The following is a 108,165-nucleotide window of genomic DNA, read 5'->3' on the forward strand; positions in this document are numbered from 1 at the left end:
AGTTTTGGGGCCCGATAGCGAAAAGTGTTGAGCCCCTAAATCTGTCAAAAACTGACCCGACCTTAACCGACAATGATCTGAATCCAACCTTTACTCGAACAAGGTGGATTATAGCCTTCAACTTTGCCACTTTTTGCCACCGGGCCCCAAAACCTCAAAATTTCTTTAAAAAGCGTGGATTATAGCCTTTAATTTTGTAATTTTTTAACCTTTTTTCGCCTGCAAATAAAAATTGCCGAGATGTTTACCATGGTCCCTAATGCCCTCCAAGAGTCCAATTGGGTCGGTGGAGCCATCCAATATGCCCTTAAACGGTCATTTTATCCGTTCACAACTTGAAGTGATTTCGTAAACTCGAGCCTACCACGGACGTTTATGAAAACATATAATGATCATATGTGGTTTCAAACGGAATTACATGACCCCAAGATGTATCCCTTAGGGTCTCAAGGCTTTTCGCCACCAGGCCCCGAAACCTCAAAATTTCCTCAAAAAGCGTGGATTATAGCCTTCAATTTTGTAATTTTTTGACCTTCTTTCGCCCGGAACTAAAAATTGTCAAAATTTTTACCATGGTCCCTAATATCCTCCGGGAGTACAATTGGGTAAGTGGAACAATCCAATATACCCTTAAACGGTCATTTTACCCATTCACAACTTAAAGTGATGTATTAAACTCAAGCCTACCACGGACGATTATGACAACATATAATGATCATATGTGGTTTCAAACGGAATTATATGACCCCAAGATGTATCTCTTAGAGTCTCAAGGCCTTTCGCCACCGGGCCCCGAACCTCAAAATTTCCTCAAAAAGCGTGGATTATAGCCTTCAATTTTGTAATTTTTTGACCTTCTTTCGCCCGTAACTAAAAATTGTCAAGATCTTTACCATGGTCCCTAATATCCTCCGGGAGTACAATTGGGTTAGTGGAACCATCCAATATACCCTTGAACGGTCATTTTACCCATTCACAACTTGAAGTAATGTCGTAAACTCAAGCCTACCACAGACGTTTATGACAACATATAATGATCATATACGGTTTCAAACGGCATTATATGACCCCGAAAAGTATCTCTTAGGGTTTCAATACATTTCGCCACCGTGCCCCCAAACCTCAAAATTTCCTCAAAAATCGTGGAATTTATAGCCTTCAATTTTGTAATTTTTTGACCTTTTTTCGCCCGAAAATAATAATTGTCGAGATGTTTACAATGGTCCTTAATACTCTCTAAGAGTCCAATTGTGTCGGTGGAACCATCCAATATGCCTTTAAATGGTCATTTTACCCGTACACAACTTGCGATGCGTAAACTCAAGCCTACCACGGACGTTTATGACAACATGTAATATGATCATATGTGGTTTCAAAAAGAATTATATGAACCCGAGATGTATCCCTTTGGGTCTCAAGCCTTTTCGCCACGGGGCCCCAAAACCTCAAAATTCCTCAAAAAGTGTGGATTATAGCCTTCAATTTTGTAATTTTTTAACCTTTTTTCGCCAGTAAATAAAAGTTGCCGAGAAGTTTACCATGGTCCTTAATATCCTCCGAGAGTCAATTTGGGTCGGTGGAACCATCTCATATGTCCTTAAACGGTCATTTTTCCCGTTCACAACATGAAGTGATTTCGTAAACTCAAGACTACCACAGACGCTTATGACAACATATAATGATTGTATATGGTTTCAAACGGCATTATATAACCCCTAGATGTATCCCTTAGGGTTTCAAGTCTTTTCGTCACCGGGCCCCAAAACCTCAAAATTCCTCAAAAGCGTGGATTATAGCCTTCAATTTTGTAATTTTTTTGACCTTTTTTCACCTGGAAATAAAAATTGCCGAGATGTTTACCATGTTCCCTAATATCATCCGGGAGTACAATTGGGTCGGTGGAACCATCTAATATGCCCTTAAACGGTCATTTTATCCGTTTACAACTTGAAGTGATTTCGTAAACTCAAGACTACCACAAACGCTTATGACAACATATAATGATTGTATATGGTTTAAAACGGCACTATATAACCCCTAGATGTATCCCTTAGGGTTTCAAGCATTTTCGCCACCGGGCCCTTAAAACTTAAAATTTCCTAAAAAAGTGTGGATTATCTTCAATATTTAATTCCGTGACCTTTTTTCGTCCGGAAATAAAATTGCTGAGATGTTTACCATGGTCCCTAATACCGTCCAAGAGTCAAATTGGGTCGATGGAACCAACCAATATGCCCTTAAACGGTCATTTTACCCATTCGCAACTTGCAATGATTTTGTAAACTCAAGCCTACCACGGACATTTATGACAACATGTAATGATCATATGTGGTTTAAACGGCTTATATGACCCCCAAGATGTATCTCTTAAGGTTTCAAAGCTATTCGCCACCGGACCCCGAAACCTCAAAATTTCCTACAAAAACGTGGATTATAACCTTCAATTTTGTAATTTTATAACTTTTTTTCGCCTGGAAATAAAAATTGCCGAGATGTTGAACATGGTCCCTAATGCCCTCCAAGAATCCAATTGGGTCGGTGGAGCCATCCAACATGCCCTTAAATGGTCATTTTATCCGTTTACAACTTGAAGTGATTTCGTAAACTCAAGTCTACCACGGACGTTTATGACAACATATAACGATCATATGTGGTTTTAAACGAATTATATGACCCCAAGATGCATCCCTTTGGGTCTCAAGACTTTTCGCCACTAGGCCCCGAAACCTCAAGATTTCCTCAAAAACCGTGGATTATAGCCTTTAATTTTGTAATTTTTTGACCTTTTTTCGCCCAGAAATAAAAATTGCCGAGATGTTTACCATGGTCCATAATACCCTCTGGGAGTCCAATTGGGTCGATGGAACCATCCAATATGTCCTGAAACGGTCATTTTACCCGTTCGCAACTTGCACCGATTTTATAAACTCAAGCCTATCACGGACGTTTATGACAACATATAATGATCATATATGGTTTCAAACGACATTATATGACCTTGAGATATATCCCGTAGGGTCTCATGGCTTTTCGCTACCGGGCCCCAAAACCTCAAAATTTCCTCAAAAAACTTGGATTGTAGCCTTCAATTTTGAATTTTTTGACCTTTTTTCGCCTAGATATAAAAATTGCTGAGATGTTTACCATGGTCCCTAATACCCTCCAAGTGTCCAATTGGGTCGATGGAACCATCCAGTATGCCCTTAAACGGTCATTTTACCCGTTCACAACTTGCATTGATTTCGTAAACTCCAGCCTACCACGTACGTTTATGACAACATATAATGATCATACATGGTTTCAAACGGCATTATATGACCCCGAGATATATTTCCAAGGTTCTCAACACTTTTTTCAACCGGGACCCGAAACCTCAAAATTTCCTCAAAAAGTGTGGATTATAGCTAGAGTTGTCAAAAACTGACCCGACCCGAGAACCCGACTTTAATGGACAAAGGTCTGAAGCCAGCCTGTACTCGAACAATGGGGTGAAACTAGTGACCTGTAACCTGACTTGAACATGACCTGATCTTGACCGAAAACCCATTTGATCGAATACTTTATGACCTGAACTCGAACCTGCCCCCGACCTGATAGTAACCGTCAACCGATTTAATCCGACCCGAAAACAATCCGAACCTGAATTAGTACCCGACACAATTAAAACATGAACCCGAGTCATGGAAGGTTTAATAAAATTTTATTTACCTTTTATTCAGCTTATAATCTTATATACTAGTATAATTCTGTAAACCCTTAATCCGATTTAATAAAATCTTTTGTTCAGCTTATGCAACTTTTGTTCTCTATTACTCGTATATAGGTTTAATAAAATCTTGATGGTGTTTGATCAAATTATGGAAAGGCGTAATTATATAGTTCAACTTAGCCACATCGATATTTATTAGAATTGAACTTGAACTAGAAATCGACTCAACACTAACCCAAACCCGAATGTAGCATCTTATTAACCCATCCAAACTCGACTCAACACAACCTGAACCTGAAATTGAACCCGATATTATTTTAACTCGAATTAAACCCGGCTTATATCCGAAAAAGTGAACGACCCGTTATAACTTGAACTAAAATTGACCCGACCTGAACCTGAATCTGATCTGAAGCTATATTGACCCGACTGATCCTGATTTAACCCGAGACCTAATTTGGCGCGACCCAAACACGACTTGAATACCCGAATTGACAGCTCTACCTGTCACCACCTATAACGTATATGTCTCCCTTCCATTAATTCAAGGCCACAACCTTCTTTATGTGACTACAAATGGTTATATTTGGTTCCAAATAACATTATAATACTCCAAAAAGTATCCTCTGTTATCAATTGTGTTTTCAACATTGAGTCACGAAATCATGAAAATGATCCGATTTTGTGTATATAAGCCTTTAAGTTTAGCATTTGAAAATCATTTTTAAACTCGGAAAAATTAGGCATTAAGGTGCTTTCTAATAACGTGGTACCTACTACCTAGAACCATCTACTGTAATTATGGTTAAGATGCATAGGCCTTGCCTTGCTTGGCCCTAAGGCCATGGCGTGCCTTGGTTGGGCAGCAGCAACATCAGACGTAAAAGAGTTTTTGTTCAGTTGCTCCCGTGTACATAGCAGCTATTTCAGTGGAACTGGAGATACTCAAATAACAATGAATCTTTGTTAGTACGGACTAGCAACAATTTCTCTTACTATTTTATAGGTCACGAGTTCAAGACAGAACTTGAGAATAAGCGGAAATCATTTGGCGTCATAAAGAAAAGGTTTAATCCCATGCAATTTTTCAGGATAGTTAAAGAACAATATGAGAAATTGATATTTAGCATTTTCAGACCTAAGACTCCGAAGGCATGTAGGTATAACAGTATAACACCAATTACCAAACTGTCCCAAAGATAGACCTGTTTCTAATGTACCCCTCTTGGTTTGAAGGCTTATTGAAAAAAATAAATAAATAAAAATAAAAATCCCTACCTTATAAAAAGTAGAAAACTACTCTTAATGAATAGTGTAACGCTAATTATACTCTTCAAAATGTATATTTACATACATACCCTCATTAATATGTACATAGTATTTTTAATGAATAGTGTTTTGACAACTATACCCTCTAAAATATTTATGTACTTTTATGCTTTTATTAATATTAGTTGTCTTGAACATTTATACCACCTTGTTTACATATTTTCTCTTATTGTTAATTTAACTAAATTTGTGATATAAAAACCAAACCAAAAAAACCTTTTAGATATGGCTAGCTATGACGCGCGCATCGCGCGCGTTAGCTGCCCTAGTAAAAATAAAAATAAAAAAACCATAGCCAAGCCTTCATTTGTAAAGATGACCATTACGGTTATTTCTTCCTAGTACATATGCAAACTTGAGTTATTGCTCTAATACTGGACATATGGGCTGACAAATGGTACTAAAAAAAATTAAGTGCATAGTTTTCCGGCTAACTACTTCAAAATGCAATGAGACTTCTCAAATGGTTTTTGATTCTCTAATTACATACTACCAAGTACCAACAAGATCTACATAATTATTAAAATGTTGAAGATTTGAAAACAACCTCGCTCACGAGCAGCTCTTCATGTTTGAACTTGCAAGCCCCTTGCTCTCATATCCCTTATATTGGTAGTCCCTTTGGAACAATTTTGTCTTTGATCCACATGTAAATAGGAACCAGTAAATAGTATGTTGATGCCAGAACTCCAAGGATGAATCGGTAGAGAAATACGTGTAGAGGCACTGGTTTTTGGACATCCTCAGCTTTTGGACCAAGCTGCGTCACATATATATTGAACGAGAATCAAAATAAAGAGAATGAAACTCTAAACTTGTACCAGTACCAAAGTATTGCATAATACAGTACATAATTTAAAATCTTGTTTCAGATCTTCAATCTGGTGGCAAAAAGTGGGTGGTGGTGGTGTAAATGTGGGAGGTGATGACACTTTTATACCACAAAAAGAGAGGGTGTGCTTTTATATAAAAGAGAACTGTGTGCCTAAAATTCGTACTCCTATGGTGCATACGATCAGATTTTCTCAATCGGGAGCAAAATAGATCATACATTCATACACAAAAGCTATGGTCTACAAGTGAAGCATATTTCCTCAAAAATTAAGGGTATGCAAATTAGTCCAAAAATGATTTGGGATCAGCAAGCATGAATCGTAGAATGCAACCATGAAATAAAAGTAAAGATTAACACACATCAAAATAGACCAACAGATTCATCGGTTCATCCTCTAGCCAAATCGAAACAGAACAAGTTCTGAGATGAATGCATCAGTTTCCCAGTGGCATGGACATTCTATAACTGGGACTTAAATGTACTCTGTTTATACTCACAAGTGTAACAGAGAAGGAATAGGCAACTCTTAATTGCATCCAAAGTAACAATCAAAGTAATATACAAGTAAAAACAAAAAATCTGCAAGAGACGAGCATCCTTCTACCCTAGCTCAATCAACAGAGATATATCCAAGTATAGAAAGACTAAATACCTGCAAGGGAGAATCTCCAGAGGCAGGTTTTACACCTGTTACGGAGCAGCCCATAATGAGGCCATGGCGCCGAACCCCACGGTACCACTTTGGGCCAATCCTTTTCAGTTGAACATCCTTGAAACCTGCTTTCTCAAACCATTCAATATACTCTTCCTCCTTTGGGAAGAGCATCCAGACATCAGCAAAGAAGCGAGATAGCCAAAATGTTGGATAAACAGGACCGATCAAACATGCTTTCCCTCCCAATTTCAGCACCCTGTATGCTTCCCTTATGCCCCGTTGTGGATCAGGCCAGTACTCAATACTGAGATCAATAGATCAAAAGGCAGCACAAAGAGTTAACTCATGCTTTATAGTACCCACCACATATGTATATTCCTTGGACAATACAAGCAAATTACTAAATAAACAACACAGGCATACAAAATATAACCTTTTATGCACTTTCAAAATTCAATGATTTCAACATGTCTCGCCAATGCATGTTCAACACTTTTTCACCCCTCTTATGAAGAATAGTTCAAATCCACATCATACATCAATTCGGTAGATTAACCGTTGAAACAAACGAAAAATAATACCCAAAAGACACAAACAGACACACAACCTCTTAAGGCTTCCGCACCTCCACGACTTATTCATGTCTTGCCAAAGCATATTTCTTATACTTGAAAAAATATGTAATGATTCCACATTATATACATATAGATGACGTAGCACTGGCTCAGCACCCCTATAAAAGCATTGTCCACAAAATCGGTCTAGAACTTTCCCAATTTTCTCAATTCACATAACGAGAAAATACCTGTTTATCACCTTGATAGACAAATCTCACATAACATTATCACTTTATACAAGACTTTTTCATGATCCAAAAGTTATATACTACATAGCATCTTAAATGATAATAAGACCTCACTTAGCAAGCTTCCTAGGTCACATGCACATTAATTTTATAGAAATCATACCACACATTGTTAAAATCACACTATAATCAACAATCACATAACTCAAGAAAAATGCACATAAATTCCATAAGCAAATTACACAAACAACCAAAAATTAGAACCAAAGCATGCATACATTACAAGAAACCGAAAAAATTGAACCAACATATAAATAACTAATGTATAGCTATATAATATACCTTCCAGCAGAAACATATCTATCAGCATAATCAGTAGGAAAAGGGAGATCCTCAGCATCACCCTCAATGATCTTACACTCCTTCAAAGGCTCTTTCTCTTTCGCTTTCGCCAATTGATGGGGTGATTGATCCAAAATGGTAACATTCTTAGCATCAACATGCTTAACAATGCCTAAAGTAGTGAACCCAGTTCCACCCCCAACATCAACAACCAACATATTCCTGTTATTCAAATCTGCTGGTTCTAAAGCTTCATCCCTCATATCCTCTGTCCAATGTGGAGGATTAACAATGTTATCATACACAATTGACAGGAATCTGTAAAACCAAAATGCCTCTTTTTTGTTCTGAATAAATCTGGGTTGTGAAGCAGGCCTTGAAGAGGCAGAAAGACTGCATTTTGGGGTAATAGTTAGGGTTTTGGACCTTACATTCCTGGAATTTGGGGGTAAACTCAATCTGGGTAATTGGTATTTTCCATTAAAATCAGACCCAGAAAATCCCAATCTATTTGGGGTTGTCCCACTGATTAGGGCAAGTTTATCAACCCCATTTAGCATTGAACAAGCCATGATTAATTGAAATGAAACAAAATTCACTGCAAAAACAAAAACCCAGAAACAAAATTCAAATTAAACTATCAAAGAATGACATGAATGAATACATGAAGAAATTGGAGAGAGAAAGGAGTGAACTTACAAACCAAAGAAGAAGACAAACCAAGGAAGAGAGAGAAAGAGAGAGAGCACTAAATTAGCACCATAGATACTGTTACATGGACTGAAATGATGCAGAATGGCCCTCTTGTTCTATCACTATATGGGTGTACTTGTGATAGCCAGTATTTTGCTCGACTAATCCGCCAATTATTTTACTCCACTAATTAACCGACTTATTGCATTATGTGATTAATGTCGAATTAGTGATTGATTTTATCTTAATAATGCAATTAGTAATGTGATTCACCTTGTGCATTTATTCATTTAATTTGAAGTATCTGGCCTCTAGGTTGATGGTTGTTACACCCTTTGTCCCTTTATTAGGACACCCTTCTTTGTGGTAGGTGGGAACTTTTTCGGATTTTAGTTCTCTCTCAGTTTTTATTTAAGTGTTACGAGTAACATTTTAGCTATAGACTTTTGAATAAGTATAAATTATAATAAATGATTATAAGCTATTAATTGAGACAATTCTAACAAGTATTTATAAAGACTATTTATCATTTATAAAGATTATACTTCATTTGCTCCACAAATATTGCAACTATTACTATTTTATGAAGTTTCACAAATATTGCAACATTTTCCTATTTACACATATTTTCTATCTTTCTCTCTCCTTATCACATGGGTCTTTATCATTATTCCTCTCAATATCTCTCCTCTTCTTATATTTTGTGTTCCCAACCTATGTTGCAATATTAGGGGAACAGAGGAATTATAAAACAAATACCAATATGGCTATGTTTAATCTCATGTATATAGCACCAACTAAGGTCAAAGTAGTGTATATGAATAGTGGAACAATTAAATTGATTCACTTAGTTTGATACGGAGGGAATATGATGCAACTAGACCCGTCAATTCCTAAACCCAACTCGAATCCAAACTCAAGTTACTGAGAGAGAACCTGGCTAGACCTGACCTGAACAACCCAAAATCGACCCGATTTGATCAATCTATCATATTTTGTAGTAATACAACAAGTCGAAACCTAACTCCGTAATTGATAAGTTTAGATGCAACCTATGTTTCAGCTCAAATGAGGATCGTGGAGTGGAGGGACGGTTAGTCCCTCTAATCATCCATCCCCGGCCCCAAGAGTGACATGGTTCAATCCTCACCCCATCCCTCCTATAATAGGATACCGTGTAGAAAAAGTGTTTCAGCTAAATTAGAAAAGCCCATCACCCGTTGTGGGCTAAATTTCTAATGTGGTCGATTACGTGGCCAGATTAATTATTGTGCCTACAATAACAAACAATTATGGGCCGCATTAACAGTACTTTTCCTCTGAATCCTACTGGGCCAATGATTTCAGCTTGGACCCAAAATTCCTTAGAAGCTTTGACTCCATTTCATTTCAGCTACTGGTCCATCCCTATTCAGCCTATATCTAATTATCTACTTGTATATGCATTTGTATATTGGTGATGAAAATGAACATTATGTTGTGACTTCTCTTGATAAATCACACATTTGGTGAAAATGTACATAAAGAGCTTCTATCTCAGACTAATGGTTGAAGTACATACCATATGAAGGATAATCTTTATTTATTTACTCTGTTCGTCCCTAAATTACATTCATACTTCTCTCTATTATGTGAGGAATAAATGCTAGAAGTAGGAATGTAATTTAGGGACGGAGAGAGTATTTAATTCTTGAATGTCGGGCATTACAAATGTTGCATCATTAAATATTTCTTGCATGATTGAAACATTATTGCATACAAAAATCATTATCGACAGGTACATTTTAGTGAATTAGAACTTATGTTAATGTTTTACATAGTCTTATACTTATCCATTATCGTTGTTGATTATATATAACGGCTATCTTATGTTGATTCGATAATAAAATCCCTAATCCCATTTTACTTGATGAAAGAAGAAAAGATTAAAACAATATAAGCTTATATTGTTTTGATGATGAGGTGAAGATTTTATCCAAAAACATTCACTAATTCATCATTGTTTTTACAATGACATTATTTTCATTTATTGTTGTTTCTCATTTACTTGCTTCCACCATGAAGAATCTATCAACAAAAATTAAATCCCTGTCTAATTTTAGCTGAAACTGGCTTGCCCTTATTACTGAGTACATCATGCACTTTTATTACTACCTCCGATTTTTTTAGTTGTAACTTTAGGGTATTATTTAACAGATATAAATATTCCAATGTTGCAACTAAAAAAAATCGGAGGTAGTAGATGGAATGAATAATTAAAAAAAATAAAAGAAAAAAAATTGTATCATAAACTCCGTAGTAGTATAGTACACTGAATAAAATATAGACATGGATTGTCTTAAAAAATAAATAAATAAATAAATAAAGACATGGACTGACAAATCACTGCACGAAAGAGTATAAATAAATCTGCAAAAATGTGATTAGTCTAAAGTATACCTCAGAATTACATCATCAAACAATAATTATTTATATATAATCCCCCAGATAGCAAGGGGTAATGCAAACTGATGAACATACTGTACTCTTATATACTTATATATATATATTCAATTTCACTAAAAAAAACAATTAAGCGAAAATTTAAGCTAAGATTGCCTTAAACTTTGTACTAATACATCAACTTGGGAGCCGAGTTCAAGTTAATTGCCTCCTTGATTGAAGTGAATGCATCATCATACATCACTAATAAGGCACTAATTAAACTATATAGTAGTACAAGTATATATATATTTTCATATTTTATACCTAACTATTTTTATATTCTATGCATAGTATATTCTATATAGTATAGTTTAAAGTAGTCAAATAGTATATGTGAGACAGTGAGAGTGAGGGAGATTAGGAGTAGAGGCATGTGATTAAGGGAAGTTCCCAAGCTAATTGCCAGCCTAGAAGACCATTAAAAGACCCTTTCTAACATCTTACTCTCTTTTTCATGTTTGACTAGCTACCAAAAACAAAACCTTAAAGATGTGTAACAAAATTAAGATTAAGTTATTTGGATTATTATTTTAATTTATGATAACTTTGATGATCAAAATTATATGTTCGTTATACAACAAACAAAGTTTTGAGTTAATGTAATGGACACCGGCCAATTTACAATTTTACCTTTTAAGCTCTCTTGCGTGTGTTATTGTGTTACATGCATAAAAACGGATACAAACACAGGTTTGATCTATTTTTGTTTCTATAATAATGCACTTAGTTTGTCTAAGTAGTAGATACTTAATTGTTGAGCACACAATATATCTTACCTACCAAATATGGTATATAGTTATAGGATACGAAGTATATATTATTTGCTACTTGATGACTTGCCATTAATTATATTCGAGAATGACGTCAAGTATATGCAAGCTACTATCCTAGGTATACCCTATGCACGATTCTAATCTCACATTAAGTACATTATTGCACTCTAATCTAGCTAATTAAGAGATTATTTAAGATTTTTATATAATTATAAGGTAGTTGTTATTTCTGTATTTCTCCAACTTGACGCGATTAACACGCACAAGTTACATATAAATATAAGTTCATACTTGTAAGGAGGGAAAAAGGTCAAAAAGTACGGTACTAACAAACTTAGCTACAATTTTACTACGTATCTACTTGCATAGTTAGTTGCATGCATCAAGTGGTTTGCTAATTAAAGAATGTTTTAGTTATATTACCAGCAACTTTGACTTTCTCTAATTAGGTTTAGGTGGACTTTAATCTTAGCTGTTAGTTCATCAAGCTAAGAATCAATCAACAACTTGTGTGAAATGTAATACACGACATTTCTAATTGTGTTTCAATTGTAATTGAAAGATAAGAGAGTCGTAAAGAATATTAATATTGACGGAAAAAAAAGTTGAAATGCAAGCGGAATGGGCTAATGACATTGCAATTGTGAGATTGAAGTTGGGGTGGTGTGGTTGTATGGGTCCAATGACATGAACAAGACCAAGTAAGTTTTGAATAAATCCTTTCCTAAAAACCCTAAGTCCAACATTCATTTACACTTGTAAGGCTATCTAAAATTGCTATACTCTTAAGAACAAATACTAACTACTCTTATCAAACGAACACAAGTTATCATTCTTATCAACTCATTCCGAAAATTCATATATTTCCATCCCGGACCTTTCTTCTACCCTCTTTTATCTCAGACTCTCTTTTAGTTTCTTTTATTGATACGACTTTCATAAGATGTGTGTTGACCCATATAAATGTGCACTACTCATGAAATTAGCTAATTATGTTTCATTAATTAACTAATGGAAAAATTCTAACACATACAAATTACATGAATTAATATGATCAATTTAATTTATCAAGTATATACAAGTATTCACGTGGATGTAATATTCCCTCCTCTGACTTTGGATCAAGAAAATCTTATTTATGCTTATCATGTGCATAAGTTCTGCAAGATTAGCTAATTATAATTACTTATCTTTTGATTAACTGACACAATTGGTTCCTAATAACTAATTTATCTCATCCTCTTAAATTTATCAATAATCATCCTATTACTATTATTAAATATAGTTGATACTTGATACCTTCACCATTACTAGACAAACATGCCAACTGCTGCTACTGAATCACTGTTCATCTCATTTACTTCCCTTCCTATAATTTCCCTAGCTATTTTCTCTTATCATACCATTCCGTTTGCTACATTAATTACATAAGTCGAACTTTTAAAAACAGAGTGAGGTATTCTGTAATCTATATGCATGATTAATTACTCCGTACTACTAAAAAGGCAAATTTCATAGAGGAACAGTACAATTTCCCAAGCATTATATTGAGTATGGAAGTGCTTGGGTCACAGATGATATTGGTTTGACCTAAAACATGAAAATTTTCATAATTCACTGAAAGTAGACATAGTTTTATTTTTGTAAATTAAAATTATTTACCATAAGATAAAAAAAAAATGGAATAATAGAGATAGAGCAGTCTTCAAGGTGGTCCAAGTACTAAAATCTAGAAATGGGGAGGAATCAGAATCCCATATCTGTTGATGATTGAAGCAGCATTCCCAAACCCACTTTTATCCAATCGATTAATTTGTTGCTAACAAACAAAAATTATACTACTTGATCTTATAACAGTAACATTAATGCTGTTTCAAAAAAAAAAAAATAACAGTAACATTAATGCAATAGGCACCTACTATACTTAATTAACCTACCTCCTCTTCAAAGGACTTTAGGGTATAATTTCCTTTCTTGCATGCGTATAGTAAAACCTTGTTACTGGCACATTTTTCGTTTTTAATTTATTGGTGTTGTATTTTGACTTTTACGATATTTATATTTGACTTATTGATCGTGATTATATTTATCCTAATATATGTTAAATTCTCTATAATTGAGATGATATTTTGTTGATTAATCGGAGAAAGATTCATTTAGTTAGAGAGAAATTAAATAGGTTTAGGCGGATTATATTATTATTTCTCTTGTGAGCTCTAAAGTCGTGGCTGGAGGAATTTTATTCACTACTTTGTACAGTAGTTACCAATTTAACAAAAAACATTTATTTGAATTATTCCTTACACCATTGTTGTAGTTTTGTCTCCCAATTCGAACCTCACAATTTATTCTCTTACAATAAGGCAATAAAAAGCCATAAATATGTGATTTTCTGTGTTGACAAATAATAGTTACGTTATTGTTACTTAATGCATGTGGCAATTCTTAAACTTGAAATGCATGCAATAATTAATCTAGCTAGTTTAGCTCTCTAGCTAAGAATTACAATTACATATGTGGTTTTGCATGTGAATGTTATAGTAAATTAGTAATAGTATAGGGTATATTGTTTGCTTAATGAGCTATCTTATTTTTTTAGCCTAGTCTCATAACATGATTAGACTTTTAGAGGCAAAGTAAGTTTAATTAAAGTGGTAACCCTACAATTTAGTGGACTAGTGATTTAGGGGCCAACATATGAAAAACTTTGCTACATACATATATAAATGTATAATATATGATATGTGGAAAAATGAGAGCATTATTATACTAATTAACAAATAAGATAGCTTTTGTCTTATGTATACACACACTTTTGTGGCTAGGCTGTAGGAATAATGATGGAATTAAGCTTTTTATTAAGCCTATGATTTTTAGGTTAGACAAACTTTTTATGGTACAATTCGAAATTCTTGTGTTAAAGAGTCTCAATCATTATTATCGTTATTCTCATCATGTAATTATCATTTATAGATCTCTAGGTTACATTCTATGCTAACAACTAATTAACCCAATTATTAATGGAATTGCATGTTAAATAGCTAGCTAATTTGTAGTCTTGTGATTATGCATTTAGCCAATAAAATATGTGCTACAAATTAAACTATATGTGAATATTTTATTTTGTACTAGTACAGTTTTTATAACTCCTTAAAAAATAATGCACTATGGTAAAGGAATGTGTGCAGAAGAAAAGGGTCGGTGAAAAAGAACATGGGAATTGAAGTTGGAAACTGTGTCTTGGTTTATCTTTTAACACATTCATGCAACCAGGACATAGGAACTTGAGAGCTTATTGTGGACCATGGTAAATTCCTTTTGGGACCCCACCATTTTCTTTCTCTTTAGAGTTGTACATTTTTTTTTTACCTTATTAATGAGGTTAAATTATTGTTAACAATCAACTTTTAGCATATTGCATGTTTGTTCATGTTCATGTTCATGTTCATGTTCATGTTCATGCTTATGTTCATGACAGATGATTATCACATGGCTTACCTTAATAGATATGGAGTACAAGCATGAGTTTATGGCTAATTGACTAATAATGAAATACTCTCTACTTCTTGTAAGGGATAAAGTTATGAAATATGTATTTAATACTTAGAGCTATGTATTTGTTTGAAATAGATCAGTGTGATTAATACATACGGAGTACCTTTTATCCAGGAAAAGCACAAAATACATTCAAGTCTTTAATGTAATGTAGATATATCGGTTAATTTGGGTCATCACCTATAAACAGTATTAATTGTAGAATTAGTGAAAAACTAACTAACCTGATACTTAAATTAAAATGATCTAACATGGGAGATAATACACGTATCATATATAATATTACTTATATAAGGGAATTTTGTTATATTTATGATATACCTTTCTTAATTGGGGGAGGGGGAATTCGAGTAGTAGGTAATAGAGTATAAAACATATTCCTGGGCCTCAACCATCAGCTTAAGCTTTTGGTTGAGTTGGTCCTCTAACATGGTATCAAGAATCAACGTGACACAAAGGTCAAGGATTCGAATCTCATCCACCCCCCACTTTCAAGTGGAATATTAAGCTATGACTACTAATTTTGAGTATGGTTAGCTAGACGGGTAGGGAAGCTATTACTACTAAATTCCATCATATAAAACATGTTTTTAATGTTTGTTATTATATGTGATTAATTATATGATAATGTAAAACTTAAATTAACAAAGTTGCTGCATGAGGGTAGAGTAAGGGGGTTCACATAGAGAAGGCCATGTGTTAAGATAAGATAGTATATTTTAGGGAATATATTTTATATATCTTTTGTGATTATATTGTGTTATCTTTAGGTAGGATAATATTTCCTAAGATAGTTTAACTAGATTCCTACGTTGATTAGGTTTTTGATATATGTGTATAAATATTTGATTGATGATGAATGAGAAGGAGAACACTTGGTGATTATCTTGACATGGTATCATGAGCCAGGGCTAGAATAAATTTTTTTTTTTGCCGTGACATTAACCTGACAATACACAAAACAAACACAAATCAAGAAAAACGAAGATCATAAATTGGTTAGACATGGGTGACAAAACCCATGTAGACTTGACGTATTATCTCGGTTCCAGTGATGCTCCGGGAAGTATAATCACGCCTATACAATTGCATGGTGAGAATTATGATGAATGGGCTCAAGCTATTCGACGTTCATTAATGGCCAAACGAAAATTTGGCTTCGTAGATGGATCAATCAAGATGCCGACGGATGAAAAGAAGTTAGAAGATTGGATTGCTGTACAATCCATGTTAGTTTCATGGATTACTAATACGCTTGATCCGAAGGTTCGTGCTACAATTGGTGACTATGACAATGCAAGTGTGTTATGGTTAAACCTTAAGAATCGGTTCTGTGTGGTCAGTGGCACACGAGTCTGCCAACTTAAGACGGCTCTTGGTGCGTGCCAGCAAGCCACTACGGAATCAGTGGCTGACTACTTTGGTCGGCTTTCGAAAATCTGGAAGGAGCTCCTGCAATATGTACGGGTTCCTAAGTGTAGCTGTGGAAAGTGCGAGTGTAACATTGTTACACAGGTAGATAGCATTCGAGAGGAGGATTATTTGCACTATTTTCTGATTGGCTTGGACGCTCACTATGCTGCAATTCGGGCTCAACTTCTTGCGCAAACTCCTCTACCGTGTGTGGATGTTGCCTATCAAAACATAGCAATGGCGGAACGATTACGTGAGGGCAGTGTGAAGGTGGACAATGCTATGGCTTTCAAAGTTGATTTGAAAAACAAGCAACGATATGAAGATAACAGTGATAAGTTTTGTAATCATTGTAATAGAGTGGGCCATGATGAGAGCGGATGTTTTCAAATTATTGGCTACCCCGAGTGGTGGGGGGAGCGTGGTCGTGGTGGTAGAGGAAGGGGACGAGGCAATGGTGGCCGTGGGGCTGGTCGTGGGTCACATAGCAATAGCAGCAATGCCGGGGCAGCAAACGCAACCCAGCAACAAACAGTGAGGGCGAATAAAGTGGCTGGCTCCTCACAGTCACAATCGAAGGCTTCCTCTTCTACTGATGATGCAGCAGCCAATCTAGTAGGCGTGAGTGCAGCCCAAGTGCAGCAGATTATTGATATTCTTAATCCCAAAAATCGACAGTTGCATGGTAAGACAAATTTAATACCTTGGATTGTTGATACGGGAGCATCGAATCATGTTACATGTGATTTTAAATTGCTGAAAAATGTGAAGAAAATTCAAAATTGTCCCGTAGGCTTGCCAGATGGCAAGTCGGCTAATGCGGATCAATTAGGAACAGTGATATTGCCGGGAGGATTACAACTTGATAATGTGCTTTATGTGCCTCAGTTGACTTGCAATTTAATTTCTGTGACTCAATTAAGCGATGAATCAAATTGTATTTTGCAATTTACTAATAAAATATGTGTTATACAGGACCCACAGACGAGGAAGGTGATTGGTGTGGGTGAACGTGAAGATGGACTGTATTTTTTCCGAGGTGTTCCTGAAGTGAAGGTTCTAGCGGTGGATGGAGATTCTTCGTTCGACTTATGGCATCAACGGATGGGACATCCTTCAGATTCAGTATTAAAATTAATTCCGAATATTAGTAGTCATTATAGTAGAAAGAATAAAGTTTGTGATGTATGTCCTCGAGCTAAACAAACTAGGTCTAGTTTTCCAATTAGTGAGAATAAAGCAAGTCGTATATTTGAACTTGTGCATATAGATTTGTGGGGTCCATATAAAATACCATCTTCATGTGGTGCTCGTTATTTTTTGACAATAGTTGATGATTTTTCAAGAGGTGTTTGGATTTATTTGTTACAAAATAAAACCGATGTTGAATTGATGTTTTTGAATTTTGTGGCTATGGTGAAACGACAATTTGATCATGTTATTAAAATTGTTAGGAGTGATAATGGAACGGAATTTAATTCCTTGAAAGAGTATTTTAATAATAATGGCATAATTTTCGAAACATCTTGTGTGGGTACACCACAACAAAACGGACGGGTAGAGAGAAAGCATCAACATATATTAAATGTAGCACGAGCATTGAGATTTCAAGGGAATTTACCTATAAAATTTTGGGGGGAGTGTGTTTTAGCGGCATGTCACCTCATTAATAGAACTCCGACCCCATTGCTTGGTAATAAAACTCCTTTTGAAGTGTTATTTAATAAACCACCGTCGTATGAGTCTATTCGGGTTTTTGGGTGTTTATGTTACGCTCATAATCAAAGGTGTAAAGGGGACAAATTTGCTAGTAAAAGTAGACGGTGTGTGTTCTTAGGGTACCCATTTGGTAAGAAAGGATGGAGAGTTCTAGACTTAGACACCGAAGAAATTTTTATTTCTCGTGACGTGAGATTTTTTGAGACTACTTTTCCATTTGATGAGGCAGCTTTGACTGAGGACTTGAGTATCCGGGGATTGAGTGATATTATTAGGGGTGAAGATGAGGAGTGGGATGCTTTGCAGCCCCACATCGAGGCTGTCCCAGCCACTGCCCACGCTGATAATCAGGTGGGTGCTGGGTGCAGCGATGACCAGCAGCAGCCAACTGACCACGGTGCTGTGCGCCGAGAAGAACAGCAGCAGCAGGGCACTTCCCAGCCTGACGCTGCGGTGTTAGAGGGTGCAGGGGGGAGTGCCGACACTCAGCAGCCAAGGTGTGAGAATGAGGGAGAAGCAGATGGGCTCGGGAAAGGGAAAAGACCAAAATTCCCAAACCCCAAATATAGAGATTTTGTGACACATACTATCCGGAAATACAGTTCACCATCACGCACATCATCTACATTATCATCGTCCTCAGGTACTCCTTATCCTCTCACATATTTTGTTGATTGCTCACGTTTTTCTGAGAAACATAAAAAGTATATTGCAGCTATAACAGCAGGGAATGAGCCTAGATCTTTCAAAGAGGCAATGAAACATGCAGGTTGACGAGATGCAATGGCTGCAGAGATAAGAGCCTTAGAGGAACAAGGCACTTGGGTGCTTCAGAAACTTCCGCCAGGGAAGAAAGCCTTGGGAAGTAAGTGGGTGTATACAGAGAAACGTGATGAGCACGGGAACTTGTTGAGATTGAAAGCACGATTGGTGATATTAGGCAATCATCAGGTGGAAGGTCTTGATTACAATGAAACATTTGCGCCAGTTGCAAAGATGACTACAGTTCGGACATTCCTAGCAGTAGCAGCAGTGAAGAATTGGGAAGTACATCAGATGGATGTGCACAATGCATTTTTATATGGAGACTTGGAGGAGGAAATTTACATGAAAATTCCTCCAGGTTTCAATAAAGATAACTCTGATAATGTGTGCAGGATGCAAAAGTCATTGTATGGTTTGAAACAAGCTCCCAGATGTTGGTTTGCCAAACTAACTGCAGCGTTGAAGAAATATGGATTTAAACAATCCTACTCGGATTATTCTTTGTTCACGTTGACCAAAGGAACATTGCAATTGAATGTGTTGATATATGTTGATGATTTGATTGTTGCAGGGAACAATAAAGTAGCCTTATCGAAATTTAAGGCATACTTGGGAGACTGTTTTAAGATGAAGGACTTGGGAGTATTAAAATACTTCCTAGGGCTCGAGGTTGCAAGGAGTAAGCAGAGAATTTATATTTGTCAACGAAAATATTCGTTGGATATTATTTCTGAAACTGGGTTATTGGGAGCTAAGCCTGCAGATTTCCCGATGGAACAAAATCATAAATTAGCTCTTGCGGAAGGCAGAGTATTGGAGGACGTGGAGAAATATAGACGACTTGTTGGTCGTTTAATATATTTATGTGTAACTAGGCCGGATTTAGCATATTCAGTCCATATTTTATCACAATTTATGCAGAATCCGAAGAAAGCACATTGGGAGGCCGCACTTAGAGTGGTGCGTTATTTGAAGAAACATCCCGGGCAAGGAATACTTCTACGCTCGGATAGTGAATTGCAACTTGAGGGTTGGTGTGACTCTGATTGGGCTAGTTGCCCTTTGTCTAGGAGGTCTTTGACGGGTTGGTTCGTGTTACTTGGTTTTTCCCCAGTATCTTGGAGGACCAAGAAACAACCCACAGTTGCTACATCATCTGCAGATGCGGAATACAGGTCAATGGCGGCTGCGACATGTGAATTAAAGTGGTTAAAACAACTACTAGGAGCTTTGGGTGTACAACATCCGCAGGGTATGAAATTATTTTGTGATAGCCAATCGGCTTTGTACATTGCTAAAAATCCGGTGTTTCATGAAAGGACGAAACATATTGAAATTGATTTGCATTTTGTAAGAGATGCGATTCAGGAGGGATTGATTTCGCCTTCGTATGTTCCTACGAAGGAGCAGCTTGCAGACATTTTTACCAAAGCCTTGGGGAAGGCTCAGTTCGAGACACTACTTTCCAAGTTGGGCATTCGAGACCTCCATGCTCCAACTTGAGGGGGGATGTTAAGATAAGATAGTATATTTTAGGGAATATATTTTATATATCTTTTGTGATTATATTGTGTTATCTTTACGTAGGATAATATTTCCTAAGATAGTTTAACTAGATTCCTACGTTGATTAGGTTTCTGATATATGTGTATAAATATTTGATTGATGATGAATGAGAAGGAGAACACTTGGTGATTATCTTGACACCATGAAAAAGAAAAGAAGATAATGGTTTGGTTTAGCATATGAAAGTACAATGGATGATATTGTAGACAAGACATATGAAAGAGATGTTAGAACAACCTATCAATGAAATTATAATATAAGTGGAGTAATACTTAGGAGGGTATATATGTAAGCGTAACGCCAGATTCATAGCCCCCCACATGCAGGAATCAGTAAGGCTATGAATGGGTGTCCTTAATTTGTCCTTCAACAAAGGCCAAATTTTGCATGTAGAGTTTTGCAGCTTAAAATTGCCCTACCAATATGGAATGAGTAGACCCATTTTACCTAATTTTATGGCCACTAATGCCAAATTAATAGATACATTATTGAATCATATTAAATGAGCTTATATGTATAATTGAAATAAATGAAATTATAGGCAAGAAGAAATGATTTTGGTAGCCATACATACTGTTTTAATTAAAATGTGGGAAATTTGACCATTTAATATGGCCAATATCGAATGTGATCTATGTGGCTGAATAGGTCAAGTAATCGATCATTAATCTATTATGAGGCAGATACATGTTTTGCTCACCTCAAAGAATTCATCAAATTTCCCTTTTTATAAATCCAATGACAAACTACTCTGTAATTTTGGCATAAATTGTTCTAATCCAAACAATCATACCTCTCAATCCTTCACCGCAAGTATATATGTAAAATTAGTATTATTGTAAGAAAACAATAGCTCGATTTGTTTAGAAGGTAATAATGTAAGGATCCTAACTCCCAAGTGAAGGTCAACCTTCAGAATATCTTAATTCAGATTTTATGAAAATGGTACAATGCCCTTATTCCAAGCACCCATGAAATTTAACATTGTGTTCATTAATAAATCCTCAACTAAGGGCCTGTTTTCTTCAGATTTTTCAGTTCAGTTCAGTTCTTAATTTCCTTCTCTCATAAAATATTCAGTTCAGTTTCAATAAGTTCAGTTCAGCTCAGTCTAGCTCGGTTCAGTCAATCAGAACAGGCCAGGCCAGTCACTAAGTATTGATCTTGCTCAATACTATTGAGTATTTATTATGGTGGAACATAGGGTACTAAGGTAGTGGAGTGATGCTGATGCAAAAGAATTGTGTACTGCGTAGTAATTGTAACCATTATTACTCAGTAAAAACCTGAGCATTTATGCACATCCAAGCACTATATGCTGCAAAAATCTGTAATCAATGACATATTGACAAGGTTTTGGTTTTTGGTGCAGTTAATTTGTGAATTTAAGCAAAATATGATTCCACAATATTTACAATTGACCATAAATTTGTACAATATGCGAAATTTTTCATGTGAATTGGTGAGTAAAAAAAAAAGGTGGCAAATACAATAATGTGTGGACATACTATCAGCTGTCTTGTCAATGGTAGGACTATATGATTGGTGAAGTTGGGTGTAATAAGAAAAAATAGCCTTTAGCATGCAGTTACCACCAATTATATGTCATCGTGACTCCCATCTAACCTTGCTTCCTTTCTTTCCAACAAGTTCATCACTAGCTAGCCATTTTGGTGGGGGATTATATATATATATATATATATATATATATATATATATATATATATATATATATATATATATATATACTCGCTCCGTTTCAAAAAGAACGACCCATTTGGCCAAAACTTTGTCTCAAAAAGAATGACCCATTTGCATTAAAACACCCACCAATTTGCTATAATATTTGTGCAAAATTAGCTTCCCCATATAAAAATTTGATTTTTCAAGTTATTTTATTACTTTCTCTCTCTATTTTTTTTACAAACCCCATGTAAATTGATCTTTCCAATATACTTTTACTTCTTTTTACTTAACTTCCTTAATACCCGCGTAATCAACCCAAATGGGTCGTTCTTTTTGGGACGGAGGGAGTATATATATATATATATATATATATATATATATATATATATATATATATATATATATACATATATATATATATACATATATATATATATACATATATATATATATACATATATATATACATATATATATATATATACATATACATATACATATATACATATACATATACATATACATATACATATATATATACATATACATATATATATACATATATATATATATTATATACATATATATATATATATATATATATATATATATATACATATATATATATATATATATATATATATATATATATATATATATATATATTTCTTTTTTAGGAAGGGGAGTAAATCTTAGATTATCGATTTTGTGACAATATAGTGGCGAGCGAGTTCATTCGATCACATTCGATCTTGGCTTACATCTAAGATAATTTCTGATTTATTACAAAGCGTTACATACTTTCTAATAGAGTATTTTTAACTAGTAAGATATGCTTCTTTTTTTTTTTTTTTTTTCTAGGTCAGCTCACTTTGTCCTCACAAAACATGTTATTGTATATATATATAAAGGAATTGAAATGCATGGTGGAGAAGTTATCTTATCGCATTAATTCTACAATTTTCACCTTTCTACCCCAAGACACCAATATCGCTTTCAACATGTTTGGTGACTTGTTTTGAAAGAGTTTACAAATCTTGCATTATTACCTTTTTTTCCAAAGACCTAATGAATAGACAATAGTAATAGTAAAAGCAAAAAAGTGATTAAAAATAGCCATAAAAACAAAATAAAATGAAGAAGTCTTGTAGATGAAGAACCAATATAAATTTTAATTATTGGAGTATAAAACTAAAGCAATACCAGTAGATAATTAATAAATAAGAGATTCTAATTTTGAGAAATTTTCACCACAAAAATATATATTTCAAAAATTAAATAAAAAATGACGGTATTAAAATCCAATTTGCAAAGACAAGAACGAGGGAGAGGGAAGTGATGAATAGTTATTTTAATGAATAGTTTAGTTAAAATTGGATATTCAATGTTGGTTTGTCTTACACTTTGAAAATAACTTCTCATACTTTAGAAAAGGACACTAGTGGAAAGTCTCAAAACATAGAAACTCTCATCGACTTGAAAATGACTTCCCATTATCCCCTTATTTGAACATACACTTGAGAATTGATAACTATCATCAAGGACAACATGGGATTGTTTAACTTCATGCGGAGTAGTACGTAGTAGTCATCCACCCATAGTTACTCAAACTTATACGCAGCTTCGAGGGATATATATTTTTTTAAGGTGAACTCGAGGAAATGTATACGGGAATTCTTCAAATAAGCTCTAAGGGATTTGAGGTGTGGAGCGATATCACTATATTTTTAAGGTGAACTCGAGGAAATATATAAGCGAATTCTTCAAATAAGCTCTAAGGGATTTGAGGTGTGGAGCGATATCACTACACTAAGACCTAATAAACCTTAAAAATTTGCATCTGGTGATTGGGATACTTTGAGGATTGTGCATGTATTTAAAATTTAATTATAAGAAGGTATACATAGTAATTATCATGTTGACATAAATAAATACCTGTTGTCTTGTAATTATAAACATCAAACGACACATAACTTCATCGTTAATTCATTACTAATATTATTTTTCAAAATAGGTTGATTTACCAATGCATTAGATTAGAGTATACAAGAATTCGTCTTGATTTTTAGTAATTACATGTGGATAAAAGTATACCCAAAAAAGAATTCGACTACTTAAAAGCTAATTTACCGTTGGATATTAGTTTAAGGATCCAAGTTGATTAGGCTCACTTAAGATGCTAGCTTTAGCTTTGATGCTTGCTAGATCTTTGCATTGTTGCTTAATCACTCTAGATTTTAATTGCATTCTTTGCTAAAGACGAGGCATTATTATAACTTATAAGGTTTGAAGAGTTATAACTTAGATTATGGTACGAGTAATAATAATTATAATTGTTGCTCTAAGAGTTTACAAATTTGTGAACATCAAGATATAGAAATCATTGACTTTACATAAAAATGTGCATGCATCTTTATATAATAAGGTAAGCATATGTTGAAACCGCAAGCAAGTTAATATAGGTCTAAATAAAAATGATTATTCTACTAAGTACAGTAAATCTTGATAAAAGGGATAAACTAAATACGCATCATATCACAAAACAGGAAATTGTTAGTATGAGCAACCCAAGAAGATCTTGTTTAGGTTACTCTTTAATTAGGGCATTGATTTGGCAAGTTGGCCATGTTGCTTGGATGAATTAATGGCGTTGTATTTCAGCTATTGAGTTTATGCCCAATAGTTATTTAGTTTGAAGCATCTAATTGTGTTTTTAATTGCATAATGTTTACATCCATTGCATGAAAATCTTGCTAAATACATACTCTCGTCATTAATATGATAATTAGCTTGATTACTTGAATTCGGACTTGTAGAGAATGTGTGGTTATAACCTTATCACGGAGTATATAAAACTAAAAAAAAAAAAAAAATAGAAGATCGTTTCTCCTTCTCTACTAAAGAGAGTTAAGTTATGTCTTCTTATCGTACTTCCACCACTCATTCTCTAAATGTGTGATTTAAATTAAAACTTATCGATATCTATGTTATATCATGCATGAATGATTATTTTCAAATAAGGCAAACATGTGACAATTATAGTGGCTAGTTTCTACTTGATAGTAATGTAACATAAACACATGAAGTTGAACCTCATAATTGATCGAAAACTAGACATTAAAGAGGAAACACTTCTTGTCCTAACTTAATTAGTTGTAATGAATTTTTTTTTTTTTTTTTTTTGACAAGCTAAGTAATATTAATTTTTTTTTATTTTATTTTGACAAGTACTATTAATTTTCTTGCATCGCATATAAGACACACATGTGACTACTAATATCTTTCATTTCTTATGTATATACAAGTTATAAAATTTTGATGTACTGTGTAAAGTTAAACAGAAGCAAATCTAGCAAAATATCAATTGAGACTTTGTCGAAACAATGCAAACTATGAAGTATTTCAAGACAAAGCAACATTTTTTTGTTCACAATAACAATAATGAAATTACGAATCCTAATACGTGACTTATTGTACACATACCCACGGCCACGAGCTCTAGCTACTAGAATAATAATTGGTATACGTGTCCATGGCCACGAGCTTCTAGCTACTACAAGTACAGTAGAACTATTGGCATCAAAGAGAGAGTATGGTAAAAGTGACAAACCTATGGAATGTGATGCGATATGCAAAGATATATAGCTTGGTCCATATAATCAACATGATAGAAATAGTTGAATTTCTTTGGTTCGTTCAAATTGTAGCCATCAAAAAGTAAATCATGCCACGTGCCAAAGTGGGCTAGTACAATTATCGGCGTTACCGATATCCGGGAACTTTATACGGGTAACGCTTCACGGGTTGCCTAATCTTATTTCTTCCATTCCTTCATTTCATTACCTTCCACGTGATTGAAATTATGACTTCTCCCTTTCTCTATTATCTTTCCTTGCATCAACATATTCAACAAACAAACGTATTGTGCTATTCATGAGTTCATGTTATCATGTTTATTGTCCTAATCGTACCATTCATTGTGAATTAATGAAAGTGTAGAATTGTCCAATGCACATTGGAATATGTGTCGATTGAGGAGTCGGACTAATGCTTAGCCGTATGTATTACTCTTTCTGACCCTTTCATTTGAGAAATTAAACAGGAGAGAGTGAGAGACATTGACTAAATAGTCTTTTATTGTATGACTAATTAAGATAGTCCTAATCAATTTTGAGCTAAGAATTTTGCCAAGAAGTGTATTAGTCTATTCTTTGTCAAAAAAAAAAAGGGAAGAAGTGTAGTCTATTCTAAAATATTATTACAAGCCATGTATTGTCAATTACATAGTAAGTGGATTCACACAAGTTTTGATCAATACAAGAAAGCAATGCAAGTGAAGTATATATAGTTTACAAATGAAAGTTTATTAAAACAGTTCAATAGAATAATTTTTGTAACTCATACGATATACAAACATCAAATTAAAAAAATAAAATAAAAAAAAGGATAAAATTTTGTCAAAATGGCTACTTACGGAGTATAAAAGAATAATAGAGTACAAATTTGCTAAAAAGAAAATGAAGAATAATCCATGAATGACCAGGAGTTTTATATATTGGATTTAAAATAAAAAAAGAGAGAGTTTTATATGTATTAAAATTGTTTATTGAACTTTATTTTAGTATAAAGTCCTTAGACCGCAGAATATAAGATCTAATTGCTCATAGACTTGTTTCTAAGAACATAACACCTCTAGTTAAATAGTTATAATAAAATTTCAAAAGATCGAGATACCCTCAACCCTACTGATGACAATGATATTTTTTAAACATGGTAACAAAAAACAAATTAGACCATTCAACTTTTGATCCATTGAACCAAGAAGGCAAATGACTACATTAGAACTCAAATTAACATGGCAATTATAAGTAAAACAAGCAAATTTGAACAATCATCCTCGAAAGACAACCTTCTAAAATTCCCAAAAATACACAAAACTTCACTTAAAACTAGGGAATGTGCAAAAGGTTTTCGTGCACAATCCAATCTCACCAAATATAGACATGATGAGTTCATAGATGCACCAAAATTTGTTGAGATTATCAAGTTATCTCTTCATCAATCTACTACCCATGTTTCCTTCCTCTGACTCACAAGTCATAAATCACCTTATTCTCAACAAATCGTAAAATTTTGCGGTAAGATAAAGTTTATCTGTCCACATTTATTTATGCTTCATGCAATCATGCATAACCGTTAACCCTGAACAAGACACAAATACATACACTATATACGACATTTGGGGTTTTCATCCTCTTCAGTAGGACAAAACCTTCATTTTCCCATCACTTTTTGCTCCCCTCCACCGTAAATTATATTTTACTGCCCACTCTTCAAGGACTACTTCAATTTTATTAAGTTTAACCCATTTCTGTATTTATTTGTTTTTTTTTTTTTTTTCACTTTTGTTTTATTTTATTTGTATATAACCATCTTTCACCCTAGCTAATTTATGAGTCTTTATCATAAGCTGAATTGATCCGATTGGAGCTGAATTGAATAGAGTTGAAATGAATATTTTATGAGAGAAGACAATTAGGAGCTGAACTGAAATGAACTGATTGGAGCTGAACTGAATTGAACTGAAATTAAGCTGAAGTGAACATGTCCTTAGTTTTCATCTATTTTTCTGTTACTTGTAACATAATAATCTAATAGGGAGTACTCCGTACAAAATATACATTTAAAACATTAAATAGATCTCGTTCTTTTGAGCTGCTATGTTTTGTTGAAATATATATGCTTTGTTCAATTGAACCCTAACCTACTCTGCTTAGTATGAATCATTACGAAGTAATAATTTAAATCGAAAAAAATTAAAGATATAGAAATTGAAGGTAGTTAAAAATATTAATCGTTGTATATAATTTAAAATGGATATAGACATACAGTAGTAAAAAAAACTTATGAAAACATAGAGATTAGGGAGTAAAAATGGAAGAGGGTAAAAAAGGGTCAAACTTTTCGCAACTCAAGTCTCAAGGAAGTTGGACTCTGACACGTTCACTATTCAATTGAGCATCACCCACGGAAAAAGCCCAATTCCTAAATCCCATCTTCCTAAACTACCCCTCCGTTTTATTCTCTCCACTCCACATTACAAGGGTATTTTAGGGATTCTCTTTCAGAGGTTCACCTCGTAAGACCCTTTAAAAGACCCGAAAAGCGGGAGTTAACGATAAAGCCGTGAAATTCTCATAACCCAAAATCACACACACTAAAAACTCAGTGAACTAGAGAGAGAAAGAGTGAGAGAGACTGTATTCATTTTTCTAGAGAGAGAATGTGAAGAAAAAGAAACTCAGAAATTTCAATGGTGGTTTTCTGATTTCTTCAAGGAGGTTTTAGAGAGAGAAAGAGAGAGTGTAGGTGGTTTTAGAGAGAGAAAATGACGACGACAGGGATAACAATCCATGACCAGAACTTAGAGAAGCAAATCGAGAAGCATATGGGAGGTTGTATGGCTGGTTTCTTCAACCTCTTTGATCGTAATCATCTTCTTTCTGGAAAACGCCTTTATCCTAAACGTCTTCCTCCTTCTATCTCTTCTACGGTAATAATTTCATTTGATTTGATGAGATGAATTTCTTCATTAGTTTTGATTTATTGATTGATTAATTGAGAATTGATTGAGTAATTTTTGGTGTAATTTGATGAACTAGGCTGGTGATTCTGCATCAGAATCAATCTCAATCGTTGGATCTCCTCCGCCATTATCGACGGACTCTGAGAAGCCGAAGCAGAAACCTCAATCACCGGCGCCGGAAAGTGTACCGGCGACGCCAAACTCAACGACGGAGTCGGTAAAATCATCGCCATGGAAGTTCAACCGAGAAGCTCCGAGGCTCTCGCTTGACAGTCGAGCAATTACCGACGCCAAAGGCGAACTTCGACCGCGAGAGATTCGAATCAACACTGTCTCCACTTCCGCCTCCGCTGCCGATGACGCGAGAGATAATCAGCGGCAGTCTCCGAGCGTTATTGCTCGGCTTATGGGACTCGAACAGCTTCCGAGCTCTTCCGGTGAGACTCCGGAGAAGAAGGTTGAGCTTCGTAGATCGGCTTCTGAGTCTAGATCGAGAGATTATCGGTTTTTTGATACTCCGAGCTTTCTCTCTCCTGTAACAACCATAAATGAAGTTATAGGAGAGAGAAAATCGGATCAAAAACCTGGTATCACTCGAAACCAGAACAACAATGGCGGAAAAATTAATAATATTCAGAAAATAAAAAATAATAATGTTAATAATTTCAGTAATAATAATAATCAGAGGAGATTAATGGTGGAAAGGAAGAGTTATTATGATACGGCGGATTTTTTTCCGCCGGAACTTCCGGTGAAGCAACAGCAGCAACATCAAGCGGCGGTTTCGATTTACGGCGAAATCGGACGGCGGATGAGAATGAGAGGAATCGATGAGCCATTGAAGGATCTAGAAACTCTTAAGCACATTCTAGAAGCTCTCCAGCTTAAAGGCCTTCTACATTCATCAACTGCTACAACAACTAATTCTCGCAACAACCGGAGATTCTCATCGGAGGAAGAATCTCCAGTTGTTTTGATGAGGCCGGCGAGGTCTCCGGTGAATAATCGTCGGAGGAATGTGAATAATGCTTCCTCCGGCGAGAGTCCGAGGAGAGAGAGACCGGCGAGAAGTCCGATGAGGTCGCCGGGGAGGAATGAGAACCGAAGTTCCAGTCCTTCGGTTCGACGAAAAGGCGGTCCATTAAGCGTCGAAACGCAGAGGAGAAGCAATGAAACGACAACGACGACGACATCAAGTAGTAGCAGAGTTTCGCAACATTCGCCTGTTCATTCACCGAAGATGACTCCTACAAGGCGGTGTGATCAGACGGTGAATCGGTCGCCTCGTAATCGGCGATCAACGGTGGAGAATTGTCAGGGAGAGAGGATCTTTAGTGGTCCTTCATTTGCTGAGGATGAAGCATCTACGACTATTTCCGAAAGTAGTTTTAGTACTTCCTCACATACCGACAACGAGGTAACATTACAATTTTAATTTAATCATGTTTAAATCTTAATTACATTATTAAGATTTCTTTCTAATCATAATTAATTGATTAATCTTTGCAGCGATGGAGGGGAGATGAGTATAGAGATGGACGGAATCTACTAGAGAGGTGTGATAAGCTGTTGCACAGCATAGCTGAGATAACTGCAAACTCGAACTCAAACTCAAACTCAAACTCGGCGGAGTTACAGCAACCGAGTCCAGTATCGGTGCTGGACTCATCATTTTACAAAGAGGATGAGTCGTCACCGTCCCCTGTTAAAAAACGTACCATTGATTTCAAAGGTATACACATTACACACTTTAAAACCGTTGTTACTAACTTCGCATTATGTTTTTGACTTTTGATGATGACGTTTCATAGCTGTTTTTACATGTTTTATTCACACGATTTGTCCTCTTAACAAAACACAACTCATGATTTTTGTTACGTAAGATTGGGGGGTTTTTAATGAGTTCTTTAAGGAAATCTTTGTTATATCATTTCAAGTAGTACTACTCACTTGTCACTGTAACGATCACGCTTACGTACTGAATCTGCAATGAACATGTTATGAAAATCCATTATAAATCGTACTTTTACGGCCCTACAACTGTAATCTGCCTCCTATCATAATTATCAAGAAATTACCGTCTTGATACTTTGTACTAGTATTGATTTAATTTTAACAGTATAATCTAAACTAGTAATTTGACCGATTTTTATGAACGAATGTAGTGATTGTAGCGTAATTCTTAAGAATTAAAAGATTCCAATCAATCAAGAGAAAGGAATGAACATGTTAGAGGTTGGATTATTAATGCACATGCAAGTTTTAGATAAATTCTCTTAATTGATTGAGTATTAATTGTGATCTAATAGTTAATTCTTGTAAGTTATTGGGATAAGAGATGATTATGTTCGGTTAATCAATTGATATTGTGACACGTATCAAATAAACGAACAATTAGAAACGACCGCTATGTTATGTTATACGGTTTACTTAATACTCCGTATTGGGTATAAAGTACAAGTATAAATTCCTTGGTCACATACCTTAAACTCATTAAAAGCTTGGTCAATTGGGTTAGCATTGATATCGATGTAATCCTCGTATTAGTCGGTAGTCAATGATTATTAATTAAGGTAAAATGAATGAGAGTTAGTACTAGAGAATGGAGTTTAATTAAGTTGCTGATCTTAAGAAAGAGGGTGGTATATTCATTGGTGAAGATGCTAAAAAAACAGACTGGCAATTAAGTGATCCAATTCAATCTGATAAATAGAGCCAATCAGGGTAAAGAAGGGGTTTTATGTTTGCTGAGATTAGTGGCCAGTGGGGTTGTTTCTGGGTTAAATTAAAGTAGCAGGGCAGCCTTAAACCCACACATGATCACCTGATCCCATCACGTGGGCTGCTCTCTTTCTCTCTTTTTTTTTTTTTTCATCTGTATCTATAAAAACAAAAGATAAATACTCTACAGTATTAGATTTAATTTAGATATAAATCATACTTTACTTTATAATTACTCATTTATAAACTTTTACTGTTGGCCTTCTTTGGTGGTACTGTGGTGGTGTGGTACTGTTATGAATGTACTTCCAATCCTTTCTTTTAGCTTTATTTGTTATCTCTATAGCCTTATTTTTTAAAGGGGGTGATTCGGAGGGAGGCCATGATAATAAATTAAGAACGAATACAAACCTCATGGTTGGGAGGTCGGTACTTGAAAACACAAGGAATGGCGAACTATTTAGGGTGATAAATGGAAAATTAACCCAAAGTGAACAAATTCATACCTCATGGTTGGGGAGGTGGGTACTTAAAAAGCATACAGTATTAATAGTTGTGTTTTCATGTGATTTTCATTTAATTGTACTCGTATGTAACATCAATAAGGAATTTAGCTACAGTAGTAGGATTACCAAAGCCCAAGGCCTTTTCATTTTCTTTGTTAGCTAGATTAGGTAAACATGTGTAGGATACAGATTAGACCTCCATTGAAATGGTAATAAACGAGATTAATGTACAAAGATGAATGTTCTGTGTAGAGTGGTTGAGGATCTTTAATATTTTGATGAAGATTTTCTGCTCAAATTTCTTCCAACTGACATGATAACTGTCGCATTCAATTTCTTGAGCCTTATGTTTATGAAAAATCCTATTTATGGTCCTTTTTTTAGATATTTATTGTGTATTAATCTTACTTTTATGAATTTTTGGGAGTACTTTGGACTGAATCCCTGACTTAATAATAATTATCTCTTCATTTCTGATTACCAGATCAAGTAGTTATGGAATTGGAAGATGAACTATTGTGGAGCCCATCTTCAATAATCCAATTATCAAAACTTGATCATGACATTGATTCATCAGACGACTCAGAATTCAGCTATGTTTCAGAGGTACTCAGAGCATCAAATTACCTACCAGAAGACAACACTAACTTATTTCTGTTACTAGAGAAGCAAAGTTCAATTAGAGGCAATAAAGACAAGTCCAAGGCTTCTATTCTTCAAAGGAAGCTCATTTTCGATACCATCACGGAAATCCTTGATCGAAACAGACAACTCCCTCCTTGGAAATTGATATCAATCTCAAATTCAGCCTCCGGGAGATCAGCATTGGAGCAAATTTGGTCGGAATTCCAAAAAATCCGTGAGCAAGGTCCATCAGAGGACCTCTTCGAGGTCATATGTGGGGTGCTAAAAAAGGACTTAGCTGAGGATTCAATAAATGGATGGGCTGATACTCCGGTGGAGATGTCCGAGGCGGTTCTTGACATCGAACGGATGATATTCAAGGATCTAATCGGCGAAACCATCCGAGATCTCGCTACCTTTGCTGGTAAAAGTATGGAACTTCAAGCACCTTGTAGGAAGTTAGTTTTCTAAAAGCGCGGGAAAAGCGACAAAATTAGAAAATTTGCAAAGAGTGGAGATAAAGAGCAGCTTTTGGCGCGCTTTTTCTGTTTAGTGTTTTTATTTTTTTTTTACTTTATTTTTAATCAAAAGGGCCCCCTCCACTTATTGGGTAGTTTATTATTATTAGGAGTAAATTTTAATTTAATTTTTTTAACTTAATTTTTAAGCTTTCCTCCCCCATGGTTTTTTGTGGTGGTAATTTTATGGAATTGTGGACTTAGATTTGAGAATGTAGGCTCAGCTGAAACCCAGGCAAATCTAACGGTCACTTTTTTCTTTTACTTTTTTTCTTTTTTTCTTTTTTTGGAAAAATGTAAAGTAATTAGGAGATTTTTTTTAAGTAAAAATAATTATAAAGGAAGTGTCATGTGAAGAGCATGTGGGTGAGCTGAAAAGGGCAGAAGATGGTGTCATAAGGTTGTATGGAAAAATAAAAAGAGAAAAAACAAGGTGGGGTCCAATTAGGATTAATGTTTGGTGATTAATAATTAAAAATGTTGGAAATCCATGTGTTTTTAACTTTTTTTGTCTCTAAGTAAGAAAGATTTGTAATGATGAGTAGTAGTTGTATTATTAACAATTTGTAATTTGTATTAGTGTTGGTTGTGATAAAGATTATGGAAATGACAGAGTGAGGTTGAAGCTTATATCCCCTGCTCATTTTGTTGCACGATACTTGTTGTGGATTTATTAGAAAGGCATGGCCCCTTTTCTTTTTAGCCCTGTCATGGCTCGTGCGCTCAACTCTGAATTCCCCCATTTGAGTTTGTTCTACCTTCTCAACCTCCTTCAATGATGATTACTTTACCACGTTCTCTCTAAACCTAATTACCTAATTTAGTCTCAAGCTTACGTTTGTCAGTATATATACTACCTCGCTTTAAATGAGTTGATACATTTTGATTTTTGATTGATAATAACTATAAATTATGTTCAATAGTAGTGTATGATTTATATATAAGGGGAAAAAAAAAAAAAACTATATTCATGTCCATTTCTTTCAATATTAGAATTAATATGTGCAAATAAATTTAGGTATTTGTAAACTGATAAAATATTTTGTCAACTAATTTGAAACAAAGAATGTATGAATCAATCATTATCATCATTGAAGGAGGTTGAGAATGGATTGAGTGAAAGTTCATTATCATCCTTCATTCACTCCCACTTGCAAATTCTAAGATGCATTTAATTAGGTAAAAATAGTTTTAAAAAATGAATAAAATTATTTGAGCATAAAACTACATATGGTTTATAATTACTATCTTATTTGTAAGATTAAAATAGTCATTGTAACCTAATATACTACTATGTCTAGTTTACAATGGCAAAGATAATTGAGCATCCCATTAATTATACAAACACATAGTAACTTACCAAAATAAAGTCAATGATTATAAAATAAAAATTCATAGCCTCAATGATAGTTAGACAAATAAATCATGAATTAAGGACAAGAATTATTATATCCTTCAAAAGATCATCATGAAACATAGAAGAAATAACTAATGTACACAAATGATTTAATTTGTTACACCTCAAACAACATATATAGCTTTCATCCATTATAATGAAATGCAATCATATTCAAATTCAAACCAAACTAAATACTACTATATCCTCATTCAAAGAACAAATCCAAAACACCAAAAACAAGTCAAAGATAGAAAAAGAGAAGAGAGGGATGTAACATAGGCAGAAGAAATTAACACAATATGAGTACAATACAATATACATATATATATACTCCACTGAACTTACAATCATAGCCTTTCTCACATGCTAACTGAGCAGAAAAAAAAAGGTTACCATACCATAAACCAGGGGATACCATACTCTAAAAGTCAGATCTCATACATTTGTATTATGCCACACATAGCCTAGCCTAGCCTAGGGGAGTTGCACACCATTCTTCTCTGTGAAAAATTTACCCATCATTGGCTTCACATAAATGTGCCATCATTTTGTTACTACTACTATTTTTTATTCAATACTCTCTACTGTATGTTCTATTGGATTTGGCTCTTACGAAAATGGTTAAAATTTACTCCATTGCTTTGAAAATAAATGTTGGCAGAATTGTTAATGCACAATGTTGGTTATTAATACTTGTATGATTTACTAGGGCAGGAGTTGCTATGAACTGTTGATGTGATGAAAATATACGTTAAGGTGAAAATATTTAATATATGGAGTACCGACATTTGTTTATAATATACTCCCTTCGTTTTGTGATAATCGTAATAATTTGACTTTTGTACTATTCACAAGTTTACTTTTGACTATACCAACATTTTATTTTGTAGGTAAGACTGTAAGATGATGGGCCTTGTCAGGCCGGAACCCCTCATAGGTCAACCCGACCTGGGTTAGCAAGCTAGACAATTTGGGAGAGTGGGGGGAAAGTAAGGGAATCTTAACACCCTCCCCCCCTCCCAATTGTCGGATTTGTCACTAATGGGGATTAAATCTCCAACCACATGGTTGGAAAGTGCATGTATATTTTCATTATATTAATATATTTCTTAATATTATATAATTACACATTTTAATGATCAAAGTTGTGCGTTGACATGTGTTGCTAAGTGTTGCGATTATTATGAAATCAATATATATATATATATATATATATATATATATATATATATATATATATATATATATATATATATATATATATATATATATATATATGTATTAGGGGAAAAAAAATAGTCCATATAAGATATGACTATAATGCAAAATTTTGGAACAAAAGGAGCAAGATTTAAGTTGATAGGACATTTAATTGACAAGCAAAAAAATTAGGGTAAATGAATTGTGAACGTGAAAGTAAAGGGGCCATTTTATGGTATGAGAAAAAATTATGAAAAATAAAAAAAATTATGGGGGCAATTGAATATAGGTGTATTGAATATGCAAAATTGATGCACGATTCTATCTTCCTTGTTACTCTTACACATGTGGGACAGTAAACCGCATTTTAATGTCGTTACATTCAAACAATACAAGCCCATATTTTATTTTTCCTCAATTATGAATAAGAAGGACCCTTCTTTGTCTCTTTTTCACCTACAAAATTATATTCCTTCCATTTTTTACAAAAGCAAAAGTGATTGCCAATTACTAAGGTTGGATGTATTCTAAGATTTTTACTAATAATGTACGAGTCAAGTAATATTCTGATTTGACAAGATTGAACGAAGTAACTAAGCTAAAAAGTTATTTAGGTAAAAGCCTAGAGATATGTTAGTCTAACAATAGTTATAAGAACCGTCACATTTTATCCTAGTTTGAGCGATAATCTATTTCTGATTGGATAGACAATGTTGGTCATTGACTCGTTGTGTTTATTCGTGTAATGTATAATGATATTGAAGTTATACTTTACCTTTTATTCTATTCGTATTACTAAAAATAATGATAAGTTAATTTAAAACTCTAAGAAGATAATAAGAAAATCGAACTACTTAATTTTAATTTGTATTTTACTATATAAGTACTACAAGCTTAATACTTCGTATATGAAACTTGAATGAATTACGCGCTCAAACCATGTACCATACAAATACAAAAAATAGTGCAAATAATTAAACAAATTGGAATAGTGAAAGGATATTATATTTCTGTTTTTTTTTTAATCCAAAATACCCTACATGTAGTTAATTATGAAATGAGTCCCTCTGTCTAACTCATAATTCATCTCTTAGATTGGTCCAAGCTCTACTCTTTTTCCATGTCAACAATTGTTGATAATGACCATACACAAAATGATAACATTTGACCGTCCCAATTTGATAAGACCACCATAACAAATACACATATATATTGGCAGAAGTTAAAAGTCTTTATTGGCAGGATCATACACTCCATTCGAAAGAAGCTAAAGGAAGAACATACATTTCATATTTTTTGTGGAAAATAATACTTGTATACACTAGTTTGAAATGGAGATAGTGATTGTATTGTTGGTGTAGATATGTGATTGTACTCCAATTTCATACTTGTATATTATCGAATATCGATGTGAGATAACTAGTTACAACTCACATGTTACTGGATAATATAATATGAAGGATGGTGTATAAAATACAAAATATTATACATACATTACAAAGAATAAATTTGACTTTATTTTCTTAATAATCTTTGCTAAATCTCTTGTGCACATTACAACTTTTGACCTAAAGTACACATTACATTATGTAGTCAAAATCAATATTTTAACACCTTGAGTCACCCTTTGGTTTTATTGTTTGGTGTATGTATTATAAATTACAATTTTGATGAAATAAATATAACAAATGAATGAAAACTAAAAACAGAACACCACTCTTTTTTTTTTTTTTTTTTTGAAGCAAAAGATATAACAGTAGAGACACAACCCTTTTTATGGAAGAAAAAAAAGAACACCACCTAGTACTGCCTTTTTTTTTTTTCTATTTAAAATTAAAATTAAAAAAAAAAAAAAAAAAAAAAAAAAAAAAAAAAAAAAAAAGAAAGAAAGAAAGAAAGAAAAGAAAAAGGAAAGGAAATAGAAAGCTAGAGAAGATAATGTGAAATAATAATGGGAATATTCTCATCCAAGAACATGGGCCTTTCATTATACACTAACTTAATTGAGTCCATTATAAGTTCTCTGGCCCAATTTTGACAGCTTGCCTATGTCGTTTCCATGCAATATTATTGACAACTATAGTTATCCAACATTATCCTTTCTTGTCCCTCTCTAGTACAAATTTCATTAATTTCTTTGCCCCCTTCCAAATAGGTAAAAAAATAATTTGTATAAATTTTTTTTTTTAGAAAACCTAAAAATTATTTTATAAAAATAATTTAAAAGTTTTTTATTGGTGTATTAGTATATTAAAGCCAGGACCAAAAACCAGGTACTGTACAAATTTTTTTACTTTAAAAGTTTCATTATTTAGTGACCATGTTTGTCTAAAAAATGGACCATTTTACATTAATTATATTAAATACAGTCCTTTTACATTATAGTACATAGTTGTCAAATTCATACTTAGCTAGGCACTTTATCAAAAATAGGTCCTTTTTATAGATATATGGTTTGATGCTAACCCAACTTATGGATTTTGGGCTCACATATATTAATTGTATTGAATGCAATAGAGAGGCCTTGGATGGTCCCTTTCTTGGGTTAGAATAGAGCTAATCAAACATGGATTCTAGTCAAGTTTGCTTTAATTTAAACAATCAAACTTAGTACACTGTTTAGTTGTCTTGATAATGTACATGTTAGTACTAAAGTTGGCCTAAAGCTATTTATATAGGGGGAATGTCTATATTCCAATTCCATGTGAAGATAATAGAAGATGGTCCATCCTAGTGGTGAACTGAGAGTTGACTTGGAGTCAATGAATAGTCAATTCCCTTTTTTTAGTGGTAAACTAGACTGGTAACTTGGTGATACTTTAGAGGCTTATGGTAATAAATACCTGTATGTACTTGTACTACATCGGAATATTGTGGTGCACGGGATGATTAAGAAAAAAAGGCATGCCAATTTTCGGTGAAACCATCTGTTCTCAACCTTCACATATAGTAACTACTCCGTAACTTTTTATTGTTTGGTTTATTATGTAGTGATACGAAACTTACCACAACAAATATGGAGTAAATTAATTTGAGCTCTAAAATTTTGACTTTGTTTAATATGGTAGGTTCATGACAAATCAAAGATCGATAGTCGTAAACTGTTTATTGGCCTCTTAAGTTCGATTAAAAGACTTTGTCAAACCGAAAAATGTACAATGCAAAAGAACAGGCCCATTCTTATGGACCAGGCCTTTGTTTTGCAACCCAAGAGTATAGACGAGGAGTTCACTTCTCTAGTTTCCTGATTTCCCTCTATAATTTGTGTAATTTCTCTTCATCCTTAAATATTTCGTAGATCATATTTGATAACTTGATCACAAATTTTTATATGTGACTGGCCACACCGTGTGACAGAGATTACTCGAGTTACTTAGTTGTAGGTTACCCGAGTTACTCGGTCAGGGGTTACTTGAGGGGCTCGGTAGGGGTTACTCGGTCAGGGGTTTACTTGAGGGGTTCGGTCAAAGATTACTTGGTCAGGGTTTATGTGAGGGGTTATTCGGTCAAGGGTTACTTGAGGGGTTACTCGGTCAGAGATTACTTATGGGGTTACTTGAGGGATTACTCAATCAGGGGTTACTTGGTCACGGGTTACTTGGAGGCTTACTCAGTCAGGGGTTCTTCGGTTAGGGGTTACTTTAGGGCTTACTCAGTCAAGAGTAACTCAAGTAACCCTTGACCGAGTAACTCGAGTTACCTGACAACATATGTTTTTAATATATTGCTAAAACGTATATATGGCCAATGTAAGATTGTAAGCATATAATAGCTGATTATGTGTACTCCTTTCAATGACTTAAGGCCACCAGGAGCCTTTATGTGAGCGACTACTAAGCACATCAAATTTCTTCAACCAAGTCTATATATTGATGCTAATATACACACATTCAAACCCTTTTTGTTTTTGGGTGATTTGTGGGTATCCAAGTGTGCCCCTCAAACCCCCATATTGTCCCTCCACTTACCCCTAGAATCCCATAATATTACAACAACTAATTTTTAAAAGGCTTCATAAGTTACATAATGGTGATTTCCACTAGCATTTCATGAAAACTTCCCTTTTGGGCTTTGCTCTATTAAGGGCAGAGAAAACTCCACCTAAATCGAAGATTTGTCTACTTATAGCATTTTTGTATCTTAATTGGTGGCAAACATTGTTGGTCCACCTTTGCTAGTTTCTCTACTAACAACCCAAGTTTATACAAGTATATTCTATTTCTTTTAATAACATGTCTATGATTTTATTCGTTTCACAAACATTGAAGTTTTCCAGTTGGCCTAAGATGAGATTCATAAACTTACAGTAAGATGACAACTTATATAGCTGTAATAACCCACTAATGTTGGATCATCATGTCAACCACTAATGAATTATATCTTCATTTCTCATATTCTACACTAGGTTAGTAATCCAAGGGGGTGGTAAGTGGGGGCCATTGTTTTAACTCATTATTTTTCGCGCATTTATGAAATGTGAATGACCACTTATCTTACGTGTTTAAATAAGATAAACAGATTTTACTTGACCGCCTACTTTTTAGCTGAGCCACTTAAAATGAAGCGAAAATTCTAATCATTTATGCCCGTAGTCACAAAATAAATAAATATAATAGCCGATTCCATAACTTCATTTGCCTTTTATGCACTTAACTAACACAGGGGCCTACAACAACTTAGTTGTTTCAAGTCCATAATGCAATTGCAGTTTGTACGGCTAATACATCATTCACAGTATAATATCACCATTTAAGTCCAATTTCTAATCATGGTCTTCATAATGCACAATTGAGCTAGTGTTCGTGGAGATTTCATATCCTACAGGATCAAACTGAGAGCCTTTAGCATCATAGCATGCGGGCTTATACGTGTCGCGGCCATGGTGGTAGCATGGGATCATATTAGGAGCACCTTTCTGTGGTGTGCCTCTTATTGATTTTACCTGAAACAAACAATGAAACATAAACATTTTGAATTTTTTTTTAGCTAAGATAAAGTTCAAATTTCTCTAAAAAAAGGTAGATTTTTTTACATAGTTTATAACAAGGTTGCTTTGTAGCTGGATCTTCATCAAGAGTTGGTGGTTCCTCACCAAATATCATATCACAACTCATATCTTCAAAATCTGTAAAACCATACTGTTATTAGACTTATTACATATCACATATAGAATTTTACCAAATCCTAGAGTTTTCGAGTGCTCCTGAATTCATTTCTAGGATAAAAAAGCCGGTATTATATTGTAGTTGGACTAACTGTTAGTTGATTTCTGCTGATATACATAACAGATGGTAAATGTACTGGTTGCTATACATGAAAATGCCTAAGCTGTCAACTCTCGACGACATTCAGGAAACAGATTCATAACCATCTAGGATGAAATCATGCAGCTAAAAAATAAAGTGTTGTTTTTATAATTAATTAAGGAAAGAACAAAATGTGATTTGAGAGCATGTAAATTATAGTGTTTCAATGCACACTTAATGGTGTTATTATGGGACCCTTAGTGTTATTAGTGCAGAATTACTGTTAATTTTTCGACTAGTTGGTAACAGTTAGTCTGTTAGACATACTAGGGACCATGGTGATTGGCATTCCTAGCGAATCCTTGATGAATGTTTGTGTTGGAAACTTGCAGAGGTTTGTGCACATTCCCACACAATTTGAACTCTCTAAAAACCTGATTTAGAAAAACAAATTTATAATGATAAGAGAAACATAATGGATTAAGCTAATCCTTTTCGATATATATGATTGATTTATCTAATCACGGTAGTTTGCACCAAGATCAGATTGTTAGTACATTACCTGCATTTCTTTACGTGCACCACGTTCCTCTCTATTGTTCCGTTGAACTCTGATTCCTTTAACTTCATCATAAGTCCATTAATGAACTTGTTAGATTTGGAATTCACAATTTAAATTACTTGAAAAAGTGCTTAACACATTTTCATGTTATAACTACAATAAAGTAACAATATAACATGAAATTTTACCTCAGATGGTCCAACTAGCCAAGCAAAAAACAAGCCAGTGAATTTGGCTAGGAATTCTCTTGTAAACTTACAATGTGGTACCAATGCCTTCAACTGTCCATGAAAAGTTCACAACACAATTACTGATTAGTCATTGATTTTACATACAAAGTAAAACAGGACACTACTCGACTTAAGAAAAATCGACAGGATGTTATACTAAGTAGTATCCTATCAGATTGCCAGTGGCAGTAACTGCATCATCCTTTTGTTTTTAATTTACTTCTTCGGTTCAGAAGATAGTTGGTTGTCTAAGAAGCTCGTTAACTAGTAGGACTACGGCCTCATTCTCTTCAACTTATTAAAATAAACGTAAGTCAGAAATTGTTTAAGAGGAACACAGGTTTAAGAGTACTTGCCAAAGGAAAAATTTCCTTAGGAATGGATCTCGCGAGACCTTCCAAGCTGAGTTGACGTTGTTGCACTGGATCAAACTTCACAGTCATTACTTTGCACGTTTCCAACAAACCATCATAACCTTTCTCCTCTATCTGAATGCCTGCATAAAAACATATCTGATCAGTTTTGCTAACTAGTACAGTATATAGGACATATAAAATCGAGGATTATATATTTGTTATCTACTCCGTTTATTACAAACCTGCTACAGCTTGTAGGTTTTGAGAGAGATGGTTAATGGCCATAAGATCAAGCCATGTATCGTGGTAGCAAGTTATCTTTGGCACGTTTGTTACCTCGAGAACCTTGTGAGCTGATGATTTTAGTGACAGAAAAGGAGTAAAGGACATGATCTTGTTATGATGCATGTATTTTTGGTGAGGGCAAGGAAAGATTAAACGAGAAATTTTGCTGTTTATCGCACTGGTTTCCATGGATGTTTGTGTGATAATTGTAATGAAATGTTGAGAACTTCCCTTAAAATTCATGCACCTGTTAGAGTGATACATATAGGTAATAGAAAACAACCAATGCTTCTTGTGTGCTGTTTTCCTGTATTTTGCTCACACGTCTATATTTCAAGTGTGGGCTACAGGATAGAAAACCATCTAACAAAGGGCAAAATGTCCTTATTACCCCCATGAGCGAAATATATACAGTTAAATTTCGGTTAAGAAAATGTATATGCAAATTTATCCCTGCTCCAAATTCTAATCTAATTTAGCTGATAAAAGTAAATTCAGCTAGGTAAAAAGTTTAGTTCACAACTTCTTGATGAATCTTTTGGCAAAACAATGTTATGAATATATTAGTACTGTACCATACTACCATGTGATGAAAGTATCGTTGATGCCATCAAAAGAATTGGACGTGCACAAATACAAAACTAAAGAACTCATGCTCAGTTTGCAACAGAAAATTCACTGATTTAATCAAGCAAGAAACTTAATTGAGACATCAAACAAACACATGTTACAATACAAATCCAGTTAGAACTGCACAGAGAGACCAGAATGAACTAAATTGACAATCACCTAGATATAGCTGATAAAATATCACACCTAGAAATCCTAGAGGTTCGGTAGAAAAATATTACAGCTGAAATTGCCAGAATGGAACAACCCCATATACTTTATTCTACCTCCTAAATCTTCAGATCAAGAATCCTCAATCCTTGGCTGATTTGTTAATCAATGACTTGTGAATGTGAGGGATAACACCACCACCAGCAATGGTTCCCTTGATGAGGGTATCGAGCTCCTCGTCCCCTCGAATAGCAAGCTGCAGATGCCTAGGAGTGATCCTCTTCACTTTTAGATCTTTGCTTGCATTTCCTGCTAGCTCAAGAACTTCTGCAGTCAGGTACTCAAGTATAGCAGCAGAGTAGACAGCTGCAGTTGCACCTACACGGCCATTGGCTGAGGCTCTTGACTTAAGGTGACGGTGAATTCGACCAACTGGAAACTGAAGAACCCAACACAGACAATCCACGCAAAATTAGTAAATTAAAAAGAATTAAACATCAAATGAAATCAAGGGAAATATATCACACGTCAACAATTAGCTCAGTATAAGCAGAATGGTTGTTTAGATAATCTAGAAGAAACTTTACAGCTTTAAGGGAATAATAACAATAATCAATAATTCAAGCTTTTCATGACAATCGTAAAATAAGTAGTGCCACCAATAGGACAGCAGAACAGGCAAAAGGCAGTAGCTAAAATTGCTGAATAAGAGAATATTACTAATACAGGAGGTATCCATATTAATACAGGAGAATTATTAAATGCTTAGAATGTTGCACAGGAGAAAACCATTGAAGAGAAGTGAACTTCACTACTTAACTAAGACCAAATACACATACAGCATACAAAATAACTAATAAACAAAGGGTTGATTTTTCAATCTGTCTATTAGAGTATTAACAATACTAACATAATCCAATGGAAGAAACACATTTGACCAATTCATCAACAACTCAACGAGTAGTGATGAGTTGAAACTTATGTGGTTGTCATTACATACAAGTAGATTTCTTTCTAACAGCAAATAAATTCCTTGATCCATAACCAAAAAAGAAAAAAAAAATGTGTGAAGTTTTCCCAATAAACATTATAGCTCCACAATTCTCCTAAAATGTGCTTTATACATTGATTAATGGAAGGAAACTACTACAACTCATTGAGGTATATTATTCAAACATTGCATAAGTAAAGCAACTACTCCTTCACAGCTTCACCCAAAACCACTACTGCTGATTTTACTTCTTTAAGAAAACTGACTATGAACAGATTGTCAACTAAACATGCTAGTTGGAGGTGCTTGCTAAAACAGGTTTTGATTGACTTTTAACCAAACTTGTGCCAACAAAAAATGTGTAGACCTAAATAGAAATACAAACTAGAAAAGTCAAATTCAAATCAATGACATTAATACCATGCAAGAGTTTGCACATAGCCAATGAGTGAATACAATCCACATATGTATATGACATGCCATTTTCAAGATACACAATTATTTATGGACTAACAGTTTTTTCACAACACTTGTATACCTTGAAGATACATCAAGTCAATACATCCTCACAAATAATTGGCATTGACTAACTCTCACATGGTATCAAGTAGGGGTGGCAAAAGCTGACCCGACCCGAACCCGACCTGAAAATAGTGGGTTAGGGTTGAGATTTTCGACCCGATTTCTTAAATGGGTTGACACGAACCCGACCTGAAATTAAATGGGTTAGGTTAAGGTTGAAATTCTCAACCCGAAAATGACCCATATAACCTGAATTGAGTTAAACCCAAACTAAAAAAAAAAAAAAAAGAGGTAAATTATGGCCCAAGCCCAAACATGAATCTCTAGTAAAATCATAAACCCTCGCCTAAATGCCTAATCTTGTTTAGCCGCCACACACGACTCACTCTCTTTCAAATTTTGCTTCTCTTTAACTCTCAACTCCTCAAGCTAAGGAAACGAATTATAGTCTGCTACTTTGTTAGTTTGAGTCACTCTCGCTCGATTGCTCCACCAGTCCACCTCCTTCAAGCTTCAATGTATTTGGTTCTTCAAGCTTCGGTCTTCAATGTATAGGTTTATGTTCATCTTAACAGGCACTTGTTTGGCCTTTTTTGTTACAAATTAAACCCAATTTTTCAGATATATTACTGCTATGTTTCTAAATATTTTTTAATTTGATTAATTTCGTTTATAGTGTGAGAATGATATCTTTATTTTGGTTGGGATTGTGATATTGTTTTTCTTGAGAATTTGAGATACCTTGAAAATTTTATGTTATTTGAACAAAATCAGGTTCTTCATGTTGGATCAACACAAAAATAGCAACCCGATTTAGAGTTTTAAACACAAAACAAGAAAAAAAAAAAAAAATCAGGTCAAAGTGGGTCAAATTCAGGTTGACCCGAACCCGAAAATTTCAGGTTCAGGTTGGATTTTTCAACCCAAAAACTTAAATGGATCAGGTTAGGGTTGGGGGGTAGCTGACCCGAAATAAGCTGACCCGAACACGAACCCGACCTGATCCATTTGCCAGCCCTAGTATCAAGAGCCATGAATTAAACATCTCTTATAGTTTATACTACTTTAGCCCACTGTAAAGAAGTGAGCTAAACAAAGAACAAAAACTCTCTCAAGGTTAAGTCCACCCATCTTTCATGATCAACACTTTTTCTCCTTATGCCAAATCTCTAATTATAAAGCTTCCTTAATGCACATGTAACTAGTTACTAATGAGAAAAAAGGTGATTCTTCAATTGTTGTTTTGAGATACTACTCAAACAATTCAATGAAGCCACACAATATTGAGATACTACTAAAAGTGATGGTAAGTGTACAATTGTGTAGCTCTTATAGAATTCATTAAATAGTTGTCTTTTGGCTGAAAAAACTACACCAGCAAAGAAATGAATTGACATGGACAAACAATGCTTAATGACTTGACTTAAGGATCCCCTGCATTCAACATTAAGTTTCATTATCGGACACTACCAAAGAAAATTACCCCCAAACTTCAATTTTTAGAGCTTATAGTATTAAATCATAAAGATACATTATTCAACCATTTAACTTGAGTAAAGCAGAGTAACTTCTCCATCCTAAGCTTAAGACCTCAACACACGCTTCCTAAAGCCTTAGGAGTATTTGAATGCATCTTATAATACATTAGGTGTTGTTGATTTCACTTTTTTTAAATACATGCCTTTGAGATAATGGAAAAGAGAAAATGCTAGCAAATCATGAGAGCTTATGCTAAGATAGATCTTAATTAAAACATAAAAAGGATTTTTAGCAGTGCTTATGCTTAGAAATAATAAGATCATCTACTTAATTTTCAATACAAACTAAACAAGAATCAAATTAATGACACTTATACCATGTTAGAGCTTGTGCATAGCCAAGTGAAGATAACTACCATTAGTATATGAAACATCATATAATGGCCCAAGATACATCATTTTCTTATGGACAATAAGTTTCACAACAATTGTATATCTTGAAGAAATTTCAATACTAAAAATTCTCACAGATTAGAATTTATCTAACAAAAACCCTAACATGGTGTCAAAGCCATTACATTGAAATTTTAGTCTTTTTGGCATCACACCTTAGCTTAAAACATGAGTTTAACTATGAAGTTAATTGTTATTGTCAATTGTTTATGATTTATTTTAAAGTCACAATGCCCTTTTGATAGCATAAGACAATACATGACAAGGTTATATGTTCAAGAAGAGAGTAATCTGTCACTCTTCAGGAACCATTTCAAAGAAAAATCAATTGGCTTGTATTGAGAGGTATAATTAACTACTAGCAAAGCACTAACAATGGCTTTAAATATAAACAAATTACAAACAAATGTGACATTACAACCACACTAAAAAAAACAACAGGTATAACTTTTACTCCAAGATCACCAATTTATAAGAGCTTAATACATTTTATCAGACTACTTGCTAGCTAAAACCAATCATGACTCATCAAATGCAAACAGAACTTAGAAAAGCAAATGGTGATGCACTTTACTAATCAAATACTCTCAACCACTAAACACATCCATGATTAAGCACAAGTATATATTTAACTATCATGCTTTTATCCTATGATAACTATTTACACTTATATTTTAGCTGGAAATAATACTTTGTAACACATAACAAGATATAATATGTAAAAAAGATCCACAATTAAAGACTTTGTAACTCATAACAAGATATAATATGTAAAAAAGATTCACAAGTAAAGACAGAAAGAACAGGAAAGGCTACCTGAAGACCAGCTCTAGAAGAGCGAGAAACAGGTCTCTTCTTCTCCTTCTCTTTGTTACCTGCAGTTGTTTTACCAGCCAATAGCCCTTTTCCTCCCTTTCCTGCCATCTTTCGTCCTTAAATTTCAAGATCTTCAAACCCCAAAAACACTGAGAAATACAAAAAAACGGCAGAAATTATCAAGATAAAATTTTTATCATCACAAGAAAAATACTTCGAAGAAATTTGAGTTTAAAACAAAAATTGAAGATAAAACCCTCACAAATTTTACAAGATTAACAACCCAGAAACCAAATTAAACCCCAAGATTAGAGATCTGGGTCAAACCCAGGAAAGAAAACCCCCAAATCTGAGGAATTTAAAGAACCAAAACCCAGAAAGAATAATACCCAGATTTCTGAACAAGCAAGCAAAAAAAAACCCAGATTTTAACGAAGTAACAGATAATTATAGAGAGAAAATATGGTGAAATGCTGAAGAAAGCAGAAAAGCATACCTTTGAGAGAATTAACAAAGGAAGAAATTTTGGTAAGAAAGCGTAGAGAAGGAATTAAATAGAGGAGAGAGAAAGTGGGTTTTGAAATAAATGGCGGTGAACTTACGTTTTGATTTTAACAAGGCGTTGAAGAGCGCCAATTCTCTGAAATTTTCATGGAATTTCTGGGTTTTCAAAGTTTCGAAATTTTGCCGCTTTTTCTTTTTATTGAAAAATGAAAATTATTCCAAGATTTTTGGACTTGTTTTACCAATTAAAGTATTATTAAAGTATTTTTGTTTATTAATGTGGACTTTAAACAAAAACTATGGGCGTTTAATTTGGCAAACAGAAGGCAAGCCCAAGTCAAACTCAATGGAGAAAAATAATGAAATTCTCACTCCCAAATCCCAGTTTCCCGAATAATGATCCCGTAAAGATATAAGGTCATACCATTACGGCCTTACACTAGGTCAAGCTTTACTTGATATCTACTATAAGTATTAGCAATTTGTACATTAGTACAATCGCATGTCAAGAATGTATAAACATGTTAGTGATGTTACGTAGTAAATTAATAATCATATTTCGAACAGCTACAATCAACAGCTTCATCACGCCTTTTGCTAGTAAGACGTGCTTCAGATTGCTTAATCGGCCTGTCACAAACTGGCTAGCTTAGAACCAAATATTGTTTCTCCAACCTTTTTTAAGCAAAGCAAAAACAAAAATTGAAATTAAGGTTTAATTGAACTATAAACCACCCCGCCCAATGGCTTAAAGGGTCCAAACCTTGGCCTTGACCCCAGTAAGTAGGCAGTAGCCTAGCCAGCTAAGAGCTTACCCGTAGCCACCTCCATGGCTCCATTAATACTGCAACAGTAAGCTATCTTTCATAGTTTTATACTCCACTCCCCCTCCTTTAGTTTTAGTACTGTATACGATTCAAATTGTACATGATTAGGATGAAAGCGATGAACCAGTACTGCAGCATTCAATCTTGTCCAGCCTTTGAACTTCAGTTAGACTGCACGTAGTTAGTACCTCTTGTAATCTTGTATACCATCGCCTAGAGCAACACTAGGTTCAAGTTCGAATCCTACAGCCTTCAACTTTATGTATATTTGTTATTGGCTTCTACACCTCAAGCTCACAAGGTATCAAAATATCAGTTTATCATAGAACATTATAGCTTATCAGATCAGTAGTTTAAATAGAAACTGTAATAAACAAGTTACGGAAAACACATTTTGATGAATGATACAGAGTAATACAGATACAGAAACACAATCAAATCATACAAGACATGCACTATCTGTATTACTAACAAAAAAAAAAAAAAAAAAAATTGCCAATCTTGCAATATCTAAATTCAACTGCAAGATTCTCCCAACACATACAATACTTATTCAAAATTATTCCAGCTCAATACATTGCAGCCATTTACCTACTATACAGAAATCTATACAAGTATAATGAAAAATTTTAAATGTAAAAATTGAATGTAAGAATGCAAATGATCTCATATGAAGTGACATACATTTTTCTGGTTGAAAATGGTTCAAAACATTCAGCAAGATGTAGCAAGCTACTCAAAATTCACGGAATTCGAACTTAGCTGTAGCTGGAAGTTTACTGGAAATCTGATCAGTGCATTTTTGGATGGCATCAAGCTCATCTGGCTTTGGCAAGTCACACTCCCATTTGTTGAGGTACAACCTTTTACCGGCGGGAACAACAATCATTTTTTCCAAAGCAACTGCTGATTCAATCAGCAAAAGAGCTAGTTCAATATGCCCTTTTTTACCCAAGAAGCCACTGAGCTCAATCTCCCGAAGATGCTCATGGCGAAAATCCGTTTTTAAACCCTTTTCTAATTCAGGGGTATAGAAGTGAGGGCCCTTTAAATGCAACCCAAACTTATACAGAGAAGGGGCTGCTCTAAGCAATTTAATGAACCCGGTAAAAGCACCAGTTAGACGAACAACTGACATAATCAATACCTTAAGACTGGCCAGTATTGGCAAAATCTCATAATTCATATCAAACTTCTCAAAGAAAAGATCAAGATCCAAGATTAAAGTATGGAGCAATAGATTTTTACTCATAAGTTGGCTAAAAATCTCATCTATCCATCCCAGACGCAGCACCCTAAGCTTTGAGATATTTTCAAAGGAGAATTTTAACTTTGGTCCAATATATGTGAAAGATGCAAGGTTTCCTGCATTGACTTCCAGTTTGAATAAATCATGACAAAGGTATATGTGCAAAAATTTCAACCGGGTCAATGACTCCGGGATTCTTATACTTCTCAAATTTACAGCTGAGCAAACAAACAAGTCCTCAAGAAGCAAACAATTTGACAGCAGATCCTCAAAAGCTTGGTCTGTAACAACCACATAGGTCAAAGATACCAACTTAAGATTCTTGAAACCACCAAAAGCAGGAACAACTTCACATCCACCCAAACGCAGCTGGCTTAGACAACAAAGATTGGTTTGAGGACTAGGTATTTGGGGAGGAAAGAGCCACGAACCGATGGCACTTCCCTTTCGGAAATGTAGGTTAAGGCTTTGCAAATTGCACTTAAGGGCAAACAAGACCCAACGATCAATGTAACATACCACTTCCTCAGATAATTCATAGTGCCCTGAAAAGGTAGAAACACCAATTGAAGGTGACACCAACTGGCTAACAACCCCATCCACCAATCTAACAAACTGATGCGTTCTCAAACGCTGCTCTACATAACTGAGCTCCCGGTCAAACATGTTATAAGTATCAAATGTCAAACTAGGAGATTTCATCCACAAATTCCTCCACCTCTTTGAAAGAACACCAGTACTCACAGCTTGCTTCAATGGCACGAAGGACAATATGTGAAGGAGAAGTTCATCAGGCAGCAAACTTATCCTACCTAGCAAAATGCAATCAGACTTCATGTCTAACAAGTCACCCAATCTAAATTGTTTCCTTTCATCCATTCCTTTGCACCTAAAATTACATTAACACATTAATACACCTTCTTATCTTATAATCAAATTTACTTACATACATAATACCCTCTAATTCTTTATGTATAATATAACAAACAATTGGGGAAAAAATTGCCAAATATAACAGAAATGTTCACAACCACAGCATAATTGAATTCAAATAATTTGACCCTTTTCATCTATGGGATTAAAAACCATAAACATCAAATACCCAGTTCATATTAATGAAAATCAATGGTAAGAATCGAACAAGCGAGGTTAATTACAACAAGAATACACATTTTTGAAGCTAATATCTATTCAATAGGGTAACTAATTAGGGGGAAACTACCTTATCCCTAAATATTTCAATTAAATAAAATCAATATCCTACAATTTGTAGTAGAAATTCATTCAAAACAACATATATAGACCATCATGACGATTAAGAATCATAAATTTAATAAAATCAGGGAAACAATAAACGAAAATAAAAGAGCAAATTTACCTGATGAGAGAGTAATTGAGTGTGAAGTGATGCAAATGCAATCAACAGCGAAGAAAGAGGGAAATAATCGTTGATCCTAACACTCAGATTAACTGATTAACAAATTTAAGTGGGATAAATGGGATCGAAATATCGAATCGCTAAAGTAGTGTTCATACTGAACTTTACTGAAGAAAGTGAGCATGTACAAAGCCCATAAAAGATATATGGGGCATACGCCTCCATAGTCCATAGTCCATACTAGAGGTGATCATTTGCGGGCTTGGACGGGTAGCGGGCCGGGCCTATGCTTATGCTTATTTTTTTGTTCAACGGGCTTTATGTAGCAAACCCAAACCCTTTTATGCGGGCTTGATACTTTTTCCATGCCCGCTTGTTAAACGGGCCGGGCTTGCCCGCGGGCTAACGGGCCTTAATTTTTGTTTTACTTTTTATAACACTAACTAATCTTTTTATTATTTACTTGTGCTAAAATTATTTTGGTGTAGTTGTCTTATAACTTTTGTTCACAAATGGTAATAGAAATTAAAAAAAAGTTGAAACTATGACATATGTTATAAATATATGTAAGATAAAACTTATTTAATAAGTGTTAATGATAAACTATAAAATTAAAATGAGTAATTGTAAATAATAAAAGCTTATAGTTCAATATAATCTCTTTGGATTTATTTTCAAAAATACGCAAAGTATGTCATAACTAACTAAATAAGATTATTAAAATAAGAATGTTATTATTATTATTATAATAATTATTATTATTACTATATATTAATAAACGGGCCGGGCGGGCTAGCCCGCGATACATATTTCTTGTCCATACCCGCCCATTTATGTTAACGGGCCGGGCCTAGCCCGTCCAAATATCCAAATTTTTTCAAAAAGGTTGTCCAAGCCCGCCCTTTTTGCGGGCCGGGTTGGGCGGGCTTAGCGGGCCGTCCCGCCCATGAACAGCTCTAGTCCATACCTAGGGAGTGGATTTTTTATCTAATTACTCGCGTAAATTAATTGTCACGTTAATAGCGTAAATTGATATAGAACATGATGCAAATAGCGGTGATATCAATGATGTAGTTTACGGTTACAAGTCTACAATAAATTGTAAAGACTGTATATTCAACAATGTAAACGATGGAAACTTGATTGGCGAAAAGGTAAAAAAAAAAAAACCATTTGTCATACTTTGACAAATTAGAGAGAAATAGAATATAATGGCTTTTGTATTGCTTGTTTATTATTCATCAATAGGTTGAGTATTTATACAAAACCTAAGAACATAAGATAGGAAACAATCTTCCTAAAAGATATACTTAAATAATATCTAACATACTTCCTTCGTTACATAATAATTGACACACTTTGACTTTTTTTTATTGTTCATCTATGAACTTTGACAATAGCTTTTGAGAAATTTTGCATGAAAAGCTTGGGTGCACCTAGCACCCCAAACTTTTGACAAGTCACTAGCACACCATCAACTATAGATTGGGATACAACGTGTGCCATTAATGCATATTTTGGCACTCACATCGAGATTTTTTTGTAATTAATGGCATGTGTTGCACCTCAATCTATAGTTGGTGTGATCTACAAACAACTAGTCAAAAGACCCAAGATATAGATAGGGTGTTGAGGCCAATGGTAAGAAAGTCACTTCACAATTTAAGACCTTTTTGTTTATTTTAAAATAATATATTCTGTAAATATAAATTCAATTTAATAATAATAATCAGTTTCAATTCAGTAAAGTAATTTCAGTTTACTAAAAATCAGTAGCTTTCTATAACAAGTAATCATTAAAAATAATTTAAGTTTAGCAAAAATAATACGACCTTATTTTCAACAACTACAAAATAAAATAAAATTAAGTTGAACAATCCACTTGATATGTTAAATTATATTGTGATTTACAGATATCCTTCTCAAAACTATATCAATAATATGGCTATTGTCTGCATCACGTCGGATACGCAATAATACTTTTAACTATATCACATCTGATACGCAATAATACCTTAAAACCATTAACACTTCAAGTTGACACCACTAAACATTATTGAATAATCACTTGAGATTTTAATTGAACAAAAAGCAAATCGGGTCGATTTCCTTACATTAATTAAGATTGTCATTTATAGAGTAATACCTCAATCTCCTTCAGAACTTATTGAATCAAATCCATTAAGATATATAGACTTTTTGTCTTTCAACTGCACCTCTAGTCCTCTAGTGCTATATAAGGAGTTTTTTCGAGGAAATAAAAAATTCAAAACAGCACTAACTACTAATCCACTGAATAAGAAAAGTTATGGCAATTACTAAGAAGTTCATGGCACTAGTCGTTGATGATGACTCTGTTAATAGAGATATCAATCTCAAGTATTTGACTAGAAATGGTTTTGAAGCTGAAGTTAGGGGTGAGCATGGGACGGGTACCCGTACCGTTAGTACTAACGGTTCGGGTACCCGATAACCAATATCACTAAAAGTGATATCCATAACCCGAACCGATAAGTTCGGGTACCCGGACTTCGGGTACCCGGATTTTCGGAACGGTTATCGGGTACCCAATAAAGTATCCAATAGTGATAATTAAACTTTAAAAATGAGTTGTTATGATATTTTTTAACAATTATTAACAACAATACCACATGATCTTGACCAAATTATTAATAACATTACTAATTATTGATATTATATAGTGATTATGAAGTAATGTAAGAGTTTAAATATTGAAAAGATAGATTTAAGTAGGAAAAAAAACAAAATAATTGCTTATCGGAACGGAACGGGTAACCGTTAATTTTAAAATGATACCCAAAACCATACCCGATAACAAATTATCGGAACGGGTACCCGAACCGTTATGGTTATCGGATCGGGTACCCTAATTTTCGGAACGGTAACGGAACGGGTTTTCGGGTTTTCGGTTTTTCGGGTAGTTATGCTCAGCCCTAGCTGAAGTAGCTAAAAATGGGCAAGAGGCTGTAGAGTATTTTCAAATGGGCTACAAGTTTGACTTAGTGCTAATGGACATGGAAATGCCGATAATGGATGGCTTTCAGGTACATCAAATCTATATCTATACTTATATATTAAAAAGCGTTCCTAATACAAGATATGTGCCACGTGGCACCCTTCACATGTATTAGAAGTATGCCACATCACCGTAATATACCACATCATCCATTGTAATATGAACGAACATGTTTCAATTGCAATAAAAATGTTTATCACAAGGTTTGAACACAAGACCAATAACAAATAAAGTAATGTTATTACCAACTTTGCTATCTTTTCATTGTGCTTCATATTCAATAATAATACACTAAATACTTTAATTTGTACTTTACAAGACATCAATTTGAGAGCATTTATTTAATTTCATTAGTTATTATTGTCCACTTATTTTTTGTAATTATATAGTTTATGATTTTATAGCCCAAATAATATATGTATTGATATTCAAAGCAAATCTCGGTGCATCGTCCGGGGCCACACACTAGTTTACTATTTGTATCTATGCAAAATATACATGTTTTAGTACATATATAATCACATTAAGTCAATCGTTAATAATACACTGCATTAAATACACTACTTTATTATTAGTATATATACCAAGCCATAAAATTGTCATGATAGAAAATTTTACATATACATACTAAATAATTTATATATTTTTTCATCTTTCTAGGCTACAATGGAAATTCGAGCTTTGGGTGTGAAAAGTTTGATCATAGGCATGTCATCAACTGCTTCTCAAGTAAAGATTCAAGAGTTTGTTAGTGCTGGGTTAGATGATTTCTACCCTAAGCCTATGAATATGGCAAAACTTATAGCCATTATTCGACGCCTTGAAAACTAAGCTAATTATGTATCGCATGATTGTATATCATGCATTTTATATGAAGTGTAAGGGCGTGAAATTTGGAATGAAATAAAAGTTTATAATAAATCTTGGGAAATGATAAATTCAATTTTTTTTTTATTCATATTATAAGTTCATTATTTTTATGAATACAATGAATTTTTTAAGCTGTTAACGCCTGCATTTCAGGGTGAACATACCCTTTTGCCTCTCTCCTTTTTGTCGCTCTCATTCATTGAAGCACGTACTAATGTACTATGAAATCTTCATTTAAGTGGCTTGTGGACTTTGATCTCCCATTGAAGCATTCTTTATTGAAGTGGCTTAAGAGTGTTTTCCTCCATCAAAGCAATTTCCAAGCTTTCTCCTCCATTGAAGCACCACCATCTCAAAATCAACCACTAACCTCTCACCACTACTAATCCGTTGTCGAAGTACATGGAAAAGGTACTTTATTTTTAAAGAAAAAGGGAAAGTCCGGAAATAAAATTAGTTTCCGAAAATTTTGTTTGTGATCCGTAATTAATTGATTTTCGTCTAAATAATGTCTTTGTTTTTAACCTCGTTTTAACAATGATAACTTAATCATTGTTCATGGTAATCCAAACACAAATTGATATGAAAAGGCTATATATTGCATAGTTTTACAATTGAAAATGTCAAATTTATTTAATTCGAGAAAGCAAGGTCGGTCTTCATATCAAGGGATTTTGGGTTTGTCAAATTTATTGGGAAATTAGGGATTTTGATTTGGGGATACATTGTTCTTGATTGAATTAAATTAAGCATTTGCGTTATTAAATCAATTTGAAGGCTTAGAATTAAAATTGATGTTTAATCTGTAGTAATAATTTGGCTTAAAAATTAGGGGATTAGAAATTTGAATTGTTTATCAATTAGGTTCAAATTAGGTTTTATTATTATTCGAATTAGAGTTCATAAATTATGGTTTAATTATCAAACTAGTGTGTCACCCGAGCGTTGCCCCGGGATGTTACTTTGAGTAATTTCTTTTCGTTTTTTTTAATAGTGTTTGAAGTATTACTAATTTGAAATGTAATGTTGAATATTGAAGAGAATATAAAGAATAATATGTATCTCTTTGTTTTTGAGTTTGGATAGATGCAGTTTTGTATTCTGCATTAAAATACATTTATGTAGAAGAATAGAACATAAATAATTGGTAGTTAAGATGGTATGTAGAAGAATAGAACATAAATAATTGGTAGTTAAGATGGTAAGACATGTGGTGTTTCCTCCATGAGGTTAGGAGTTCAAACCTCTTTATATGCATTTTTAATTAACATTGTCATGGATTATTGAGTGGTGACATGGCGCGATGCCATAGGATATTGAGTAGTGACGTGGTACACGTGGCACATAAACGTTTTTAGGAACGCTTTTTAATATAGAAGTATAGATATAGATTAGAGTACAATTGACCTTTTTGTAGGTAGAAAATGGATAAAAAAAAAAGGGTGGGGACCACAAGTGGAATATATAATTAGAACGATGGAAACCGTTAGTGGGAGGGATACCTTAACTTTTTTGGTTTTTAGGGAAGTACTTCCTATGTTTCTTTTTAGTTGACACGTTTTTTTCTCACGTTTGTCAATGCACAACTTCAACCATTAATATCTTTAATTACCGATAAACAAAAATTATAAAAAGTTGATATTTTGAAATTAGATATCGTGACGAATCTAACAAGATCTCACATGACTATATTTGTCATTAGGTATAAAGTACAAATTACAGTCAAAAGGGGAGTGAGTGCATAATAGTGCTAAAGTCATATAACATGTCAACTAAAAAAACGGAGGTAGTATTTTACAAAAAAAAGTTTTATATATAACTAGGTGAAACCCCGTGCAATGCACGGATATTGACTAATTATAATAAAAATATAATTAGATATTAAAAAACTAAATCGATTGATCAGTATTAAGTTCGTATTAAAAATGAAATACAGTTCGTATTAAAACAATAAAAACATGAGAGAGAAAATATTTAAATATGTGATATTTATAATGTGTAACTCGATATTTTAGGAAGTTTACTTTAAATTTTACATAAAATAAAAGTCATAATCTAAATGCAATCCTTTTTTTTAATGTAATAATATTTTTTTTAGAAAGTAATTTTGGCGGGAATTTTTTTAATAAAACATTGACAAGTGTTCTCTTAGATTCACTTTTAGTAGTATGTAATTGATTCATAACTAATACTTCAATAAGTATTTTGACAAAATTTCTAGTACTTAAGGGTTCGAAAACGATTATGTACTGTAATTTGAATTATCAAATTGATGATGTATGTAATTTGAATTAACAATATAACTACTAGTTTTGATTGAGATAATATTATACATACTCTGTACGAATTAGTAAAGTTGATTAATTAGGTCAAATTGCAATAGGTTTAAAGTGGTTCTTTGCATTGGTGTTTTTTCCCTTTTTTTTTGTGGTTGTTTGTTGCATTACAAAAATGTAAAAAAAAATGTTTTTTAAAACAGAAATAGTAAAGAAATCCACGTGTTGTATAAATAATATTGTCTTATATACACAAAGTAATATTTCAATCACATATCCACAAATTTTTCGGATATTTATAAAGATCGACATCTGTTCAAATATTCGTCATCATTCATAAAATCAAATCAATCAATTAAGATCAACAAAACTTTTAAATGTAATATTTCATTGAAAATAGTATAGTGCACCCGGGTGCACCATGCGCATGGTGTACCCGGAAAGAACATTAGGTATATTTTAAAGAACATGGGAAAAAAAAAAGAACATACTAGCGTTGGAAAAAGAACATGCTAGTGTTTGAAAAAGAACATGCATACTAGTGTTTGAAAAAGAACATCTTGTGTTTGGCAAAAGAACATGTTTGTGTTTGACAAACATACATACGTAGTATATATGTTTGATAACATGTTTTTCAATAATAAAAAATATGTTCTTTTTGGTTCGTATGTTCTTTGAATTTGGCTCGTATTTTTTATTTTTTTTTCTTTTTTTTTTGGTTGAAAGATGGCTCGTATGTTCTTTTAGGTAATGAGTTCTTTAACGTATGTTCTTTAACATATATTCTTTAACTTATGTTCTTTAACGTATGTTCTTTAACGTATGTTCTTTAAATTAACTTATGTTCTTTTATGTTATTTTAAATTTTGAAATTTAATTTTAAAATGAAATCTTGAATTATTTTTAGTTGAAAATAATTTAGAGAGGAAATAAAATTATTATGAAAAGTTAAATTTTTGGAGAGAGAAAAAACTATTTTGGGAAACTGAAATCTTTGGTAGAGAATTTTTACGTTAATGTGTTATTTTTCATGAAATTTAATAAAGTTTTTATCATGTTCTTTGTGTAATGTCTTTATGTTCTTTAGTAATGCATGTTCTTTGTTAAAACAAACGTGTTCTTTTTCAAGAAACTAAATGTTCTTTTTCGTACACCTAATGTTCTTTCCGCCTTTTTTTTAACCGGGTGCACCATGCGCATGGTACACCCGAGTGCACCAACCATGCATTAATATTTCATTTTTATAAAGGAGTTGTTCAAAGAATTATTAATTACTTCAAAACCATTTACTAGTCTAGTAAAGAAGAAAAATTATGTTCTCCTAAAAAAGTTCAGTGCTTTGGTTGTTGGTGACGACCACACTAACAAAGCCATACATCAACCTAAAATATTTAGGTAAAAATGGATTTGGAATTCGTTTTTTTGTATAGAAAAAGTAGAGGAATCAACATGATGTTATATCAAATTATCAATAATAATTTCTCTTACTAATAAAGTAACATTTCGATCATATAACCACAATTTTTTTGGATAATATTTGTAAAGATCGGCATCTGTTAAGATATTCTTCATTATTCATAAACTCAAATCAATTAAGACCGACATACCTTTTTAATGTAATTTTATGTCTATATAAAGTAGTTGTTCAAAGAAATTGAATACTTCAAAACCATATTTTAGTTTATTTGAGATAAAAAAAAGATGGTAACTCCTAAAAAATTCACAGCTTTGATTGTTGGTGATGACTCCACTAATAGAGCCACCAATAAAAAATATTTAGGTAAAAATGGATTTGAAATTAGAGTAGCTAAAAATGGGCAAGAAGCTGTTGAGTATTTTCAAGTAGGTTACAAATTTGATTTAGTGTTGATGGACATGGAAATGCCTGTCATGGATGGTCTTCAGGTACATCAACTGATTAATTATTGTATGCATCTTTTACAAAATTTACATGCGTTTACACATATAAAATTATGTCAAATCAATCATTAACTATATATATAAACAAATTTACTAATTAAGGGCTTGTTTGGCATCATTTTTGGTTTTCAGTTTTCTGTTTTTTTGAAAACCAAAAACCAAAAACAGAAAACAAGAAAAAGGTGTTTCCACTTTTCTATTGTCAGTTTTCAAAATTATCATGATTTTAATAAGTCTATATAATTTTTGTTTCATTATGTGACATATATAATAAACTTTTAAAAAACAAAAAACCAAAAAACAGAAAACCACAACGATGCCAAACGAACCCTAATATAATGGCATTGTTACAACAATTGAGGGTTTTGCCTTTTTTTTTTTAGGGACAAATTCTAGCAACATTGTTATGTAATTATTTTGATGTGTCTTTTTCATCCCCTTAGGCAACCCTTGAAATCCGAGCTTTGGGGGTAAGGAGTTTGATCATTGGAATGTCATCATCAACATCCTCGCAAGTGAAGATTCAAGAATTTGTTAATGCTGGTTTAGATGCTTATTACCCTAAGCCTATGAACATGGCAAAGCTTGCAGCCATTGTTGGTTGTATTATTAATTGAGTCTATATTGCATGATTTTGTGTCTTGCAGTTTGTATTGATGAAGTGAAAGTCAATAAATTTCTATTATAAAAGCGATTAAAAAGAATAAAATTTATACTTGGGGTGAACTAAAATTTAAGATGTCTTGGGATTTGTTTTTTTTTTTAACAAAAGGAGGAGATATATAAGATTAAAAGGCTAGAGCCTTAGTATTTACATAATACATCATAGTGTTATCACATTGGAAGCTGATGTTACTACAAAAGATTAGATGATTAACATTAACATTCCCCCCATTATCAACTAAACTCCCTTGGAGTTGAATATATACATCATTTACATTCCCAAAAGTGTACCACATTCATAACTAGTACCCCAAAAAACTACAGAAATCCAAAGCAAAGAGCCCCTGATCATCAGTTTTGCTGGTTGGATGATGAAGCAGTGCGCACTTGATCCTTCTCCACTTCATATAAATCTGAGACGCAATCAGGAACAAGGTAATGGGTCTTGTACCCAACAACCATTTCTCTTCCAAAGATAGCAAGACGGTGAGCAAGCTCGTTCTTTTCACGAGGGACATGAGTAATCACAGCTACTTCGAAGCTTCTCAGAACAGCAGCCACATCGCAGATTGCTACTGCTAACTCATGGTGAGGATTTGGCCCAGTTGCCAGAAGCATGTTGCGAAGAGCTTTTGCATCCGTTTCAACAATTACTTTCTTTAACCTCAAGTCCTCCGCAATTGACAGACCATCATTCAAAGCATAGAGTTCAGCCAAAAAAGGAGAAATCGAATCATATTTGCAAGAGAACCCAACATACCAAGTTCCATCCGATCTCCTAATTACCCCACCACCTGAAGAAACAGCAGAATTTAGCCAAGCTCCATCCGTGTTAATCTTGAAGTATCCATCTCTTGGAGCTTCCCAATTAGAACTTGAACCCACCTTACTCTTTCCCTTCTTAGAATTTGAATCCTGTAAAAGTCCATTGAAAAGTTTAAAATCAAAGAAAAATTTAGTAAAGAGAGAAATTGGACCCATTATTTTCTCCTCAAAAATACAGGAATTTCTATGAAGCCAAAGATGCCATAAAGCAGTAACAAAAACCAATTTCCATTTTTTATCCAAACCAAGATTGTAATTTATCCAAGTATTCCAAGAAGAGTTTTTGAATATATTGAAATTAAAATTTTTTGGAAGATAAACTTTGGCCAATATATCATTCCATAAAATAGAAGAAGAAAAACAATCCCTAAACACATGTATATGGGATTCCGAATACAAAGTACATCTAGTACAAATAGGAGAAATTAAGGGCATATAATTAGATAAAGATTTAGCCACAGGTAAAATTTCATGAGCACAATTCCATAAGAACATCCTATATTTAAAGGGGGCTTGAATCTTCCAAACATTTTTCCAAGAGCTAATATTAGTAGAAACTGTACACTTTCCTTTTAGAAGGAAATTATAAGCCGATCTAACATTAAAAATCCCATCCTTACTTAAAACCCAAGTAATGAAATCCTCCATTATAGCACGTCTAGGTAAAGGAGTGGCTTTAATTAAATTAATTATATTAACAGGAAGAAATTGTTCAATCTCATCAAGAAACCAACATTTGTCCTTTATAATATTAGAAACCATCCAACAAGTCATATGAGAAGGAATAGGATTTATGATCACATCCTTCAAAGGAGCATTACCAACCCAATGATGATTCCATAAAGATGTGGAAACACCATTACCTATACCAACTCTAAGACCCGAGGCAAGTAATTCCCTTCCTTTCAAAATATCTTTCCAAATTTGAGAATGATTAGGACTACCATGACAATCAAAAGGACCCTTTTTCTTTAAATATTTCTCATTAAAAATCCTAACCCATAACTTATGTGGCTTAGTCAAAATATTCCACCCTAACTTAGCCATATTCCACAATCTCAACCTTCTTATTCCTAATCCTCCAATTTGCATAGGTTTAGTGACATGATTCCAATTTATTCTAGTTGAATATTTAGTATTATCAACTTTATTCCACAAGAATTTTCTACAATTTCTTTCAATATCATCACAAATTGAAACAGGAAGAATACTAGTTTGCATCAAATAAACAGGAAAAGCAGAAAGCACAGACTTTACCAAGGTACACCTACCTGCCAAGTTTAATAACTTGGATTGCCATCCTTTAATCTGATTGAAAGTTTTATCAAGCAAACCGAAATAATCACATTTTTTCAGTTTATTAGGATGAATTTCAACTCCTATATATTTACCAAATGAAGTAGTAGAAGTGAAATCAAATTCTGTGACTATGTCCTTTCGAATATTATGATTCATCTTTCTTGGAAAAATGGCAGTAGATTTGCTTTGATTAACTTTCAAGCCTGAAATGTCTCCAAAGTCTTGCAAAACTTGCATGATTATTTGGATATTATTTTTAGAAGCTTGGCCAAAAAGGAACACATCATCAGCATAAAATATATGAGACAAAGAAATTGATTTTGTTACCTTAATTGGCTTCCAAACTTTTTGATTAACTTTTTCTTCTGCCATTAGAGATAATCTCTCCAAGCACAAAACAAATATATATGAAGACATTGGATCACCCTGTCGGATACCTCTAGTTGGCCTAAATTCCGAGGTTATTTCTCCATTCCATAAAACCGAAATTTGAGGAGAAGTAATGCAAAACATGATAAGCTTAACAAAATTCATCGGAAAATTAAAACCAACTAAAGTTTCCTCAATAAAATTCCACTCAAGGCTATCATAAGCCTTAGTCAAATCAAGCTTTAAGGCCATAATATTTTTCCCAACCTTAGCTTTATGAAAAATATGTGACATTTCCTTGATAATTATCACATTATCTTCAATTCCTCTTCCTTGGATAAAACTCGATTGTAAAGGACTCACCAAATTATTCAGATAGGAACGAAGCTTACTCGAAATAATTTTAGTAATTAATTTATACACAGTGTTACAAAGCCCTATAGGTCTAAATTGAGTTAAATTTTCTGGTTTTTCAACTTTTGGAATTAAAGAAATATAGGACTTGTTAATATCTGAATTAAAAGAGCTATTAGAAAAACTATCAGCACAAACCTTATGAAGAATTTTGCCTAAAGAATCCCAATTTGCTTGGAAAAATTTCGGTTGAACACCATCGGGGCTAGGACATTTCATAGGTTCCATGCTAAAAAGACATATACGAACTTCATCCAAACTTGGAATAAAATTAGCTAAAATATTATTTTCACTTATCAACAATTTATTAACAGGATGAAAGTTACCAGAACCTCCTCTATTAATAATTTTCGATTGGAAAATATTGTGATAAAAATCAGTTGCCATTTTCTTCAAAATTGAATCATCACTAATCCAATTTCCATTTGAATCTTTAAGGCATAAAATTTTTCCTCTACTCCTTTTAATTTTGGCTATAATGTGAAAATATTTCGTATTTAGATCACCATTTTTGCGCCAATCAATACCCGCCTTTTGTGCCCAAATAACTCTCTCCTTATCATAAATATCTTTTAATTCCTTAAGGAGATCTTTTTCCAAATTAATGAGGAAATTCGAATGATTTTTAGCCAAAAATTTTTGGATACCTCCGATTCTAGCTAATAATCTATCTTTTTTATATTTTAAATTTCCAAAAATATTATGATTCCATTCCTTAATATTATCTTGAAATTTTTGCATGCCTAAAATATAATCATCAAAAGGTTCAAGCCAGTTATTAACAAAAAAATCCTTAAAATTTGGATGAGATAACCAAACTTCCTTGCAACGCAAAGGAAAGGAGCCATTTACTTTAGGGTTATCACAACATATTAAAATTGGAGAATGATCAGAATAAGTAAATGGAAGATGAAATACCTTAGTATGCGGAAATTGTTCCACCCAAGCAGCATTACCAAGAGCCCTATCCAAGCGTTGCCTGATCAAAGTTGCTCCTTCTCTAGCATTACTCCAAGTGAACGGATTACCATTGTAACCCATGTCAAAGAAGCCAGCAGCATTGGTGAAATTGTTCATATCCCGACACTGAGCATGCCTAAAACCACGCCCTCCAAACTTCTCAGATTGAGAAGTAACCTCATTCAAATCCCCAAAGAGCAACCAAGGAGTATTAGGTGGTGGAAGATCCTCTTGCATGTCTCTCCACATCTCATGTCTTTCTTTTCTCGTGGATGGAGCGTGCATACCAGTGATTAAAGCCTCTTTGCTCAAATTTTTGAAGTGAAAAAGAGCATGAAAAAAGGAAAAATCCTCCTTAAAATCGGCAATATCAACAACATTTTTCCAAAAGAGCCATATACCACCCCTTTTATCATTAGCCTCAATTGCTTTAAAATCATGAAAGCCCAATTGCAACATAACTTGTCTAGCCCTTAAATCATCCGATTTTGTTTCAAGGAAAACAAACACAGCAGGATGATGAATGTTTACCAAATGTCTTGCATGCGGGATAAATTCATCTCTACAAGCTCCCCTTACATTCCAAAGAATAAACTTCATCTTCAAATTAGGAAGTGGCCTCTAAAGAGTGATCGAAGGACGATCAGTCGGCTGCGGGTTCGGAGGAAGATAATACACTTCCCAATCCCTCCAAAATGCATCCATCCCTATCGGTAGAACATCCTCTAGGGATAATGGTGTCATCTGAGCCACAATTTCTCTCGGCCCCTGTAGAAACCGGTAATATCTTATCTGTAATTGCATCCCCACCACCGCCTCCTGAGATATGAAGGTTGCGATAAGGCGATTTGCCATATTTTGACCTCTGGTTTCTAATCGCAAGTGAAAAACAGGGATTCTTCTTGGAATTTGAAAGGGGAAGGTACGGTCCCTTTCCTCCGCCCTTAATATTGATAGCGCTTCCTGCTTCCTTTTCAATGCATCCAACAATCTCACCGCTCCGGTGAGCTCCGTCGGAGATCCCGGCCTTTTCTTGATCAAAAGAGTCTTTATCATCGGGGAAGATGGGAACAATTGGAGAGTTTTCGCCTTCGACCCTGAGCTCGACCCCTGTTGCAATTCGTAAACTGGAATACCCTGTAGAATCGGCTCCTTCCCCTGAGTTTGAGCATTGTATTCTTGATTCGAGACCTTTCGTCTCTGATAAGTTATTATGGGTAGTATTTGAGGAGATGAGTTCTGGTTCTGATCTTGCATGGCTAGAATTTAGAGAGTTTAATTTGTTTAATTGGGAATCCGAATTGAATTCTAATATATGTGAAGAAGAGGAATTATTCTCTGCTGCTGTTCCACCAAGAGGAGAGAGAGCAGCTGAAATCAAAGGTTCAGATTGAACATCAAGTTGCATTTCATCCAAGTGTTCACTTGAGATTGACACCTTAGCATTAATGCCATTTGTATCTTCCAATATATTACTTGGAATCTCATCCACCATCATTACTTCTAATTCCTTATTATCACCACTAACTGCCTCTGAATTTGAAATTGTAGCCGTTTTAGTAGTAGTAATTACATTACTAATATTTTCATTAGATAAATTAGCATTAACAACTATACTTGGAATCAAAACATCTAAATCCTTTATACATTCAGGATTAGTACTAATTTTTTTATCAACTTCCTTTTTTTTATAAACTAAAAGATTTTTATTTGAATTAAAACCTTTTTTATTATTATAATTATCAACAACATTCAACTTATTATTCTGAGAGTTGTTATTATCAACTCTAACCTTAGAATTAGCCTTAGGAATATTATTATTATTATTTTTGCTATTCCTATCCACCGACTTAGGATTGGGCTTTCTTTTATTAGTGACTAAAGTCCATGGGCCAAAATCCCCATGAGAATCATTTTCAGCCAACACTTCAAAAGAGTTAGAGTTTGAATGAGATCCAACCAAAGTATTGGGCTTTGAGGCTAGAGATTTATCAATTTGAGGTCCAATAGTCAAAGCTGATTGGGAAATATCATTCTTAGATAACAAATCAACTTTATTAGAAGTAGAAGCCAAATTTGATTTCCCATACTTCATATCTTGTTGTCCAGCAGAAACTGACGCACATCCAACTTCACCAACTTTGTTCAACATGCAGAGAGATTGAACATGGCCCACCTTGCCACAAGTAAAACACAAATTGGTAATATTTTCATATGAAATTGTTTGCCACGCGCCACCTATCCAAACTTTTGACACCAAAGGCTTGTTAAGATCTATCTCAATACATACTCTGGCATACCTTCCTCTTGTAAGCCTATCAGTCGCATAATCAACCCGAATCGGAGTGCCAGCCAATTTTGCTATTTGAAATAATGCCGATTTGTCAAAATACTCCACAGGAAGTTCAGTAAATCTGATCCACACCGTCATTTTATCAAATGGATTTTCCGAAGCTCTGAAATTTGGCCTCCATTTAGTCATCATTAGATAATGATCGAAGACAAACCAAGGACCACCAAACAAGGCTCTTTCATAATCATCCTCCATTGTAAATCGAAAGAGGAAAACATTATGACCAAGATCTATTGTTTCTAATCCCCCCTTCACCTTCCACATTAGGCGAGCTCGATTAAGCATAAAAGCAGGACGAATAGATGCTCCCAAGCATTTACCCATTAAAGTCAAACTCCATGGTTTTCTCAGACGATCCAGAGTTAATTTATCAAAATTAACTGATAAATTTGTATCAGGGCCTAAATCCTCCTCCTGAGTCCACTTAGTTGAAGTAGCAACAATCTTTCGAGCTTCCTCAAACCACTGAGAAGAGGTCGCAACCACCTCCCTAAAACTAGCCATAGTAAGAGGCTTTTGATTTAAATCTACCATATCCTCATCATGAGGATGAGGAGGATCAGGTGGATCCTTAGAATCCACCATGACTAACTGCTAAAAAACTTTAAAAAACACTTCCTTTCTAGAGAGAGAAAACTAGAGAGAGAAGAGAGAAAACCAAGAGACATTTATGTTGTCATGTCTTGGGATTTGTTGGGTTCATAATATATACTACTCCCTCCGTTCCACAATGATGTTCCTGTTTGGAAACTTTGACTTTTTTAAGAAAGAGAGAATCTTCTAAATTTCTCTTAATCTATAAGAATAAATATAGTCATGTGAGATCTAGTTTGATTCGTCTTGATGAGTAGATTATTAATATCTAACTTTTATAATTTTTGCTATTGTGAGATTAAAGATATTTACGGTCAAAGTTGGGTAAAAAATTACATCGATTTACGAAACAGGAACATCATTATGAAACGGAGGGAGTACTTTGTATGTTTTTCTATATTATTTTATCCGCTTACCATGGGTCCTCCCTACCAAGTGTAGTCCCAATCACCACTACACCAACACTCAATTGGTTTATCTGCTTGCCATTTGAGTTATTTTGTTTTTTTTTTCTCACTTATGCTTAATGAAAATTTTAAGCTACAGGCGGTGGTACCAAGCATCGTACCACCAATAAACGCGGAAAGAACATGTAGCTAATTTGTAAAGAACGTAAAACTATTTTGTAAAGAACATATATCTGTTTTGTAAAGAACAACTAAATGTTATCACTTTTTATTTATCTGAAGAACATCTGTAAAATTAACAAAGAACATCCTGTCAAAAAAAAAAAAAAAAAAAAGATAAAGAACATGATAATATTATGTAAACATTATTTATATAAACTCACCATAATTCAAAGACGAAATTCAAAGAACATTTCGCAATAAGCAACGAACATAATATTACAAATAAAAGTACATTAACTGACGATAAAAGAACATGGAAATATGTTCTTTTCACTCTTTTTTGGTAATAATATGTTCCTTTTACTTTAGGTATGTGTTCATTACAATTTAATAGTATGTTCTTTTCACTATAGATGCTTGTTCTTTACAATTGTATAATATGTTCTTTCCGCGAAAAACGTCTGTACAATGCATGGTACAGGTGCCTGTAGGAACCACGCACTGATGCTTAATGAGTTTTTGGCAAGTAATGTATGTTATTTCATGCTCTTACCCATGATGGATAAAGTAAAAATCACGAACTTGTATAAGATCGGTTTACTTTATGAAGATTCTATATATCATCCCTTAAAATTCATTTTTCGTTACCATTGATATTTTTTATTATTATTATTATTATTATTATTTTAAATAAAAAAATCACCTCTTATCCTAAGGTGAGGTTAAGCTATATCATTCCAACCTAGCCCGTCGCTAAGCCACTGTTTTAGACCAAAACTTGAAAGGCATATCAGATCAAAACCCTTTACGAGATAACTCAACCAAAATAATGGAACAAACGCTGGCGAGCTGAGGAAAACGTAAAGTGACCTCCCCTCTAAAATGCCTATATTGGGATTGAACCTTACATAGTTACATATATAGTTACATTGAATTTGAAAGGTTATCACTTTTCCACCAGGTCAAGCTTGACCAGTAAATGCTACACTACTTTTAACCAGACCACTTCACTTCATCGATCAATTATATCCACCCTCCGTTCCACATACGAAGTTATTTTCCATTTCTACTTTTGTTCAAACTCAACCATTACTCGTATTTAGTAAACTATATTCAAAAAATAAGAAATTAGATCAAAATATTTGGACCAAGAGTAGTCAATCCAATTAGAACCAATCCGACCATAAACCCAATACGAGATTACCAACCCTAAGACCCGACCCCTAGAGTACATCAAATTGAGCACTCCATAGTCCATAGTTGTTTATTGTTAGGTTAGCAACATAAATAAAAGTATCAAACAAGAAAGAAAACCGACATAAATAGTCTTCATGAGAATTAAGAACACAAGTTGATCAAGTTGTTTAAACAACAATAAAACATCCGTCAACCGTAATCTACCCTTAGTACGGACTTTTAAAAAATTTCTTCTCAAATCCCTAAATTTCTTCCTCCTTTTTCTTCGACTCTTTCTTTCTTCTTCGTAAACTCCGCCTCCATTATTTTCTCTCTCCTCCCAATCTTCCTCGCCGGAAAACCCCCTTTTTCCGGCGACAAACAATGTCTCAGTCCACCACTTTCTCTCTTATAACCCCCACAAAAATCTCCCCTTTCAAAACCCTCCTTAAACCCTCTTTCCCAACCCGCCCATCCTTCCTACAAGCCCGGCCCGGACCCGGATCCGAACCCAGATTCCACACCCCCATATCCGTCGCCGGAGCTCCGGTGGTTACTCCGGTGATACCCGAAGAACCGTCTTCTTCGTCGTCGTTGACGGCGTCGTTGGAGATTGATCATGTGAGTTCGGCTGAGATGAAGGAGAATGGGTTTCGGAGCACGCGTAGGACGAAACTCGTGTGCACAATTGGGCCTAGCACGTGTGATTTTGAGACGATTGAGGTGCTTGCTGAAGGTGGGATGAATGTGGCACGTTTGAATATGTGTCATAACACGAGGGAGTGGCACAAGGAGGTGATTGAGCACGTGCGGAAGTTGAATGAAGAAAAAGGGTTTGCTGTTGCTGTCATGATGGATACTCAAGGGAGTGAGATTCATTTGGGTGATTTTGGTTCTGCTTCTTCTCTTAAAGCTGAGGTCTTTTTAAATTTTTTTTTTTAAAATTTTTATTGGTTGTTTTCTTATTTTGTTTTAATTTTGCTGAATTGACCTAGAATTTTGACAAAAAGATTGTGTCTTGAACAAGATTTAAGGACCCAAAAACCCGAAATATATTGGACCTACAAATTAGGAGTTTTATCTTAGATGGGACAAAATTGATGTGACCCAAAATTTGAGGAACAATTTGAAACCTTATAATTTTTGGAAAAAAACAAATTGAAACTTGATTTTAACTAGAGATTTAGTTTTGTTGGTTGTATAATTATGTGTGTGAGAATTGTTAGTTGTTGGGGTTTTATAATTGTTGTTGTGTAGTTAAGTGTTAACTAGTTATTGCTTGTGGTTTTATTTGATTATGGTTTTTGAAGTATGATGGGAATTTAGTGAGTGAGGTGACCTTGATTGATACCAATGTGGAATGACATTCTGTTTGATTAGTGTGATCACTGTGATGTAGACTGATAGGCACGATAGACTAAAACCATTCTTAAAGTGTTGTGAGACTCCCTCAGTTCCTTAATAAACGCCACATTTCTATTTTGGCTGTCACAAAATAATACTCTGTAGCTCACATATACTTTATTTACAACTTGTTTATGTCACCCTTAATGATCAGATTAAGAAAAGACTACCTTGTTGTATGCTAAAGATGTATAAATAAATAAAATAATTAAACTTGGTTGATAGTTTCAGTATTTCAGTCAAGTTCCTTAATCAAATGTGGTTGGGCGGTTGGGCCTATGTAGCATTTTTTGGGACGGAGGAATTATATGTTATTATGTTGCTTTGATTCAAAAGACTCCCAAAGGATGTTAAGTGGATGCAATTGGTTCTCTTGAAGTCTTCTAGTATTGATTTAACATATCCCAAAGTCCACGGGTTGTGTCTATGACTGTGGATTGGGTGAAAAGTTTGAGTGAAGTAGATCACAAGTAAAATACTTAGTTGAATGTTTGACCTGGAAAAATCGGTATTCTCAATACTTATAAGCTGTATATATAAGTTTATTATGAAGTATAGATCGTAACCCTTTGCAGCTGTGAGTACTTAAAAGCACGTCAGGCTTCTATTGTTTGTTTCTTTTTCCTTTTAGTGATTAACAGGTTATACTTGTGCATGGGTGAACTAAAAAGGATTTTGTAATCTATGGTTAGTTTGGAGTAAACAAGAGATGCTTGCCTATCTCACCTCCGTGCATTATAAAAGATTACATACATAACAAAGGCTGTGTGGGTTTATTTCAGTATCAAAGTACCAAAAATAGGTGCTTGTAGAATATGATGGTGAAGAAGGATTTCTCAATATCCAATTTGACTTTAACTCTTCAGCTTAAAATCGAACATAAAAGTATTATAATCAACATGCTTTATATACAAAGAGGCTACAAAAATGATTGCAATAAGTTTGATCTCACTCTTTTCAACTGATGTGCATCGATTGACTTCTAGGATGGTGATATTTGGACCTTCAGCGTCCGTTCTTTTGATGAGAGTCAGCCAGAGCGCACCATCAGTGCAAGCTATGATGGTTTTGCTGAAGGTATGTCTTAGAAAACTATCTTGTTGTAGACACTGGAAAGAGCCATAAAGCTGGAAAGAGCCATAATTTAATTTTAAACTTGTTCCAAATGTTATAGATGTTGAAGTGGGTGATGAACTTGTCGTGGATGGTGGTATGGTCCGTTTTGAGGTTGTTGAGAAAATTGGCCCTGATGTCAAGTGCTTGTGCACTGATCCTGGATTGTTGTTACCTCGTGCGAATCTTGCATTGTGGAGGAAAGGAAGACTGGTTCAACAACGTAACAGTATGCTCCCAACGATCACATCTAAGGTTGGTATCTCTCATCAAATCTTTAACATTAGCCTATCTTTGTTCCCATTCATTATTTTTTTCATAATGAGGTATCATGTATTCTGATCCAAAACCCTTTTATGATCCCTAGGATTGGCTGGATATTGATTTTGCTATAGCTGAAGGTGTGGATTTCATTGCATTATCTTTTGTTCGATCTGCTGATACAATCAATCATCTGCGGAGCTATATTGCTGCACGATCTCCTAACAGGTAAATGTTTCTACTTGCTATCAATCAATTCTTGGAATTCCCCTAGTCTCATTTTTGCCCTTCAGGAAAGCAGCTATGTTTCTAGCTGGAGTTGTTTCTTTTTAGCTTTGTTTTGTTAAATGTAGATCAGATACTAAATTACCGAGCAATAATCTAAAGCTGCTTCTGTGAATTTTGTGCTCAACTGAGCAATTTTTTGTCTTTTGATTATTTTTTGCTCCCTTCAGAAATTGTTGCATGTTACTTTCAATTGTGAGCTTAACTCTCAATTTTGATGTGTAGAGATATTGGTGTAATTGCTAAAATAGAGAGTGTTGACTCACTGAAAAACTTGGAAGAGATCTTAGAAGCTTCTGACGGAGCTATGGTTGCCAGAGGAGATATGGGCTCACAGATTCCTCTAGAGCAGGTTCCATTTGCCCAGCAGAAAATTGTTAATTTGTGCAGGCAGCTGAATAAGCCTGTCATTGTTGCCTCGCAACTCCTTGAGTCCATGATAGAGTATCCTATACCAACTAGAGCAGAAGTTGCTGATGTTTCTGAAGCTGTCAGGCAGCAAGCTGATGCATTGATGCTCTCTGGTGAATCAGCAATGGGTCTTTACCCTGACAAAGCATTAACGGTTCTTAGGAGCGTTAGCGTGCGAATGGAAAAGTGGTGCAGAGATGATAACTTTAGTGAAGAATTGGAATTAACAAATATATCATCATCATTTTCAGATATCATAAAAGAAGAGATATGCCGGTCTGCTGCCAAATTAGGTAAGCAACTAATCTCAAGTATTACAAGTAAAAATTGAAACTGAACTAAGCTCCGATTTTTTCATAAAAATAAATATTTTAACTAATCAATGGTTTGGATCTTGTTTCAAAATTCCACGACAAAGATAATAGGTTATGGTGGTTTTTCTTATAGAAAACCATTGTAGACTACTGGACTCTTCAAAAACCGGCTAACTTACACATTTTTGCTATGTTAGTTTCTTTTCGGACTTATGTTATCATTTTGGTAATAACTGTGTGATTTACAATTCCACAGCCAGCAGTCTGCAAGTGGACGCCTTGTTTGTTTACACATCAGATGGACACATGGCATCTCTCCTTTCACGGTGGCGACCAGATTGTCCAATATTTGCTTTTACCCCCACTCCTTCTGTGAGGAAACGATTAAATCTACAATGGGGGTTGATCCCTTTCCGGTTAAACTTTTCCGAAGACATGGACACTAATTTGAGCAAAACTCTATCATTGTTGAAAATAAGAGGCATGATCAAGCCAGGAGACCGTATTGTTGCTGTGTCTGATATGCTGCAATCTATCCAGGTAAGGATCGTTCCTTGAATGCCTGCTGGTTATGTGATTGAGATCGGGATGAAGTTCAACAATTTGTAATTTAAAGGATTTTTTAGGGATTATTTGTGTGCGTGAGAAACATCTGATATTCTACATTCCTCCTGATTGTAGAAGTCTTAAGGCTGTATTATTACTTAGGTATATAGTGCCAACTTTGATCCTAGATTCTTAGATCTACTCGTGCAATTTTCTCCCGTCTTTTCTTGATGTAATTTTAAAACTACTTCTGATGTATCTTTCGGATTGGTCTTTACGAAGTATTTTGTTAACCTTGAGTGCATTTTTGGTGAAAAACACCCTACATTCGTTTCTTAGATTCATTATCAAATGTCATTGTATGAAGATGGAGGGTATGGGTATGCGAGTAGCTATCGTCAAAATACTTGGATCCTCCTAGCTAAGGAGTACGAGTGTAAACTAAGCAATGCACAACAGGGACATGCATTTTCTCCCTGCATTTGGGGATTTAGTAACTCTCATGTGGGTTGTCAAAACTCTTAAAAGACATAGAGATTGGTCCAAAATTCCAAAACCAATTTTTGATCAGACTAAACCAGATCGGACCACATCTTCAAATTTACATTTGGTTATAGGCCTTATAGTTACCTCCGTTAAAACATTTGGTTTTAGACCATATAGTTATATCTTCAAATTTACACAAGCAACTATCCAACAAAAAGGTTTTATTTGTGAGATATAAAACATTCTTTACTGTACGTAATAATTAACGGAGTTAGTAATGGTTCTTATTTCTTAATATATGTATAAAAAAAAATCGTATTTATAAAATGCAGTATACGGATATGGAGCAATCATCGACTTCCCAAGATAGAAGACAACCAAGCTAAGCTTGGTCTAGGGATAAGATTGTCATCTTTCAACCCTGAGGTTAGGGGTTCAATCCCCACCAGAGACACTTTGAAGGCGGGGATCCCTTACCCTTCCCCCTTACTCTCAAAGTATTTGACTTGCAAATATTGGACCAAAAAAAACGTGAGGGTTGAGGTTCGGTCAGAGACTTTCTCCTTACCTTAAAAAAAATAAAAAAATAATAAAAAAAAAGGACAGGAAATAGCCAGATGGGCCTTTTGATGGACTACATGTGTTGAAGTGGCCCAAGTAGGTTTTGGTACAATCTTAGGAAATTACTCATTCTTGGTTTCAAAAAACGGAAATTACTCATTCTTATTACTCCGTAGTCCGTACTACTTTTTTTTTTTTTAAAGAATAAGCAATATTGCAAAAAGCATACTGTTATACTTATAACCAAGATTTTACGGTGAAATAAAGTAGTTAGTGATTTAGTGAACAATCCTGGACATAACCGTAAAATTACAATATTCTAAAGCAAATCTTAAGTAACTTTATATTTGGTGCAAAATCTTAGATTACTTTAAAAAATGTTATCTTTCTCTTTGAATTAGTAGGTACTACATCAAGCATCACTTCTGATTATGACTTGTTGATTGCAATGGTTTAGAATTTTTCTCCTTACAACCATATATTTGATGACATGTCATGTTTAATTTACCCGTCTTTATGTCCCATTGTTTTAAGAAATTACTTTTGATTACAAGATTTTATGATAGTTTTCAAATGGCTACAATAATATTGTAGCCATTATACTAGATTAAATCTCAGCCATTCATTAGATTTTGACTAATCCAAACCTTTTATTAGGATGACTTTGTAATTTACAAAATAATTCCAAAAAAAAAAAAAAAACTGCAATACACGTTCATTCAGTTTCTATCCTTCAATGTCCTCAAAAAGAAAAAAAAATATTCTATCCTTCAATTACTGTACTTTAATTTGCTTTGCTCCATTATTTCATTCATTTGCGATTACTATATTATGAAAATAAATTTATAAATCACAAATCCTCGCACATGGGATGACCGCATCGGATGATGGAAGTTGGGTGATTTATTTTAAAGTATGACCAAGGGCAGTGAGGGCGATCGAAGTGAGAAAAGATGGCATATTTCTGAAACCAGGAGTTAATTTGGGTGATGAATTGATGATGACGAATGTTTAATTTGGGTGGGGGAAAATCCAATTACCCTTTGTTAATTCTTAATTACATAATCAGATCACCATGTTTACAACATGCTTATATGGCTCATGGTTGTATGCAAATTTGATGGAGATGTAGAAACCATAAATGGCGACAAAACATTTTTTCAAGGAGGAAATACAGTTTTTTATTTTTTATTTTTTTAAAATAAATAAAAATTTTAATGTCAAAACACTACATGGACGGACTAGATTGATTCATAAAATTTAAACGGTCAAGATTGAAAACAGTTTCAATGGCTACAATTTTATTGTAGCCATTGAAAAGTCATCCCAATATTTTAATGAATTAATTGACGACTAATCTTTAAATTTGATACTGACACTTGGTTGATAATATTACGAGTAATATAATATTAATAACCAGTTTAACATTACTCGTAATAAGTGGTAAAAGTCATATGAATGTTTCAATTGTGAATTTGGCTAAGTGCATAGCCTATTGTTTTTATTGATAAACTGAAGAATCGTATAAGGAAGGGTTGTTTGCTTGAATCGGCTAATTTGCCTATAATTTCTTTCATTGCTCAAATGTTTTTTTGCTTAAATACACTTACTCCTCTATTTTTGTAAAAGTATTTCGGTTCGATCCTTGCAATTGTCAATGCACACATTGCGTATTAACATTTTGAATTGTGTAATATAATTATATAAAACTAAATAGTTTTAAAATAAATATCGAGATGAATTTAACAAATCTTTCGTGACTTTAATAAATTGATTTTAATCTATTTATCTGATTATGTGCTTAAGGTCAAAATTCCACTATCTCCAAATGATACATTCCAAAACAAGAACAACTTCAAGAAACAGAATAAACCAAACAACAAAAAGGCAAAATAAGTTCAAACACTCACAAATTCTTCAATTATGTGAAGATAATTTTAGATAAGTCAATTTTTTTTTGGACATATGCTTAATTGAACAAAAAATACAAACTATTAGTTTCAACACAAAACTAAAAGAGTGACATGTTAACCTAATTTAAGCAATGAAAATAAATTTATTTACATCCTATGTCGGTATTGTGATCATCCTATGTCGGTATGAGTAATCTTCCTTTGATACAAGAACTTGCTAGCTTTCATCAGATAACAATGCAAAACTACGTTTGATATATCTAGTTCATGTAACAGGCTTGAGCATGTACAAGTGTATATAGTCACGGTTAAACCCAAATTAACACTCTTTACATATTCGTATTAAAATGTCCCTCACTAAATTAGTATAAAACAATTTCACGGTGAATAATTTGGTTTAAACATGTACTCCGTACACTAAATCCTGTTTCCTGTATCCCCGCACCATTCGAACTATGCCTACCACCCTTTTTTATCTCAAAGTCGTGTGGTTTTCTTGCCCACGGAATTCATCAATTTCCTAAAGTAGGCTTCTTCATTGTAACATTTGATGTCCTTTTCATGATAATGTAGTTGCCCATGAAAAGAATTCTACCGCTATACCCTATACATGACTAACGTGATCTTTTTTGAAAATTCAATCTTACAATAAAAAGTCTGTTTCAATAAAAACCGCGTTATGTTATGCTTTTCATTCCAAATGTATTGTTATAATTTTCTTTTTAAGTTTTTCCAAATCTCCTGTAACATTATCAATTTTATACTACGAAATACTTCATATTTTTCTTAATTATGCTTTAATAATTTACCGCGGAAGGAAATTTACACCCATCTCTTTTGTGTTTCTTATATATCTTGAAATTTGTATGAGAAGTAACTTAGTGGTATTAAAACGAGTTAACGAGAAGAAAGGAATAATAATTAAAATTATATTTAAAAAAATCCAAGTGCTACGCATAATTTTTTAAATAAAAAGTTTAATAAGAGATGGGTCCGAATTCATCAAAATGTTAGTCGCTTTCACTAAATTTATTCGTCATAATCGTCAACTTAATTTTATTTTGCACTCATTACAACTCAAAAGTCTTACTAATTCTCAAGAGTTCTTACCGTTGATTTTCATAATTTACTTTATTTTACCTTGTGCTACACATTACACTTTTAAGGATTTTAGCTTTTGTTTTTTTTAAGTACCCTATATCCTTTTCATTTTATTTTATTTTTTTTTTACTTTGTTTACTACATGTTCGTTTAAATATTATATTTACTTTCCCGCGCATAATTAATGACAATATTGCTTTATTGGTTAATAGTTCTCTCTATTCTCGTTACATGAGTCCATTTTGAAACCTGATACAGATACGTATTTTTACAAATATGTTAAATGCTCAACGTATATTGATGAATGACAACAAATAGAGAATACAAAAATGAACAATTTTTTGATTTTATGTTTATGCTTGTATTAATTTGGATAAGAAAGAGAGCAAGCTAGAAAAAGCTAATTTTGTCACGAAATTTCTTGTTGATGTAACTTGTCTAATCCTAAAAATAAATAAAAGAGAGAAAAAATGCTTTATAGAGAGGAATAAAGAGATGGGTCAGAAGTGGGCCTAATAGCAATAGGGAAATGTAATGAGTGAATGGGCCACTTCAGGATTAAAGTAGGCCCATTAGACTATAATGGCATCAGTTTCTTTGTCCTCTTAGCTTTTCCCTATTTTTGGAGTATTTCTTTTTCTTTTTTATTTTCTTATCTTTATATTTTATTATGCTATTCTTTCTTTTTCCATGTTCTTGCTCCCACTTTTGAGTGAAATTGTTGGGAAAAAGTAGACATAGATCATTTGCTCATTGATCATAAGGTAACCCAATAGTTTGATATTATCATTAATCAAGATTTAGTAATTGAGTAGCACAAAATATTAAGTAATTTAATGCACTTAATTATCACTTGATTTTGGCACAAACAAAGAAATAACAACTTTGTTAATTTTATGTTTAATACACTGTTTATTAACTTCATGGTGTGCACTAGTTTCATGAAAGGAAACAATTGGAATGTTGATTGACACAGAGTAGTTTAATTGCCTTTCTTGGTTCATTAGAAGCTTCCCACCTTCCTAATTAATTGAAGTGATAACAAAAAAAAAAATATGAAGATTTATTAATTAGTATCCCCTTAAACGATTATAAACTTATATGCTTCTTTTTCGCAATATTGATACATGCATACTCATTTGGGGATGAGATTGCATAACCTTATTCTATTCATTTTCAAGCTCAGCTCGTTTATTCTATTATTCTAAAAGGTACACTAATTATACAGTGTCTATATATTGACAGTATATTATACACTACACATTTGAAAGGGGTAACGAGAAACGAACTCTACTCATCTTCAAAAGAGATTATTGAGCTAACCAATTGATCATTGGTCTCAAACCTCGAGACTGCCAATTCATATTCCTACTACCCTTCTTAGTATCAAAAAACACAAATATATCTACTTGATTTTTAGCATGAGTTATACGCTCTACTCAATTTCCTTGGATAAAGTAGGACTAGTGGATAGGGAATTAGGGGGAATGCATGTAATGGATCAGATATGGTACCACAATAATATCAAATAGGGATAATAATTAGTTAGAACATTGTTGATGTTGTGTTACTTTAACTATTGATGAAATGTTTATAATCTTTTTCAAAAGACATTACATGTCACATGTACCTAAAAATAGTGATAAGAAAATTATTAATTATTTGTGACACTACTAGTTCAAATGTTTGAGTCAGATGTTAAGGCCTGTTTTAATTGACTTAAATGAGCTGAACTGAACTGAATATTTTATGAGAGAAGGAAATTAAGAACTAAACTGAAAATAATCTGAAGAGAACAGACCCTTAGTAGATTATTATAAAGTAATCACAAATCTCTAGTTTGAGTTTGAATTTACATTAACATTCGTTCAAAGACTTTTCCTTAGTCAGAATACATATAAATATTCCATCGTAACTCTTAATTAGTCGAACTCGATCTAAATTATCATCACGTGGGGTATCTTGAAAAAATAAAGCAAATCATATAATGTAACATTTTAATTGTTGTAATAATACTTATTCACCAAAGTTGTATATAAACACATCAATTCACCAACGACAAAATACATTGATTAATATTGCCTGAACCAAAGTGATCTTACATATCATGAAAGGAAAAAAAAAAAATCAATCACGTCTAGAGTATATAATAGCAGACAATATAACACATGCCAACTCAAATGTATCTTTGAACAATAATCAGTATTAGTATAATTATGTATCGATTTGAAATTTAGTATAAGTATATACTATAATATAGTATGTCTTGAATCCAATAATCCCTAACTAACAAAGATTCATGTACAATTCCCTTGCCCCCTATATTGGGTTCAATAAGGATTGTATCAAAATAATAATTGGGCACAAAAAGAAATAATAGGGCACAAAAAGAAATAATAGGGCAGTTGAGCACCCACTTATGCAATGCAGTTGCCATTCATGTTAAAAGGTCCCACACCAAAAAATTAAACTTCTCATCCACCATCCTAAGCTTTGGTTTTTCCTCCTTGTTTTATATGTACTCCCTCTATTTTTTGAACATTCAAACTTACTTGAATTTTACACAGTCTTCATTATACATCTTTAATCGTTAAAATGTTCAATTATATTAGATGAAAATTATAAAAATTTTAAAAAATGAATATATATATATATATATATATATATATATATATATATATATATATATATATATATATATATATATATATATATATATTAGAATATTAGATACATCCAACAAGGTTAAGTTCCGTATATTTATCTATAAAATAAAGCTCAAAGTTATGTTATTACACGGAGTAATTTTTTTACCACATGAATAGTAATAAGTCGAAATTCTCATGAATAGGTGAACTGGTAAAGTGGTATATAATTATATGTTGTGGTATATTTTTCCTTTTTCTTGATATTTTTAAATTGACATGAAATTTAGTATAATAAGGAAAAACATTATTGGAGGGGACCCAGCTAGTGGCTAACAATCTAACATGAAGCATCATATATATGATTTATATCCAGTTCTACTTCAACTGTAGTGACTTGATTGCAAAGGCAACATCTGCCTTTGATTCCTGGGATATACATTTTGCAGTCCTTGTGTGTTTGATAAGGCAATACTCTTTTTTTCAAAAAATAGAAAAAAGAGATAATACAATATGAAATAATAGTGTTTAATTGATTTGATAAGTAATTAATTGCGAAGTATATTACTGTTGGGCGAATGATAAATAGTTAGAAGTATCTTTTATTTTAAAAAAATAAGTGTGAATTGGTCATTTAAACACCGTAATATATAATCTTCTAGTCGTCTTGAATTCTTGATTGATTAGGTCACATGCAAGAAACGTTATTCCCTAATACATTATGTTATCGATCATAACTAGAAATTCTTTGATAAGCTATTTTGGTCATATATGCACATTTTTTTTCTATTTATGTTTATGCACTCTCCATGAAAGATGGAAATGGGCAAAAATGGGAGGTAGGACCCTTCAAAATAATGTATTAGATATTTAAGCATTTTACGTTGATTAAACACCAAATACAACTATACAAGTTTATTATGTATAAATGGGAAATATATTATCTCTTACTACAATACGTATGCAACACAACGATAATTTCTAAATTGATTTTTCGTTGATTGCAATAGTATTATTCATTTTTGGAAAACAAAAAAAATAAAAAACATATTCCGCAAATTATAACGTATAAGAATGCACAACATTCTTCTTATGGCTTAGCATATACATATCCTACAAGAACAAGGTTACACTTTATGTGGACCATAAATCATAACGTTATCCTCTTAGTAACTTGCTCACTTAGTTTGGAATGCAATTCCATTATTACATTTATATATAATTCCTCTTTTGCATCCAAATGCTCAAAATGATGGAGTTTTCATGTAGGTATTTCAATTTCATACTCAAAGCTTTTACATTTTATTTGCATACCCTATCATGTATATACCAAATACTCTTTATTTGTAATCGTAGTTAGTAAGATTATACTCCCTTTGTTTGATATTCATAATTACACGTAAGATGTTTAAAAACGAAAATAATTTGGCTCATGTCATGGGATGTGTCCTCCTCAAGGCTTGAGACTGGCAACAGCAAATAAAACCCACTATGTTTGCATGAGATGAAGCATTGGATCGTAAGAGATAAACAAGAAAGTTTAATTTTATGTCGATGACTACACAAAGTAATCAAATTTGGTTCATGTAGCCAACCCCACTTATGGGATTAAGGTTTTGATTGATTAATTGATTGATGGTTAAAAACGAAAAGTTGACAGTATTATTTCTGTTCTCATTTAAGTTCTATCAATATATCACTATGTAAATCACGAAAAGTTGAAATAATGTGACAACTAATTTTGATTTTGGAGAACGAGTACAGTTGGATGAGCTAAGCTAGCTAGATATTGTTTAAAACATAATCAATCAAATATTAATGAGTCATCTTCGTAATGATCTGGCTAACAATAAGATAACATTTGAGCCACATAATCCCTATCTTAAAAATGGACCCTACATTAACATAATTAATAATTATATTTAGTCTCTCATATATAATTACTACCAACCACAAATAATTGGACTAAGGTTTATCCAATAGGAAAAGAGTGTGTGTATGTGGATGAGTAGAGAGAGAAGGTTAATTATAATGGGCCGAAAAAATTTTACTCTCATAATAGTACGGCCCATTAAGTGAGACACATTAATGAGCCCATGGGCCCATAAAGTGGGCTCCCTTTTTTATTTCTTTTGACAATATACAGAGTATAAAATAATCTGATGCTATAGAATATACGATTACACGTCTGCTATCCTGTTTTGACCAAGAAGTTTTAGCTGTATTAGGTTGACTGACATACTTTTAACTTCGTAAATTTATTTTGTTTTTAAATTTTTTTAAAATTTTTTTTGGATGATTTAGGATATGATGACTCTAAATTTTGGACCGTTTCCAGCTAGGTCAATTGGTCAAACTAAATAATACGGTGCTTAGTTATATTTATAAGGTTTACAATTTTGATCTGAAATTTTTATGTTCTTCTCTGTAACTTTGACTCATAAAACGTGGTCCCTACAATAATGCCAAAGATTATACTCGTATTAAGGAGTACTAATTGTAGCATATGCCAAAGACCACTTTTCTAACCTTTTCCAATTTTCTTACCACATAAGTCTTCAATTCGACATTACCTTTCAATTTAAGTAATAGGATTCAAATTGTTTATACTCCTTCTAATCCATATTAAGGCCCTGTTCTCTTATGTTGAAATTCAGTTCAGCTCAGTTCAATTCAATTCAGCTCAATTCAGTTCAGTTCAGTTCAGCTCCTAATTTCCTTCTCTTATAAAATATTCAATTCAGTTCAGTTCAGCTCCTAATTTCCTTCTCTTATAAAATATTCAATTCAGTTCAGTTCAGCTCAGTTCAGTTCAGTTAATTCAGCTGAGTTCAATCAATGAGAACATGCTCTAAATTAGTAGTATTACAAGTTTTTTTTTTTTCTAAAAATTTTAAAAAATCACAATGTTAAATTTGTAATTGTTGGGTGAATGGTGATCATAGTGGGACTTACCGATGTCATGTCACTCAAATTCACTCTTTTTCAAAAATAAATAAATTAATTAAAACTTGTCATATCACAAATTTAAAGATAATAAATTTCACTCACAAAAATTTTAAAAAGTTACAATCAACACCTCAAAATTACGATCGCACCCTTCCCATAACTATACCTTTCTAGACGAACTCCTGTCCACTTTCACCTCCCAATCAAAAATTTCTCGAGGGGTAATTTCGACATTTCATCCCTCCAAAACCAAACTCAACATACACAAGCCACGTGGCACAGACAGGTTTGAAACTCCCCGCATTACGAGGGGGTTTGTAGAAAATAAAAAAAAAAACAAAAAAAAGGTTATTACAACACTACACCAACTTCTTCCAAAGATAAAACCAACAAAGGGTAATTTCGTAATTTAACCACTCACGTAGCGTAACCAACACTAGAACGTGGCTGTAAACGGTCGTACCACGAAAACACAAATATCCCCCGAACCACACCACGTACCGTTTAGGTTCGGAAATCCCGAACCTAATTTATCCCACCTGCCACGTAGGATATCCACGTGGCAAATACTCAATCCTAGTCAGCATGACTCCTATAAAACTCACATAGCATCCATTGTCTCCTCTTTATCCTTCTTCACACATAAACACTCACCCTCTCTCTTCCTTTTTAAACCGATGAACTAAAACCACCAAACTCTAAAAATAAAAATAAAAAGAAAAAAAACTTCCATTTTTCTCCATGAAAATTCAGTCTAACCGCTTCACCTTTCTCTGAGAAATAATGGCAGCAAATTCGTGTGAGTTTGAATTTGAACACTGATTTTTCTTTTTTTTTTTAAAAAAAAATTTATTTTATTTTCCTGATTAAGAAAAAAATAAAAAAAAAGGTTGAGTTTACTTAGCAGAGTTTACAAGTTATTCCATGCTGTACCTCGCAAATCACAAGGTGTTGAAGCATTTCTAGGGTATAATTTACGCCTAATCTTTCTCGGAATCCGTGAATTATATATATAATTATAGTTATAATTGTAATCAATTATTATTATTTAGGATAAAAAAAATTGGTAATCGGTTTGTTTGGAGATGCGAGAAATGGCGATGAAGCGCGATTTGAAGATTATCTACATCAATTGATATTATTCGAGGGAAAAAAGCGGAAAAATCGAGCTGAAAATCGTGTTTTTTGGGAGGTTAAAATGACAAAAATGGAGTACCGAGGAATTGAGAAAAGCGAAGCTTCATCAGAGTTAGTGTAAAGAAAGAGGAGAGAGAATTTTGGAGGTTTTTGGTGTGGAATTTGATCATCAACATCATCATGCCTTTATCGATGAAGATTCAGCCGATTGACGCCGGCGCCGGCGAAATTCCGGTGGTTGAGCCGCCGGCGATGAAGCAGCCGATGGTGAAGTCGCGGCTTAAACGGCTGTTCAGGATCTCGGTTTCTGAGCCGACTGTTCCGGTGGCTTCGTCGGAGATGTTTGAGCCGAGTTCAGTTTGTTTAGCTAAGATGGTTCAGAATTTCATCGAGGAGAGTAACGAGAAACCCTCCCAATCGTCTGCGGTTAGGTGTGGGAGGAACCGGTGTAATTGCTTTAACGGCAACGGAAGTGACGGGTCCGATGGTGAGTCGGATAACAATGTGTCCTCCGCCGACGTCTGTGACTTTCTCAAGGTAAGCTGAATCAATTGGCTCAATTTGATTGTGTATTCGATTGTCGTCTCCTCGTTTTTTAATCGTCTCGATTGGAACTAATTTGTGGCTGTTGGTTGTCGAGTGCAGAGTTTGGTGGTGTGCGCGAGTATGAATGAGAGGAATGTGTTGGCTGATACGGCCAAGATTGTGGCGGAGAAGAAGACATGCAAGAGAAAAGATGAGCTTAGGAAGATTGTTATTGAAGGTTTAATGGCGCTTGGTTATGATGCTGCAATTTGCAAATCTAAATGGGAGAAATTCCCCTCTTTTCCAGCTGGTAATTTAATTTCCTCTCAATTCAAATTAATTTTAGCTTAATTTGGTACTTTATTTGTTCTAATTGGCCTGATTATATTCCAAATTTGATGTCTGAATGCGAAATATAGAAGTTTTAGTTCTTGATTTTTGTTAGCAATTTGGAACTTTCCCAATATATTGGTTAGTATTAGTATAAAGATTAGATTATAATTCTCTGAATTTCTGCCTATATAATAGTGATTTCTGTTTTAGGATGATTTTTATATATACAAAAGAAAAAAAATTGTTCTTTTCATATTGGTCTCTAAATTTCTGCTAGAAAATTAGTGATTTCTGTTTAATTGGGGTTACAATTACTTAAAAAATTTGCAAATAAAATGAATTGATTGAAGTTTTGGGGAATTTGTGGAACAGGGGAATATGAGTATGTGGATGTGATTGTGGGAGGAGAGAGACTGATAATCGACATAGACTTCAGGTCAGAATTTGAGGTTGCAAGATCAACCAAGACCTACAAATCAATCCTTCAGACACTCCCTCACATCTTTGTGGGAAAATCCGACCGCCTTTCGAAGATAATTTGCATTCTCTCTGAAGCTGCTAAACAAAGCCTTAAGAAGAAGGGTATGCACATCCCTCCTTGGAGAAAAGCTGATTATGTTCAGGCTAAGTGGCTGTCTCCACCCACCCGAATCGCCCCCGCCTCAACCACTACAACTGCCACTGTCACCGCTACTCCGCCCCCGAGCCCACTCTCCCCTGCTAGCTTTGTCATCAATTCTGATGAGCTGAGCCCTAATAGGGCCGCGGAGTCTGATCATCACCAAGCTGATGAGTCAGAGCAGAGCCGGAGCTCGCCACCATCGGAGTCGGTGTTCGAGATGTCCGAGAGCTCAGGTGAGGAGGATGTCAAGGAGAAAAGGAACAACAATAATCCCAAGAAAGGTCCTGAACTTGAGGCTAATATAATCACTGGCTTAGCTTCTATCATGGAGGAGAAACCATAGAGAATGAAAGAAGATGAAATTTTGATCCTTTTTTTGTCTTAATTTTTTCCCTTTTTTTGATCCCAAATTTTCTTTTTTGAGGGAGTTAGTTTTTGGGTAATTACTGTTAAGAAGATGCAAAAGTTTATTATAGAGGGGATTATGTTTAACTACTACTTACTACTACTAGCAACAAATATTACTACTACAGTACTTGATAAGAGTGAATTGCATGGGTGGGTGGTAGCTTTTGACCTCTAGCTCTCTCTCCCTTCAATCCCTTCTGGTTTTTTGTTGTAAGGGTTATTATATTACAATCTCTACCTACTGATATCAATCATATCAATAAATATACAAAAAAGCAGCAAATATATTGTCATATATAGTATTACATCTTCAATCTTTGTTTTTCGATCTTAATTTTTCGATTATATACACCTTCGATCTTGTTTTCCCTCATTCGATATCTGTTTATTCAATTCATTCTCGCTGTTCTCTGTTTGTTCGACTCGTAATGTTCGATTCTGTATGTGCTATACACCTTTGCTGTATTAACATGTTAAGAGTGTGAAGCTTAATCATCTGATATGCAGTAGCTTAAGACAATTTGAGAATACAGCAAAGACAAAAGGGAGAAGAAGAAAAAGGGAAAAGAAAGGTGAGAATTCTGAATTCAGCTTTATTTTTGTTGTTTAGCAACTACTATATCCTTTTTTCAGGCTAGTTAATATTTTAATTAAATTACTTTCTTGGTAAGCTGGGAAGTGGAGAATCTAGTGAGAAAATTGAATTGAACCCTCGTGCTATCTCGATTATTGTGGGTGAGAGATTGAAGGTGGTGTGAGAAAATTTATGTTCATCACACTATTTCAACATTATAATATAAAAATAAACATTACTCCGTATTATATATCTGCCATTGTTCTTTGTTAATTCAATTATAAATTAATCTTAATTTGGATAAGATCAAATGGTTTTTAAAGTACATTAGAAATTAGAAACTAGTACTTCTAATTAGTTTTTTCAGTACAGATTCTGGGTTTGATCAGATTAATTTGACTTAATTATTTTTTATGTTTGACTAATTCTTCTCTGTTTATTTTTTCATGTGAACACTTATAATATGGGGTTTTTGTTCTTTTTGTGTTTCTTTGCTTGTTACTGGGTAGGTTGTGAGTTTGATCTTTTACCTTCTTTATAAAGATGATAAAAGAAAAAGATGGTTCTTTACTCTTTAGGGAAGCCTCTCACATTCAGTCAATCTAAGTTCTGTCCTTTTGTGGTTGTATGATTCTTCACTTGTAGCAATAAAAAGGCGGTGTTTAGCTACGTTCATTTTGATTCCAAGATTTCGCCTGTATGTAATGTAATTCGTCTCGTCCAGAACCTTCTCGAGTCCATCAACAATCGATCAACATAGAATCGCAAATTATTAGGATTATTTTGTGGTGGTGATGTTTAGATACATGAATGAATCATGGTTATGGTTAAGCAATCCTTTTCCTTGATGTTTAAATATGTTCAAAATGTGTCTCCTCTGTGATGGGATGCCTGGTGAAACGTTGTTCTCTTACATAGTTACAAGAAAGTAAATAGGGATTTTTTTTTTGAAAGGAAGTAAATAGGGATTTTTATGGTTTCAGGAGAAAGAGAAATTATTATTATGATGGGATTTTATTTTATTTAATTTTATTAACTTTTTTTAGGCTGACAAATGGAGTATATTTGGTCACCAGGAGGAACAAACAGGAGGAGCCCACTATTTGTGACCCATTGTACACGCAAAGAGACTACTCGTAGTTAATAGTCGGTGGGATCCATTTCCTTTTTTTCTTTTCATGCATTATTTTTACTCGAACCTTCATAATTTGTTTTACTTTTCACCTTTACCCTTTATTATTCAAATAAAGTTAATGCTATAGGAATAATTTTTTAACCACACTAGCTCTCGATATTATGTTAAAAAAACCAACGCAATCGCTCTCGATATTATGTTAAAAAACCAACGCAATCAGTTGTTGGTTAAAAACTTAAAATCCATGATCGATTTATATACTTTAAAATCCATGAATATTGATACTATAGGACTGTATGTAGTGAATGTGAGGGTAAAATGGGATAGACGGAAAAGAAAAGGGTATGATGGGAATATTATTTTTACTGTATTAATATTTATTTTTATCCTTTTCTTTATTTGGTTTTTATTAAATATATTAATATTATATTGGTGAGGTGGGGTTGGAGTGGAGGGGTCACCAACTTTGGTTGTTTACTCAAATTTGAAGGAAGGGTCTATTTGAAATTGTACATAATTATAATTCCTGTGCTACACTTTCAGGCTCTTTTACCTTTAGCTTTGGTCTTTTATGTGAACCTATCATCAAGGGTTGTTGCGCATAAAGTTTGCATAAGGTGTTTGCTTGTTAACGGCTACATTCCCCTGTTTTTCTCTACCTTTTATTCTTTGAAGGTGAGATTATTAAAAACTTATCTAGATGCTAAATATCTCAACTAATTAAGTTGGGTTAGATGGTTGTTTTGAAGGTAATTTACTCTAATAAATTGGTTTGAGTCCTACTTAAGAGTCTTCGCGACTCTTTCTAATGATGGAAAATCGATTATAATTAGGAATTGTACCGAAATTAAACATACCAAATGTGTTAAAAACTTGTATTACATATGCAATTTTTTGATGAATTTTGTCGAAAAGGCTTTTACTTTAATTAGTAAAACACACAAACTATGTGCGATGCTTTGAAGCACAAGTGATGGCTTCAAGTAATTACTCAAAGTTACTTTAATTATCTTTCACTAAATGCACTAAAATTACAATTTAAAGCGAGTTAGAAACTTGTCGAGACTAATCAAACCTTTTAGGCATGTATTACAAATTTATGCATCGACAATAGCCGAACTTCATTAAGATATGTTCGTCTAATTATAGGAGTTTTCACTTGTCTACATACCTACTGTTTATGTGTAAACTTTTTATGCGCATTCCCTCGAAGAAATATGGCCAATCTTTGGTATATTGTTTATTTAATAAGGATTCATTTCCTTAGACTTATCTGAACCTATTTGTCACTATACAAACATAGATAATGTTGTAAACTAAATTGAAAGTAATAACCCTTAATCACCACCTTTAATAGAAACGCTTCATTCCTAAATACTAGCTATAAGATTGTCGTCTCTTAAGACAATAACCTAATCTATCCTTGCTACATTCTTCGTCTAACCTCTATGAGTCTATGGCTCTATACTATCGTTGATTTGCAACAAAATCCGCAACTTGATTTGCCCCACGGCTATACACACTAGAGGTTGTTGATCTCATAATATTGCACCAGGGATACTTTGCCTTTACATGCAAACTATAGACTCATAGCAACACTGCATATATTAAAAACACATAACTTCATCACATACATCACTGCACTCTTCCATCACCTCTGAAATTTATTGTAAGGAAATCAATCGATCAGTAAATGTTCTTGTGTTACAATTTTCATGAATTTTTGAGCAAGCTTAGCTAGTAGTCTGATTATATATTCATACACCTCGTACTTAGGAGGGTCCACATTAAACAGAAAAAAATTAGGAATATCTTGGAAATTGAAGCTTATAGTATATTTATGAATATTAGAACTGGTTGAAACAATCATTGCATTTTTTCTGGGGTTAAATAATTTAATTCAGTGATGGTTCAATTTTTTTTCACCAAATTTTTTGAAAGCTATATACTTGTCTTTTTGCAATGGCTGAGTAAGTTGATTAAATTTGTGACGTAAGAAAGAGGGATAAATGGGTTTTGGTTTATTCAGAAATTGGAGTTGTATATTATTGGCAGGAAAAACTAATCAATTTTACTCTCTTATTTAAGAAACTATTAAACCATTTTTATGTGAAGAAAGCAATGTTTCACCTAATTTTCTGACATCTATTTCTCAGACTTGGTAGTTTATCAATAATCTTACCCCTGTCAACAAATTTAATTGCTTCTTGCCTGTCAGAAACCATTTTTTTTTTAAATAGTTGTACATAATGTATAAACGAGTTTCGATTTCAGATCTTATGTGTATAATGTTGCTTCATAGACATTTACGCGAGATTAGTAAGCTTGGTTGACCTACTTTGTTTAAGATTACATTGTATTGATCTGTTACAGATTAGTATTATTGTAGTATTATTTGAGGAGTGAAGTTAACTGTATGATTAATAAAATACAAGGGATGTACAGAAAGTCAATAGATTCAGATGGTTGTCAAATCTAATATGTACATTTTGTGCATTATTCTCACTAACTAACTACTTAACTGACATTTAAGGGGTTGAAAAAAATGATTAGTGAGAAGAGATTATTGTAGTATACAAGGGCGAAGCTACATGGGGGGCGGGTGAAGGCCCGGCCCCCATGACCCAATTTCGTGGCCTATTATTTTAACTGTTGGCCCCTACAAATTATTAGAATAATATTATTCTAGTTATACATTTAGTTGTATTCAACACTTGCCGTAGTGGTATGACTCCCATTATTTCGGATTTTAGATCCTAGGATCAAGTCCCATTAGAGACAAAGACTAGTACTTTTTTTTTTAAACCCCAATTACTGATAGGTTTCGACGTTGTTAATTTGTTTCACTACTTAATCAGTAATTTTATTATTTTTTTTCCTCAATTTTTTATAATAATTTGTAAAATTCTTCTTTATAATGTTAATTGCTAAGGTTTTACTCATTACTAAACTTTTTTAGATAATCCATTGAATTTTTTCACCTTATTCACCTAAGCTACTTTGTTTGTCGTTTGCTATTTATAAATACAAAAGGTTTTGTGTGAGACCGGACTCACGTGAGACCGGGCTCAATAACAAAAGTCCAACAAAAAGGCGCGGGCTGACTAAACCCGATCGCGAGGCCCGTAACACCAAATACATGACAGTAATATTCTAACACCTGACAATAATATTCTTATACATGACACTAATATTTTAATATTTGACAATAATATTCTAATACATGATAGGTAATATTCTAATACTTGACAATAATATTCTTATACATGACACTAATATTTTAATATCTGACAATAATATTCTAATATATGACAGTAACATTCTTATACATGACACTAATATTTTAATACCTGAAAATAATATTCTAATGCATGACACTAATATTCTTATACCTGACAATAATATTCTAATTCCTGATTAAAATGGTCTTATTACTGATAAAAATAATCTTATTCATGACTAAAATTTTCTAATTCCTGAAGAATATTAATCTACTACCAGACAAGTATTCTAATATAAAACATTAAAATTTAATATCTGACATTAAAAGTTTAATATCAAACATTAAAAGTTTTATATCTGACATTAAAATCAATATCTAAATTTTAAATTTTAATATCAGAAATTAAAAATCCATATTCTTCTCACTTCTCCATTTCCATTGTTTACCACTTTCTCTCTCCTCTAGTGAATTAAACCCCCAATAAGTGCCAATCCCATTACACCCACCTTTCAGAAGATGTAATTCAGAACAAGCATTAGAGGCAATCTAATCGCAGTCCAAAATCGTACATACCCATAAATAATCGACGAAACTAGGGTACTAGAAATGATTGCCAAAACCTAGAACGATTGCAAAAACTCGAGCCACTGAAACAAGTAGAAGATTACAATGGAGTGGTTGAGAAGGTGGTGCGCTGGGAGTTTGCGGCGGCGGAGGAGAGAGAAAAACGTGCGAAACAAGCCGAGGAAGTGCGAGAGGTAGAAAACGTACCATTGATGAGAAGGTTTGGCGTTTTTGGCTGGACCCTTGAACGGACTCACCGTGAGTCCGTTCTACACAAAAGTTTTACTTATAAATAAGATAATGTATAATTAAAGATGATCTAATTAGATTCATCTCAATTTAAATAATTCGTATATAATTTTTTTGTAATGTTTACAAAGACTTAATTAGATATACTAATAGTAATGAAATATATTATGAAGCTTAATTGTCTTCATAAAACTAGTAAATATATGACAGAAGAATAGAGGAAGTGTTTGTATATCATCAAAATTGATATGTATGTTATTATTTTGATAATTGTGATAGGTAGGATATCTCATCTAACAAATATATATTTTAGTAGAATGCATGGATTAAAAAAGAATCAGCGGTTTTTTTTTTCCTTCTTACAGTTAAAGTATCAAACTATTTTCACATTAATTTTATTTTATTTAAGTGTTAATCGGCCCCTATAACTTTAAAATCCTGGCTTCGCCCCTGCTCCCAGCATCTGTACTAACAATGTTTCTAGTGCAGGTCATGTTGTTGTGAGGGTGTGGGGGGGGGGGGGGGGGGGGATGGTTCTATACTCGTGAATTGAGATGTTGAAGGGCTTTACTCTTTAGAGAAAACTGCCAAAGACACGAGAATTTCATCATCCTACCTCGGCTCTTAGTGCAGGTAAACATGCACTATATTTAGGTCTAAAGTATTTCATATACCATGCATTTTTGGACCACCTCTTCTTCGTATATATGACGACATATATATCATGAGTTAGATAAACATTTAATGAGCTAAAATTTTGTTTCTTCTGATCTTCATACTGGTAGTTAGGTAGAATAACATTATGTTGAACATTGTGTCGTTGTTTGCATGGAAAATTGTAGTTATGGCGTTTCCTTTAATTTTGGCTGACTTCTTGTGGCCTTTCTATTCTTTCATTATTATATTTGTAAGATAAAGAAAAGAACTTTACTGAATCGGCATTTCTAAAGGCCAAACCAATTCGTCTTTGCAGATTAGACTCATTGTAAGTTACTAAGTGAGTGGATAAGAGAATTCCCTCTTCAAATAGATTTTGACGAGGTTTAATCCTACCTTCATGATTTGATTTGATGCTATATATTTTATATTTTAGTAATTTTGAAAACGAAGTATTAAAGAGGGTGAAGTCAGAAAATTTGACTAATGATCCCTCGAAAGGATGCATTGGATATATTGACTTCAATATAGAATTGTACATCCATATTATTGACTTTTATGATACGTATATGGTGGGAGAAAAAGAAAAGCAAAATTACTCTTCCAAACTAAGAAATTAAAAGAGCCAACTTGAAAATAATATATATACATACATATATCTTTCTTATAGTAATAAATCTCGACTTACTTGTGTTAGTAATCAATCCTTAAGATATTACTAAACTCGTAATTTTCTAATGGCAGTACTCGTAGTTGTTTAAGGCTTCAAATTTCAGTAGAATATTATTAATATTTCTCTAGTATCGAATTCAAGTTTAATTTAATCAAAGAGGTATTATTTTTTATGTTTATTTAATGTTCATTATTGTTATTGACCTTGAGAATTTGATCTAAGTATTAATTTAGTTCTTATTGCGGATCAATCAAAATATATGGTAACACCGATGACACTATGACCACGGTAAAACATCCTTTTACTCGTTCCATACTTTCATCTACTCATTTGAAGCTGCATCATACTACGTAGCATATAAATTTATCAACGATATCAATAATAGTCCAAATATTTGTATATCATCATTCATGTTTTTATAACTTAGGTGATTGAAGAATGAAAACTTTGATTGTAACGTGATTACAATGCGCAATATTATGAAACGAAAGAAATATACCGTGGTAATTGAATAAAGTTGAGACATGGGTATACATTTTAGGAGGTGGATATCGTATGAGCATGGAGATAATAATAATATCCTAAAATATTATTCTAGATTTTGTTTGTATAAGAGAATATTAATAGTTTCAATTTGTTGTATTGTAGTGCAGTGCGTACGTTATTAATTTTCCCAAAAATGTGTGATATTCATCTTCGGTTGGGATATGTACCAAACTAGAGTGCAAAAGCATAATGCATTCACGTGCAACTATGTCTGTTACATCTACAAGTACCGTAATATTCGCCAAGTGTGTAACCAACTAAACTTGACTATTTATTTCTTTCAAAAATAAAAAGACTTGAGTATTTACGCACACTCGTTTTTTAATATGTGTAACAAAGAAATACGAGTATTTTATAACTCACAAATAATATCGTTTGTTGCACATAATAAGAAATGAAGGTAATATTTTCTATCTCTAATGTATATAATAAAGTATTCTACAAATATAAAATGAATGAAAAAATAATAAATTATGGCGTTATAAAATAAAATAATGTAGTGAGGTAAAATAAAAATAATAGGTAGAGTCACATTTTCAGCATGGGATGGTAGTCTGGGTAAAAAATAAAAGACAGGTGCTATTAAAAAAAGAAAAAAAAAGGTGTAAAAGGCTGACAAAAATGATGTTAAAGTCGTAAGGCATAAACATTGATCACTCAATTTTAAAGCCATTGCTGCCTAACTAAAGTCATGCCATGATTAAGGATTACCTTCAAGTCTTCAACTAATGTGAATATTCTAAGGTAAAAGTTAAAAAAGTTTATGGTAAAACTATATAGGATTTTCACTGTTGTTTTATTTAAATAGTTGTAGAAAATGGTACGTACTCAAATCATTTACATGTCCACTCTCAATCTTTAAAACAACTAATTTATTAGGGCGAGTAAGAAGATGTGTACTTGAAAGTATGATGCACATCGTACTCATGGAGAAACACGCAATTCTGAATTATAGAGGGGTAAAAAAAAAATCTTAGCTAGCTTCATTTATAAAATAACAGAGTACTTATATAAAACTATAAGGGTCTGTTCACATTTACTGAACTGATTAGAACTGAACTGTATTGAATAGAGCTGATATGAATATTTTATGAGAGAAGGAAATTAAAAGCTGAACTGAATTGAACTGATTGGAGTTGAACTGAACTGAAATTAAGCTGGACTGAACTGAAATTAAGCTGAAGTGAACAGGCCCAAGTTTATAAATGAAGATATAGTGCAATGACATATGGTATACACAAATGATAAATGAGCATAAAGTCATGATTAAGGTATTTAAATAACATGGAACATGAAGATATAAGATGTGTTCTTTTATTTTTATCTACTACATACTCATTTATTTTACTAGTAGATATGTAGTACGTGACTTTATTTACTCTTTCAAACAAGTGCAATCGTGATGTGATATGCATATGTATGATTAAATTTAATTGATGATGAATGATGATGATGAATGATGAAATGTTGCAAACATGTACTCTTCAGCTCTTAAATTAATTGCAGATACTATAGGTCATTCTTTCCCCAATAGGTATTGTTTGGGTCCAATTTAGTCCAATTGGGCCTAGTCATTAAATGATCCAATTAAAAGCCCAAGGTCAAGGTTCAACTCTCCAAATAATGCTAAAGTCAAGATCAGTCTACAAGGCAAGTCAATTGGGCCAAAGCCCATTCCTCCCATATGTGCAAAGGTATAAAAGCCATCAATATTACATTTGTACTTTGATTCACATTAATACACACAAAGCCTCAAGCAATCAATTCTCTTGCATAGCTTTCTCTCTACACATTGTACTAACTTTAGCATCGGAGGGGCCTTCCTCGGCAACACCCCCGAGGCTAGTTTACGTGTGTTTGCTGTGCAGGAAATCCTCGGTCCATCATCACCTGGACCGAGCCCAGTCTTCACCACCTTATTGGACCTTCGGCAAGGTTCCATTGTTTCTACCCGAAACAATTTGGCGCCGTCTGTGGGGAAGACTTTCAAAAAATCTTTAAGCCAATTTCAATCGTTCTACCTCAATCTTAGTTCCAATGGCTAAGAATCGCAAGAACAAAAACGACGGTGCTTCTCCTCTGAGAAAGCGCCGAAAGTCACTAGGAGGGGGTCCCTCGGAACGCCCCACTTCTAGCCGGTCTCCTCCTCGGGATAGGAGCCCCTCCGCGGGACCCGACTCTCATGCGGAGCCTAGGGAGAGATCCGAATCTCCTATCATCCAGTCCAATCATCCGCCGAGCCCGCCTCGGTCAAATGAGGACAACTGGTCCAGTCAAAGGACTCAATCTCATGCCCGGAGCCAATCCCGGAGTATTCGCACCTACTCTAGCTCTCAGCCGAGGACACCCTTGACAGGGCCCAACTCGGAGGAGGTAGCGAGAGCCTTAGCGGTCCTCATGGAAGCCATGAAGGCCCAAAGCATGCCACCTCCACGCGACCGAACCCCTCCGCAAACCAGAAATCAGCGGAGGAACATCGGCCAGGAGGGGGGGAAACTCTCCTCCTTCAAGGAGCTTGGCGAATGGGAAGAGGATACTTGGAGAACCGAGAGGGAGAGAAACAAGAACTCTCACTTCTTCAGGGATTCCTCCACTCAGCTCACCACGAGCCGAACCCATAAAAGCAGCAGTTCTGCCTCTCGGCCAGAAACTGCTCGCCGAAGCGTTCATGACCGGCTCGGCGATAGGGAACGGAGCGTGCACAGTCGCCTCTCCTACCCTGTAGCCGAGGCCCAGACCTCCCAGCCCGGGACGAAAACCACTTCTACCTCTTTGAGAGGGCGGAGCGCGGTCCCTTCGGCTGGGAATAAGGGCAAAGCCGTGATGCTGCCCTCCAGTTCTCCATTCGAGCAATGGATATTGGAGTCCCATGTGCCAACGGTCAAAATCCCTTCGCACATTACTTATGATGGAACTTCGGATCCGAAGGACCATATTGCCTCGTACGAGGCTCATATGCATCTTTGCCCCAGGTCCGAAGCAACTTGGTGCAAATATTTTCCAACCACTCTCAAGGGAGTCGCGCAAGCGTGGATCTCCAAGGGAGTTAAAGAAGGCTCAATTACTGGGTGGGACGATCTGTCCTCCAAGTTCAAGAGCAAGTTTTCCACGGCAAATCGCCGAGAGAAGACTACCGCAGAGCTCATGGGCCTGCAGCAAGGTGAGACCGAGAGCCTCCGAGACTATCTCACTCGCTTCAGCAACGAGTCATCCAGCATTTCTCAGCTGGATCAAGGGCTGGCAGTTTTCGCCCTTCAGCACGGTCTCAGAACTGGGCCGTTCTCCGACTTCATGGTCATGAATTCACCTCAGACCTTGGAGGAGGCATTGAACGCCTCGGATAAGTTCATCCGGGCTGAGGAGTGGAACAAAGCAAAAACCCAACCTCAATCTGGGGGAGGGAAACAAAAACAAGCACCCTCGTCTGAAGGCCAAGGCCAGAAGGCAAAGGGAAAGGCGAAAGCATCGGAACAATCTTCGGCCAACGAGTCGAAGAAGGAAAAATCTGCTCCTTTCGCGGGCAGATACGAATCTTACACTCCGCTCTCTCTTCCGCGCGCTAAGATCTACAGTGTGACGAAGGAGGAGCAGAGTTACAGAAAGCCGAGACCGCTCCCAGAGTGGTATCAGCGCAAGAATAAAAATCAGTGGTGTGAGTTTCATGAATCACCGGGACACAACACTGAAGAATGTATCCAGCCGAAGGACCAAATCGAGGATATGGTCCGGAAAGGGTACTTGAAAAAATATATCGCGGATCACCGCGAGAAAAAAGAAGCCGAGAAGCTTGAGAAAGACTCTCGGCAAGAAATTGACTTCCCCCGAAAGAACAGCAAAACTGCGGAAGGAAAATTCCCTCCAATCCATGTTATCTCGGGAGGAGCATGCTCTCGGAGGGAGCACAAACGTCACCTCAGGGCTCTGACCCATCAGGTGAATCATGCTAATATACAGCCACCCCAGTCACCGGTGCCGAACATGACGTTCACAGCCGCTGACTGCCGGGGGGTGACGTACCCTCACGAGGACCCGTTGGTGATCATCGCCACGGTGGCCAACCACGACGTCAGCAAAGTCTTAATTGACGGTGGTAGCGGGGCAAATATTTTGTTCCGAAAGGCCTACAATCAAATCAAGCTGAAGCCCAAGCACCTCACGCCGGTATCCTACCCAGTATCCGGATTCAATGGGGCTTCGACTTATCCTGATGGGAAGGTTCTACTTCCTGTCACCATCGGCTGCGACGAAGCAGCTAGGAATGTCATGACCGAATTTTTGGTCATTGATGCTCCTTCAGTGTACAACGTGATTTTGGGGAGACCCATAATTCACGAGATCCAAGGGGTTGTCTCAACTTATCACCAGCTGATGATATACGTTTCAGACGCCGACTTCCCCGAAAGGATCCAGGGCAGCCAAAAGGAAGCCCGAAGGTGCAACTACCTCAAGCCATCCACTAGTCGCCCAGAGGACGATGATGAGGATGAGGAGGAGAAAGAAAAAGAAAAAGAGCCGAGCACGAAGAAGCCAAAAGGTCTAAGTGCTTCGGCGCAAGGTTCTGTACCCAAAGAAAAAGGGTCAGAAAAAGAGAAGGCAAGCTCTTCATCTGAGCCGAAAGACTCAGAGAGCCAGCCGAAGAAAAAGAAGTCTGGAACGCCTGCTGATATAGACAGCAGGCCAGATTGTGAAGAGTCCAGTCCATCAGCAATGGACATGGACCAGCAGACTGAAACGGTTGAGTTGACCGAAGGAGATGCTGAGAAATGTGTAACAATCGGGATGGACCTTGATCCGAACACCCGTTGCGAACTTATTCAACTCCTTCGGGACAACAGAGATGTGTTTGCTTTCTCGGCAGCTGATATGCCTGGGATAAGTCCAGACCTCATCTCCCATAAGCTTAACGTCGACCCAACGTGTCGGCCAGTTAAGCAAAAGAAGCGGAATTACTCCGCAAATAAGACCGAGACATCGCAGCCGAGGTCAAAAAATTGCTGGACGCAGGTTTCATCGAGCCTTGTCAATATCCAGAATGGCTGGCAAATGTGGTGATGGTTCAGAAGGCCAATGGTACCTGGAGAATGTGCGTTGACTTCACGGACCTAAATAAGGCTTGTCCGAAGGATTTCTATCCCTTGCCGAGAATCGATCAGCTAGTCGACTCGACGAGCGGCCACGCCTTGCTTAGTTTCATGGACGCATTCTCGGGGTATCATCAGATCTTCATGCACCCCGACGACTGAGCAAAGACGGCATTCGTCACGAACGCCGGGGTGTACAATTACAAAATGATGCCCTTCGGATTGAAAAATGCGGGGCCAACATATCAAAGGCTGGTGGATCAGGTTTTTGCCGATCAAAAAGGCCGAAACATGGAAGTCTATGTTGACGATTCAATCGTCAAAAGCAAGAAATCTGAAGACCATGTTAAGGACCTGGCTGAAACCTTCGCCACCTTAAGAAAACATCAAATGAAGCTGAATCCAAAGAAGTGTGTCTTCGGCGTGAAGTCAGGGAAATTCCTTGGATTCATGGTCAGCAAGAGGGGGATTGACGCCAATCCCTCCAAAGTCAAAGCAGCTCTTGATCTTCCTGAGCCGAAAACAAAGAGGGACGTTCAGCGGCTCACCGGAAGAATGGCAGCCCTTTCGAGGTTCATTTCTAGAGCTTCGGACAAGGGACTACCTTTCTTCAAAGCCTTGAAACTCCCAAAAACAAAAGAGCTCGTTTGGGAAGAAGAGCAAAAAGAGGCCTTCAAGCAGCTTCGGGAGCATCTAGCTCAGCTCCCAACTCTGGCTAGTCCAGTGGAGGGAGAAACTTTGTATCTGTACGTAGCTGTTAGCCCGGCTACCATCAGTGCAGTGCTGCTGAGGGAAGAAAATAAAATTCAGCAACCGATCTACTTCGTCAGTCACACTTTGACGGATGCCGAGACTCGTTACCCTCTACTCGAAAAAGTTGCCTTTGCAGTAGTGGTAGCTGCTCGGAAGTTGAGGCCCTACTTTGATTGCCATCAGATAGTGGTCTTAACTGATCAGCTGCTGGAAAAAGTTCTCGGCAAAGTTGAAAAATCTGGTAGGCTGGCCAAGTGGGCTTTCGAGCTCACTGAATTTAGCATCAGCTACCAGCCGAGAACAACCATCAAGGCTCAAGCTCTAGCGGACTTCTTGGCCGAATGCTCGTACCAAGAGACGTTAGACGATAAAAAAAAAATCTGGACCGTTTTTACGGATGGATCCTCCACCATAAATGGTTCGGGGGCAGGGGTAGTGATAACCTCTCCCGAAGGCAAATCCTTCGAGTATGCACTCAAATTTTCTTTCAAGACTTCGAATAACGAAGCTGAATATGAGGCAGCAATCGCGGGCCTAAAATTGTGCATCTCTCTGGAAGCCGAGCATGTTTGTCTGAAAACAGACTCTCATCTAGTTGCATATCAGATCGGTGGCAGCTACGAGGCCAAAGAGCCCTCCATGATAAATTATCTTGCCAAGATCAAATCAGTTATTGCAAAGCTGAGAACCTTTGAAGTGCAGCTGATCCCAAGGGGTCAGAATGCTCAAGCCGACGCACTCTCCAAACTTGCCAGTTCAACTCTCACCGAGCTGAACAGATCTGTATATGTGGAGGTGCGCCGAGAAAGGAGTGTCGACGAAGCACCCGAAGTGTGCTGCGCCGACCCAGAGCCCAGCTGGATGGACCCCATCCTAGCTTTCAAGCTTCAGGGAGAAATCCCCGAAGACAAAATTTTGGCCTCCAAGCTGAAGAGAACTAGCTCAAGGTTCATCGTCTTCAGAGGAGAGCTTCTGAAAAAATCCTTCTCAGCCCCATTGCTGAAATGCGTGGGACCAACAGATGCGGATTACATTCTTCGAGAGATTCACCTCGGCATCTGTGGAAACCACATTGGGGGAAGGACCCTAGCCCACAAGGCATTGAGGGCCGGATATTACTGGCCCACCATGATCTCAGACGCTAAGGAGCTGGTCAGAAAGTGCGAGAAATGTCAAAAATTCGCACCAATCATCCATCAGCCAGCTAGAGACCTTCAGCCGATCCTTAATCTGCTTCCATTTTCCCAGTGGGGGCTGGATATTTTGGGACCCTTCCCAGATGCACCTTACCAAAAAAGATGGTTAATAGTCGGCATCGACTATTTCAGCAAATGGATTGAGGCTGAAGCAGCCTCGAATATCACAGAGCAAACTGTCAGGAAATTTATCTGGCAGAATATTATTACTCGCTTTGGTATTCCGAGGGTTTTTGTCTTTGATCATGGAAGACAATTTGATAATCTACCGCTGAGGCGGTACACAGATCAGTTCGGCATCAAACTGGCATATTCAGCAGTGTGTCATCCACAAAGTAATGGCCAAGCCGAAGCTGCAAATAAACAAATCCTCAACGCCTTGAAGAAAAGGGTTGAAGACCAAAAGTCCAAGTGGATAGAGGAACTTCCAGGAACCCTCTGGTCACTTCGGACAACTGAAAAAGAGGCAACGGGCTATTCACCTTTTGAGCTGGTGTATGGTGTCGAAGCCGTTCTTCCAGTGGAAATCGGTTCTGAAAGTTTAAGAGTGCACCACTTCTCGGCTGAGAATGAGCAACTTATGAAGGAATCCCTTGATTTCCTTGACGAAGTGAGAGACTCAGCCCGAGACAGAATGGCTGCTTACAAGCAGAGAATCAGCAAATTTTACAACCGAAGGGTCCATGCAAGGCCTCTCAAAATTGGAGACCTTGTCCTTCGGAATGCTGCTGCAGTTCAGAAAGGCCGAATCCATGGGAAACTCTCAGCTGCATGGGAGGGACCTTATGAAATCTATGATGAGCTTCAGCCAGGGACATACAGACTTCGTCAGTTAGATGGAACTGAGCTGAAAAATCATTGGAATGCTGACGTACTTAAGAAATATCATGTGTAAACCCTTCGGGGCATAACAATCTTTGTAAGTACATTCTGAGTTATTAATGAAAGGTTTCAGAGCCACCATTCCTATTATTTTTGCAACTTTTTATTCTTTCAAGTTTTCTTCGTTCTATCTACTCTTTAAGGGTTTTCATTCAGCCTCGTCTGAAACCTTCGCCTTCGGGTAACTGGGTTTCAGATTGCTGACAAACTCGTCTTTTTAAAGAACTCTGGTCTTTCAGCTGAAGTTAAATTTCAGTAAGACTTGTTCTCCAAAGACATGAGTCCATGGACAAGTCTAGGATATTGCCTTAGCTGAGCCTCGTATCCCAGAGAGCCATTATCTGAAACATTGCCTTCAGTTGGCCTTGTGTTTCAGATATCCATTTTTAAAGATAGAAAGAAAACCAAGGATAACGGCAACAATTAGAAAATTTTTATTCAGCCTCGTCTGAAACCTTCGCCTTCGGGTAACTGGGTTTCAGATTGCTGACAAACTTGTCTTTTTAAAAGAACTTTGGTCTTTCAGCTGAAGTTAAACTTCAGTAAGACTTGTTCTCCAAAGGCATGAATCTGTGGACAAGTCTGGGATATTGCCTTAACTGAGCCTTGTATCCCAGAAAGCCATGATCTGAAACATTGCCTTCAGTTGGCCTTGTGTTTCAGATATCCATTTTTAAAGATAGACAGAAACCCAATTCAGTAATCCAAAGACCCGAGTCTTCAGATTACTGAGGGGGGCAAGAAGCACTATCAGTGCAAGTTTATCTTCATCAGGATTCTTCAAGCTGAAAGCTTTGTACTTAGCAAATTTTTGAAGAAAAGTAAAGCATTCAAAATAAGGCAAAGTAATTGAAGAGAAATGCATCAGATAAAGCTCAAATGCTCAGAAAACGAGCTACAAAGTTCAGACTGTTCAAAGGACATAATGAAATATCGGCAGCCGCCCACAAGCGGAAAAATACAGCTGCCGAAGTACAATACAAAAACAAATAAAGCAGTTTGTACATCAAGGCAAGCTGAAGCAAAAAACAAGGCAAAAAATTTCAGAAGCGGCAAGTCTAAAGTTGAGCGCATGATGAACCGCAAGATTCTGAAGACGACTGCCCGAAATCCTATGCTTCAGCCCGAGGATCAGACTGATTAGCAATTCTGGCTTCAGCTCCAGCTGCAGATGAAGCAGGCTGTGCACCCTGCTGAGCTTCCCTCTCTAGCTGTTCAGCTTCGAGTTCCCTCCTCTCTTCTTCTTCCTCAGCTTCTTCAGCTGCAAGAATCTCAGCTTCGGCTTGAGTAGGGAACTTCATATGGGGATCTTCCGGATCCTGGACCCACTCAGCACATTGGGACCAGTCCAGATTCGGCTCAGCATGGAGACAAAGTCTTCGGCATACTCTGAACCCGTTCTTGAATCCCATCTCATACTCTTCTTGAGTATAAATGCGGGTCTTGAGCAGGGCTTCAGCATCTGCTAGCTTCTTCTGTACCTCCTCCAAGCTTTTCTTGGATTGATTTAGCTCTTCAGTGAGCTTGGAAGAGGCACCCTTCTGCTTGTTCAGCTCTTGCTGAACCTCTGAAGCTTCAGTCTTCAGTTGAGTCAGCTCGTCATTTTTGACCCTTAGCTGATCCTCAGCCTCTCGAAGCTTGGCTCTCTCATCTTCGGCAGCAGCAACAGCCTCCGAGAGTTGGACGTTTTGGGCTTGGAGCTGTTCTTCAGCAGCCATCCTACTGGCTTCTGAAGCTTCCAATTTCTGTTGCACCTCAGCCTGTGCAGTAGCTCCATCCCTGATTCGGCTTTCAATGACAACCTTGAATTTGGTAACGTCCACTCCCATGTGGTCTCGGAGAAAGTTCTCCCCTTCTATTAGCGGGGGGAAAACCTCCTTCTCCATAGCAGTGCAAAAGGTCTGGAGGGCTTCAGCAGCTTTCTTTTCGTATTCCTCTCCCTCCTTTTGTTTTTCTTCAGCTGCTGCCTGCTTCATCTGAGCAAGTTTCAGCACTTCAAGAGCCACCTTCTTGGCGTGCTCAGCATCGTCCACCCTATCTTGTAGGGTGTCTATCAGCTCTACAGTGAGAGTCTGATTGTGCACAAACTGAAAGCAGAGGCACAACTCAGTTAAAAAAAAACACAATAACTTTGAGCTGAAGAGTTGAATAGAAAAATAGAAGCAAGTGTAAGGATTTACCTACATCATCAACAGTTGATTCGTCCTTACAGGGTCTGGGACAGATTTGCTGGATTCACCCATCCCAGCAGTGGCCTTCAGCGACCAGACCCTTGCCCTGTCTACTTCGGACATTCCAGCAAAATTGCCGAAGTAGGCTTCTGCACCTTCTCGGTTCTGGCCCCATATGATGTCCCAGATATGATCTGGAATTGGAATTCGGGAGGCCGAGAACCCCATCTCTTCAGAGTGCAGCGTCTGGAATGAGGGGAAGGAAGACTCAGGAGCTTCCTGAACCCTTTGAGGTTCAGCTTCTTCTTCTTCAGCAGTCTTCTCTTCCTTCTCAGCAGAGTCGATGATGATGACCTCTGCTTCCTCTTCGGGGCTAAGGACGAAAGCCTCAACCTCCCGGGCAATATCGGCTGAGAAACCCTCAGCAACGGGCTTCTCAGCACTCTCAGCATTGTGCCCTCTGGCACTTTCTTGAACCTCTTCTGATGGAACCCCTCCCTTGGGATCGGGAGTTTTCTGATCCACCTCCATCTCAAGAGGTGGTGGAGGGGTCTTCGGCGGAGACTGGGGTGGTGGCTGAGGAGCCCTCGGTGATCCACCGCCTTCCTCAGGCTCCCTTATGCTTATACCGACAGACATCGGCCTCGTCTGAAAGTCGTGAGGGCCGATGATTGCCATCCGTCTTCTCCTTTTTCGAAGGGGTTGTTCGTCCATTTCTGAGTCTTCGGATTCCTCCTGGACTTGATCTTCGGGACGAACAGGAGCTTTCCCTTCTCTTCGTCTTTTGGTCTCTTCAGACTGCAAAAGACAGGGGGGCAGGAAGAAAGTGAGTAAAAAAAAATAAAAATAAAAAAAAAACTCTTGAAGCTGAAAAGCTAAGTATAACTCACCGAGGTCTTCAGCAAAGCCTCGTCTTCTTCTTCAGCTGCCCTTGCTGCTGCTTCTTCTTCAGCAGCCCTGGAGGACCCTTCTCCTCCTTCACAAGCTTCAATAGCCCGTGCAACCTCCTCGGCTGTACGGGCAGCTTCAAGTTCCTCAGCTAGCAGTTGAAGCCAAGGATCTCTCTTCTTCCACCAAGGCTTTTGCCTCTGATACAGGGCAGCAGCCTCGATTTGGAGATGGGAGTAATCTAGATGGACCTCCCTGTGCTTCGAATCGGTGATAGAGGGGGCCCGATCGATGATAACTCTCTCTTGGGTGACGCCGAGACGGTTGTAGTCGATGCCAACGTTAGTCTCGTCTCGCTCTGAGTATAAGAAAAGAGGAGCAAAGATCAGTTCAGCAAAATAAAAAATGTTGGATTGGCTCAGCAGGAAAGTGCAAAACAAAAATTCTTGCTAAGAATAAATAATAAAGGCCTCGACCCCAGCCGAAGAAACTTACCATCCCTGAACTTTCGGCTGAGGCCAACAGCTGCTAGCATGTGCTCTTGGAAAATATAGTGGTTATCCGGGAGCCAAGTCTCCGGGATAAACTTCATTCGGCCCCCAGCGCCCCCAGGGTTCGGCTTTCGGCCGAAAATATTTTGCTGGTTAAGGTGCAGATCTGGGCCTCTATCTTCGGGAGGGCCCAGGCTTCCCATTTCAGGGTCAGGCTCAGATAGATACCTGGGAGCGCTGAAGACGTAAGGGTGGTTAGGATCTGTGGGCGCCCTAACCCAGATCCATTGACCCCTCCATTCCTTGTCTGAGGAGTCATTCGGCCACATTGTTAAGTACTGGGGCCGAGACTCAATTCGGTACCACCCAGGAACGTGATCTCCGTGCCCACTTTGAGTGTTTGGCATTAGCCGATGAAGCTTTTTGAAGCAATGGAGGTTCGACACATATCTGAAAAACTTGCAGACCCACAAATACGTCATCACCCTTTGGATGCTGACAGGAGTTAGCTGGCACAGGGAGACCCTGTAGTGGATCAGCAAGTCTCGGACAAATATGTCCAGAGGAAACCTCAGCCCATACTGAAGCTGTCTTGTGTACACCCCCACGTACCCCGGGGGTGGACGATGGATTCTATCAGATGCAACGGGCATTCTACACCAGTATCCATCGGCTTCCATTATGCCATAGTGCAGCTCTATTTGTTCAGCAAACCGATACACATCGGCATGCTTTACCCACCAAGAGTAGGGGCAGTTCTTTATCATGGCTGAGGCTACTTCAGCATCCTCCCACTCCTGAAACCCAGGAAGAACATCCCAAAGATAGGCGGGGACTCCTTCGTCCCGCCCAGAAGCGCTCGGCTCCTCCGTTGCTTCAGGAGGCGCCGATGAAATTGGAGTCGCCCTAATCCCTTCAGCAGGGTCAGACCCCACTCTTTGTCCATTCCAGGTCCCAGTCCTGTTCCTGGGATCGGGGAATTGCCTTGCCCTTCTTGGAGCACGGGCCCTACCTCTAACTCCTCTCACCATTGTTGAAGTTTCGAAGAAAAAGTCGAAAAAAGGGAAAAGAGTTCGAATTCGAAGAAAATTAAACAAAAATCAAAGGAAATTACCTTATTTTGAAGCGGAATTTGCCGATCTATGAGTTCGGAATGACGAATTTCAGTTTCTAAGCTTTATTCTCGGGGATTCAAGGAAGTTTTGATGCGGATTCAAGGGTTTTGCGCAAGTCGGAGTTCGTGTTTGTGTAGAAGTGAGGAGAGAGAGAGCGGTTCTCTTGCTTATATCTCCAGAAATAGGAATTCTGGGAGTCCGCGTCTTTAATTTCTCTTAAATACCTCACTAAGTAACCGTTAAACACATTTCCTCTTGATTAACCGCCCATTATCCGTCCAACTTCCACAAATTATCCATCCAGCCGCCATTATTTCATTAATTGCGGTTTAAATTCAAATTTTTGGATTAATTAAATCATTTACTTCCCTCCTTTTTCTGGTTAATTAAACCCGACCCGTCATTCTTCCAAATCGGGTCTGGGGGGCAAGTTGTTTGGGTCCAATTTAGTCCAATTGGGCCTAGTCATTAAATGATCCAATTAAAAGCCCAAGGTCAAGGTTCAACTCTCCAAATAATGCTAAAGTCAAGATCAGTCCACAAGGCAAGTCAATTGGGCCAAAGCCCATTCCTCCCATATGTGCAAAGGTATAAAAGCCATCAATATTACATTTGTACATTGATTCACATTAATACACACAAAGCCTCAAGCAATCAATTCTCTTGCATAGCTTTCTCTCTACACATTGTACTAACTTTAGCATCGGAGGGGCCTTCCTCGGCAACACCCCCGAGGCTAGTTTACGTGTGTTTGCTGTGCAGGAAATCCTCGGTCCATCATCACCTGGACCGAGCCCAGTCTTCACCACCTTATTGGACCTTCGGCAAGGTTCCATTGTTTCTACCCGAAACAGGTATTTTGTTAGAAATGGCATATAAGGTAATACAATGATACAATCCATCCAATTTCTTTTAAACTCATTCGGTAAGAGACTTATAAGGTACTCGTACTAAATGTTATATCAGGTGTTTAATTTAACAGATTATTTCTAATTTGAACTTATATAAACTTAAGTGAATTTATCAAAATTTATTAGAATTTATTAATACTTATTTTAGTTGTAATTTGAACTTAAATAACCCGTATACTTTTCTCATTATCAAGTATCAAGTACCAAGTACGTTTTTCATTACCGATCAATATCACCTTATTTAAGCAGTAATGGATAATAATGATAAATTACAAAGGATAATTTTCATAAACAATAGAAAGAGTAGAAGTACCATTCTCTGTTATAGATTTATCTCAAGTTAGGATCATTGCTTATTTTGCTTGGGTCTATTATACAACATAGATACCCTAAAACAGGCCATAAAGCCCACATTCTTATTAGTACTATAACTCCAAATAAACACATGGCACAATTTTGGGCTTTCAATTAGGCCGAGCTTTATAAGTTAGTGGGCTGAATGACCTTCTGAGTTTTGGGCTATTTAAATCATATAGGCCTTCTAACCTTCTGATACTTTAAGACAACAAGCTCTTTAAGCAATTCAACATGGAGTAAATAATTTTTTTGGCTGCAATATTCAACAGAAGAAGTACTTTGTATAACATATGTAATGATGTATTGAAGATTTTAAGTAGGCTTATATCTTTATTCAAGTTTCAATAAAAATGTACGCGAAGTTGATATTGTGTAAATACACTAAATCATGCTATCAAAATAACAAATGGTAGGGTATTGCCTTATAATATGTCTAACGCACCAAACATGATTATAGTTTTCTTACTTGACCATGTGAGGATCGGAATAAGTGTAAAGAATTTTAAAGAATGGCAATTGTACATGCTTGATTTCAGGTGTGTTAGATGAGTGTTTAGATATCCATGGAGTGTTTGAAATTAAGACCGAATATCATTTTGTGTTGAATAATAACCGTATACCATAATCACTCAGGGACACTCACCATAACTTGATTCCTTGGTTGACGAGTAACAAGTGTAAATACGCCTATTACTATACTGCTATACACTTCAACTAGCAACTTCCACTAAGAGAATTAGAGAGGGAGGACGGTCACGAGTAATACTACTCCCAGCCAAGGGCGAAGCTACATGGGGGGC

General features: G+C 35.2%; 7 protein-coding genes and 2 pseudogenes across 7 annotated transcripts; 5 read left to right on the top strand and 4 right to left on the bottom strand.

Moving 5' to 3' along the window:
* Window positions 1–5,319: 5,319 nt before the first annotated feature.
* On the bottom strand, window positions 5,320–8,526 carry LOC145597849 (2-methyl-6-phytyl-1,4-hydroquinone methyltransferase, chloroplastic-like). Its single transcript, XM_081654105.1, has 4 exons — window positions 8,375–8,526; window positions 7,676–8,273; window positions 6,526–6,832; window positions 5,320–5,798 (listed from the first exon to the last, which is right to left on the bottom strand). Exons 2-4 carry the CDS (start codon window positions 8,245–8,247, stop codon window positions 5,643–5,645), a joined length of 1,035 nt encoding a protein of 344 aa, XP_081510231.1. The 5' UTR covers window positions 8,248–8,273; window positions 8,375–8,526; the 3' UTR covers window positions 5,320–5,642.
* A 20,000-nt stretch (window positions 8,527–28,526) lies between these two features.
* LOC145597664 (uncharacterized) lies at window positions 28,527–33,914 on the top strand. The gene is made up of 4 exons (XM_081653884.1): window positions 28,527–28,882; window positions 28,992–30,332; window positions 30,425–30,647; window positions 32,627–33,914. Exons 1-4 carry the CDS (start codon window positions 28,718–28,720, stop codon window positions 33,235–33,237), a joined length of 2,340 nt encoding a protein of 779 aa, XP_081510010.1. The 5' UTR covers window positions 28,527–28,717; the 3' UTR covers window positions 33,238–33,914.
* Window positions 33,915–40,784: 6,870 nt separating this feature from the next.
* Window positions 40,785–42,751, bottom strand: LOC145596538 (beta-carotene isomerase D27, chloroplastic-like). The gene is made up of 7 exons (XM_081652714.1): window positions 42,520–42,751; window positions 42,278–42,417; window positions 41,880–41,972; window positions 41,692–41,753; window positions 41,457–41,563; window positions 40,916–41,008; window positions 40,785–40,825 (listed from the first exon to the last, which is right to left on the bottom strand). Exons 1-7 carry the CDS (start codon window positions 42,749–42,751, stop codon window positions 40,785–40,787), a joined length of 768 nt encoding a protein of 255 aa, XP_081508840.1.
* A 496-nt stretch (window positions 42,752–43,247) lies between these two features.
* On the bottom strand, window positions 43,248–48,201 carry LOC145596549 (putative histone H2A variant 3). Its single transcript, XM_081652730.1, has 3 exons — window positions 48,099–48,201; window positions 47,603–47,751; window positions 43,248–43,781 (listed from the first exon to the last, which is right to left on the bottom strand). The coding sequence occupies exons 2-3, from the start codon at window positions 47,708–47,710 to the stop codon at window positions 43,485–43,487; spliced, it is 405 nt and encodes a 134-aa protein (XP_081508856.1). The 5' UTR covers window positions 47,711–47,751; window positions 48,099–48,201; the 3' UTR covers window positions 43,248–43,484.
* A 1,423-nt stretch (window positions 48,202–49,624) lies between these two features.
* On the bottom strand, window positions 49,625–51,697 carry LOC145596548 (putative F-box/LRR-repeat protein At3g18150). Its single transcript, XM_081652729.1, has 2 exons — window positions 51,561–51,697; window positions 49,625–51,071 (listed from the first exon to the last, which is right to left on the bottom strand). The coding sequence occupies exon 2, from the start codon at window positions 51,059–51,061 to the stop codon at window positions 49,670–49,672; it is 1,392 nt and encodes a 463-aa protein (XP_081508855.1). The 5' UTR covers window positions 51,062–51,071; window positions 51,561–51,697; the 3' UTR covers window positions 49,625–49,669.
* Window positions 51,698–53,868: 2,171 nt separating this feature from the next.
* On the top strand, window positions 53,869–55,428 carry LOC145597227 (two-component response regulator 24 pseudogene; annotated as a pseudogene).
* Window positions 55,429–59,444: 4,016 nt separating this feature from the next.
* LOC145597228 (two-component response regulator 24 pseudogene) lies at window positions 59,445–60,328 on the top strand (annotated as a pseudogene).
* Window positions 60,329–69,072: 8,744 nt separating this feature from the next.
* Window positions 69,073–73,523, top strand: LOC145597866 (pyruvate kinase isozyme A, chloroplastic-like). The gene is made up of 6 exons (XM_081654122.1): window positions 69,073–69,803; window positions 71,276–71,366; window positions 71,464–71,657; window positions 71,770–71,891; window positions 72,174–72,652; window positions 72,930–73,523. Exons 1-6 carry the CDS (start codon window positions 69,270–69,272, stop codon window positions 73,229–73,231), a joined length of 1,722 nt encoding a protein of 573 aa, XP_081510248.1. The 5' UTR covers window positions 69,073–69,269; the 3' UTR covers window positions 73,232–73,523.
* A 9,991-nt stretch (window positions 73,524–83,514) lies between these two features.
* Window positions 83,515–86,196, top strand: LOC145598318 (uncharacterized). Its single transcript, XM_081654657.1, has 3 exons — window positions 83,515–84,548; window positions 84,657–84,846; window positions 85,242–86,196. The coding sequence occupies exons 1-3, from the start codon at window positions 84,192–84,194 to the stop codon at window positions 85,832–85,834; spliced, it is 1,140 nt and encodes a 379-aa protein (XP_081510783.1). The 5' UTR covers window positions 83,515–84,191; the 3' UTR covers window positions 85,835–86,196.
* The last annotated feature ends 21,969 nt before the right edge of the window (window positions 86,197–108,165 follow it).

Source organism: Chenopodium album, chromosome 20 (genome assembly GCF_948465745.1).
Source record: "Chenopodium album chromosome 20, dcCheAlbu1.1, whole genome shotgun sequence".
Classification (NCBI taxonomy): domain Eukaryota; kingdom Viridiplantae; phylum Streptophyta; class Magnoliopsida; order Caryophyllales; family Amaranthaceae; genus Chenopodium; species Chenopodium album.

Bases quoted from the DNA above. Each gene is read 5' to 3' on its own strand.
- LOC145597664 (XM_081653884.1), top strand. From the start codon at position 28,718: ATGACGACGACAGGGATAACAATCCATGACCAGAACTTAGAGAAGCAA. The intron at 28,883-28,991 runs GTAATAATTTCA...TTGATGAACTAG, and splicing joins CTCCTTCTATCTCTTCTACG to GCTGGTGATTCTGCATCAGA. The intron at 30,333-30,424 runs GTAACATTACAA...TAATCTTTGCAG, and splicing joins CCTCACATACCGACAACGAG to CGATGGAGGGGAGATGAGTA.
- LOC145596549 (XM_081652730.1), bottom strand. From the start codon at position 47,710: ATGGCAGGAAAGGGAGGAAAAGGGCTATTGGCTGGTAAAACAACTGCA. The intron at 43,782-47,602 runs GTAGCCTTTCCT...TGGGTTCTTCAG, and splicing joins CTTCTAGAGCTGGTCTTCAG to TTTCCAGTTGGTCGAATTCA.
- LOC145596548 (XM_081652729.1), bottom strand. From the start codon at position 51,061: ATGGATGAAAGGAAACAATTTAGATTGGGTGACTTGTTAGACATGAAG.
- LOC145597866 (XM_081654122.1), top strand. From the start codon at position 69,270: ATGTCTCAGTCCACCACTTTCTCTCTTATAACCCCCACAAAAATCTCC. The intron at 71,658-71,769 runs GTTGGTATCTCT...TATGATCCCTAG, and splicing joins TCCCAACGATCACATCTAAG to GATTGGCTGGATATTGATTT. The intron at 72,653-72,929 runs GTAAGCAACTAA...ACAATTCCACAG, and splicing joins CCGGTCTGCTGCCAAATTAG to CCAGCAGTCTGCAAGTGGAC.
- LOC145597849 (XM_081654105.1), bottom strand. From the start codon at position 8,247: ATGGCTTGTTCAATGCTAAATGGGGTTGATAAACTTGCCCTAATCAGT. The intron at 6,833-7,675 runs GTATATTATATA...TATTGATCTCAG, and splicing joins AGATATGTTTCTGCTGGAAG to TATTGAGTACTGGCCTGATC. The intron at 5,799-6,525 runs GTATTTAGTCTT...TATGTGACGCAG, and splicing joins CTGGAGATTCTCCCTTGCAG to CTTGGTCCAAAAGCTGAGGA.
- LOC145598318 (XM_081654657.1), top strand. From the start codon at position 84,192: ATGCCTTTATCGATGAAGATTCAGCCGATTGACGCCGGCGCCGGCGAA. The intron at 84,549-84,656 runs GTAAGCTGAATC...TGTCGAGTGCAG, and splicing joins ACGTCTGTGACTTTCTCAAG to AGTTTGGTGGTGTGCGCGAG. The intron at 84,847-85,241 runs GTAATTTAATTT...TTTGTGGAACAG, and splicing joins ATTCCCCTCTTTTCCAGCTG to GGGAATATGAGTATGTGGAT.
- LOC145596538 (XM_081652714.1), bottom strand. From the start codon at position 42,751: ATGGAAACCAGTGCGATAAACAGCAAAATTTCTCGTTTAATCTTTCCT. The intron at 41,973-42,277 runs GCAAGTACTCTT...TTTCATGGACAG, and splicing joins CTAAGGAAATTTTTCCTTTG to TTGAAGGCATTGGTACCACA. The intron at 40,826-40,915 runs GTAAAAAAATCT...TGTTTGTTTCAG, and splicing joins GCAACCTTGTTATAAACTAT to GTAAAATCAATAAGAGGCAC.